At 49.8% G+C, this 108783-nt stretch overlaps 1 protein-coding gene and 2 long non-coding RNA genes across 3 annotated transcripts; 2 read left to right on the top strand and 1 right to left on the bottom strand.

The window, feature by feature from the left end:
* Positions 1-33363: 33363 nt before the first annotated feature.
* Positions 33364-36925, bottom strand: LOC122451246. Its single transcript, XR_006272348.1, has 3 exons — positions 36786-36925; positions 36139-36250; positions 33364-33781 (listed from the first exon to the last, which is right to left on the bottom strand). It is a non-coding gene; the product is annotated as an uncharacterized LOC122451246 (long non-coding RNA).
* Positions 36926-46669: 9744 nt separating this feature from the next.
* LOC122451220 lies at positions 46670-51453 on the top strand. The gene is made up of 3 exons (XR_006272341.1): positions 46670-46909; positions 47861-47969; positions 50685-51453. It is a non-coding gene; the product is annotated as an uncharacterized LOC122451220 (long non-coding RNA).
* A 1287-nt stretch (positions 51454-52740) lies between these two features.
* On the top strand, positions 52741-108411 carry NDRG1 (N-myc downstream regulated 1). The gene is made up of 16 exons (XM_043483222.1): positions 52741-52891; positions 65128-65208; positions 68931-68966; positions 82212-82317; positions 84250-84370; positions 88103-88165; positions 88912-88972; positions 90390-90476; positions 92698-92754; positions 95496-95599; positions 97333-97389; positions 98209-98260; positions 99578-99625; positions 100740-100775; positions 103522-103573; positions 106563-108411. The coding sequence occupies exons 2-16, from the start codon at positions 65146-65148 to the stop codon at positions 106772-106774; spliced, it is 1155 nt and encodes a 384-aa protein (XP_043339157.1). The 5' UTR covers positions 52741-52891; positions 65128-65145; the 3' UTR covers positions 106775-108411.
* The last annotated feature ends 372 nt before the right edge of the window (positions 108412-108783 follow it).

The raw sequence follows: 108783 nt of genomic DNA, 5'->3' as shown, positions 1-108783 counted from the left end.
GTAAACCTGAGCAAACATTTTATTGTAAGCAGGAGACCTATGGCCAGAGTAAGCAAGTCAGGAGCCTGGCAGTCCCAGGAGGAGGGAAAAGGTTCCTTCTGTTTTGTTTTGGGTGGGGTGGGGTAGGGAGGGAACCGTGTAGGGAGCGAGCCAAGGGCTGCTCTTTGCTCAGTGCCTGTACCATCAGGGCATGGGTAGAGGACTTGGGGCTGGGGATCGTTCAGAGATAGAGCACCCTGACTTTGCCTGGCACAGAGGCTTCTTGAAGCCCCCTACTCCCCTGCCGCCACTGCAGACAAGGACAAGGGTGAGTCGCTCAGTCATATCTGACTCTTTGCAACCCCGTGGACTGCAGCCCACCAGGCTCCTCTGTCCGTGGGTTTCCCCAGGCAAGAATACTGGAGTGGGTTGGCATGCCTTCCTCCAGGGGACCTTCCCGACCCAGGGATCGAACCCGGGCCTCCTACATTGCAGGCAGATTCTTTACTGACTGAGACACCAGGGAAGCCACTGCAGAGAGAACTCTCATTTCCACATCTCTCCTTCCTCACCCGCTGCCCCTCATTGTCCTCACTTTCCATTCTCTGGTAGAGCTTCCCACCACACATGGTGTTCCATGTTCTTCCCCCAGCCGTCCTGGCTGCCAAACACACACCCCTCCCCTCTGCCACCTCCTCCACGAAGGACTGAGGGCCTCCTCTGAGTCTCTGCTTTCTCCTTGTGCCATCTTTGACTGCAGTGGGTGTGTATGTGATGTCACCCTCCCTTGACGGTGCCCCTCTTCCAGGAGCTTGGGGCCTGGGCACCCCAGTCCCCTCTGAAATGTCCAGTCCCCTAGGCTGGCATTCAGGGAACCCCTGCCTCATGGAACCCTGGACACAAAGAGTAGGGAGGCTCCGGGACTCCCCAGGTGAGTCTTCACCATTTAACCTGTGCACCGAAACCCATCCCCCAAATCTGTACTGTATAGAATCTCCTTGCAGGCCTTGCCCGGGAAGAAAAGCAGCAGGGGGAAAACACCGCCCAGACTTAGAGAGACGTGTGCCGGTTCCATGGTGTTGCTCCATCGTTCTTTTAGGGCCTGAGTCTGCCCCACAGTTACAACACGGACTGTGACATTTCAGAAAGAACCGCTGCACAGAAAGCATTCTGTGGAAATGGGATGAATCCCCCCTCGACATCCATTGCAGCCGGGCGAGGCCACGTGACTCAGCTGTGGTGTGTGGTTTGTGAGCAAAAGTGAGACGTGTAGTTTCCAGGGTGAGTCTTGAAGGGACATTCCCCCTCTTGTTTCTGCTTTGCTTCCGTGGCAGTGGTGGTGCGCCGCAGGGCCCCATTGCACAACTCCCGGGAGCACCGTTCTTACCGCATCCCATCTGAGTGGCCCAGGAGTTGAGCAATCAGAAGGCGGATGGTAAATCATCCCAGCCCTGGGGACTGAAACACCACCAGGGGCATCACAGCAGCTAAGGGAAAGAGCTGAGTCCCCTCAGATCTCAACGTGGAGCAGACATTTCAGCCATGGGCCACCCAAGCCCGCACTTTTGCAAGAGACAAATTTCTTTCTTGTTCTGGTCATGATTAAGTCTGGTCTCCATTGGAGCAGCCAACCCTATAGTCCAACAGACAGACAACATAACTTTCCATGATCAAGAGTCATAGCAGAGCATCCGTCCCTCAGACACTGTGGGGTACTCTGGTCAAGACAAAGTCTTTCTTTAAACAGACATGATTTTGAAACAAATCTCACCTGTAGAGTACTGTGTACTGCACCCTGGTGTGCCAAGTGTGTATATGTGTGGGTGTGTGTGTCTGTGTGTCTGTATGTGTATACTCGGTCATGTCTGACTCTTGGGCCCGCCAGACTCCTCTGTCCATGGAATTTTCCAGGCAAGAATACTGCAGTGGCATTTCCTACTCCAGGAGATCTTCCCAGTGTCACTGACAATAAAATGTCGTGTGTGATAACATCCATGCGCCTCTGGACTGTAAGCCCCAGCAGGGCGAAGATGATGGCAAAAATCAGACTGTTTTCTCCACCTCTGTATCCCTGGAGTTCATTGCAGCCATAATACATGGTGGGCCCGGCAGATGCTGGTTCAGTGGAGGAATGAATGGACACATAGAGGACCACGGCCACGTGCTTGATGTGACGAGCACTGCCCGGCACACAGCCAGGCACTCAAGCTCCTTTGTGGTCTGGCTCCATCTAACTTCCCTACTTTCTTCCTCCACAACCTCTTCTTCTCCAGGAGGATCATCACCTGGGAACTTGGTAGAAATGCACCTTTGTGAGTTGCACTCCAGAGACTCTGGGGTGGACTGCAGTGATCTGTGTGTGTTTTAATAGACTTTACTGTTTACAGCAGTTTTAGGTTTACAGCAAAATCCAGTGGAAAATACAGCCATATCCCATATACTCCTCCTTCTATATATTCATAACCTCCCTCATTATCAGATCTCCCACCAGAGTGGTACATTTGTTACAACTGATGAACCTGCACTGACACATCAGACTCACCCAAAGCCCATAGTTTACATTAGGGTTCCCTCCTGGTACAAATGTATGTGATGTGTCTCCATCAATATAGTATCAGAGTAGCTTCCACTGCCCTGAATATCCTCTGTGCTCTATCTGTTCATCCCCCTTCCTCCCTAGCTCCTGGAAACCCCTGATCTTTTCACTGTTTCCATAGTTTTGCCTTTTCCAGAATGTGAGATAGTTGAAATAACACAGTTTGTAAACTTTTCAGTTTGACATTTTTCACTTGGTAACGCATAGTCATGACTGACTGTGTGGATCACAACAAACTGTGGGAAATTCTTAAAGAGATGGGAATGCCAGATCACTTTATCTGCCTCCTGAGAAATATGTACGCAGGTCAAGAAGCAATAGTTGGAACCGAACATGGAGCAATGCACTGGTTTCAAACTGGGAAAGGAGTACTTCAAGACTGTATATTGTCACCTTGCTTATTTAACTTATATGCAGAGTACATCATGCAAAGTGCCGGGCTGGATGAAGCACAAGCTGGAATCAAGATTGCCAGGAGAAATATCAATAACCTCAGATATGCAGATGACACCACCCTTATGGCAGAAAGTGAAGAAGAACTAAAGATCCTCTTGATGAAAGTGGAAGAGGAGAGTGAAAAAGTTGGCTTAAAACTCAACATTCAGAAAACTAAGATCATGGCATCTGGTCCCATCACTTCATGGCAAATAGATGGGGAAACAATAGAAACAGTGAGAGACTTTATTTTTGGGGGGCTCCAAAATCACTGCAGATGGTGACTGCAGCCATGAAATTAAAAGATGCTTGCTCCTTGGAAAAAAAGCTAGGACCAACCTAGACATCATATTAAAAAGCAGACACACACACACAAAAAGCAGACACATTACTTTGCTAACAAAGGTCCATCTAGTCAAAGCTGTGGTTTTTCCAGTAGTCATGTATGGATGTGAGAGTTGGACCATAAAGAAAGCTGAGCACTAAAGAATTGATGTTTTTGAACTGTGGTGTTGGAGAAGACTTTTGAGAGTCCCTTGGACTGCAAGGAGATCAGCCAGTCCATCCTAAAGGAAATCAGTCCTGAGTATTCATTGGAAGGACTGATGCTGAAACTGAAACTCCAATACTTTGGACATCAACTAACTCAATGGAAAAGGCCCTGATGCGGGGAAAGATTGAAGGAAGGAGTAGAAAGGGGCGTCACAGGATGAGATGGTTGGATGGTATCACCAAATCGATGGACATGAGTTTGAGCAAGCTCCAGGAGTTGGTGATGGACAAGGAAGCCTGGCATGCTGCAGTCCACGGGGTCACAAAGAGTCAGACACAACCGACCGACTGAACTGAACTGAGTGAATACACAATCAAGTTTCCTCCATGTCTTTTCACAACTTGATCACTTATTTATTCTTAGGACTGAATAGCATTCCACTGTTTGATTGGACCACAGTTTATCCACTCACCTACTGAAGGACATCTCAGTTGTGTGATATGTGTTTTAACACACTGTTCAGGTGATTCCCCAGTGGCTCAATGGTAAAGAATATGTCTGCCAATGCAGGAGACGTGGGTTCGATCGCTGGGTCAAGAAGATCCCCTGGAGGAGGAAATGGCAACCCACTCCAGTATTCTTGCCTGGAAAATCCCATGGACAGAAAAGCCTGGTGGGCTATAGCCCATAGGGTCAAAAAGGAATCAGATATGACTTAAGGACTAAATGACAGCCAGGTGATTCTGATGCCAACTGGTATTTGCAAAGCATTTATCTATGCCATAGTTTAACAAATTCGACTCCATAGTCACTCTGTGACATTTTTTTCCCCAGTTCTGCCTATAGCAGTCTCGCTCGTATTTGAAGTCACTGAAGATGCGTCCCCCAGAGTGCGTTACCAGTTCCCACAGTCTGAAGCAGTAGCCCGCTGGGGATTTCCACCGGGATGCTTGTCCATTCTGGCTGTAGCTACCCCTCTCTGGCTGGTCTGTGAGCTCCTGCAGACTGGACCAGGCTCTCTTTAACTCCCCAGCTCCTCGCTCCAGGCTGGGTTTACAGTATGCTGTAAAGAAGTGCTGTCAGCTTGAATAATGCAACAGGGCAGCCATCTAGTAACCTCCTAGATACAGACTCACAAAGCAGCAAGCATTGTGGGAGAGTGACTTTTATCACATCCCCAGGAGCGACATCTTACAAGCACATGTCTCTCCAGACCAAAACGCACTTCTGAAAAAAGCACCGATAAAATTATCTCTCTATAAGAGTGAAGCAAAGAAAAAAAAATTAACATAAGTCAAGCATCATCCATCTGCCAGTACTGTTTTTGCTTTTTCTGTCTTATTATTTCTCCCTGCCCAGGTGATGGATATTGTGGAATTCTGTGAGCTGAAGATAGGTAGCAATGCTCAGAGACATTTAGTAACTTGCTCTAAGGTCACACAGACAGTGCTTTAATATTGGTCTAGGGACCTGTGACTGGAATGCTCTTCCCTTACACCAATCCACTTAAAGGAAGGAGCCAGTGAAAGAAAGAAAGTGTCAGTCACTCAGTCGTGTCCGACTCTTGGACAACTTCGTGGACTGTAGCCCACCAGGCTCCTCCCTCCTTGGGATTCTCCAGGCAAGAATATTGGAGTGGGTTGCTATTTCCTCCTCCAGGGGATCTTCCTGACCCAGGGATCAAAACTGGGTCTCCTGCATTGCAGGAAGATTCTTTACCGTCTGAACTGGAATTTATTTCTTCCATCCATCTATGCACCATTTTCAAAAAAAGAAATGCCACCTCTTCAGGGGGTTCAGTTCAGTTCAGTTGCTCAGTTGTGTCCGACTCTTTGCAACCCCATGACTCACAGCATGCCAGGCCTCCCTGTCCATCACCAACTCGCAGAGTTTACCCAAACTCATGTCCATCAAGTCGGTGATGCCATCCAGCCATCGCATCCTCTGTCGTCCCCTTCTCCTCCTGCCCCCAATCCCTCCCAGCATCTGGGTCTTTTCCAATGAGTCAACTCTTCATATGAGGTGGCCAAAGTATTGGAGTTTCAGCTTCAGCATCAGTCCTTCCAATGAACACCCAGGACTGATCTCCTTCAGGATGGACTGGGTGGATCTCCTTGCAGTCCAAGGGACTCTCAAGAGTCTCCTCCAACACCACAAGTCAAAAGCATCAATTCTTTGGCGCTCAGCTTTCTTCACAGTTCAACTCTCACATCCATACATGACCACTGGAAAAACCATAGCCTTGACTAGACGGACCTTTGTTGGCAAAGTAATGTCTCTGCTTTTTAATATGCTATCTAGGTTGGTCATAACTTTCCTTCCAAGAAGTACGCGTCTTTTAGTTTCATGGCTGCAATCACCATCTGCAGTGATCTTGGAGCCCCCAAAAATAAAGTCTGACACTGTGTGCACTGTTTCCCCATCTATTTCCCATGAAGTGATGGGACCAGATGCCATGATCTTAGTTTTCTGAATGTTGAGCTTCAGGGGGGTGGGGGGCACCATATCTCTGCAGTTTCAGCCAGCAGGCCACTGCAGGAACTAGCTGAAAACGTTTGCCATTCCACAGGCTGTTTACTGGGTCAGGCCTTATCTGATTAGATTTCAACTCAGTTTATAAGTAGAAGTCATAAAACAAGCGAAGTGCAATGGGCAGGCTGCTACCTGCTTTGCAGAAATCAACTCCAGTAACGTTATGACCAGCTGAAGACAGGCAGCCTGGAGGACACATAGCCAGGTGATGCATGCTTCTTGTTCTGCTTTTTTTAAAAAAAATATTTATTTATTGGCTGTACTGGGTCTTCATTGCTGCACGCAAGCTTTCCGTAGTCGCAGTGATCCAGAGCTACTCTCTGGTTGCAAAGCACAGGCTCTAGGGTGCAGCCTCAGTAGTTGAGGTGCATGGGCTTAGTTGCCCTGCGGCATGCGGGATCTTCCTGGACTAGGGATCGAACCTGTGCCCCCTGCATTGTAAGCTGGATTCTTAACCACTGGACCACCAGGGAAGCCCTGGGTCTTCATTTCTCCCATAAACACCCCATGTGTGTGCATCGTGGAGAACAGATGTGTGATCTGCATTAGGGAAGATCACACACACTCCAGGTGATTCTGATGCCCGCCAGCATTCGCGAAGCATTTATCTACAGTAGAGTTTAACAGTTTTGAAACCATAGTCATTCTGTGACTGTTCCCTATGCCTGGATAACTTAGGCCAGATGAACCTCAGCCATCAAGTCCGGTGTTTAAAACCACTGCCAGCTCACCTGAGTTGGAATTCCAGGGGCCCTTTCACTTTTCTAAACTTCAGTTTCCTCATCTGTGATGACAGTTGCCATGGGGACAGGGCCTTCACTCCTGCTGCTTCCAGATTCTTGCAGCAAAACAGGTTCCCAAGGCTCAGGGGAGAAAGGTGGCCTGAGGGAGGAGCCAGGGGGTAGTTGCGCCCCTCCTGACTTGGAACAACCGCTCCTTCTCTTTCAGGGTGTCTCCCAGCTTGGCAAGGCATTGGTGGGGGCGCTTGGTGTCATTTGCTCCACCTAGACCCAAAAACTCAAATCATGATGACTCAAGGCAGTGAACCTCTGTGTGCTTCTGGCAGGTCAAATTCCTTATTGGAAATTCTTGTGCTGTGTTCTAGAGCAGTCGACCCAACATTTTTGGCACCAGGGCCTGGTCTGGTGGAAGACAATTTTACCACAGACCAGGGTCAGGGGAAGGGTGGTTTCAAGATGATTCAAGTGCACTGCATTTATTGTGTGCTTTATTATTATTATTACATCAGCTCCACCTCAGATCCTCAGGCATTAGAGCTCAGAGGTTGGGGACCCCTGTTTTATAGGATACGTAAGGGAAATCAACCCTGAATATTCATTGAAAGGACTGATGTTAAAGCTGAAGCTCCAATACTTTGGCCACCTGATGAGAACTGACTCATTGGAAAAGACCCTGATGCTGGGAAAGATTGAAGGCAGGAGGAGAAGGAGATGACAGAGGATGAGTTGGTTGGATGGCATTACTGACTCAATGGACATGAGTTTGAGTAGGCTCTGGGAGTTGGTGATGGACAAGGAAGCCTGGCGTGCTGCAGTCCATGGGATCGCAAAGAGTCAGGCACAACCAAGCAACTGAAATGACTGAACTAGCCCCCATCCAAAGCCTCTCCTAAGTCCCCCATCTCTGAAGCAGGTGACACCTGGGGGCATGTACTTACAAACTTGAGTTCAGATTCCAGCTCTGCCTCTTATGTCTGTGTGTCCTTGGATGAAGCTCTTGCTACCTCTAAGTCTCCACTCTTTCCTTCTCTACAAAAGCAGAAGAGGGAGAAGAACTCACCTGCTCCAAGAACCCACGGAATGCACATGGCCCACCAGCTACAGAGCAGGGTGGTGTGGTGCTCACCAAGTGTGGCCCCACTCATGCTAAGGCAGAGAGCCTAAGTGCTTTGTCCCCAGAATTGCCCGATAGTAAGTCATGATGCCAATGTCCCCATCCCCACCTGCCTTGCACTACACCAGCCCCTTCCTTCTGAAAACTTCCGTCTCCCAGGGAAAACAGCAGCTCCAGGTGGCTGAAATATGAGTGGAATGAATTCCCTGCAAAAAAGTACAAAAGAAGAGCCAGGGGAGATCCCAGGAGGTGTCAATCCCAGTTTGGAGAATGGTCCATGCTTCCAGGAGGAGGCAGCCCAAGGCTGGGTCTTGAAGGATGAGGAGGCTGGAAGAGAGGATGTGCTGTGCCCTGGTGTATTGAGCCTGCTAGTACTTTAGCATCTGGATGGCTCTGCGGTGGGTTTCAGGGATGCTGACAAGGCAGGACATGGCCACCATCGATGGCTTTGGAAAGGCTCCCTTGTGAGCCAAAAATACAAACTGCTTTCTGGATCTATCCACACATCCCTCCCACCTCCGAGTCCCGAATTCTCCACCTCCCACCCTCTACTGTCCTGGTTTCTTGAAGTGACAGAGCAAACAGCACTTGTGGGGCCCCTCTTGGCTAGGTGCGTGGATAGGTCTCAAGTATATATACACGAAACTCTGAGATGTGAAGATCAGACTAGAAAAGAAAGTCGGTTAAAGTCACATGGATTGGAGGGGAGAGTCAGATCCCAGCTCCTTTCTCTCTGGTCCCCAAATCTTGTATCTTTCCAATAAAACACGCAGCCTTGGAGGCGAAAAGAAGCCTTCATGCTGGAGGAAAACAAAGCCTCTGGAAGGGATGGCCAAACCCTAATAACTGCCCAGGGGGGTGGTTAACTGCCTAGTGGCAATCATCTATTGAATCTTTACTGTATATGTCTCTAAAGGCTTTAGATATTTCAGCTTACTTCTCACCGCTGCTGGCCAGGCAGGGAGGCAGTACTATTTTAACAGGCATCCATTTCACACCAGGAAATTGACACATAGAGTTAAGTGGCTTGTCCAAGAGCACATGACTCATAGGACTTAGAGGTGGGATTTGAATCCAGGCAGCCAGGATCCAGCTCACTGCCCTAACTAGAGTGACGTGTACCCTGTGCAGGGTTGGAAGTGGAGGCTGAAGTCCAGCTTGAATTCTGTTCTCTGGACTGTGCCTGCTGGCTGGTGGCTGCCAGGAGGAAGGGGGGCCTCCATGTAACTTATACCTGAGGACCTCCAAACCAACCTGTCCTCCTGGGAACTGTAGTGGCTGACCACATCACAGCCTTTGTTGGTTATTTATATGACCTTCTCAAGGCCATCCAAGAGCACAGATGAAAGCAGAAAGTGCGTGGAGTCCAGGAAAGGCATTTAAACACCACCCAGCTCAGACCTTCCTGCTCCAGCAGAGGGAAGTGAGCCCTCGAGCAGTTTTTCCTGGGCGGTTTGGCAGACCTCTCTGGGCTGCGTGTCCACACCATTGACCCCGAGGTCCTTCTTCCAGGAACCAGTCCAGTGGAAATGCTCATTGGCCTTGGCCAAGGTCTCTGTGGGAGCCTTGTGTTTAAGAAAGTTGGAAACTGCCCAAAAAAAACATAAAGAAGAGATGGGTCAGATCAATGGCAGTATGTTCGAATTTGGAGTGTCAAACAGATTTTGAACTGAAGAGCAGATTTGCTTATAGTGAAGAGTGAAAGTAGCACAAGATTGACCTGAAATGTGGGATATTTAGTACACCATGAGACCATTTGGGGAAATAATACTTCAGTGTAGGTGTATGTGCTTAATCATTATGTTGAAGGCAGCAGAGAGCGGGGGTTAAGTCCAAGAGTTCTAGAACAAGACTAGCTTATGAGTGTGGGTGAGGATGGGTGGCTTGACTTCCTATGTCTCAGGGTTAAGAGCCCAGACCTGGAGCCAGGGGTCCTGATCTTGCCACTTCCTTCCTGTGTAACCTGGACCGAGTGACTCACTCGCACTGTGCCTCAGTTTCCCCGTGTAGAAACGGGCGTGCAGGTAGCACCTTCCTCCTGGAGCTGTTGTGAGGATTAAGTGCAACCATGTGATGCTGTCAGGCCTGGAGCAAAGTGAGTCCCCAGGCGTCTTAAGCTGAAACCTAGAAGAAAATACTGGAGAAACGTATGCAGCCAACACTGGGCATTGGTTATCTCAGATGAACGCTTATGCTTGAACTCATGCATTTCATCACATTTAAATTTTTTTGGAAAAAAGAATGAATTATACTTGCAGTCAGGAGAAGAAATCATTGTGATTCCAAAAGAAGATACTTGCAAATAGCCCTCAAGGAGGAGAAAACTCATCCTTCTCCTGTCTTCTCTGGATTCACTGCCCCAGATTGCCAGTCTCCTTGCCCCCAGTCCCTCTAGTTCCCTGGGCTCCTCACTGCCACTGTCCTTAGCCCGCGGGGGTGGTCTCCTTACAGGGCAGGTCCCCCACATCCCTGGGAGCTCCCTCAGGACAGGCTGGCATCTAACTGCTGGCCCTGCTCTCCAGGTCTGGTCCAGGGCCCACGTGCGGTAGGTGCCTGCTGAGAATCTACTGAGTCCTGGATCTTGAAAGCTCTACCCAAGGGGCTTATTGGAGGAAGTGCCTTCTCCAGCCTCCAGTAAACATGCTCCCTTCTGACCCCATAGGAATGCTCTTGGCTCTCGTTCCCAAGTCAGGCCCTAAAAATGAACACTGTGTGTTAATTACACAACAAAACAGTGCATTCTGGACTCAGCCTCCTGGTGGCTGACCCTCTGGGCTGCCATGTGGTCAGCCAACTGCTGCAGAGCCTGTCCCCCGGGAAGGGACCTCCAGCCCTCCCAGCCCCGGGCAGCAGCATTCTCCGAGGCCTCGGGGGCAGATGCCAACCCTGGAAATGAAGGGCCACTTCGCACATTAAATAAGAGGAGCTGTCATTTCCATGCATGTGTGCATGTGTGCGTGAGTGAGTACATTTGCGTGCATGCACGTCCACACACCAGACCAAACCACACCAAACCAAAATATTGTAAAAGAAGGAGAGAAAGGGAACATTTCCCTTTCCTGGGTAAATTCTCTGTTCAGCTTTTTCCCTCATTCATCTTAGAGAGATACTGAAAATTTTTCCTCCTTTATAACAAATCATCAGAACAGCTGCTAAAGGCAGCTGACCCTTGACCTGGGGGGTACCCTAGCGGGTAGAGAGTGGAGGTCTGGAGACCCAGGTCCTGTCCCCTGGGACGGCCAGAACACTACTCCAGCCTCCTCTGTCCTGCAGGAAATGAGGTCAGTGGTGCCAATTTCTCTCTTTTCAAGGAAACATCTGGACAGTTGGATTTTTTATTTGAACCGTTTTGATTTTTTAAACTGCTCTGGGGGTGGGGCACAAAGCAAGAACGGAACAGAAGAGTGTTTGTGGGCCACATAAAAACCTTGAGATGGCGATTCCTGAAGCTCCTCCCCATTTTGCAGATGAACAAACCAAGGGACCACATCTTGCCCAAAGTCCCTAGGAGTGAGTGAGTGATCCAGGAATGAGGCTTCCAGTTTCTCAGCCCAGGCTCTTCCCTCTGTCCTGCTCTTGAGGCCAAGGGTGTGCATGCCCAGGAGCGGGGTCTCTCAGGAGAAGAACCAGATGGTCCTGCCTTCCCTCCAGCCCCCGGTCCTACCTCTTCAAAGGAGTCCATTGTGACCAATTGGTGGCCAATGCTTCCAGCAACAGGAGAGAGCCCAGAGATAAGGGGCACAGTCTGGTACAGAGACACCAGGGTCAAGGGAGATGGAGGCGCCTCTGGAATTATAGGGCAAGGGCGGGGGGACTGAGCTGGAAGGCCAGCTTCTCTGCTGGGTGAGTGTGTAAGTGACAACAGTTCTCAGGGTATCAGTGCACTCAGGTGGAAAACCAGGTAACACACACGGCTGGGTACAAAGTCAAGTTAATGCAAGTCAGTCCCCAAGGTCCGAGCAGGTGCTTCTTAGTGCGATAATTCTGGATGGCCAGACGTGACCTCTTGCAAGAGAAATTAGACAGAGTCCGGTGCAGTTTTAAAAAACAGGTCAGCACTTTGTGGAGGGTCAGCTCAATGAGGAATTCCATGTTTTACGTGGAGTCAGTGTAACCAGGACCAGAGTCCCTGCCAAGGACAGAGACATGCTCAGAAAAGACAGCTCAGAGCTTTTGAAGTCAGCTCCCCAATTGTGCAGAGGAGGGGAGAAGGGACCTTGAATAAGGAGGCTTCAGGCCGAAGTAGAAAGAGCACTTGACCCAGGGGACAAGTCCTCTGGTCCTGTCTCCACATCATTCAGCTGTGTGACTTTGGGAAAGTCATGTAACCTCTCTGGAACCCGGTTTTCACAACCACAACAAGGAAAATAACATCTTGCACGCTGGTGGCAAGAGTAACTGGGGCAAGTTGTTTTTGTTGTTTAGTTCCTACTTTATGTCTGGCTCTTTTGTGACCCCATGGACTGTAGCCCGCCAGGCTCCTCTGTCCATGGATTTCCCAGGCAAGAAGACTGGAATGGATTGACATTTCTTCCCTCAGGGGATCTTCCCAACCCAGGGATCAAATCCATGTCTCCTGCAATGGCAGACAGATTCTTTACCACTTAGCCACCAGGGAAACCCTACCTCAGGAAAGAAAGTGCATAATACATGTGACTCCCTGGGTGGTCCCAGCTCCTCCACATCCTGATTGCCTGGCGTCTCCTTCTGGGACCTCATTTTCCCTGCCTGGATTCATGCTTGTGTTTGAGTAATGTTTCCCAAACGGCAGTCTTTGGCATATTACATTTGTGATTTTTACCATCACCCAAGTACATTTGGTGAAATTTATTACTTCACATTAAAAAAATAAAAATTAATGGATCCCTTATATAAACTGAAACATAAAAATGTAAAGGAAAACATTGCATCAGTGTTCTAAGTGGAGAAGCTGTTTCACTGGTCGTAAATTGAAATCATTGGTAAAAATAAACACCATCAAAAGCAAACGAGGTATTAAATTCGAGCTAGACCCAGCTCCTGGGGAAGGTTCTGGGCACACTGCATTTCCCCTTGTTACAAGCAGAGAAGGGTGTTAGAGAAATGTCAGGGCCAGTGTGAATGGAACATTGCTTCCTGGTGTAACCAGGAGGGTTTAAGTAATTCACCTAGGAATCATTTTTGTGCTCTGTGGTTTGATTTATGCCTTGAAACTGTGCCTCAGAAAATGATGTTGGGGGAGCCTCCAGCCCCATCTCCGTGAACACAGGCTCGTAGGCTGAGCAGAGGCTGTTCCCGGGCAAGTCTGTCCTGGGGACAGACCTTGTCTGGAGGAAGCCATGCGGAGTGGCTGTGGGTGGGACCATAGAGTCCTCATAACTTGGAGAGGAGTCCTGAGAGGGAGCCTTTGATGACAGCTTATGGAATGATGCTCTGGGACCCTGGTCACGTGAAGAGTGTGTTCCTTGTATTCGGTGTAAGAGTGTATTCACTGGAAAAGAAACCAGTGACCTTAATAATGATAGAAACCACAGCCCATGAGACAGCCATCCAAGGCTTCCACTGGAGGTAAAGATGAAATAAAGCTGCAAGATACACTGAATCCAGTTTCCCCATCCTCAGACTCGTGAGAAGCCTCCCAGGTAAGAGTTTGAATAACTTTCATGTTTGCTCACCAATGGAATTGAGATCATAAAATCTTTAACCTTGATTAGGTTTTTACCACATACCAGGCACTGTGCTAACCGTCCAGTAGGTGTTATCTCATTTATCCTTCACAGCAGGTAATTATTGCTGTCATTATTTTATGTCTGAACAAAGCAAGATGCAGACACACAAGACTGATGTGGCAGCCAGGGTCACCATCTCTGGGAGGCGGGACTGGGTTCAGACTCCAACTCCACATTTTCCAGGGGGCAGCCCAGGGTTCAAAATCTAACAGAGCCTCTGGGGGTCAGAATGAACCCACTCTGTGAAGCACAGAGGCCGGCTGCCCACAGGGGCTGGACATGACCATAAGGGTTGCTGGGACGAACACTCAGCCTGGGGAGAGGGTACTGGTGACCCCACCTTTGAATGCATAGCCACAGGACACTCACCACACATCGTCTCCTGGGGTGCTGGCAAGGCAGTGAGCTGTCCTCCGGATCCTGATTTTACAGACTTTGCAACAGATCCCAAGAGACATGGAGTCACTGGCCAGAGTCACCCGGCCATTGAGAGGCTGAGCGAGAGTTGAATCCAAACTTCCCAGGGAATAGACCTTGATTCTACACATTTTGTGAACCTAGACTAGCCCTGGCACCCACCATCTACTTTCAACCCGTCTCCTCCAGTGGCCCCATCTTTGCTTCAACCTTTAACCCCCTAAACTCTAACCATCATGCAGCAGCCAAGGAATATTTTAAAAAAGTAAATCTACCACTTAATTTCCAATCCTCTGCTGGCCTTACATCAACTTAGAATAAAGTCCAAACTCCCTTTCCAGACCTACAAGTCCTTCCAAGGCCCTGCCTGTCATGAGCTAAATTGTGTCCCCTCCCCTCAAATCCATATATTGAAATTCTAACTCCCAGGATCTCAGAATGTGACTGTATTTGGAGACAGGGTCTTTAAAAAGGTGACCCCATGGACTATAACCCTCTAGGTTCCTCTGTCCGTGGGATTTCCCAGGCCAGAATACTAGAGTGGATTGCCATTTTTTTCTCCAGGGGATCTTCCCAAGCCAGAAATTGAACCTGCATCTTCTGCATTGGCAGGTGGATTCTTTACCACTGAGCCACCTGGGAAGCCCTTTAAAAAGGCAGTTAGAGTAAAAATCAGGTCACTGGGGGAGGCCCTAATCCAATATGGCCTATGTCCTTATAAGAATAGGAGATGAGGACACAAACATGTACACACGCACACAGAGGGAAGAGCCTGTGAAGACATAGGGAGGAGAAAAATGATCATCTACAAGCCCAGAAGAGAGGCCTCAGAAGGAATCAACCAGGTTTACACACTGCTCTCAGATTTTTAGCCTCCAAAGACAGGACATTTCTGTTGTTTAAGTCACCCAGTCTGGGGAATTTCATTATGATAGCCCCAGAAAACTAGCACACCTCCCTGTGACTCTCCCCTTTGCTCTCTGCATCCAACATTGGCCTCCAAATTCTTCCAAGTTTTTTGGTTGTGAACATTCATGCCTCAGGGCCTTTGCACATACTCAACCAGAAACAGAATATTTTAGATAATAAGAGTGGAGGGGTAGAGAATTTGCAGAAGAATGAAGAAGCAATGAGGCCTGAGGTATCCTCCTAATCTTCGGGAATGCTCTAGATTGAATATTTGTGTCCCCCCAAAATTCATGTGAACCGTGAACTTCCAGATGTTCAAGCTGATTTTAGAAAAGGCACAGGAACCAGAGATCAAATTGCCAACATCTGCTGGATCATCAAAAAAGCAAGAGTTTCAGAAAAACATCTATTTCTGCATTATTGACTATGCCAAAGCTTTTGACTGTGTGGATCACAATAAACTGTGGAAAATTCTGAAAGAGATGGGAATACCAGACCACCTGACTTGCCTCTTGAGAAATCTGTATGCAGGTCAGGAAGCAACAGTTAGAACTGGACATGGAATGACAGACTGGTTCCAAATAGGAAAAGGAGTACGTCAAGGCTGCATACTGTCACCGTGCTTATTTAACTTATATGCAGAGTACATCATGAGAAATGCTGGACTGGATGAAGCACAAGCTGGAATCAAGATTTCCAGGAGAAATACCAATAACCTCAGATATGCAGATGGCACTACACTTATGGCAGAGAGCAAAGAACTAAAGAGCCTCTTGATTAAAGTGAAAGGAGAGAGTGAAAAGTTGGCTTAAAGCTCAACATTCAGAAAACAAAGATCATGGCATCCGATCCCATCACTTCATGGCAAATAGATGGAAAAACAGTGGAAACAGTGGCAGACTTTGTTTTCTTGGGCACCAAAATCACTACAGATGGTGAATGAGGTCATGAAATTAAAACACGCTTGCTCCTTGGGAGAAAAGTTATGACCAACCTAGACAGCATATTAAAAAGCAGAGACATTACTTTGCCAACAAAGGTCCCTCAACTTAAGGCTATGGTTTTTCCAGTAGTCATGTATGGATGTGAGAGTTGGACTATAAAGAAAGTGGAGTGCTGAAGAATTGATGCTTTTGAACTGTGCTGTTGGAAAATACTCTAGAGAGTCCCTTGGACTACAAGGAGATCCAGCCAGTCCATCCTAAAGGAAATCAGTCCTGAATATTCATTGGAAGGACTGATGTTGAAGATGAAACTCCAATACCTTGGCCACCTAATGCGAAGAGCTGACTCATTTGAAAACACTCTGATGCTGGGAAAGATGGAAAGCAGGAGGAGAAGGGAAAGACAGAGGATGTGATGGTTGTATGGCATCAGTGACTCAATGGACATGAGTTTGAGCAAGTTCTGGGTGTTGGTGATGGATAGGGAGGCCTGGTATACTGCAGTCCATGGGGTCACAAAGAGTTGGACATGACTGAGTGACTGAACTGAACTGAGAATTCATGTGGAAGTTCTACTCCCAAAGTGGTGATGATTGAAAGTGGGCCTTTAGAAGTTGATCAAGATTAGTGAGGGCTTCCCTGGTAGCTCAGAGAGTAAAGAATCTGCTTGCAATGCAGGAGACCTGGGTTCAGTCTCTGGGTTGGAAAGATCCCCTGGAGAAGGGAATGGCTACTCACTCCAGTATTCTTGCCTGGAAAATCCCATGGACAGAGGAGTTTGATGGGCCATAATCCATGGGGTCACAAAGAGTCACAGGACTGAGCATACACATCCCACCCAGTTTCAGCTTCTTGTCTTAGCTGGTCCTCCAAGCTTTCCGGTTTCTTTGGAAACCCTCAGGTCCATTCACTGCCCCATCCTTTCTGTTGCCTGCACAGCTACTGACCTGTGGTCTGCCCCTTCACATGCATGGCTCCCGTGTTCATGGGGATTTCCCACTCCTCACTTGTGAGGCCTTGAGGATGGACTTCTTAGGATGGATTAACGCCTTTATGAAAAGTAGAAGAGAAAGGGCTCTCGCCACGTTGTGCAGACACAGCAGGAGAGTGGCCATCTGCACACCAGGAAGAGAGGTCTCAGCAGGAACAGCATCTGCCTTGACCTTGGACTTCCCAGCCTGCGGAAGTGTGAGAAACCAATTCTTCGTTGCTTAAGCCACCTGGTCTATGGTCTTTTGTTACAGCAGCTTGAGCACACGAAGACAGGAAGGATGAGGCCAAGACGGGGTGTCAGGAGACTGAGTTTTTCTCTCCTGCTAGTGTGACCCTAGGTAAGGGATTCCCTTCTGCGGGCCTCAGTTTCCCCATCTATAAAAGAGAAGTCCTAGTCCTGAAAACCTCTACAGTGGAGAGTTTCTGCCCTGATCAGAGGGAATATCTGCCCTTGAGCTGACCAGCACTGAGGGCCCAGAAAAGAATGGAGGCTACATATATGAGCTTGGAGCTGCCCAGAAGCAGGGAGGCGAGGAGGGGGAGGGGAAGGCATCCTCAGGCAGGGACCTCACTCAGCAGTTTTCAGGGGTGCCTGGGATCAGAGCTCAGGCTGGGTCCTGCAGGCTCTGGGAAACCCAGCTCATACCTTTCTCCTCCCTGGTTAAATATTTGCCGGCTTTAGCCTGATCTGAGAGGAGTTCAACCTGTCAGCCCAGCCAATGCATTTGTACGTGTCCTTGTGCACATGTGGGCTTAGCGCTGAGGCAGCACTTCTGCTATCCAGTTTTTTATTTAACTAGGAAAAAAAAAAAAAACCAGATACTTGCTCCCCACTCCCCACTCATACCTCCCACTCTGCTGCCCAGCTGACCTTGGCTCCACTCAAGACCAACCAGTACCTGACAAGCCACCCCAGTAGGGTTCAGAGCCATAGGTCTTCATGCTGAGAGTGTGGGCCTGAATTCTTGCTTTGCCACTGGGGCTGTGTGTCTTTGACAATTCCTTTAACATCGGGAATAGCCTCCACCCCTGCAAAATGAGCTCATAAAGCCCCCTTAGGCCTCAACCCTTGCCCTCACACCCTTTGTTTTGCTCTCCAAACTCAGTGCCCTTCTACTGGGCATCTCTCCTTATCTTGGCTCTTGTGTTTCTGCCTCCCCACCTCTCCCCTTCCTTGCAGAGGCAGCAGTATTTGATGGCAGCTGCCTAGCTCTTGAGTGGGCAGCCTTGAAGGCGGGTTCAGATCTCATCTGCATCTCTTGCCTTAAGGGAAAGTTACCTAACCTCTCTCAACCTTGATGTCCCCTCTGTGTGATGGGGTAAGAGAATCAGGTCTTCTTAGAGAATCAGGTCTTTAACCCTTGTTCCCTTGTTGAGAGGATTAAAGAAGATGATGCTGCCATATTGATGTTCAGTTCAGTTCAGTCGCTCAGTCTGTGTCTGACTCTTTGCGACCCCATGGACTTCAGCACGCCAGGCCTCCCTGTCCATCACCAACTCCCGGAGCCCACCCAAGCCCATGCCCATGGAGTCGGTGATGCCCTCCAACCATCTCATCCTCTGTCATCCCCTTCTCCTCCCATCTTCAATCCCTCCCAGGATCAGGGTCTTTTCCAATGAGTCAACTCTTCGCATGAGGTGGCCAAAGTATTGGAGTTTCAGCTTCAACATCAGTCCTTCCAATGAACACCCAGGACTGATCTCCTTTAGGATGGACTGGCTAGATCTCCTTGCAGTCCAGGGGATGCTCAAGAGTCTTCTCTAACACCACAGATGTAAGAACATCAATAAAGATCACTATGATTATTCAGGAGATCATCCCAAGCCTGTCTTCCCTGCTTATTAATTTCCCTGCCTTCACCCTTTCCATTCCCACACCCTGGTGGGGGGGGAGGGGTTGGGTAAGATGCCTCCTCTTTATTCTGTGCCGTGCTGACCTCTAAAGATATAGCCTGTAATGGACTTAATCACCATTTGTTTTTTTTGGTTTTTTTTTTTTTTATTCATGTAGCATTTTATTTTTTTTTATTTTGTATTTTTTTCATTTATTTTTATTAGTTGGAGGCTAATTACTTTACAATATTCTAGTGGTTTTTGCCATACATTGACATGAATCAGTCATGGATTTACATGTGTTCCCCATTTAATCACCATTTGTGCTTGTGATGATGGTGAGTACTTCCTGGGCAGTTATCTTCTAACCCTCAGGTCCACAGCACTTGAGCAGCCCCAGGTTCTTGAGTGAATGAATAAATGGGCGAATGAGTAAATGAACGGCCAATGACCTTTCCAGACCCATGGGAAAATGCTCTTGGTCTCCAGCAATCAATAGAGATCTGTGTCCCACTTTTTCAGTTATGCCCTAGAAAACGATCGCCAGGCTCAGAGGCATGACACAGTGATCGATGGACTGGACAGGGCAGAGGAGGGGGCAGAGAGGTCATGTGGAACAGCCCTTGCTCCCAGCAGGCCTCCTACGGTGGGCGAAGGACTAGCACATGAATCTATACCCTTTCATTCAACTCATTCCGCTGGAGGGCTTGCCGGGCTCCCAGCCCAGGCTGGTACAGTCCTCAGAGAGTTTCCTTAAATTTCATCTGAGGGCCACCCTGGATGAGTCAGTTCAGTTCAGTCGCTCAGTCGTGCCCGACTCTTTGAGACCCCATGGACTGCAGCACGCCCGGCTTCCCTGTCCATCGCCAACCCCCAGAGCTTATTCTAACTCATGTCCACTGAGTCGGTGATGCCATCCAACCATCTCATCCTCTGTCGTCCCCTTCTCCTTCTGCCTGCAATCTTTCCCAGCCTCAGGGTCTTTCCCAGTGAGTCTGTAGGATCCATGAGATCCGAAGTTCAGCTCCATGAGGGAGGAACCCCTCTGCCATCCTCGGACTCTGATGATGCTGCCACCGGTCCACGTGGAAACTCAGCCCCAGGAGGGGCCCACACCCTGGATTACCACTGAGACAGACCAGCATTTTCTTGAAAATCTTAATAAAAGACCAAGAGAGGACCCAAAGAGACTGTATCTCATTTCCCTTGGCTCCTTGCTTGCATTTCATTTTTTATTATTCTTGTAACTACTTCTGAAGACTCAATAGTGTTTGCATTTTACTTTTATTTTTGCTTTTTTATTTGCTGGGCCACTGGAAAGTAAGATGCAGATGTCATGATCACTTACTCCTGAATATTTCAACAAATATCTTCTAAAACGAAAGGCCTTTTCCTCACCTAACCACCCTCCAACACCTCACCTGAGATCATTGATGAGAAATTTCTAATGTCATCTAATACCCAACCCGTAGTTAAAAGTACAAAATTGTCTCCCAGATCACTTTTGCAATTTTTTTTTTTCCCAAATCAGAGTCCAATCAAGATCCACACAGTGCACTGTGTATGATGTATTTTAAGTCTCTTTTCACCTAGAGTTGTGCCTCCTGCTTATACCTTTTTTGTTCTTTATTTATTTCCTGACTTTGGCTGCTAGGCCAGAATTGGCCAGACATCATGAAAGATGCCCCACACCCTGGGGTTGTTCACTGTCCCCTTGTCCACCTATAGTTGGTTCCTGGCTGAGCCTAGACGTGGCTGTCTTCAGAACTGGTGGTGTTAGTAAAGGGACTCTTGGTGATCTCAGCAACAGAGAGGTGATACATGCAGTGGGGACGCAAGGGTGCCTGAGCAGAAGATGGACCCTGGGTATGAGAGGACTTTTTTCACATCAGAGGGAGCCCAGAGGACCTGGGCAGGTGAGGGCATTGGATTCTTCCTGACCCTCCCCCTCGATGTCACCTGCCCCCACCCCCCTTCAGCCTACTGTGCTGTTCCATCCTGCCCCACCCCTACTAGCGTCTTATCTTAGACCCAGGGAAAGCTCTGAGCACTGGCTCACTTTTCCTTTACCTCTGCCCTGGTTCAATTTAAATTCTAGATTGATGAAAATGTTCAAATTCACGTATAAAAGTAAAGAAATAAGACTAGCATAAATATCGGTAAGTATTATTGTACTTTACTGAGTTGAGCAGGAGCTTTAAGCATGACCTCAAAAAGCTGACCCGGTACAGAGAGAAAGGAATTGATTTGACCAAATCAATCAGCTGTAATAAAAAGGCCAAACAAATTCTGGAGAAAATAAGATGAACCATGGTAGTTGACTTCGGACACTTAATATCTTCCACATGCAAGCTGTAATCTATAGAGTTTGTGTAAATAGTAGGTTTTATGGTTTGCTATCAGGGTGTAACAAATTACTGCAAACTAGTGGCTTGAAATAATTGTTTGATTTGTCTGCTATTGATTCTTCAACGGGTTTGGCAGGGCTGACTGCTCTCCCCGCTGTGTGTCTGCTCACCACTGAGGAGTGGCTGGAGTGGGTTGAAGAACCCACTTCCAAGTGACCACTCACCTGGCTGGCTGTCAGAAGCCAAGCCAGAGTTATTGGCTGGAGCCTCGGTTTTCTTCCTCCGGGCTTGTCCATGTGGCTAGACTGGGCCTCTGACAAAATGGTGGTGTCAGAACTTATTGCCTGGCAGCTGACTTCAAAGAGAGCCAAAGCTGGGGAGCCTTGGGTCTCTGAAGGCTGAGCCCTGAAACAGTGTTACTTCTGCTACACGCTATCAGTTGAAGCAGGTCATCTGAGCACCCCAAGTCCAAGGGGGGAAGGGAGCAAAGAAACAAAGACCAGAAGACATGGTTCATTGGAAACACCAAAGTAACCTTCTGCCACAATGAGAAATTAAACAAAACCCCAACAGAAAAACAGACAATGAATGAGAACAAATAATTCATTTAAGAAGCACAGACTGGCAACAGATATATAAACATATATTCAACTCAGCATAATGGAAGAAATACACGTTTAAATTTCACCTAATTTTTCCTCACACAAGAATGGAAGAGCATATTGCCAAGACTCATAGACCATTGTTGGAGTAAAAATTTTCCGTGAATTTCCCAGAGGAGAATTTTGATAAGATGCAACCAAAATCTCCAAAAATAATGAATCTTTTGATTCAGCATTTCCACTTTAGGATTTTCCAGTACTTTTCGGTAAGGAAATACTCAGAAAAGCATACAGTGTTGTTTCCTTAGTAAGAGATTGAAAGTACATTGACTATTCTTTAATTGTGGACTAAAATTGTTGCATTGATTTGGTAGAACACAATGCAGTAAATATATTAATGAATCTGGTGGTTAGGCTGCTGACTTGGCATCAGAAAATATTTGCCAACCCTTCCTACCTCTGATCTGATATTTCAGGCATTCATCTACTCAATCATTCCACAAAAATATTAAATGAACATGGGGATCAGTGGCTATGCAAGATACAGTCCCTGCCCTAAAAGCATTTTCATGGTCTTTGGAGAAAATAGACATATTAACTGCTAAGTACTGGGTTGGCCAAAAAGTTAGTTTGGGTTTTTCCATCAGATGTTACGGAAAGAACCAAATGACCTTTTGGCCAACCAATATAACACAGTGCATATAGTATGACATATAGTCATGTCAAGGGCATGTTGTAGGGGTCACAGAGCAGGCAAGCACGGGGTGGAGGCTTTAAGGAGGAGGGGACATCTGAGTTGGGCTCTGAAGTGTGCATGCACTTGGGCCAGGTGAGGAAGTCTGGGCAGGAACCTTGGCATCTGACAGCACAGGCAATTAATGTTTTCAACTCAACTGACCTATTTAGCAGGAGTGAGAAATTCACAAGCCAATAGGAAGAGAGGAGAGAGGAGAGGCATCCAGACTGGAGCAAACATGAGGCATTTTATAGCTTATCACAGAAGGAACCACACCTCTCTCTCTTTTTTTTTTTTTTTAAACAGCAAGAATAAGAAGCTTCTCTCACCATCCCCAGTCACTATGGTAACCAAAGACCCTTCTGCTCAGAGTGATGGGCTCTGTGTCTTCTCTCCCAGGATAGCACGCGAGGCTCATGATGCTGTGACATCCAAGCAGGGCTCCGGTGAGGACAATCCACACCCTTCCTTAGACACTGAAATGCATTTCAGTGAACAGCACCAGGCAGCCAAGAGGTCTAGGATGGCTTCTCAAACTTCTGCCCATCAGGGTCGCCGTTAATAAACAGATGTAACCACAGTTTGGTTTCCAGAGGTGTGACCTTGAGCAAGCCACTTTCTCTCTCTGAAGAACAAATATTCTGGACCAACCAACTCTCAGGATTGGTCCAAAGATTCATGTGACACTGTCCCCCATCAAGTGCCACCCATATAAAACTCAACATCATTTTGTGTCTCAGAGCTTCAGCTTTATCAGCTACACCTCTGGGCGAATGTTCTCTGCTAGGGGATCAGCTGTCGAGAGCCATTTCAGGCTGCACTCCAATTATTCTGTCCTCTTTGGCATTTTTCTGCCTTGTCTCCTCTTAATGATCCCCACAGCCACAGTCTCAGTTCAGTTTCCATGGTCTCTTTCTTATAAAATGTCTCCCTGCTCTGCGCTTCCACAAGATATCAAACTCCTTTTTTAAGATTTTTCTTTTATATGGATCATTTTTAAGAAAGCCTTTATTGAATTTGTTACAATATTGCTTTTGTTTTGTTTTGGGGTTTTGGCCACAAGGTAGGTGGGATCTTAGCTTCCAAACCAGGGATCGAACCCATGCTCCCTGAACTGGAAGGCGAAGTGTTAACCTCTGGACCACCAGGGAAGTGCCACGCTCATTTCAAAGCACAAATCTATGTCTTCTCCTGCTTGCAGCTCCTCAGTGGTTCCCAACTGCCCAAAGGGCAACCAAAACTCCTTATGAGGGACTGCTCTGGCCCCCCTAGTTGCTAAGACTGTGCTCCCAATGCAGGGACACAGATTTGGTCCCTCCTTGGGAACTAAGATCTCGCATGCTGCACGGTGCAGCCAGGAAAAAAAAAAAAAAAAACCTTAAGAGAGTCTACAAGGCCCCTTCTAACCAGCCCCCATCTACCCAATCAAACTCAATTCTAGATTTTCCAACCCATATACTGTATGCCCAATAAATCTGTCACTAGTCAATCTTAAAGCACACTGTACTTTCTCATGCATCCACGCCTTTGTGGTTCCCGCTGTCTAGAACTACCATGTCTTCTAATCCTTCTCTTGGTCTAAAACTGTTCTCTCAAGTAACCCCCCCTAACAACTGCCTGCCCTGTGCTCTGGTAACTTTGGGGGCTATTTCAGTCATCCTCTGCTTGGTTTTCTCTGGGCCCACCCCCTCACTGACCTAGAGCAACCCGAGGGGCTTGGCTCAGGGGACGTGCTCAACCAGTGAGAGACGGATCATTCTGGGCTAAGCCTTTTGCTCACAGCTGAGACATGGGGACCCTGCCTGGGAGCTTCCAGCTCCTGGAAGTGGCTGCCATCACCTTCCTCCCTGGGAGTCATGTTTCCTCCCGAGGCTGTTTCTAGACATGTGGAATACTTGGGGTTTAGCTACTTTCGGTTATTTTTTCCGAATCAAAGAATTTCCCCCTTCCGTGAACAAGCTTACCCTTCAATTAATTTCATGGGACTTTTGTGGGCAAATGGGCCTTAGGACACATCTGGTGAGTGGAGTCCTGTGTTTGCTCTATGGATGAGGAAGCAGGTAAGAGGTGGACCACACAGCTGGTGGGGAGGCCTCCCCAGCACGCCTCGCTCTCCAGAGCGGCCTGACTCACTCCCCCCAGTACCTGGGACCCCAGACTCTGCGGAAAGCAGCCTTGTGTTCACAGGGTCCTTCCCAGATCCCCAAACGCTGCCCCCTCGGAGATCGAGCTGTTAATATAATTCTTGCTTTTACAGGTGGGGATCAGAAGCTCAGAGCAGGGCAAGCTCCCAAAGTGAGCCGCACAAGGAGACTCAAACTGAGCTCTTGTCTCTCTGCCGGGCCCCTTTCCCTTTAAAGGACAAATATGGGCAACCCATATCCTGAAATGCAAAAACCCTTAATTATTTCTGAAGCCTTTTAAGGGCAAAGATACATGGATATTGCTGGAATCTTAAAGGCCAGGAGAAAGTGCAGCGTGGAGGCCTGGGAGGAATTACTGGAGGAGCATCAAGTAACTTCCCTTGTAAGGCATGGAAGCGGTGTTTACATGCCTCAGATTCCACCATGACCTTCTGCCATGGCACTTCTTCCTCCTGATCTATTTATTTCTATCAAAAACTAACGACTCCATGGGCTTCCCTGGTGGCTCAGTGGTAAAGAATCCACCTGCCAATGCAGGAGACCTGGCTTCGATCCCTGTGTCAGGGAGATCACTTGGAGAAAGAAATGACAACCTTTTTTTCTCTAACCTGTCAGAGAAGACTGACAGGTTACAGTCCATGAAGTGCAAAAGAGCTGGACACTACTTAGTGACTAAATAACAACAATGGCTCCATGCCCCCCTTTAAATGTAAATATCCTGTCTACCTTGAAAGCAGAATCATAGCATAATCTCCTTGTATGTGTGATTTTTTTAGCTTTTCATTTTATATTGGAATAGAGTTGATTAATAATCTTGTGGTAGTCTCGGGTGTACTGTTTTTAGGAAAATCCACATGATGCTCTAACTTTAATACAGAGGAGGAATAAGAGGAAATGGTTTTGTGATATAGTGATATGCATTTTGGTATGTAAAGGCTCAGGCAAGACCGTACTGAAAAATATAATAAAGTAGTCAGCTCACCTGCATCTATACATAAGAAAATGGTTTCCCAGGTGGTGCTAGTGGTAAAGAAGTTGTCTGCCAATGCAGGAGACACAAGACACAGGTTCAGACTCTGGATTGGGAAGATTCCCTGGAAACAGGAAATGGCAATGCACTCTGGTATTCTTGCCTGGAGAACTACATGGACAGAGGAACCTGGCAGGCTACAATCGTTGGGATGGCAGATAGTCAGACACAACTGAGCAACTTCACACAATAGCACACAAATAAAAAAATCACCACGAATAATTACAGAGATCAACCTAGGTGTGTTCTGTAAGTGATGCGCAGCACTTATAGGAATTATGTGATTTTTTTAAAACAGAGAACAACTCTTGAAAAGATGCCAGAATCAACAAAGCACAAGTTTCCCTCAACTTACATGGTAGTTGCATTCCTGAAAATTCAGGGAATATTCAGTTCAGTTCAGTTCAGTTGCTCAGTCGTGTCTGACTCTTTGCGACCCCATGAATCGAAGCATGCCAGGCCTCCCTGTCCATCACCAACTCCCGGAGTTTACCCAAACTCATGTCCATTGAGTTGGTGATGCCATCCAGCCATCTCATCCTCTGTCATCCCCTTCTCCTCCTACCCCCAATCCCGCCCAGCACCAGGGTCTTTTCCAATGAGTCAACTCTTCGCATGAGGTGGCCAAAGTATTGGAGTTTCAGCTTCAGCATCAGTCCTTCCAATGAACGCCCAGGACTGATCTCCTTTAGGATGGACTGGTTGAATCTCCTTGCAGTCCAAGGGACTCTCAAGAGTCTTCTCCAACACCACTCCATGCAAAAACCCCTTCAAGTGTCTACGCAAAAGGGAAGTAGGTTCTGGATGTCCAAATAATACATTAACAAATAAAATCGAGCAGCACATTAAAAGAGTGATACACTGTGACTGGGTAAAATGTATCTAAATATTTTAGCATGTGTTGAATATTATAAAATATCTTAATATAATGTATTACATTAATTGATCTAGGAGAAAACATTATAAGATTATTTTTATGGAAACAGAAAATCCATTTGACAGATTCAATAATAATCCATTATTTTTAAAAAGTAATAGTATAATAATGGATGGATATTTCTTTAACATGGCACTATATGTCTCTCTACTCAAGAGGAAACACAGAATCAATCCTATTAAAGGCAAGAGCAACAAGGTCCTTCACGATCACTAGTTTTGTTTAATGTCTTCTTGGTTTTCCCAGTGATCACATACAGATGTGAGAGTTGGACCATAAAGAAAGCTGAATGCTGAAGAACTGATGCGTTTGAACTGTGGTGTTGGAGAAGACTCTTGAGAGTCCCTTGGACTACAAGGAGATCCAACCAGTCCATCCTAAAGGAAATCAGTCCTGAATATTCATTGGAAGGACTGATGCTGAAGCTGAAACTCCAATACTTTGGCCACATGATGTGACGAACTGATTCACTGGAAAAGACACTAATGCTGGGAAAGATTGAAGGCAGGAGGAAAAGGGGATGCCAGAGGATGAGATGGTTTGGATGGCATTACTGACTTGATGGACATGAGTTTGAGCAAGCTCCAGAAGTTGGTGATGGACAGGGAGGCCTGGCGTGCTGCAGTCCATGGGGTCACAGAGTCACACATGACTGAGTGAATGAACTGAGTAAAGCAGTCAGATAAAAAATAATATAAACATAAACAATTTTTGTACAGACCTATAAATAGTGAGTAGGTTTACTTTTTCAGTTCAGTTCAGTTCAGTTCAGTTGCTCAGTCGTGTCCGACTCTTTGCGACCCCATGAACCGCAGCACACAAGGCCTCCCTGTCCATCCCAGCTCCTGGAGTTTCCCCAGACTCATGTCCATTGAGTCAGTGATGCCAGCGAACCATCTCATCCTCTGTCGTCCCCTTCTCTTCCTGCCTTCAATCTTTCCCAACATCAGGGTCTTTTCAAATGAGTCAGCTCTTCGCATCAGGTGGCCAAAATATTGGAGTTTCAGCTTCAACATCAGTCCTTGCAATGAACACCCAGAACTGATTTCCTTTAGGATGGACATGTTGGATCTCCTTGTAGTCCAAGGGACTCTCAAGAGTCTCCTCCAACACCACACTTCAAAAGCATCAATTCTACATGACTACTGGAAAAACCATAGCCTTGACTAGATAGACCTTTGTTGACAAAGTAATGTCTCTGCTTTTCAATATGCTGTCTAGGTTGGTCATAACTTTCCTTCCAAGGAGTAAGCGTCTTTTAATTTCATGGCTGCAATCACCATCTGCAGTGATTTTGGAGCCCCCAGAAATAAAGTCTGACACTGTTTCCACTGTTTCCCCATCTTTTTAGAAAACCTTTATCTCTTAGCTCCAAACTCTCCTTCTCTACTCTGTTGTGAACTTTGGGGGCTAGAAGACATTTTCCAGCCTCCCTTAGCGGCCTCGTTCCTAACAGGTTCTGTCAGTGCGAGGCATTCACAGGAGGCTGGAGTTGCAGGGGGGTGGGAGAGACAGCTGAGAACCCCAGGGACCCCAGTGCGCGGCCCCTCACTGGGGGTCCAGCATGGGCAGTGGTAGGACCTCCAGTACAAAAGGCAGGGCAGGCTCTGAGCTCCAGGCTCCCCTGTTAGCAGCTTCCTGATCTCAAGGTAAAATCCCTTCTCTCCTGCTCCTCAACACTTCCAGTAAGTCTGCAACTAATTCCCATATGGTACCCTCTAGAACTAAAATACCTAACAGGATTTCTTGTTCCTGACTGACTAATCCTGACTCATAAAATAGATATAGTAGAGGGGAAAAAAAAAGCAAATGAGCAATCACAATAAAACAATAAAATGTCTAGTAATAAACGGGAAAAGAAATAAGCAAGACCTGTTAGGAAGAAAGTATAAAACTCTATGGAAAGACACAAAGGTAGGTGTGAAAAACAAAAAGGCATGTTATGTCTCTGGTCAGATATATTCCCTTTCATAAGGTGTGATTCTCTCTAGGCTGACTCCTAACATTAATGCAGTCTCAATAAGAATTCTGAATTTTTGTTTTAGTTTGAGAAGTAGACTAGATGATTCTAAAGTTGATATTGTAAACCAATAAGGAAAACTCATTAAAAAATAAGAGCAATAAGAGAGGTCTAATTTCATCAGATATTAAAATATGTTAGGAAGCTCAATAATCAATTAACTGTTGTTAATTAAATTAGTGCAGTGCTGATACGTAGTCAAATTGAACAGGAGAGAAAGTTGATAAATAAAACCAAATATGTTCCGTAACTTAGTATAAGATACAGTAAATATGGAGTCTTAAATCAGCAGAGAAAAATAGTGTAAAGGGTAGTGAGACAACTGGGCACCTTTTAAACACAGCTTACTTCATGTACTACCATAAATAAACTCAAAATGGATAAAATACTTACATGTAAAAATTTAAACCATAATAGTACCACAAGAAAATATGGAGTGAGCGGGCTTATTTAACTATGGTTCAAAATCCAATGTTCATAAAATACTTGATTGATAAATGCTACTATATAAAAGTTTTAAAAATTTCTACACAACAAAACAAAAACTCTTAGCAAAATCAAAAGACCAAAATAGAAAAAAACTTAAAAACCAAACTGGGCAAAATATTTGCAACTCATGTCATAGACTAAGCTTTTAATTTGTCAAAAAAGGAAAGAGCTCTCAGAAAGAAACAACAAAACATTAAAAAAAAAAAAAACCCAAATGGGCAAGGGACTTTTAAAAATATAAAAAAGATGTACAGCTTGACATAAAATAAGAGATAATTAGATTAAAATAATACTGAGACAACATTTTTCACCGATCAGATTTATTTAAAAATTTAAATATTAATAATACATTCTGTGGGTGAGATTGGGTGGCAACTGGTACTTTGCTGGTGTGTGTATAAATTGTCTCAAACTTTATGAAGGGAAATTTGACAATACTAGCAAAATTATAAAGTTTATACCCATTGGACCAGCAATTCCACTTCTGGGAATTCATCCAACTGGCAAACTTGCTCAATTTCTACGTGACATATATTACTACAGAATTACTTGTAGGAAAAAAAAGTTGGAAATGTACTTGATATCTATCAAGAGAAGACAAATAATCTAGTTATCTATTCAAAAAAATTTATGCAAGGTCATGTCAAAGCTATGGTTTTTCCATTAGTCATGTATGGATGTGAGTTGGACCATAAGGAACGCTGAAGAATTGATGCTTTTGGACTGTGGTGATGGAGAAGACTCTTGAGAGTCCCTTGGCCTGCAAGGAGAACCAACCAGTCCATCCTAAAGGAAATCAGTCCTGAATATTCATTGGAAGCAGTGATGCTGAAGCTCCAATACTTTGGCCACCTGATGTGAAGAGCCAGCTCGTTAGAAAAGACCTTGATGTTAGGAATCGGTGAAGGCAGGAGGAGAAGGGGATGACAGAGGACAAAATGGTTGAATGGCATCAGCGACTCAATTGACATGAGTTTAAGCAAGCTCTGGGATATGGTGAAGGACAGGGAATCCTGGTGTGCTGTAAAGAGCTGGACACGACTGAGCGACTGAACAGCAAATGCGTGTCAGAAAAAAAAGGAGGAAATTTTTTGTGTTTTATAAGGAAAGAGCTTCAGGATATATTGTTACCTGAAATAAAGTTTCCCAGGTAGAACTAGTGATAGTGGTAAAGAACTTGCCTGCCAATGCAGGTGACTCAAGAGACAAAGGTTTGATCCCTGGGTTGGGAAGATGCCTTGGAGTAGGAAATGACACCCCACTCCAGTATTCTTGCCTGGAAAATTCCATGGGCAGAGGAGTCCGGGGGGCTATAGTGCATGGGGGCCACAAAAAGTTAGACACAAGTGAGTGACTGAGCATATGCTTACACACTTTCTAGGATGATATACACAGTATGCTAACTTTTGTCTAGCAGAAGAGGGCTGATAAACATATATATTCAGACATGTGAGTGTTCTCTCTACAAAAGTAGGCAAGACATGCACCAATGTAACAAAAGTGCTTAGTATGGTGGAGGGGGGCGGGAAACGGTTTGGACAGGAGAAGGAATAAGAAATTTTCATTTGTACCTTTTGATGTCACTTATTTTGTTAAGCTATTAAAATGTATTCTCCATTCAAAGTTACTAAACATGAAAACATTTGCAAAATTAGCATAAAGGCAATAGAAAGAAGAAGGGGTGCAGGTGAGGGGGACCGGAGGCTCCCACCATGAGCCTGCTCGGGCCCCCCAGGCTCTTCGCCCACTGGTAAGGAACGGGTGGAGAGAACACAGGCTTTCACACTCCCAGTCCTGTTGAAATAAGCACCCCCTCATCCAGGCAGCCCTGAGTCAGCATCCGGCCCTGCCTCTGCATGCAGAGAAATGACTTTCTATAGGTGAGTCTGTGGAGAACGTGCGTCTGGCTGAGGCTGAGCTGTCTGGGACCAAACACGGGCATTTCCCAACCCCCGGAAGAACCACCCAGCTGTCTGGTGAAAGCCAACATTACCTGTCAGAGTCAAAGCCAAGCAGAGGCTGAGGGAGTTGCCTGGGGAACTCTGCAAGGCCCAAAGAAATGAGAGCTTCTGTAACGGTCTAGTTGTAGGGGCCACTCCTTTGGCCCATGGGAACACAGTATGGCTGAACAGAAGATTCCAGCTCTGCCACTTAATTCAGTACACTTCTGGCAAGTCACTGAAACTCTCAGAAGCTCAATTTCCTGATCTGTAAAATGGGTATACTCTTTCCTCACTGCAGAGCTGTTGGAGGGATCAGAAAACAATGTGTGCAATGTACTTGGCCTTCTGTGCTCAATTCTGGATAACTTAACACAGGATCCAAGTGTTAATGTGTCTTTCACTTCCAGTTCTACCTGGAAGGTCTCCTTCACCAAGGAAGGTCTCTGAACTCCTATTAGCTCCTGGCTTTTACCTACCTTCACAAGGTTTATCTAGATGATAGGAAGAGACTAACCCAGGGATAGCAAATACCTAGACCATGTGTACATGGTCACACTTCTGCCCTATGCCCACACAGACATCACTAGTTGATATGAAGGGCAGACATCACGAGTTGCTTTGACAAGGAGAATTCTCAATGCAGTGTGCTCCAGGCAGCCATTTCTCATCCACCACCATGCAGGAGAGATGAAATCCATTTATCCATTCTAAACAGGACTTCAAAGTCCTGTTACAATCTTGCTAGCTCTGACTTCCCAGATTCTATAAGAAATTAAAATATAAAATAATTTAAATATGAAATTAAAAAAATCAAAAGATATTGCCACTTCCAAAGTATTAATATTCAACATTTCAGTCAGTTCAGTTCAGTTCAGTTCAGTTGCTCAGTCGTGTCCGACTCTTTGTGGTCCCATGAATCACAGCACGCCAGGCCTCCCTGTCCATCACCAACTCCCAGAGTTTACCCAAACTCATGTCCATTGAGTCGGTGATGCCATCCAGCCATCGCATCCTCTGTCATCCCCTTCTCCTCCTGCCCCCAATCCCTCCCAGCATCAGGGTCTTTTCCAGTGAGTCACCTCTTTGCATCAGGTGGCCAAAGTATTGGAGTTTCAGCTTCAGCATCAGTCCTTCCAATGAACACCCAGGACTGATCTCCTTTAGGATGGACTGGTTGGATTTCCTTGCAGTCCAAGGGACTCCCAAGAGTCTTCTCTAACATGATAGTTCAAAAGCATCGATTCTTTGGTCCTCAGCATTCTTCACAGTTCAACTCTCATATCCATACCTGACCACTGGAGAAACCATAGCCTTGACTAGACAGACCTATGTTGGCAAAGTAATGTCTCTGGTTTTTAATATGCAATCTAGGTTGGTCGTAACTTTCCTTCCAAGGAGTAAGCGTCTTTTAATTTCATGGCTGCAATCACCATCTGCAGTGATTTTGGAGCCCCAAAAAATAAAGTCTGACACTGTTTCCACTGTCTCCCCATCTATTTGCCATGAAGTGATGGGACCAGATGCCATGATCTTAGTTTTCTGAATGTTGAGCTTTAAGCCAACTTTTTCACTCTCCTCTTTCACTTTCATCAACAGGCTTTTTAGTTCCTCTTCACTTTCTGCCATAAGGGTATTGTCATCTGCATATCTGAGGTTATTGATATTTCTCCCAGCAATCTTGATTCCAGCTTGTGCTTCTTCCAGCCCAGCGTTTCTCATGATGTACTCTGCATATAAGTTAAATAAGCAGGGTGACAGTATACAGCCTTGACGTGCTCCTTTTCCTATTTGGAACCAGTCTGTTATTCCATGCCCAGTTCTGACTGTTGCTTCCTGTTCACCGTAAAACCTTTCTCTGTGCTGTGACATGGACCAGGACAGGGAGCAGAGCTTTCCTACTAGGTGCTGCCGCACCTGGGGATGTTCATGTCACCTGGCATGAGCTCTGCCCTCATCTGGCTCACCTGTAGTCAGGAGATCACATAGGACAAATACACATCCTTCTCCATTTGTGCTCTTGAAATAAATTCTGTGTCCTCTTGGGCCCCACTGTTGTGGCTCTAGTGGGTAAGGGAATGAACAGAGAATATTTACTAAGTACATACTGCTTGCCAGAAAAATGTATTTCATATCTTAGCAAACTTTGAGGGTAGGTATTACTATCTCCATTGTAAAAGTGACAAAATTAAGGTTTCACAGGCTAAAATGTCTTCTTCCCCAAGTTTTCTGAGCAGGTAAATCAAAAGAATGAATTACCTGCCTGATTACAATCCCTGGTGGCTCAGACGGTAAAGAATCTGCCTGCGATGCAGGAGACCTGGGTTCAATCCTTGGATCGGGAAGATCCCCTGAAGAAGGGAATGACTACCCACTCCGGTATTTTTGCCTGGAGGATTCCATGGACAGAGGAGCTTGGTGGGCTACAGTCCGTGAGGTCACAAATAATCAGACACAACTGAGAGACTAACACTTTCACTTTCTTTAAGTAACAGACAAGAGACAGAACAAACCACTCCAAACTAAACCTGTCTGAGCCAGATTTCTCTTTGTCCCTGTAACTTAAAGTATTGGACAATTTGGGGGCACAGAGTGGTAAACATTTTTAATTTGGACGCACATAGTCTTGTGGTTAGTTCTTGTGTTGTTCTGATTGCTGCAGCATGGTTCTCCTTAGGCCCCCCCACCTTTCCAGAGAACTCTCTGAGCCGGCAAAGGTTGGAAAGTCAAGGGAGTTCCCAAGTATCTTCTCCTTCCTGGCAGCCCTCTGCCTGCTCTGATGAAGGCTCTGCCAGGAGTTCTGGGCTGTTCCGTTGTCAAGGCCAGGCTGACTCATGGTCACCTGTGACAGAAAGGAAAGCATCATCATTATAAACGTCATCATCATCTGACAAAAGCTGATCCTAGTCCCGTGTCCGTGCTGGGGCCTGGGAGCTCAGGGTGGGGTCTCTACTGGAGCACCCCACTGCGTGGGCTTCACAGTGAGCTGTGCCCTAAGTATTTGTATGATGCAGCTCACTTTAATCTGCCCACCAATATTATGCGGTAAAAGTAATTACTAACCCTGAACTGAAACTCTAGAAGGTAGAGTAACTTATACAAGGTGATTCTTTAGAAAGTACATCTAAATATATAGCCTGAGATTTTGACTAATTCTCTGTGTGGCTTCTCTGATAATAGATTTCTCCATTGAGATTTGAAATAGTTTTCTCCAATTCTGAGTAATAGAAAAAAGAAATCCAAATAACAGAAGTTTAAGCAATATAGAAACTTACTTCTCTCTCATGTCCAAGGTGTCCAGGGGAGTTGTTCAGGGATGGTATGGTGCCCCGTGTTATCAATAACCCAGGTTCCTTCTCTCTTATTTTTCTATGCTACATTTCATTCCTAAGGTCACTTCATGGTCCAGTATGGCTGCTGGAGCTCCAGCCATTGCATTTCATCCAGTTGGCACTAGTGGTAAAGAATCCACTAGTGGAGACATAAGAGATACAGTTTTGATCCCTGGGTTGGGCAGTTCCCCTGGAAGAGGAAATGGAAACCCACTCCAGTATTCTTGCCTGGGAAATCCCATGGATAGAGGAGCCTGGGAGGCTATAATCCATAGGGAAGCAAAGAGTCAGATACGACTGAGCTTGCACACACACACACACACACACACACACACACACATCATTAAGGAGGAAGAGAGTTAATTTGTGCATGCTTTCTTCCTTTAAGCATATTTCTTAGATTTCAACTACTTTTACTTAAAACTTAGTATTGCCCCAAACTTAGTCTATACATGGGAAACTGGGAGATATCAGACTTATTCTGGCTGGTTTTGTGTTAAAATCTGGTGTTCCATCAAGGAGGATGAGAAGTAGAATGGATAGGATTCATTCTTTCTGGAGTGATTTGGGGCTAAAACAAGCAAAACAAACTAGGGCTGGGAATTAATTTATTCACTGTTCATTTACTCACTCTTCAAATAAATGTGTACAAATATATACAGAAGGTTTACTTTCTGCTCATTTGGTTTTCCATCCAGGGAATTCAGGGTGACCGAGACAGACAGGGTCCCTGCATCTGTAGGGTCACAGTCCAGTCGGGCGTCCTAACTCTGACTTTTTATCAGGTTTTATGGCTTTACTAAACCACACCCTTTATCTGATCCTCACCCTATCCTCATTTATAGAATTCTTGAATCCAGCAGCTCATATTAATCTCCCAGTTAGACTATTCTCTGCTGAGATGTCGCTGAGATGTCTCTGAGGTGTGGGGGAAGGTAGGAGCACAGAGAACCTGTTTCCATTGTTTCCTCTCTGGGATAACAGTCACTCACTGCAGGGTTATTCTTTCAGTTGGATGGGTCCTCGGGGGAGCACCCAGCAGGGTCCTCGTGGGGCAGCGACTTTTCTTCTGTTTATACGTCTGTCTGTCACTCTGCTAAGGAAAAGAAGATGCCCTGGAAGGAGGTCCTTTTTGAGCTTGAGAATTCCCAGAGAATGTGGGGTACCAGGGTTTGGAGAGCTGCTGAGGGGGGCTTGGAGGACACCAACCGTCAGTCCCTCCTACCGCCTCCTGATGTTGCCTACTCTGGGCCTTCTCCAGTCACAGGTTAGGAGATCTCTGGGCTCCGGCATCCACTGTGGTAATTCTCTGTAGGCAGCAGTGCGTGGCCCAAGCACATGGATTCTGGAACTGCCCGCCTGGGTTCAAATCCCAGCCCTGCCACTGTGGCCCCCAGTGTATGCTGAAGTCCTAACTTCCAGGGCTTCAGCATGGGATGATATTTGAAGCCAGGGTCTTTAAAGAGGTTGTTGCTGTTTAGTCGCGAAGTCGCATCCAACTCTTTTGTGACCCCATGGACTGTAGCTCGCCAGGCTCCTCTGTCCATAGGATTTCCCAGGCAAGAATACTGGAGTGGTTTTCCACTTCCTTCTCCAGGGGATCTTCCTGGATCAAGGATGAAACCCGGGTCTCCTGCTAGGCAGGCAGATTCTTTACTGCTGAGCTACCGGGGAAGCCCCCTTTAAAGAGATAATTAAGTTAAAATGAAGTCATTACAATGGGTCCCATTTCAATACCACGGGTATTCCTATAAGAAGAGGAGATTAGAAGTGGGAGATACAGAGGGAAAACCACATGAAGAGACAGGAAGAAAACAGCAATCTATAAGCCAAGGAGAGAAGCGTTGAGAAATCAATCTTGCCACACCCTGATCTTGAACTTTCAACTTCCAAGACTACGAAAGTGCATTTCTTCTGTTGAGGCCACCCATTTTCTTCTGTTGAGGCCGCCCAGTCTGTGCTTCTCTGCCATGGCAGCCCTAGAAAATGAATACAAACCGTGGGATGCCTTTTCACATCCATTCTGTGCCCATTTTCCTCATTTATAAAACTGAGATTATAACAGGAGCTCCCTCATAAGAATGTTGTGAGGCTTCAACTAGCAACAGTTACTTAGAACGGGACCTGACACAGAATTATCTGTCTGTAAGTGAACCTATAATTATGATGACGATTTCTCTCCACCTGCCCCACCAGATTTCAAAGACAGAGTTTCCCTCTCCATTTCTCAATGGCTAGTGCTCAGTGGAAGATAAAATGCTCTGCTTAAAAGGGAATATTGCGGACAAATGGGTGAATGAGGAGGAGATGCTGTTTTAAATGCTTCTGGGAAGAAGTCAGAACTGAAGTTGTTGTCAAGGTACCCCTGTACTCTCTAGTATCTAGATGGAAGTGCTGAAAAATAAAGTGAGTGCCCAAGTGTGAAGATGAGGAATTTCTGGAAGGAAGAAGGGGTGGAGAGGCAGTGAGACTCACAGTCACTCCCGCTCAGCAGGTGACCTTTATCAGACATACCTGGATCTGGGCCAGAGGCTTAGCTGCCTCTGGTGAGGCTGACGCCGCCTGCGTGGGGAACGTGGCCTACGAGCAGGACAGGACTGAGCCTGCAAGCAGGGTTGGGTGTCAGAGAACCAGGAGAGACACCCTTCCAGTCGGGCTGCCTGTGAACACAGCGGCAGGCACCTGCCCGGGGGCAGACACGCGGGCTGCTCCGCCCCGAATGCCCCGCCCACATCCATCTTTCTCCTTCTCTTTTGCCTACCAAGTTTTGACTCATCCCACAGACCCTCCCCATTTCTGATCACTGATTTCTCTGCTCTCCTACCTGTAACTCCAAAGCCACTTCTTTCCCTCCTCCAGGGAATCTTCCCAACGCAGGGATCAAACCTAGGTCTCCCACATGGCAGGCAGATTCTTTACCAGCTGAGCCACAAGGGAAGCCCAAAAATACTGGAGTGGGTAGCCTATCCCTTCTCCAGCGGATCTTCCCAACCCAGGAATCGAACTGGGGTTTCCTGCATTGCAGGCGGATTCTTTACCAATGGGGCTATCAAGGAAGCTGAACCTAAGAAAGCAATGGGGAAACCTTGGACCCCTACAGAGAGCAATTCTGGCTCTTAAATACCTGATTCTGCCCAGAGCTGGAGGCTGTAGTTGGCAAAGATTTCCTGGAGATGATGAGGTTTAAATCTAGTTACATCACAGATCAAAGTCAGCCTGCCATCCAGCCGTGTTTGGATCCACCCTGTCAATGTTTATTAAATGTCCTCTGTGTGCCAGCCAGGCTCTGCATGTTGGGGAAACACAGGTGACCGAGAGGGTTTTCTCAAAGAACTAGCACCCCAAAAGAAGAAGACAGCCCTGCGAACGAAAAATAAGGCTTTGTTGTGATGTTACCAACCCAGAACACCCCTTCAGCGGCACCATGAGGGGACATGACAATGGACACCTCACCCTAGAGAGCATCCTGAAAGGTCTGAGAAAGGGGGACCCTTGGGTGTGTCTCAGAGAACAAAGTAACCACAAATACCTACGCAGGCCAGGTAGAGACCATCTGCATGAACAATTCCTCCTTGGAAATTTTCATTGTCCCCTCTGCTTTTTTCTAACTTCTTCCATGCTGGTGGTTGGAAATAATTAAAACTGTCCCTGAAAAGGACAGAGGACTTCACCTGTTTCTGGCAGAGGAGAGAAAGTGGCCTCTTAGGGAATCGTCCAGGTCAGCAGCTCCCAGGAGAACTTCCTGTTGTGATGGAAATACTTGCTGGCTGGGGCAGTAGCCACTGGTCACGTGGGGCTATTATAAGCCCTTGAAAACGTGGCTAATCTTTCATTTCCCTGGAATTAATTCTAAAATAGCCACATGTGGCCACCGGCTATTGCATTAGAAAGCGCAGGGCTGGGCATCAAGGAGGCTGCCTCGTCAGACCTGCGTCCCGCCTGTGGCCTCAGGCACACTCTCTCCAGGAGCACTTCGTCTCCTGCAGGGATGCAGGGCCCCATTGTGGGGGTGGTGTCCACATCCCTGGCCACACACTCGGATGCACAGGAAGCGTCCATTTTCCTTATTTCCTTGAAGTCAAATCAAACACGACTGGCAGCTCCCTTTTTGCCAGCCCTGGGGGACGTCCAGTCTCAGTGATAGTAGACACCCAGTATCTGCATGCCATCATCATGCCAAGGTTAAAGGGTTGGGCTACGGAGCAGATAGGCACTTGGGTAACAGAAGCTTCCTTCAGGGCCGGGCTGCTGCCTGGATACCTGGACCCTCTGGAGAGGGCATGTTGAGGATCTGCCACCCTCCCACCTCCTTAAGACACGGGGTCAAGGGTGTTGGCTACTAACAGAACCCTGGCCCCTGGCCCCACCCAGGCAAAGAGCTCTCCCCGCTCCGCCTTCTAGCTTCTCTACTTCCCTTCTGGTGTTCTTGGCACAGGATTTTACTTGCTTCAGGCTTTACCAAAAAAAAAGCCAGTAGGGGCTGTGTCTTGCTTTAAGCCCAGGAACCCTAATGCTGGGTTGAGAAGGCTCAACACAGTCAGTTTTTTCCCCTAGAAACTTACTGAAAAAATTAAAAAAGAATCCTGCTATTTAATATTGCAGTAAATTATGCACGCCGTGCTCAGTCGCCAAACTGTGTCTGATCCTTTGTGACCCCATGGACTGTAGCCCACCAGGCTCCTCTGCCCATGGGATTTTCCAGGCAAGCATACTGGAGTGGGTTGCCATTCCCTTCTCCAGGGGATCTTCCCCACCCAAGGGTTGAACCTGCATCTCCTGCATTGGCAGGCGAATTCTTTACCGCTGAGCCACCAGGGAAGTCCTGCGATAAATTATACTTCCTTATAAAACTGTAATGCCCCACGTGGAGAAAAAAAGTAAGAGGCCAGGAAAAGACATCCACAGCAAAGGGAACAGTGTGTGCAAGGGGCCAGAGGCCATTAAGCTCCATGGCAACCAGGTTCCAAGTTGGGCAGCCCTAGGTGGCAGTTCCATGAGTATCTGCTATGAGATTATTTCCACCACGTCTCATGACTTAGATGTTGTCATGCCCATTTCAAAGATGAGGACACTGAGGTTCCAAGGGGGTCAGATGATTTGGCCAAGTTATCCCAGGATTTAAACCCAGGTCTCCTGCAGCCAGCCTGGGAACAGATCATGTAAATGAGGAGCAAGGAGGAAGGTGAGACAGCAATTTGCCTTGGGAATGGGGTGTCTCAGAGGTGCGAGGGCCAGCCCTCAGCCAGGAGATGTGTCAGGGGAGACGGCCTAAAATCTGAATCATCCAGTTGACGCCAGAAACCGCTGGCCCAGCGGTGAGCCTGCCTACCTTCCCCAGCTTCTATTAATAATCAGCCAAAGGGAGCTGCCCACGGTTACTCACGTAAAGATTAAACACACCATCACTCCTTCTCAGAGTGCAGCCCCAGCGGGGCAGGCAGGCATGACATCACCAGCCATGCCCTCTCTGCCCTTGGGAAGTGGTGGCGTGGGCTGGGATTGTGGGAAGCCTGGATTCAAAGACGGGCTTCCCTGGTGGCTCAGCTGGTTAAGAATCTGCCTGCAGTGCAGGAGACCGGGGCACAATCCCTGGGGCAGAAGGCTCCTCTAGAGAAGGGAATGGTTATCCACTCCACTACTCTTGCCTGGAGAATTCCATGGACAGAGGAGCCTGGCGGGCACTAGTCTGGGACCCAGGACCGGATGCATTCTCTCTGTTTGTCAGATCCCCTAACTACTGAGAGAAAGTACCAAGCATCTCTCCCTGTCAACATTGTATTAACATAAAAGAGTGGTTATAGGGCCCCTAATGTTAGAAGGCACTTGATGGTTTGGGATAAAGACTGTGGGTTTGGGAGCCCTCCAGACATAGTGGTGAGGGACAAATTTGGGAGCCAGACCTCCTGGGTTTAAATTCTAACTCTATTATGTACTAGCTAGGCCATCCTGAGCAAATTACCTAATTTTTTTTTCTGTCTTAATATTTCCATTTATGAAGTAGACATGACAAAAATGGTACCCTGAGTCTTGGAGATGTGTTGAAGATTGTGATTACTCCATGCAAATGGTTTATCACAATCCCCGGTGCCTGTGTGCTGAATACATATTAGCTGTTATCATTAGCCAGGAATCCGTGGACCAGGATTTTATCTGAGCCTCAACTTCCCCATCTGCAAAATGGAGACATACCCCTTCTTTGAGGTTAGACTGCTAATTTTGTGTGATGATGTATGTGGGACTCTGGTGTAGAATTGACATTTAGTCACTGAAATCCTCTTTCCCTTCTAAGAGCCCTCAGGTTAGATAGTCCGAGTTTCCATTAGGTATGAAGCAGTCTCTCCATCAGCCTGGATGTAAGTGTGCAACAAACAGCAATGGTAACACCACGGAAGAAGGATGAGGTTCTCCAAGAAAATTCCCAGACAGAGGTATAGTATTTTCCAGGTGCTCTTTGGTCCTGGAGAAGCCCTTGAGAGTCCCTTGGATAGCAAGAAGATCAAGCCAATCAATCCTAAAGGAAATCAACTCTGAATATTCATTGGAAGGACTGATGCTAAAGCTCCAATACTTTGGCCACTTGATGCAAAGAGCCGACTCACTGAAAAAGACCCTGATTCTGGGAAAGGCCGAAGACCAAAGGAGAAGGGGATGGCAGAGGATAAGATGGTTCAGTAGCACCACTGACTCAGCGGACATAAATGTGAGTAAACTCTGGGAGATAGCAGAGAACAGAGGAGCCTGGCGTGCTGCAGTCCATGGGGTCGCAAAGTCAGACATGACTTAGCGACTGATCAACAAAGGCGCTGTTTAACAGTGGTGGTCATTTCACAGACTGAGCAGAGCTGATGACAGTGACAGGCCTCCCAGGGACACCAGGTTCTTGGGAATCAGCCGGACTGGTTAGTCTTCCTAGCTGTGGGTCCTTGGACAAGTTACCGTCCCTCTCTGAGCCTCAGTTTCCTTGAGTGTAAAATGGGGATTCTAATACTTGCTTTGCAGTTTGTTGTAAAAACCAGAAACAAAATAATTGGATTTTTCTGTAACATCTTACTGAAAAACCCAAATGAACTTTTTGGCCAGCCCAATTACTGCTACTGCTACTGCTAAGTCACTTCAGTCGTGTCTAACTCTGTGTGACCCCATAGACGGCAGCCCACCAGGCTCCCTCTTCCCTGGGATTCTCCAGGCAAGAACACTGGAGTGGGTTGCCATTTCCTTCTCCAATGCGTGAAAGTGAAAAGTGAAAGTGAAGACGCTCAGTCGTGTCCGACTCTTAGCGACCCCATGGACTGCAGCCCACCAGGCTCCTCCATCCATAGGATTTTCCAGGCAAGAGGACTGGAGTGGGGTGTCAGTACCTGGCATATAATAGGTGTTCAATAGGTAGTCTCTGAAAAAAACAAGTTCAAATTCTTTTCCACTTAGATTACTCTCTCATCTGCTAAGCGCTTGTCTGTCGAGGAGCATGAGGCTCAGAGATGGGGTACCAGTCTGGTTCCCACAGCTCCTCGTTAGCAGAGCCAAGGACCTTGCCTAAAGTCATCATATAGAGTTTGGCTTCAAGCTTGGGAGCTGAAAGAGGGCTCTGGACATGGGGTAAGAGAGGGGGGCGGTGAGATGGGATTTTTATTTCTTAAAGATGAACACAGAGGTGGGACAGACAAACTCTTGAGATGACATGTCTTAATAATAGGACCTCTCACTTCTAATCCTGGGAGGCCAAGTATAAACACATAAAATAAATGACATCATTCGGCCTCGTCAGCAAACAAAGACTGCAAATGCATTGAGAAAACAATGAGGTGCCAGTGTGCGCCTATCAGATGGGCAGACAGTCCCAGGGGCAAGGATGTGCCCACACACAACTGGTGGGACCCAACCCTCACACTGCCTGTTGGAAGGTGGCTTACAGCACTGAAAAAAGTGCTTTAAAAAAATTATATGTGTATATATGGCTTCCCAGGTGGTGCAGTAATAAAGAATTCACCTGACAATACAGGAGATGCAGGAGACATGAGTTTGGTCCCTGGGAAGATTCCCTGGAGTAGGAAATGGCAACCCACTCCAGTATTCTTGCCTAGAAAATTCCATGGACAGTGGAGCCTGATGGGCTACAGTCCATGGGGGTCACAAAGAGTTGGACACAACTGAGTGACTGAGCACACACATGTACGTATATATGTATATACCTGTTGGCCCAGAGGTTTTGCTCTGTAGCATTATACAAAGATGGGTTTGGGGAAACATATACAAGGATAGTCAACCCAGTAGAAAACTGGAAACACCCAGAATGTCCATGAATGTAGGACATGTTATATGAAGCATGGTCCCTTCATGTAATAGACAATATACTGTGTGTCACTATAAGGGCTCTCATAGCCTCGTGGATGGTGGTGGTTGGGTGGACTCTCCATGGTGTGGCTGCCATACTCTTGGGAGCTCATTTTATAATTATTCCAATATACTGTACACTTAGATTTGTTTGGGCCGCTCACCCGGCACTAATGGTAAAGAATCTGCCTGCTAATGCAGGAGATGCAAGAGATGTGGGTTTGATCCCTGGGTCAGAAAGATACCCTGGAGTAGGAAATAGCAACCCACTTCAGTATTCTTGCCTAGAAAATGCCATGGGCAGAGAAGCCTGGTGAGTCACAGTCCATGGGGACATAAAGAGTCGGACACGACTGAGCATGCACAGACTAGCACACACACACCCACATGTTTGATGCATTTTCTGATGTTATACTTTATAATAAGAAAATTTTTTAAATGTGTGGATAGATTTTTTTAAAATGCAGAGATGTTAATCATGTTTGGCTTTGTAGAAAAAAAAAGCAGGTTATAAATATATATATCAGTTCAGTTCAGTTGCTCAGTTGTGTCTGACTCTTTTTGACCCCATGGACTGCAGCACGCCAGGCTTCCCTATTTATCACCAGCTCCTGAAGCTTACTCAAACTCATGTCCATCGTGTCGGTGATGCCATCTAACCATCTCATCCTCTGTTGTCCCCTTCTCCCTATGATAGCATTTTAAAATGCTGTCATCAAAATATCTATTTGCAGTTAAATATTATCATACCAGGCTTTCCAGGTGGTGTTGGTAGTAAAGAACCTGCCTGCCAATGCAGGAGACACGAGGAGACGCGGGTCAATCCCTGGGTCGGGAAGATCCCCTGGAGGAGGGCATGGCAACCCACTCCAGTATTCCTGCCTGGAGAATCCCATGGACAGAGGAGCCTGGTGGGATACAATCCATAGGGTTGCAAAGAGTCAGACATGACTGAAGTGACTTAGCACACACATACGTTATCATACAATTGTAAATATATAGTTACCCACACATACTTATAGTAAAATGGAAGGACACCCACTAAAATATTAATAGGGGTTGTTTCTGCATGGTCGTTTGCTTTTTTTAATTTTCTAAACTTATTTTTTTTGGTTGCATGTATGTGTGTATGTATTTAGAGTTTCTTTGAATTTTCTAGTAGTTTTACATGGGCTATTTGTTTCTGAAACATCTTTTGTTTCTTACTATGGGAGCAACATCCATTCTATAGCATTCCCTGGCTCATAACAGGCTCAGAATTAAGCCACGGTCCACTGCCACTGGTGCTCACATGCCCAAGGCTGAGTCAGCATCTACCTGGACAAACATGCATTTGGACTTGATATAGACAAGGGCTTGTTTGTCTGCTGTGGGCAGACTGGGCAACTCGAGCTCCACCCCTGCTACCACCCCACACGGCTCTGGGGCTCTGTCCCTTGCTTCCCTGGAAGGCTGGAGGTACTTGGCAGCCACTTTTTCTCCTCTCAGGACACTTCCTGGCTGTCTTCCTCCTTGGAGACAATCTGTTCAGGTCGCCAGCTCCCTGACCAGCAATCAAGCAGCCTGCAGGTCAACAGGGCCACCTTCCCAGGCTGGGGTCAAGAGTTAGATGGCTTTGTGCTATCAGTCTGGAACTCAGCTTCCTCATCTGTGAAATGGGGCTAAAAGCACCCACACTCCCCACAGGACAGGCGCTCTTCCCTCTGATAAGCCTGTGCTCTGCATGTGTAGAAAGAATGTGTGTGCTAAGTCCCACGGTCGTGTCTGACTCTTTACGACCTTATGGAGGTCAGCCAGCCAGGCTCCACTGTCCATGGGATTCTCCAGGCAAGAATACTGGAGTGGGTTGCCAGGCCCTCCTCCAGGAGATCTTCCTGACTCAGTGATGGAACCCGTGTCTCTTACGTCTCCTGCATTGGCAGGCGGGTTATTTACCACTAGTGCTACCTGGGAAGCCCTGTAAAAAGAATACGAGATACAAACTTGTCCACCTGCTCAGGTGAGCCTGGTTGGGTTTTATTTAAATAAAGGCTTGTTGGTTTTCCCACTACATCCCTTTGCCTTTTGCTTAGGAACGGGGCAGCTATGCCTTGTCTGCCCTGTACCGTGAAAATAACCTGACTCAGACTATTCCAGCCCACTCTCCCTGGTACAAGCCTACATCTGTTGTCTGGTTCCTTGCAGCTCACAAGGGGAATACCTACACCGTGTTCCTCCAGGCCCACTGCAGAGCACCCTCCTCTTGCACATGATCCTGGTGGTGGTCAAAGGCACATGTTGTTTGAATGCTTTGGTGGGGGGGAAATTTCAGTCCCTGTCCAGAAAGAGCGAGGCACAATGCCTGCAGGATAAGGACTGTGCTGAGCTGTGCTTTGAGAGGCTCCCAGCAAAAGAGTGAATCTAACACTCCTTCAGGTTTTTCAGAAAGCATTGTGAGGGGTGAAAATAAAGCAGTAATTACTCCTTCCTAATTGCAATAACACTGGGCCAAACAGGATAATTTGCCAGTAGGTCCAGCAATGGTGGGGGGCTGGCTGAGATTTAATTTAACACAAGGAATGCAAAATCATGTGACACTGCTTCTCTAATCTGTCTGAGAAGTAAATTGCATGGTTGCCACCCAAAAAAATCCTTTTGCATTCACTGAACCTGGTCCCAGGTGGCGGTGGGTGGGGGGAGTGGTCAGCAAGGAGCCCCCAGAGGCTGCGGCCTCTGCTCTGACTTCTCCACCACCTAAGACAGTCCCAAGGATCACCCAGGATGCCAGCGGGCACCTGCAGAGATAAGTTGTTTGAAGCCTCAGAGGCAAGAAGAGCGGATTAAAGTTTAGGAAATGTCAAAGAACCATCCCATCTCCTAAACCTGGATGATGAATGGTCATGTTACTGAACTGAGGTTCAGCTGCTCCTGGCTTAAGAATCCAATACTGACAAATAAGTGTTGGGTAAAAAGACAAGATAGCTTGGCTGAGAAGCTGGCAATCCTGGGGAGAAGGTGTCTGTGTGTCCCTGCAAAATCAACTCCCCACTTTCCATGTTTTGCTCAGAGATTATACAGGGAGAAGAAGGAAAGGGTTACATGCCGAGGAGAGGGTTGTGGGGTGTGTGATTCGGCTTGTGGACATTCTTCTGACTGGTTGGCGGTGAGGTAACCGAGTCAACATCATCAGCCTCCCAGTTCTGACCTGTCCGGGGTCTACGTGCTTGTGGTCACTTAACGTGTGCTTAAGTCGCTCTTTGCAATCCCATGGGCTGTAGCCCTCCAGGCTCCTCTGTCCATGGGGATTCTCCAGGCAAGAATACTGGAGTGGGTTGCCAAGTCCTCCAGGGGATCTTCCTGACCCAGGAATTGACCCAGGGTCTCCTGCATTGCCCGTGGATTCTTTACCAGCTGAGCTACCACGGAAGCCTTAGTATAATTAACTTATTCCACCTCATGGGAGGTTTAGTATCTGTAAAACAGCTCAAAGAATATGGCTCAGAGTATTATCTATGACCCTTGAGGAGGAACTAAAGGTCCTTGACTTTGTTTAATGGGTACACTATTATTTGGTCTTGTTTGATCTCTTTTCTTTGCTTTTACGTTTTCTCACTTCTGTGATTAAATTTAGTCTTTGGCTAAAGTTTTTCTACAGTCAAGAGGCAGGTGAACGACATGGGTGGGGGTGGGTGGGTGTCTGTGCTGGGAAGGCCCATAGGGTCCAGCTCTGTTATAATAGTTTTAAGCCAACTGTCTGTACACAAATGCAAACCATCTTCCTTCTTTCCTTTCCTTCCTCTTTTCTTCCATTCAAATAGCAAATATTATTTAAGATTTTCCTGACCTGTGCAAGACAGGATAGTCCCAACTCAGAGCAGTTGCTGCCCCTTTTTGTAGGAAGCTCTGTCCTCAGAAGTACAAGCAAAACCCAGAGGATGAAGGAGCCAGAATGGGCAGGGCAGGCAGGCAGGTTAGGCTGGAAAGTGCAGCTGGAGGTGGTGGTGGAGACAGTCAAGCCAGGAACGTGGGTGGAGCATGAAGGGCCAGCGATTTCAGAATGAGCGATTGCCAAACATATATGCGGGCTCCTCAAAGCTCCCATGACCTCTCAGAGAAAATGCGGGAAGTTTCCCAGGGCTCTGTCCTCTTCAGACTTTAGGAGTTCTCTAAGTAAGTAACCTAAAATTAACTGACAGCCTTTGACTTAACATGGAAACAGCCCATCTGAGAACAAAGTCAACATGGAATAAACCTGATCTGGAAGATACTAAGAGCTGAAGAGGCAGAGATCTGATAACATCAGGCCCGGGATCCAGCCATACCTGAAGGTAACCCTCCTCTGGATATTACTGCTATGTGAGCCCATAAATATGCCCCACACCTTTATTTCTTAAGCCATCTGAAATTATGTTTATGCTACATATACACTAAAGATTTCTAATTAATAACAAGAAAGGGAAACACACAAAGCTCTGGGGGCAGGAGGTGGTGAGGGAATGCTTACCCATCCTTAGTCTAATGGCTGCCAGTTTCAAACATCCCTTTTTCAGGAGGGCTTTTCTAGAACCTCAAGAGTAGGTGAGATTTTGGGTCACATAGTCTTCTAAGACCCAGGGTCCTTAACAACACTTCTAACAACTCCAATTATATAGTCATGCCATTTTCATCCCTTTATTGCTAGCATCTCACATAGTGCCTGATGGATTTTAAATGCTCAATAACTATGTATTAGAGTCTTTAAAAAGATGAATCTGGTTGGAGAGGAGCATGAGAGGTTTACTGGAAGAGTTGACGTTTGCCATAGCCTTGCCGGAGGGTGAGCCGGTGGAGGGTGACCCGGTCAGGATGGACTGTGCTGGGCTGCCGTGACATCCCCCTTCTGGATCCTGCTAGCACGTGGCAACAAGGTCTATTTTTTCCCCTTGTCACATGTTGATTTTGGTCAGCTGGTTACTCCGCTCTGAGTTCCCTCCTTCCGGGTTCTGGGGGATGGACCCTCCACCATCTGGTGGCCAGAGTTGAGAGTGATGGGGATAGGAGATGAATCACAGGCTGGCTGTTAAAGTCCCCATCCAGAAGTGACACAAATCACTTCCCCTCCTGTTCACTGACAGAGCAAGTCACACCCACCTGCCTGACTGCAGGGGCAGGAAATGGAAGAGCTGACATGGGGGTGAACGACCTGGTGATATCTCAGTATCTCCCAGGGCTCAGTTCTGCTCCACGCTAGCTTTGTTCTTAGGCAGGTCCTTTTAAGATTAAATCTATGTTTTCCCCAGATGAGAGACAACTCCAGAGAAGGGAATGTGGGAGGACTTTCTAGAAGGAGAAGACAGCTTGGCCAAAGGTTCAGAGGTGCCGACGTGAGGGTCTGCTTGAGAAAAAGTGGTGAGTAACCCAGTGGTTGAAAGAGGGAGAAAAATGCCTGGACATGTTAGTGGACATCTCTGTTGCCACACTGGGGAGGGGTGGTGAACTTGGCAGGCAGCAAGAGCAATAAAAGGTTTAATTAGGCAGGACCTATGATTTAGGTTATTCAAGATGTCAGCCAAGCAAGGGCTGACGGAAGTGGGCTGGCTGGTGGAAAGCCTGGCGAGAACTACCGCAGGAGCATTGGAGAGCAGCTTCATCAGGGTGGCCCTGAGCAGGCCAGTAAGTAGGTCTCTCTGCAAATGCACAAAAAATATTTGGTAAACACATATTAACAAAATCCTGGGTTGAGTCTTGTTATCACTCCTTCTCCAAATTCATTTCTAGCCCAGAACCTCAGAATGTGATCTCATTTGGAAATACAGATGCAGATGATTACATTTGCAGATGCAATTAGTGAGGTTCAGATGAGGTCATACTGGAATAGGGTGGACCCTTCAGCCCATGTGACTGGTGTCCCCCTGAGGAAAGATACAGAGACAGAGAGAGACGCAAGGAAAGAAGGCCGTGTGCTGACAGAGGCAGAGATCAGAATGACGCAGCCACAGGCCCGGGAACACCAAGGCTTGCCTGCAAGCACCAGGAGCTGGGAGAGGAGGGGAAGGATTCCACCCTGGAGACTTCAGAGGGAGGATGACTCTGCTGACTTCCTGATGGCGGGCCTCCAGCCTCTGAAACTGAGATAAAATACATTTTTTCTATTATTTTAAGTCACTCTTTTGGTGGTAAGTTGTTACAGCACTCCTGACAAACTATTACAAATCAGGAGCAAAGAGAAACTGATTTTTATGGGCCAAAAGTTATATATACCTCTTCATTTCTATTAAAAATGGAAGATTTACTATGTACCGTGAACCAAAGGCTAACATCCAACCACCTGTGAAATTGTTTTCCTTTTGCAGATATTCCCCATTGCTCATAGCTGGACATTACATGTCAAGGATGCTCTCAGAGGACTGGGAACAGGTTCAGAGGTCCGCAGATATGATCCTTCTACTTTGGCTCCTAAAGGAAGCAGAAAGATCCCTTCCCCTCCCCATGAAGTCCAAGTAGGGCTGCAGAAAGAAGGGAGAGTTCAGGAAGAAGCACTAGCCTTTGCTCACTTATTCGACCACTATTTACTGGCTTTCTGTATGAATCCGGTACTTTGAAAGATGCCGGGAGAGATGGGATGAGATGATGATGGTGGTGATGATGATGACTAACATTCTATCAAGGACTTTGTACATGCCAGGCACTGTTCTAGGACATTTCACAGGTCCTTTACATGACTTCCCTGGTGGCTCAGACTGTAAAGCACCTGCCTACAATGCAGGAGACCTGGGTTCGATCCCTGGGTTGGGAAGATCCCCTGGAGAAGGAAATAACAACCCACCCCAGTACTGTTGCCTTGAAAATCCCATGGATGGAGGAACCTGGTAGGCTATAGCCCATGGGGTCACAAAGAGTTGGACACAACTGAGCGACTTCACTTTCTTTCTTTTCTTTACGTGTATTAACTGGTATTTCTTACAACAACCCTAGAAGGTAGCGCTCTTATTATGTACAACTTCCCGATGAGGAGGCTGAGGCAGCAAATTACAGAACATGCCCAGGGCCAGAAAAGCTGGTGAGAGCAGAGATGAGATACAAATGATCTACAGAGATGAAAGTCCTAGCTTCCTAGGAGGAGGGGCGGCGGGGGGGGGGGAAGGGAGGAGGAGGAAGGAATATGGGGGGATGGGGAGGTGGTATGTGGATACAGAGAAGGCTATTGTTTTCCTTAAAGAGCTTTGTAGATTTATTAAGCCAGGACTGACTCCTGAGGAACTTGATATATTAAACACTAAAAAGTTAAAGGAAGGGGAGATGAGGAAGTGGAGATGATGTAGATGGGCATCTATTTAGAGAAGTTTGGGGAGGAAGAGGCTACAGTCATTGGAGGGGAACTTGGGGTAAGAGACGATTATTAGGATGCGTCATTGATTGCTGTGAATGTGTACTTGTAGATCAGAATGATTCACAAGAGAGGGAGATATGGAGAAGAGCCCAATACGAGGATGAGGGGATGCTAACTTTTCATCTTTTTCAACTTTAAAAACATGGAACCACATCAGGGAGCTCATACACTGTGGCCAGAAGGTCCAGCGGCTCCTCTTACCCATCTTCTCCACATTCATGATGAATGTCAAGACAGGTGGGGTAACTGCCCAAGGGACCACAGCACCAAGGTGGAGAAATCAAGCATTCTTCCCATGAACTCTAGCTTTAGATCGCTCTCAGGCCCAAGCACCCATGAACTCCAAGAAAGAAGCTTGGGAATGGATGATGCCTCTGGTCCTTCTAGTGAGAACAGTCTATAAAAAAAAAAAAAAATTTCCATGCTGCTAACTAGAAATTTCCAGGGACGTTAGTCCAGAAAAATCCAATCTCACTTGGTGATGGATCTGTATCAGGTGTGCACTCACTAAGCAAATCTAATTCTGTTGCTGACCAGCGAGAAAGAGAAATAATTTAAACGGTTCAATACAATTGCACCCATATTTGGCTCCGAGAGCTCTGCTGTCTCAGCTGACCTGGGCTGGGGGACCAGTGGTGCAGGAAGCTCTCAGTGCTCTGGGGCCACTCCACAGGGGGAGCACCTTCTACCTGGGTGACCATCCAGGGCTGCCCCTGAGTCCTTCCTTCCCACAGGTGGATGCAGGAAAACGGCTTCATCTGGGCACTCAGCGCATTGCAGAAACAGCAAAGTATTGCAGCATTGAAGGAAAAACTGGCTGTGTTGGACCCATGAGATGGAGTCTGTGATCCCTCAGAACTTTTCCGAGCTGCTTTGGACTCTGCAATGATTTCCTTTCACCCTGGTTGGAGAATGCCGCCGGTCTCAGAAAATGCTACCCACCCCCCGCCCCACCCCCCACTCCGGCAAAATTCTTTTCTCCTCTCTTTGTCTCTGGTATCTTGTCTCCTTCATCCGCCCACCTGCTCTCTTTCATTGTCTTCCGGAAGGCTTGGGCTCCTAAGCTCAAGCGGGCAGAACCCGCTGCAGGTCTGGACTGCTCTGGGTGCTCCATCCCCCAAGTCTTCCTCAAAGGGGTGGAAGTGGCTTCTCCTGGCAAAGTGCCCTTCTCCAGTCCACACGCCAGGGCTCCCATTTGTTATTGAGGAAGTAGTGGCCTACTCCACTTTTGAACTTGAGCCTCTATATCTTTTGCCAGGTAATAAACACAGTGGCTCAATAAATGCTGAGAGTCGAAACAGGGGAGAAAAGGGGAAATGGATGTGTGTGAGTGGAGTAAAAGAAAGCAGGCCTAATTTTGTTCATTGCCATCTCCCCAGTGTATACAAGAGGCTGAGTAGGTGCTCAATCCAGTTACCCAAGAAAAGAGCCCAGATTAACCTTCTCTTTGGGTGAATGGGGAAACTGAATCTTGGGGCTCCTTGGCTTTTCAGTCCTTTTTCCCAGCGGCTGAGCACAGGACTTGGCTCAAAGCAGTGGCTCAATAAATATTTGTGTAATGACAGAATAGGTAAATACCAGGGCCCCTGGAGGCCAATGGGATGCACAAAGGAGAACCAGGGCCCTGTCCTGAGCAAAGCCTGGGCTGGTGGAGGAAAGAGGTTTACCACCATCAGGCAGAGGGCTGGAGGAAGAGTGCAGATGCAAGCCAATACAAGTCTGGGCAAGGGGTCTGGAGACAATGGTAGGGTCTTCATTCATCCATAAAATGATATTCTCCCAGGGCAATGAGTCTCACCCGGGTTGCACATTAGAACCATCTGGGAAGCTCTTAAAATATTCTTGGGCTGCACTCCCTGAGATTCTGATCAAACCATCTTGGGATGGAGCCCTGGCCAGTACCTTCTAAAAAAAAAAAGTTCCACGGGGGATATTGATAAGCACAGCGGGTTGGGAACACGGAGTCACAAACCAGACAGTAGACAAGGCGGCTAAGCGCGCAAAGGGTGCTCAGTACAAGTTCTGGGAACCAGGGGAGGAAGGAGCGAGAACCTTCCTTTTCTGCCAGGGTTCTGGGGGCGGGGAGAGGGACGCAGGGCGGGAAAGGGCAGGTGGGCTTAGAACTAGGTAACTGGGGTTGGGTGAGGGGGCCCAAGCATTAGGAAGGGCTGAGCAAGATGGACGTGATTAAGCGGGAGTCTGGGTTTCAACAGAAAGCCTATGCAACAAGGAGGGGTCATGGGGTGCGAATCGCAGGGAGCGGGTCTCCAGGAAGCAAAGGAGGCAGCACATGGGACGTGGGATCTAAGACCCGGAGGAAGTGGGGGAGTCGCTCCTAAGGGATGTCCAGGAGTGGCGCAAGGGGACTCGGAAGAAGAAACTCTAAGATGGAGAGGGGGGCCACTCGGTCACACAGAGACACACGGAAGTCCACACGCACACGCGCGAGCGCGAACAAGCACACGCACCCACGCCCAAATGGATCCGCGGTGCACACACGCCCGCTGCACACGCCCAGGCCCCGGCCTTCCGGACGAGGAAAGGAACAGCGCTGCGGAACGGCCGCCGGGACCGCGAGAGCCGCTCCCCGCCTCGCCTCCACGCGGGCTTGCGCAACAGGCGGCGGCTCGGGCTGGCGCCCCCAGCGCGCTGCCCCAGCACGGCCAGGCGCGCCCAAGGGAGCGGGAGGAGCGCCGGGGAGGAGGGAGCCGCGAGGGGTGTGTCCCCGCGGCTAGTGGGCCCCGGGGGCGGGGGCGGGGCGAGGCGCGGGGGGCGGGGCCGCGGCGCCTATAAAATCGCCCTCCTCCCGGGCATAAACAAACCTCGTCTGGCTCCCAGCTCCGGCTCGGGAGCGCACGCCTCTGTTCGCCGCTCTCTTCGCTCCCTCTGGGCACAGCCAGCCTAGCTCCGGGTCCTTTTCGCTTTTCTCCCTCTGCCTCAGGTAAGCCCGACGCCCTCTTCCCGCCAGGAGGGGAGGGATCGATCGCCCGTGGGTGCTCCTGCCTCTTGCTGGACCACCTTTTGTGGCCAGCACCCGCCTCCTCCCCCACTCCCGGAGCTGCAAGTGCTCGGTTTCCCGGTGGCGCGAGGGCGAGCTCCAGGAGGGGTTTTGGGGGCGCGAGCACTGCTGGTGTGGGGGTGTTTGATTGGGCAGCAAGAGGGAAAAAAGGTCCGGGTTCACCTTTGCCCTAGCTGAGGAAGTGGGATCCTGAGGGTCGGGGTGGGGAGTGGAGAGCCCCAACACCTTGATCCCTGCTTCCCAAGGCCCTCCCGGCTCATGGGCGCCTCGGGGCTGAGGGCGCGCTGGACCTGGAAGGAGGCGAGACAGGAGTGTGTGTGATTGAGGGTAGAGGTGGGGTGTGTTCCTGGAGTGGGGTGTCTGGGGAAGGAAAGATTGAGCGCGCCAGTAGAAAGGAGATACCTAGGGGTGAGCGGCGCTAGGGACGAGGCTCGAGAAGGGGACGTGGGTGTGTCTGCTTCCCAGACTCTGCCCCCAACCAGTGTGTGTCTGAGGGGCGGGGGCCCATTCAGCCTGGAAGTCGGGGTGGAGCACGCTTCTGTGTGCGCGCGCGAGCGCGCGCGGGCGTGTGTGTTGAGGAAGGGTCCTAGTGTCCCAGCGCGAGCGACACGCGCGGGAGCGAGGGTTGGCGAGCGTCGCTGGGCAGGGTGCGGCCCCCGAGGTGGCCCGGGGTGGGCGCTGTGGCGGCGCGCAAGAGGTGGCCTGGACCAGCGGGGTCTTGTGGCATCTGGCCGCCCTGCGCTGGCTGGGGCTTCGAGTGGCGTCATTTTCGCCTCCGCCCACTCTCCGCAGCTTTCCTTCTCTCCCCTGCCTCCCGGCCCCGCCTCTCCTGCCCTCCCAGGAGAGGAGAACAGCTGGATTTGCTCGGCGCTTCCTGGGAGATCCGCCGCGGTCTCGGATTCAGCGTGGGCAGGGCGTGTGCACAGTGGTGGGCTCCGGGGGAAACGCGCTGTCACCGCTTGGGTCACATTAGTGGCTGAAGCTGGGATTTAGTGGCTATTTGCCTTACTCCGCTCCACCTCCCCCACTCGCCCGTCTGTCGCGTCTGCTGTCAGACATCTCTCTAGGTCTGGGGCAGCACCAACTTGTGGCTTGGACGGGGAGTTGGGGGGGAGGTGCCCGGCAGCTGGTGGGGGAGGCAAAGCTCGTGGGGGAGGGCGCGATTGTCTTGTGCCCAGACCACGCTCTTCTTCCCCAGATGTCCTGGGCACTTGAGTTTGTTGGGTTCCTTTGAGTTACTGGGAAAGATGAAAGATTCGGAAAAGAGTGCAGCCAGTGGCCAGTCAGGAGGGCTTTAGCCATCAGCCATACTTCACCTCCTAAAGAACAGAATATCTGTACACAGAGTGTGTTCTTGCCATAACAAATGCAGTCCCCAGGCAGACCTTCCAGCCCAGCTTCCTCCTGGATAGAAATGCCGGAATCTTGACTGAGTTTCACAAAGGTGAACTGAAATAAGCAGGGTACAGAGAATGCAACCCCCAGCACCTGGCTTCAGGGGGTCCCCAGCCAGGGCAGAAATGCAGACAAGGGTGCAGACCCCAGCCCTCTGTGGTGGTAACTGTTGGGGTGGCCCAGGGTGGGGGTCAGGGGAGGAGGGGACACAGGGGTAGTCAGGAAGTGATAGGATACCTTTAAAGGGACAGTGCTCTGGGGTAAGGAGCGAAGCCGGATGTCCCCAGATCTGGGACTTCATAGCTTTGTGGCACCTTAGAGTGAGAAGGAAAGTGTCGCCTGCCTCGCTTTGGCACCTGGCACCTGGCCCAGGGCCAGGCCCTTGGGAGGAGATCAGATAGACACTGAATCAATTGAACGGCCCCATTCCCCTGTGATCCCACAGGCAGTTGAATTTTTGGTGATAGCATGTGACTGCGCTTTCCAAGGAGACCTTGGAGGATCTTTTCGGGTCTCTTTTCCTGAGAAGCAAATCCAGGCTTGCTATCCGTTGGTTTAATAATTTGGAGGAATTAAAAATTCACACAAGTTCCTGGTCCAACTTCTGCCCGCTTGACAGATGGACACTGAGACCCAAAGGCGGGGAATGACTTGCCGAGGAGGGGCCAAACCTGGAGTCGGTCTGAGTCTCCTGGCTGTGATGGGAGGTGGTGAGCGGGGGCCCAGTCTTGAGAGATGGACTTTCTGCTGTCAGAAAATGAGTTGGATCCTCACTGCGTTTCTGGCGGGGAAACTTCCCAGACAGAATGTGGGTGATTGATGGGTCAGTTGATTTTCAGTCTGAATCACGAGTTCTTGAGACAGGAGCAGAATCAGCGTAGTGAGAAAGGGCTGCAGCCCTGCTGAGTGGTGGTGGCCCAGATTTGGGCTGCCCAGGCTGGACCCCAGATGTGAACAAAACCCCGCCCGCCCTCAGTGCGCTGAAATCTCCTGGCCTGAGCTGCCTCAGCATGGATGGGGAAGAAAGATCTCATTGTGTTTTTCTGATGGCCTGAAACTGCAGTTCTTCCTTGGGATCCAGAGAATCCCATCCAAAGCGTGACTCAGAAGGCCCTGTGCTTCAGAAGGGAAGCCAGGATGATGACTCAGCATCTAAGATTCTAGCAGGGAGGGGCCCTGACTCAGGCAGAGGGGGCCGGGAAGGAACAGGACCTTTCTCTCTCTCCGAATCAGCAGCTATATCCCACAGCCCCTCTCATCCTCGCAATAACTCTGCCTGCACTGTCTTGGCGCCGTTGAATGGATGGGGAAACCAAGGCCAGGAATGTTTAAGGGACTTGCTTGTGGGCTATGTGACTGGAAGTGGGAGGGGCAAGCTGAGAACCCAGAGCGTCAGACCTGAAAGCCTTTGTTCTTTTTTCATGATGGCACGTTGGGGTGACTGCAAAAAGGCTTGAGTGAAAAGCGCAGAGAGGCCAGCCAGAGCTCTGGCCTCAGTTACTGCCCCGCGCCCCGCCCCCCCCTTAAAATTGAGAGTAACAGATACTGTCTCATCAGGACATGTAAATATTAATTGAGTTAATCTACGGCAAGAGTTGAGAACAGTACTTGCCTGTGAGGCCACCATGAGGAAACTTACGGTCAACCATTTCCACAAATGACATTCTCAAGGCATTGTCTGGGGAGGGCCTGCAAAGGCTGGATTCATGTTTTGCTTCTTGAAGTTTTTACAGAAAGCTAGGCTTATGCAGATTGGATAAAAATATAATGGAACTTTGTCTGAAATGCAGATTTCCAGGACTGGTAGGTCTGGGATGAGCAAGGGATCTGCATTGTTTCAAAGCTTCCTGGGCCGGATTGGGCTAGAATGTACTGCCAGAGAGGAGGATATTTGCTCCAGAATGATGACTGCGGGAGAGCAAAAGAAAGACGGGGGCCACATTTCTCATATCTCCAGAATCTGGAATAAGTAGCTTTAATTTGGCTCAAGTACCTTGTGATTTCAAGGCATCTCCTTGTTCCTTTGAGATAGGAGACATCCTTGCTATTTCTCAGATCAGAAGACTGAGGCTTGAGCAGGTCCCTTGCTTGTCCAGGATCAGGTGATGGGGCTCTGTTCCCCATGAGCCACCATGGACCATTCCCTGCAGCGTTCTCCTTTGAGGCTGCCCAGGCCCTCCTTGATCCGTCTTTGGAATCTGGACTTGGTTTCTTGGCTTCATTTCAGGCAGCCCTTCCTGACTCCCTGATCTCAGTCTGGGCGCAGCCCTGCCCTTTCTTTCTCTTTGAGTTTGGAGACAGACACAGGCAGGTTGGCCGTCTCTGCTGCGGAGCCAGCGGAGGTCAGCTCCCTGGACACTCGCTTGGCCCTTGCTGCGCCAGTCCAGGCTTGTTGGAGCAGGCTGTGCTAGAGGAGTGGGGGGCTCTGACCATGAGTGTGTGGACCCCAGTGCTCCGGGGCAGATGCCTTGTGAGAAGAAACCTGGCAAGCCTGGCAACCTGACTTGGCGCTGCCGAATAGACCTGATTACAGAGTGGATCCACACACAGATCTCTCTTCCACCCAGTCCTGATCTTCATACCGTGTATTTACTGAAGATCTGCCAACCCCTGCCCACCCGGGCTCCGTCTCCAGGCATTTCCATTCCCGAGGAGGCATTCCTCCAACTGAGGTGGTAGGAAGTGGGGACTCCTTAGCAATCTGGGGGCTTCATCTTTTGTTTTATAGATTTTTTTTCCCCTTAAACCTGTGGAAAGCTCTGTATATATAAGCGTTCTGCCCGTGTGCTGATCTGCTTAGAGAGGTGGATGGGGACCGCTTTTAAGGAAGAACAGGGCTCCATCTGTTCCCCCATCTTTACCCCCACCTCCACCCATTGGCTTTAAGAAGGTTCTGGGCAGCCCTCTCTGAATGTGAGTGTGGGAATCATTCTAAAGAGGTAGGTAATTCTGAGGACTCTCTTAGCTGGGAACCCTCCCCTTCCTCCCCTTTTATTAATCATTGAACTTGCCTGCTTTCTCCAGAAAGCCTCCCTGACTTTCCCCTCCAGGCAGGCTGATTGGCTTGGGTGCCCTTCTTGGATCATTCTGGGTTGTGTCTGCTTACTTATCCTTTTCCCGCAGACCAGAGAGCCTGCACTTAGGAGGCAATCCGTTAATATTGGTTCAAGTAGTAGTAGTATAGCTGCTCAGTCATGTCCAGCTCTTTGTGACCCCATGGACTGAAACCCACCAAGCTCCTCTGTAGGGATTCTCCAGGCAAGAATACTGGAATGGGTGGCCATTCACTTCTCCGGGGAATCTTGCCGACCCAGAGAGCGAACTCAGGTCTCCTGCATTGCAGGCAGTTTCTCTACTGTCTGAGCCACCAGCGAAGCAATGTTGGTCCAAAGGATACCTCCATTTACTAAGGGAATAACCGTGGGCCCTCTTGTGTAGGAAAGATTGGAAGGTCATCCAGAGGGTAAGAGCAGCAAGACCAACTGGGGGAAGGATTCTGTCAGCGTGGCAATCGTCCCGTCTCAGGGACAAAGGGTTGTGTAGGCGGAATCTGCATCCACGTCCCATGCTAACCCCGGCTCCGTCTCTGTGCTTTCCACACATTATCTCACAGACTATCCAGTGCTGCTCGTGTCTGTCTTGCAGATTCACGGAAAAAGCCTCTCACCCACCCAGCATCCTCCTTTAGACTTTCGTTATCTTGCGCGTCCCCGCAGACTGTCTGGTCTTCTCTCTGCCAGACAAGTGGCTGGGCTGCCAGACCTCCACGGAGAACAGACAGGAAGGTCCTGGGTTGCGCTGCGGAGAAGGGGGTGGGGCGAGGACCACGTGCGGGCCCTCCCTCTTCCTGCTATTGTGTCCCAGATACACGACGGACCTTCTTGCTAGTTCTGTGCTCTGGCCCAAGACAGAGAAGTTGCCTTTGGTCTCTAGCCTGGTACCCAGGGAATGGATGCAGCTGGGGGGGGTGGGGTGCCTTCTCTTTAGTGATTTCTCTTCTATTCTTTCAATATCAGACAGTCTGTTGGATGCTGCTGAGGTTCAGCCTCCAAGCAAAAGCACCCGGGGCTTCCTTAAGGAATTCTGATTGTCTTTTTTCATTTTATTGACTTTTGAAAGCCCTGTTTTCTACCTCCCTTCCCCTCAACTGGGGAACTTTCTGGAAGGTCCAGTGAGTCCTGCCATATTGTTTACTAGGTTGATTACATAAGGAAAACATTGAGAGTTAAGGCCACCGACTTCTTCACCCTCCTTGGAGGCTTGGGTTTCAGAAGGTCCAGAAAACATCACGAGAACCCATGGACTGCCTGGTAGCTTGATTTCAGCATCTCTTTGGCAAAGAAAGGACCAAAGGGCATGTCCATAGCATGGTGGGGGAGGCAAGGTGTACCCCAAGGCTACCTTCCTGGAGGTTAAGGCAGATGAGGCACTGTTCTCTCAAACCTTCTGGAGCTGACTGTACTCGGAGGGGATGTTATGGTGAACATCAGCAGCATCCATTGATCCCCTGCCCGCCTTTTAAATTCTGTTCTATAAAGAGCCCAGTGTGTTGGAAAAAAACACTGCTTTCATGTGGCTTGGAAACTAGGCGTGTTCTGGAGGGGACAAAATCTGGGCCAGTGGCTGACAGTCACAATCGATGCAAGCTTATCAACAGTTGTTCCTGGTTCCCTTCTCTCTCTGCTTCACTGGAGGACCCCGGAGGCTGTGGTCTGCCCGCCCCCGCCCCGCACACCTGCACCCACTCCATAGGATGGAGGCTAGGCCTTTAGGAAGTCACACGGGCCTTGGCGTTTGAGCCTCAGATTACCCACTGGTAAGCTGGGGTGACCCAGTCCACATTTTCCCAGGGACCTCCTTGAGGAACAAATAGTATAATGCAATGAACCTTTTTTTCAAAGTATTGAATATGGTGGATCCCTTCTGCATGTTGTGAGGGGAGAATGTCTACAATGTGGGCTTTGCCCACAGCCTGGGCCTCTGGTGGGCTGGGCCTCAAGGGGGCTGTGCATGGTGGCGTGAGAAGCACGTGACTCTGCCAGCTGATCCACATGGGAGAAGTCTCCCAGGAACATGGGGCCCATCCTTAGTACTTCCTGCCTGGGGCTGGGCACTCGGTACGTGTGTCTGTTTAGAGCAAGCTGGGTTCATGGTCAACTGTCCCCTTTAACATTGCTTTTTTAAAACTGTGCCATCTTGATGCTTGGTGACTTGAGGTCCATTTCTTAATCTCTCTGTGCCTCCATTTCCCCGTCGAATGGTGACGTGATGGGGTCCACCTCCTAGGGCTACTGGAAAGCTCAAAGTGGGGATGGGGTTTGGAGCCTAGGAGGCACCATGAAATTCTTGTTGCTGTCACAGTCTGTGGAGGGTGGGTGCGGCCGGGGGGCTCCCAGAGCACATCCGGGATGTTTCTGTGCTAGACGCCCCCCACCCCTGCCTTGGAGGGGCTTCAGGGGCCCAGCAGAATTTGCCAAAGAGGAAGGGCCTGTGCCCCCTCCAGGTGGCTTGTTGGAGGAATGCCAGAGCTGGTGGAGGACTCCAGTCTTAGGGACGAGGAGGCCGGGAGAAGAGGGCCCTCCAGGTTCCCAGGGCAGGTGACCTGAGCAGAGCCACGCTGCAAGAGACCCTCATAGCATCCTAGGGTGCACCTCCCTCTTGTCTGCACGCAGCACCCTCCTGCCTGGGCTCCCATCCGTCCTGAGTTTTGGGGACCATGTGATGTCCATAGAGGGCTTCTCAGGTGGCTGAGCAGTAAAAAAATCCACCTGCCAATGCAGGAGACACAGGTTCGATCCCGGGTCGGGAAGATACTCTGGGGAAGGAAATGGCACCCTGCTCCGGTATTCTTGCTTGGAGAATTCCATGGACAGAGGAGCCTGGCAGGTCACAAAGAGCTGGACACAACTTAGCGACTAAACGAGAACAACAGTGTCCATAGAACACACGCCACGTATTTTGTAGATGGGAAGCCGAGGCCCAGGGAGGGGGTGAATGACTTGGGAAGAGTGTGGCTGGAGAGGGGCAGAGTTCCCACGCCCTGGCCCCTAATCAGGGTTCCTGCTGCTGCATCAGGGCTTTTGAGAATCCCAGGCTCCGTGTGTCCCCTCGCTCTCGCGGTGACCGGTTAACATCTCTCACGTGGCCTCATGGCCTGAGATGCCTCCGCCTGCTGCCTTCCCAGCCCCTGAGGTCACCTTCTTCGCTCCTCTGAGCAAACCTCAGTCTTGGCTTTGCTGGAACCCATGGAGTCCAGCTCGTTGCTGACTGGCTCCTGGGTCCGTTGAACTGGAAAGGTATTTGCCTGCCCGCCTCCCCGCCCCGGCCCCTTGGGCCTTTGTTACTCATTGACCCCAGTGGTGGCGCATTGGGTCTGATTGCTGGAAACCCATGTGACACCTGCTGAACCTTTTTTCTGTGTCCCCTCCTTGCTGGGCCACTCAGGGACTAAGAATGTTTAAAATACAGACCATGTCCCCACAAATGGCCCTGGGTCTCTGAGGCAACCAGGGAAGTGCACTGACTAATGAAGCAGCTGTTTGCCCGATTCTGTGTGCCGTGGTTGCATTGACGGCCCCCCACTACTCGCCGGGAGCAGGAGTTGTTATGCCCATTTTACAGATGAGCAAACTGAGGCTCGGAGGTTAGATCACAGAGCCAATCAATGGTGATGTTCAGATATGACCCTCAGATTTTCCCCCTGCCCCCACCCCCCACCCCACTAACTCCTGGCTACCTTTCACTTCTGCAATATTGATTTTCTCAGAATTCCTTCTGGGCAGGCAGGTGGGAAAGGAAGAAGTGGTATAAACCAGTCTGGCAGCTGGCGTTGTGACCTGGAACCCTGTTGTGTGCCCTGAGTGGGGTTTTGGCAGAAGGAGGCCTGGCCCGACCTCATTTCCTGTGTGGAGTGGCTTCCCTCTGTGCTGAGACAGAGTCCACCCTAGAGGATGGCGCGGGGGGCTGGGAGTCAGACACCCGAGCTCCCACCACCATGCCCCGTGCGGCCGGGCCCCCTGCAGGACTGCCGCCTGCAGCCCTCTGCCCCCTGCAGCACTGCCTGGGTCCTCTGCGCTAGGATTTTGCAGGAGGTGGTGGAGAAGGGCAGACTTGGCATCCAGTGCTTGGCCTCAAACCCAGGGAGACAGCTTGTTGAGCCCAGTGGGGCTGCAGGCTGGCTGTGGGGGGTGACCCCAGGTGTGAGCACCCTCTGAGTGGAGCCTGAAGGGGACAGGGCCGGAGGCACCAGCCTTGGCACCCAAACCAGGTCAACCTCCCGTCTACGCCTGACTTGTCACATAGTCAGGTCTCATCACGGAGCTGTGATAGGTCCTTTCTCGACTCACTCTGTGTCTGGCACATGACAACGGCTGTGCGGGAAAACTACCTCCGAGTAAACCTTCCTACAGCATGTGCTTCCTGGAGCTCAGATGGGCTCTGAGGGCTGGTCTTGCCTCGTGGGGGGCAGACGATAAGGAGGGGGAACACGAGGGGCTGCTGGGAGGTGTCTCTGGCTTCATCTAAAACATGTCAGCTTTCTTCTTAAAAACAGTTTTATATATTGAACTTCCTTATAAGGTTTCCTCTAGACCCCCAGCTTCTGAAACAAAAGTTTGCAAAGTTTATTGATGGGTGCAACAGAGACGGGGTTAAGGGCTGGCCTCAAGGGGCCTAAGTCTACAGATAGCACCCTAGCTCAGAGAGCGGGGTGCGGGGCCTGGGGGGCCCGGGGCTCAAGGTGCACCTTCTACAGCCCGTTTGGGCGGTCTTGGGAATCGCAGGCAGTGACCTGGCTGGAGGTCCTGGCTGAGCTCCCCTGTTGGGACATGTCCAGTTACAGTTAGCAGCTACAGGCTGCCCCGGGCCTGCGGGAACCGTGCCTCCTTCCCACCCCCATCCCCCAGGGCACAGGAGAACCTGGAGTGTCCTCTGCTTTATCTGGTCTCCCTGCAGACCTCAGAGCCCTGGGATTCTCACTGGCTGCTTCTTGGTCTGGGCCCAGGGCGTTTCAGCCCCTTCACTCCTGGGGCCAGATAATTCTGCTGTGGGGCTGCCCTGTGCCCCCGTGGGGTGGTCAGCAGCCGCCCTGGCCTACATCCGCTGGATGCTAGTAGCATCTCCCAGTCGTGCCGATCAAGAATGTCTCCGGACATCGCCAGATGGGGGGACAGAATCACCCTCGTCTGGACAAAAAACTGGGATGCCCTCTCTGAGCCTCCCCAGGGCCCCAAGCACACGAGCTTCCGAAAAGGAGCAGTTCTCAAATACTGATGTTTAAGGGGGATTTACCAGTTTTCAAGCCGCTGTCTCCTGGGGTCTGGGAAGCTGAGTTGTAGGAGGAAGAGAAGGTGTGGGGTAAAGGGATGTCTCCGGGAGCATATTTGGGAAGCCAGGAAAGCTGGACCTGAACTCTTCCTGGTTCTGAGGGAAGGTGAGGGGGTGGTTGAAGGCTGATCCTCCAGTGGAATCACAGTAGAGTCATGACAGCCAAGGAGACTTGACCACGCTGGGCTGAGCTGCAGCCTGAAAGCTTGAGCCCTTATACATGTAGACCTGTTTTCAAGGCATATCACTCCTGTGGTTTACTAAACCACATAAGAGTGAATGTAAACACAAACATGGGCCTCGTCTGGACAAACACTGTGGTGCAGTGGGAAAGAATCTGCCTGCCAACACGGGAGGCACACGAGATGTAGGTTCGATCCCTCGGTTGGGAAGATCCCCCCGGAGGAGTAAGGGGCAACCTACTCCTGTATTCTTGTCTGGAAAATTCCATGGTCAGGGGAACCTGGCAGGTGACAGTCCATGGGATTGCAGAGTCAGACGCATCTGAGTGATCAGTTGCTGTGAGGCTGCATAAAAGCCGTGCATCTGTCTGTTCATTCTGTCTGTTGTGATGCTCAGGGCTACAGGGAGGGAAGGGAATGAGCCGGGTAGGCTGCCTACCTGTCCTGGGGAGCTGGCAGGTGGGGGTGGAGGCCCAGGGGTAGCCGGAGACCCTGACTTCACCCCTGGGTTCTGAAGGGGCCCCTGTGACATGTGAAGTCCTTTTCCTCTTAGCGTTGCCAGAGCCGTGAGCTTCTGGAAGGCTCCCTGGCCTGTGTAGGCGAGGTGTCCCATGGCCAGGGTCTCGGGACCATGAACACGCTGAGCTAGCAAGGCCGGCAGACCTTGGCTTTTCATGCCGCCTGCCTCCGAGCTGGCAGCCGCCCAGGAATGCTCACAAATATAAAACCGACTTTGTTTTCAGAATGTTCTGGAGCCTAGACTCCAGAGGCTGCATAAAGGCATTCTTGTGGGGCTGGTTATCTACTGGGGCCTCAGACCAGAGCGTCCCAGGGAATCTGCCCACAGAGCACCACGTGCTGGCATTGGGGGGCGGGTGGGTGCAGGGCGGCCCCGCTCTGTCACCCGCTGACCCCTGAGAGGTGTTTTGCAAAGAGGGTTCCTCTGGGTGCAGGGAGCTGGGTTCTCAGAGGAGCTGAAATTTGGAAGTTCAGACACTTGTGCTCTCTGTCTGGCTGTTACATCTGTGGAGCCATGGAGAGTTTGGGGTGAGGTCCCCACTCCGGAAAGTAGCAGGTTTTCACCCAGTTCCCGACACAGAAGGTCTGGGTCTGTGACCTGGTGGGGGTCCCTGGTCTCCCGTCACTTACTCCTTCACTCTGTCTTCAGCTCTGCCCGCAGCCACCTACCCTTCCTTCTGGGTTCATTGCACCTCACCCCAATACTGGGGGGCGCTTCAGTCTCTCAGCTTGACTCTTCACCCCTAAGAAGAAATGTTGATGCCTCCAGGTCCCTGATTGAGCTCCCCAGGAGGGAGTGTGCTCAGGACCTATCACCCCCAAGCCTCGGTGCCCAGGGAGGCCAGTTACGGTGGCATTTCCACTGCTGGAACTCCTGGCGTCAGAGCCTGGAGGCCCCTTCTGGCCCAGCCCGATCTCTGCCCCCACCCCTGCTTTCCTGCCCCGCTCTGGCTCAAGAAGTACTTTGTGCCTTGAAGATCCTTTTTCTTTCAAACTCTTCCCAAGTGCTCGGTCCTGTCATCTTGGCTTGAGATAGTCCCTTCTCCTCTCCACCCCCAGCAGGGAGCAGAGTACCCTGCCCAGAGATGAGCATGGGCTGTCTCTGTGGCCATCCCTCTGTTGGAGACATCCTTCTGTTGGGGATGAAGGAGAGAGCTAGTGCCATGCCTCCGCGTGGCCGGCCTCCGGCACCTTCTGTCCCCTTTTGCTTGTCAATCTGGGGCTGTCTGACTTTGGGATGTGGCAGCAACGTGGGTCTCCTTCTAAAGTCCAGAGCGAAACATCCATCCTTGGTACGGTGAGTAGGTCTGGCCTGGGTGTCAGGGCCTGGTTTTGAGTGTCATGGTGGTTTAGTGGCTAAGTTGTATCCACTTCTTGTGATCCCATGGACCTTTAGCCTTGTCAGGCTCCTCTGTCCGTGGGATTCTCCAGGCAAGAGTACTGGAGTGGGTTGCCATTTCCTTCTCCAGGTGATCTTCCTGACCCAGGGATTGAGCTTGAGTCTCCCGCATTGCAGGCGGAGTCTTTACCGACTGAGTTGTTCAAAAGCCTGTTTCCTGTACCAGGAAATAGACTTCCCTCCATCCCCAGGGACAAGACTGGGGCCGGGGTAGTGGGCGGGAGGCAGAAACTGCTGGTCTGGGGAGTGAAGGCTCCCTCCCTGGTCTCAGGTTTGCGTCTGTCTGGAAACACCTCTCAGCCGGAATTGCTGACCCCCTGGCCTCTGTCTCTGTGCAGGCGGGTGACAGCAAGGACATGTCTCGGGAGCTGCAGGACGTGGACCTCGCCGAGGTGAAGCCTTTGGTGGAGAAAGGGGAGGTGAGTGGAGAAGCCCTGGATACGCCCCCTCCCATCCCCACTCGTACATGGACATATGTGTGTGCACAGTAGGAACACACATCCATGTACACACACGTGTGCGCACCCACGCACACACACGCACATGTCCACTGCTTCCTGGTTTCCACAGGTCACCTTATCCAGTTGCAAAAGGCCAGGAGGTTCTAGTTCAGGTCCCAGCTTGGCTCGCAAGGGCTAAGGCCCCTCGCCCACCTCTGGCCTTTCTGCATCACTGATCTTTGTAAAGACAAGGGCATTGAATGAGAGTTCCTCTAAGCACCTCCACCTCTGACATCCCGTGGTTCTAAGCCTGCCACCTGAAGCCTGTCGCCCATCGGCTCTGCCTGCCCCATAGCTGAGTGGTTAAGGGACCAGACTGCCTGGGTCCAGGTCCTGCCTGTGACACTGCTGCTCCGTGACCACTGGCGAATCCTTCAACCTCTTCATGCTCCAGGTCCCCGACTTTAAAAACCAGTGACGCTGGGACTAGCGTCATGGGGCCAGGGTGAGGATGGAGTGGGTTACCTCAGGTGGAGCCGTTAGACCCTTGTCCACCCGGAAGGGGACCAGCTATGCTCCTGTTCTCTTGTTGCTACAATTATCACCCTCTTTTTTTGGCCAAATCTCTCAAGTGAACAAGACCTTCTTGTTGGAAACAGACTCCCCTGCCATATAGCCTAGCCTGGCATGATCCGTCCTGGACTGGTTGGGGATGGATGTGAAAAGCCTTTTCATTTGCACAGTTGACACTGTATTTTTAAACTACGTTCACATCCCAGTTCTCACTGAGTTTTGTAACTGCCTGTGATGAGACACCTTTTGTAAAATGTAAAGCTTGGGTTCAAAAGTGGGGTTACCTTGAGGTGAACTAAATGCTTTCGAAAGCAATAATTAACATACACGAACCACGCCCTGCATGCCGGTTTCTGGACTAACCATACTTCATAGGTTATTTCCTGCTAAATTAAAGGATAAGGCTGTGGCTGATTAGAGACTAGGTTCTGTGATTGTTCCCATTTTACAGAAGAGGAAGCTGAGTTTCCGGTAGGTTCATTTGTCCTTCTCTGTCGGTCACATGGTTACAAAGTGCGGGGCGTGGAGCCAAACTCAGGCCAGCTGCCATTGGTAAATGGATTCACTTAATTCCTTTATGGCTCTACACGTGGCTGTTCTGTCTTAGGTCCAGTATTTCATGGACTTTTCTTTTTTTAACTTTTTATTTTGTATTAGGGTATAGCTGATTAACAATGTTGTGATAGTTTCAAGTGAACAGTGAAGGGACTGAGTCACACACACACATGTATCCATTCTCCCCCAAAGCCCCCTCCAATCCAGGCTGCCACATAACATTGAGCAGAGTTCCATGTATTACACAGGCCTTGTTGGTTATCCATTTTAAATATAGCAGTGTGTGCATGTCATGGACTTTTCTTTATGAAGGTGAGACGTATCTTTCTATTTTCCATTATATAGATAATGGAAACTCACCTTGATGGGAGGAGACTTTCCCAAGGTCATTTGGGTAGGATGAGAAGCCAGACCAGGGGAAGCTGCAGAATCCCCGATATCATTCCCATGCGAGGGGTCTGCAGACATCTTCTGTAAAGGACAAGTTGGATGGTGTCTTAGGCTTTGAGGACCCATGGTCTCTGTTGTAACTACTCAGTTTTACCGTTACAGCCTGGAAGCCGCCCTAGGCAGTATGGAAGCCAATGGGCTTACTGTGTTTTAATACAGTTTTATTTAGAAAAAGAAGGTGGAGGAAGGTAGAGGCCCACAGTTTGCCAACTCGAATCCTGTTCACTATGTATGCTTCAAATCCATTTCCTCTTCTGTCTGCATCTTTGACACAGTCTTGAAAAAAAAAAAGCAAAAAACAAAGCAACAGAAAAACTCCCAGGTGATGCAAATACGTATCAGGATCTTTTATAAATAATTTTGTTTATTTATTTGATTTACTTTTGGCTGTGCTGTTCGTTGTTGCTGCCCGGGCTTTTCTCTAGTTGTGGTGCTGGCTTCTCTTTGCAGTGGCTTCTCTCGTTGCGGAGCAGGGGCTCTCGGGCACACGGTTTCAGTAGCTGTGGCTCCCAGGCTCTAGAGCTGGGGGGCGTGTGGGGCCCTCCCGGACCAGGGATCTAACCTGTATCACCTGCACGGGCAGGTGGGTTCTTTACCACTGAGCCAGCAGGGAAGCCCCACATTAACATATTCTTATCCCTCCCCTTTTGAAAAACCACATGAAATGGTATACCACGTTTGCTTTGTTTATTTAATCACCCGTGTTGGAGACCTTTCCAACATCAGTCCACAGGGCACTTGCTTCTGTCTTTCCAGCTCACAGTCTTCCTCACGTTTATTTGACTAGGGCCCTGTATGTGGACACCTGGGGCCACGTCACTGTTTCCAACAGAGCTGCAGGTGTTCACAGCCTCTTTGGATCCTGCATGTTCGTCATTTCATGCACGTGCAGGTCTTAGATAAATTCCCCAAGTGGCATCGCTGAGTCCAAGGGTAGATGCATGTTTACACACAGCATGTATACATTTTTGAGGCAGCCTAGTGCTGCCCTTGGAAATTTTTATTTCTGAAATAAACATCTAGGAGGTTATCAACTCCTAGTTACATGTCAGTCTGTCTCTCAGTAGATCCTGGCCTTTTCTCTCCAGGTTTAAATGGAAGTAAGCCCTGCATTTCCTTAGACTGACTCAGCAAAGTGTTTTTAATTAGGTTTGCTGTTGGGAAGTTCTTCCTGATGTCCATCCTCCATCGGGATGACCTCTGCACTCTTGTTAACATTGTGAAGATTAGGGTTGTATGAAGCAGCTTTTCTGCTCCCTCCCGTCAATACACACACACACAAGTGTGTTGGCCACCATTTGCTTCCACTTGAATTTATCAAACTCCCTTCTGTTCTTAACCCCAGCCCCAGTAGGTTTGAAGCTATTGAGATATATGTGTGCACACACACACACACACACACACACACATATATATATTAATTGGAGGAAAATTGCTTTACAATGTTGTGTTGGCTTCTGCCATACAACAATGCAAATCAGCCATAATCATACATACATCACCTCCCTCTTGAGCCTCATGCCCACCCCCCATCCCACCCCTCACTTTAATCTCCTTCAGCAGTTGGGTGTACAGTTTTAACTCCCAGCCCCTGGCTGTTCCAAGGGGTCCCTGTCCCCTTTCCATCACCTCTTTTTCCTTTGCTCTGCTGACCTGTCTTCTTTCCTGGTGGTTGGTGGTGGATCCAGCTGGGCTCAGCTTTCACGGGGTGTTTGAACTCCATCCTGAGCTGGGAGGAAAGGGTGCCATTGTTGGCCAATTTTAATCTAGATGGTGGGCTACCATGGAAGAAATGTAAAGACAGTGGCATGATCAAGTTTGAGCTTTAAAAGTGTAGCACATGGGTGGAGACAGAGACCAGTTTATAGAGTGTTGTGGTTAGCTTAGACCTTCAGATCTTTTTCACCAAGGCTCTAGTCAAAGAAGAATCCATCTACTGTGTCTATTTTTCAGTTGGACTGCTATTCTTTGAGATAGAAAGTCTCTTTGGAAAGAAATAGGCTCCACAGAGGACATAAGGTCTATATGATAGACTCAGGGCATGGGGAGGTCTGTGTGTTCGGACATTGCTTCTCTGCCCTGGGAAAGTGATGAAACTGACCATCTCTCTTGTCTCTCCACAGACCATCACCGGCCTCCTGCAGGAGTTTGATGTTCAGGCAAGTAGAAGATGTGGCTTCCCTTTCCCCTCGCCTCTTCTGTCTTCTCCTTTCCGCTTTCTTCCATGGGTTAGATCCGTGTTCAGACGTTAGGGCTAAGGGGAGAGATGGAAGTGGCCTCAGCCGGTTTCCTGCACTCAGCTCCTTCTCCCCAGAGAGAAGTGGGTTTGAGTTCTGACCAAGAAAGCAGGAGCCAGTTAACCTCTGTGAAGGCTGGACAGAGATCCAACAGCCCCTTTGACCCTGCAGAGCTGGGCAGAGCTGGAAGGCATGTGCAGAGGAAATGGCAAGACATTGGGTGGGCTTGGGACCCTGTGATGCGAAGGGATGGGGGAAGCAAAGGTTTGATGTTCTTGGCTCCACCTGGGAAAGTGAAGCCAGCTTCTCTGTGGTCTTCCGGCTCCCTGTCTGCTCCAGGTTGGCATGGGAGCAAGAGGGGGATGGCCTCTGGAGGTTTGTCCAGGAACAAGCTTTCAGGAGAGGGGGTTGACCTCTCTTAGCCGAGGGGTGGGTGAGAACCTCAGGGACTGTAAGTCTTGGACTCCTTATTCCAAAGCTACGTGGGCCCCTGCACTGCGCTGGGCCCTGGGAGCAGAGCTGGAAGCCTGAGCACATCCAGGTCACGTGGGCTTCCTGGAGAAGACAGGGCCTCGTACAGGCCGTGTGCAGGCTGGCATGCTCACCTGGCACTCTGCTTGCCCATCACACGGGTACCCCAGCTTCCAGCCCATCCTGAGTCCTGCGACTCCATCATACCATTCACCTCCTTCCTCCCCCCAAAGAGCTCCCTGGTCCTCCTGAATCTCGTATTTCAATGATTGGCCCGCCATCCATCAGAGGCTGTGAATCTTGGCATTGTCTTTGGAAGGAAGGGGAAAGAGGGAGTGGGGTTGGAAACACTGGCTGGTGTGAAGTCAGGGAGGTGAGTGAAAAGAGCACAGGTGAGGTGCGTGGGCCTCAGTGTTTTACGGGTCCTCCTGGCTGTTCCTGCAGCCCACCCTGACCCCGGGCCCCGGGAACCCCTGGGGTATCCGAGGTGTTGGTTTCTGTTCAGCCATTTGTCCTCTGAGGCTAACACATCCCACTGTGTTATATTGCCTAGTTCAGAACACACTGATTGCACCATCATTGTGCGCCAGGCCCTGGACACTGAGGCAGACGTGGCCCCTGAACTCCGCAGGCACACCCCATTGAGCCCCAAGAGCATTGAACAGCCAGGTCACTGTCTTCATTCTTAGAGTTTAGGAAGCTGTGGCTCAGAGGTTAGGTGTGCCTGGTCTGTGGTTGCGCGGCTAGCACCGTGCTCTTTGCAGTTTGACCGTGAAACCTGCTTTCACAGCCTCCTGGTCGTGTCTGTGTCAGGGCCGTGAGCAGGAGGCCTGAGCAACAGTCAGCAGCCACCATGTGCCATTTGCTTCAGAAGGGGCACCGGCTTGGCTTGAAGGTGACTCCGTGAGCTAGCAGGGAAGCTCCCTGCCCGAGGGAGGGCCTTCCAGCCTGGGGCCCTCGAGCCTCCCTTGCTGTCAGCGGGTGTCCGGGGCCGGCCACAGGGACAGCTTGGGCCGGGACAGGTCGTTCCCACACTAGGTGTTTGTGGTTAAAAGCAGCTGAGTCGAGAGATACCCTCTCATCCTTCAGGAGCGTCTCTCTGACTCATCAGCCTGGGTTTACAGCATCGCTGCTGTCCCAGCCTCTCGGTACCTCCACAGCGGATGCACCCAGACCAGGGCTGACATCTCCCCATTTTATGAATGAAGGAACTGAGCCACCCAGACAGTGAGAACTGCCACGGTCAGGCTGCAGCTGAGACATCGTGGCATCCTGAACAAAAGCATCTTTCCCCCCACCCTTTTTGAGTCAGGTCAATCGGATTTAATTCTAGCTGACCTTTTTAAGGTGTGTGCCCTTGAGCAAGTTACTCAGAACTTCTGAACCAGTTACCTGCCCTCTGTAACGCAACAGTAAGAACGGATGCTTTTGAGTCCTAACTGTGTGCCAGGTACTGTTCTAAGCACCCTGCCCTTATTTAATCAAGTATGTTCATTCACTCTTCATAAGAGCCCTGGTTGCGGCGGGGGGGTGGGGGCAGTTCTGCTATCGTCTTGTTACAGATGAGCAGTGCCTCCAAGTCACGCAGCCAGGGAGGCCCCCGGATTTCATGTTCCCCTCTCTCCTGGGCGTAACTCAGACTCCAGTGATGTTCATGGCTATGTTTACTGCTCAGGAGGCAAAAGCCACGCTCTCTGCAAGAACACAGGTTACAGGCACGGATGGATGTATGGACGTGACGGTTAGACTCTGGGGTCTGGAGACCTCCTGAGCCACCAGCTCCCTCCAGCACAGGTCCCTGGGGAGTGGGAAGAAACATGATCAGATCGCCAGGCACACTTTCTCCTCTGGGGTCCCTGCAGGTGGGAACATCAGTGGGGTGGTCTTGGCTGAATCTACAGCCCCTCTAGAGCTGGAAGCCGGGCCACCTGGTGGGCTCAGCCCACCTTTTGTGCAGAGGAACAGAGAGAGGGCCCTGGGATGGGTGGGGCTGCTCCCCAGGGTCTGAGACTTGAGCCAGGAGTGGAGGCTGTGAGTAACTCAGGCCCTGGGACAAAGGCTAGTCTTCCACCCCCACCATCACCCGCTGTGTCTTGTTCTTTCGTCCCACTGTGGCTCAGACTATCAGCTCCCTCCGCTTCTAGGCCATCAGAGGGTGGGGTTGCCTGAACCCATCACTTCACTGGCTGCTTCAGCACCCAGTACACAGACCTTGGTCCTCAGGGAGCACACGGTCTCATGGGACATGCTGGTCATGCTCTTTACAGCACTGGTTTAAGAAGAGAATCAGGGCTGGGAAGTCACTTGCCTGAGGTCCCCCTGCAGTGAAAGGAAGGTGGCAGCAGACCCCGGGCCTTCTCTCTCCCGGCCTTGAGAGCCTCCTGTTCTGCATCACCTGATGAGGCTGCTTTAGTGATGCTTCCTGTGAGCCAGGCCCTGTGCTAAGGGCTTCCCAGCCAGTATCTCACTTAATGCCTCAACAATAGCATAAGCAGAAGTGCCATTATCCCCATCACTCAGATGGGGAAACTGAGGCTGGAGGGTGGGGCCGGGTATCACTCCCAAATCTGTCTCAGCAGAAAGGGAGCTTGTTCTCTCACTGTATGGTTCATAGGCCGAGGTCTCTGTCTGCCCCATCCCTGGGCCAGAGCTCCGTCCACTGGTCTCTGTCTCAGGACTCTGGGCATGTGGGTGTGCTGGGGACAGTGGGAGGTAAATAGACTGTCTCCAGGCTTCCCAGGTCTAGATCATGCAGACCCTCCTTCTACAGTGGGAGAAGCTGAAGGACAGAGAGAGGGGGATCGCTTGTGCAGTGGTGTGCGGTGGGGGAGCTAACGGGGTGACATTGGATCCTCGTCTGGCCATTTCCCACCATCAGGAAAATAGGGTTGCGGGGCGGAAGGGCTGAAAAGATGCAACAGCTATGCCAGCCTTGGCCCTGGCTGTCTGGTGGACTCCGAGGGCAGTTGGGCTGGAGCGACAGTCCCAGGGGCCGGCTGATCATTCGGGGTTGGGCTGGGCGGGGCCCGGGGCAGGGAGGCGAACCTACTTTCTCTGTCACTGAAATGTCAGCTCTTGTCCCCGGCCCTGCCTTCCACAGGAAGCGGCTCTCAGGTCTGTGGTTTTGTCTTCCTGCAGCAGCCTTGTGATGTCTGTCTCCCCCAGGGTCAAGGCCACAGAGTCACCCAGACTCTGCGTATTCGAGAGCCAGGTTTGCCCTTTCCTGGCTGCCTGGCCCAGAGCAAGATGCTTCACCTCCCTCAGGCCTCAGTTTCCCCATCTGGCACATGGGGACCAAGACTCCAGCTAGTGTAGAGGGAACCTGGTGTGATGTTTCCCAGTCAGTGTTGGCCCAATAACACACCCGGTTTTTCCAATTGTTTTTTTTGTGTGTTGAAATACATATACAACCTAGGGTTTCTCCGATGGCTTAGCTGCAAAGACTCCTCCTATAATACAGGAGATGCAGGAGATGCGGGTTTGGGATGATCCCCTGCAGGAGGAAATGGTAACCCACTCCAGTATTCTTGGGTTTCCCTGGTGGCTTAGCTGGTAAAGAATCTGCCTGCAATGCAGGAGACCTGGGTTTGATCCCTGGATCGGGAAGATCTCCTGGAGAAGGGAAAGGCTACCCACTCCAGTATCCTGGCCTGGAGAATTTCATGGACTGTATAGTCCTTGGGGTCTCAAAAAGCCGGACATGACTGAGCGACTTTCACTTTCTCTCCCTTTCCATTACGGTTTAGCTCAGGATATTGAATATAGTTCGCTGTGCTCTATGGTAGGACCTTGTTGTGTATCCGTTATACATGCAGCCGTATGCATCTACCAACCCCAAACTCCCAATCCATCGCGCTCCCCACCTCCTTCCCCTTGGCAACCTTCAGAGCTCTTCCCATCTTTTTTTCTTAAGTATTTATTGTTTAAGACGCAGCAGATGTCGGTTCAATCCCTGGGTCGGGAAGATCCCCCAGAGGAGGAAATGGCAGCCCACCCAGTACTCTTGCCCAGAAAATCCCATGGACTGGCTGTGCTGGGTCTTAGTTGCAGCATACAAATTCCTAGTTGTGACATGGGGTCTTGTTCCCTGATCAGGTATCAAACCCAGGCCCCCTGTATTGGGAGTGTGGAGCGTGGAGGCTTAGCCCCTGAACCACCAGGAAAGCCCCCAGAACTCTTTCCATCTTGCAAAACTGTAACTCTGTCCCCATGAAATACTAATTCCCCATTCCCCTCCCTGCATCCCCTGACAGCCACCATTCTGCTTCCTGTTTCTAGGAGTTTAACTACTCTCAGTACCTCATGTAAGTGGCATCATGCAGTATTTGTCCTTTGTGATTAGCTTGCTTCACTTAATGTAACGTCCTCACGTTTCGTCCACGCTGTAGCCAGTGTCAGCACACCATCCCCTTTTAAGCTTGAGTACTGCTGCTCTGTTATACGTCTAGGCTGCATTTTGCTTATCCTTTTATCCACCAGTGGACGTTTGGGTTGCTTCCAGCCTTTGGGTGTCGTGATTAGTGCCGCTGTGAACACGGCTGTCCAGCGTCTGTTCGTGACTCTTTCGGTCTTTTTGGGCACGTACACAAAAGTGAAATTGTTGGATCCTCTGGTTATTGTTTTTGTTGTTCAGTTGCTAAGTTGTGTCCAGCTCGTTGCGACCCCATGTATGGCAGCACACCAGGCTTCCCTGTCCTTCACTATCTCCTGGATTTTGCTCAAACTCAGATCCATTGAGTCAGTGATGCCATCCAATCATCTCATCCTCTGTCGACCCCTTTCCCTCCTTCCCTCAGTCTTTTTCCAGCATCAGGGTCTTTTACAATGAGTCGGCTCTTTGCATCAAATGGTCAAAATATTGGAGCTTCAGCTTCAGCGTCAGTCTTTCCAATGAATATTTAGGGTTGATTTCCTTTAGGATGGACTGGTTTGATCTCTTTGCGGGCCATAGGTTTCTAAAATTTTGGTCATTGGAGGAACCTCGAAGACGTAGTTTTTCTGTTCCCTGTGAAGATAATTCATCACTTTTGTGTCACTTGTGACCGTTCGCAGAGCTCTGTCATATGCTCCCGTCCCTGGCACAGGGGGGAGGTAGAGCGGAGAACAAGGGTGGGGGCCCCACCCGTCTGCACCCGTGGACCTGAGGGTAGCTAGGGCAGGGGTGGTGGGTGTTCTGCATCCTCTGGACATCAGCAGAGTGAGGACCTGAAGACCACAGAGGATGAAAGCCTGGGCAAGGAGCCGGGGAGGCTTCGTCAGCCTGGGCCGAGCCCTCCCACTGGATCCCAGAGCTCTCCTGGGAGCTGGAGGCATTTTTCCGACTGTGCTTGCCTTTGTCCCTTTCACAAACGCCTGCTTTGTGCCTGGCATCGTCTTTGGCGCTGGGGATACAGGGGCGAGTGTGACAGGCAGTGACCCTATTTCCAGGGAAGTCAGTTCTAAAGGAGTGTATTGCTCAGCACCGTTCTGAGTGAGCTGCCCGTTTGGTGTTCCTACTGCTCACAAGGAGCCCTGTCTGCCTCTGACAGATGGACAGCCTGAGCGCACCGAGGTTCAGTCACTTGTCTGAGGTCACGGGGTGCAGGCAGGATAAGGCTGGGATTGCAGCCACTCCTTCTGAGTCCTTGGAAGCCGAGGTGGGTGGAGTGGGGCACCCGTGATCCATTGACCATGATGACAAATTGAACTACCGTCGGGGCTTGGAGGATGATGGCACAGGCTGCCGTGATGGGGTGAGGACTTCGGCTGAGGCGTCGGGAAAGGCTTTTGGAGCAGGTGACACTGGACTGAGACCTGAGGGAAACGTGGACTCCTGTGACAGAAGAGCAGGGACCGATCATCCGTGCAGAGGCGGCAGCACACGCAGAGGGCCCCCTGGCTCGGATTCTGAGTCTTCTTCCTCTAAGCTGCTGATAGACTCCACCTTACCAATTTGTTGTTTAGTTGCTCAGTCGTGTCTGACTCTCTGCGACCCCACAGACTGAAGCCCACCAAGCCCCTCCGTCCATGGGATTCTCCAGGCAAAACTGCTGGAGTGAGTTGCCATTTCCTTCTCCAGGGGATCTTCCCGACCCAGGGATTGAACCCGCGTCTCCTGCATTGGCAGGCAGATTCTTTACCACTGGGCCACCAATGAAGCCCCCCTTACCAATGAACCGCGATATTTGAGCTAACCAAGTACCAAGTGATGTTTTGTCAAGGTTGCTTCTGAAAAGATCTTTGGATAAAACTATATTCATTTGGATTTGGCTCCTGGATCCTGTTGACTCACAATGTTTATGAAGGTTTCCCGCAGATTTCCAGCAGTCTCTGAAACCGTGGGTGTGAGTCACTTCTGAAGGGCGTCCTTCAGAAGGCACATTGCACTGTAAAGGCTGATGTTCTCTGGGTCCTGGTGGCTTACTGCTCACAGTGCCAGGAGCAGAGACTGACAGCCTTGCTAAGGGCAGCTGATGGGCGTCCCAGCCCAGGCACTCGCCTGCACACCCTGACCTCAGATTCACACGGGGGCTCATGCCTGCGCTGGGCTTCAGCTTCTCTGATGAGCCAGGCCTCCCCAGGCTCTTTCATCGAATCTTTTGGGACTTGCACCCTCATGCCTGCCTGACAGATGAGGAAACTGAGGCATTCCCATGGCCAGGAGCTTTGAAGGGGCCACATTGAACCCAACTCTGCCCCAGATCGACTCTGTCAACCAGGACACATACTGCAGGACTAACCCCCAGAATGGCCAACCTACGTTTTATGGACTAGGTTCCAGTTCACCTTTGCAATTTTTTATCAGAAAAGATCTGGCCAGGTAGCTAATCCAAACAGTGCTCCTGTGGGTTTATGTTTAAACCCTGGACGGGGACCTGATGTAAGGACTGGAGCATCGATGTGCCTTAACGGCAGTCCACTTTTATATGTTCATTTTGTTGGTCCTTAGGGCTCATGGAATGGGGTCCCTTCTGGGCAGTTCTTGGGGGTTGAGTTGAAGGAAGCTGATCTTCTTCACTGTGAGTGTCCCAAAGTAGCCAGTGTTATTTTTCAAGGAATATTTGGTGCTTCAGCATTTTAGCTAAATGGGGGCAGACTCGTTTCCTTTCCCAAGTGGTCAAGAACTTTGTGCGTGTGTGTGCATGAATCAAAATACACACAGTTAGCCCAGAGGTCCTCAGTGAGAAATAGCCTCACGGCTGCTGTCTCAGGAGACGGCTTAGCCTCCAGCGCAGATGGCATCTGAGCCTTATCTCATCCTGGCTGATGTCACCTTAAATGGGCAGTTTGTTCTGGCCTGGGTGCTGTTTTAGGGCAGGTCGATGGGTGCCCAGCCAGACATGTGATGTTCTGCCAGCAGTTTTTGAGACCCTGCTCTGTCCTCACTTGGAGGGGCTTTGGAGCCCTCAGAGCGTGGAGCTGGGTGGGCTGCTGGCCTGGGGTGCTGGGGCTGCAGGAAGGAAGTGGTTTGATCTGGCGCTGCAGAGAAGGTTCTGGCATCAGCCTAGGCAGTAGTGTTTGCAAATTTGATGAGTGGGGAAAGTGGAAGTATTTTGAGTTCTGGTTTATTTTCTTTGGCTAGAATTCTAGAATCCGGGACTATCAGAGCTGGCAGATGCTTAATGATCCAGCCCTACCCCTTCTGCTGAAGGTGGGGAGGCTTTGTGGAAAGCCCCTGAGGGGGTTACTGGTGTGTCTGCCCATTGTCTCAGGGCTTTCTTGCTAAGGTGGGAAGTGACCCTTCCTTTGCAGGTAAGAGACCAGTTCGGAGATGTTAAGAAACTGGTCGGAGGGTACTACTGAGATAGTCCTAAAGGTGGTCCATCTGTCTATTTGGGCGCTGTAAGAGCTGATGTCTCGAGCACTAGCTGTATGTCACACACTGTGCCGACCTCTTTTCCTGCATCATCTCACTTAACCCTCAAAACAAATTGTTGGCATCCTTGAAGGGACAAGGTCAGAGAGGGTGTAAGGGATTTGCCCAGGGCCACACAATGATGAGCTAGACGGCAAAGCTTGACTGAGTCCCTGGAGCTGGTGGGGGTGGGAGATCTCAGCTCACTGCTGGCGGCTCCCCCTGCCCCGGGGCTGGGTCACTTCCTTTGGCCCCTCTTGGTGGATTTGCTCTTTGTAATTCCTTCCACCTGGATCTTTAGTTATTTGGATGGTTTGATTTGATGTGGTTTCCATGGGAATCTGTGTTTGTGTGCTCACCAGGGATCTCCGGGCAATGAGCTGATGTTACCCACAGAGCCTGTGGGTGGAGGGGATGGAAGGAGCTGGGCAGGAGGGGTGGTGGGCTGGAGGGTCTCCTGGGGCTCCCAGTCTGGTGGAGCTGGGCCTGCAGAGGGGGGAATGTCTGATTCCTGCCTGTAGGGGAGTTGATTTCCACCCCCCCACCCCAACTTTTGGATGCAGATCAACTCACAGGGAAAATGGAAACGGTGACCTTTTACCAATGTCTTTCTTTGCACACAATTGCTTCTTGTTTTCCTGCCCCCTGACTGAAGGTGGGCAGAACTCAGAGGCTTGGAAATCCTCAACCCACCGTTTCCCATCCCTGCCCGCCCCCAGCCTCACTTCCGAGGAAGCCGCTGAGACTGAACGTGACAGATGGCAGTGGCACGCATCTGGGTCAGCGCCAAGTGAGGATTAACCTCTCTGCCCTCCTCCCGGGTTTGCTGGGAACGCTGTCCTGGTGGAGGGGTCGGGAGCGCCTTGCCCTCCAGCAGTCCCGTAGTGGGGCTCTGATCAGCTCGCCAGGTCTGTCCAGCCCAGGCCATCAGACTGACCTTGTGTATACACCTATCTCCTGGTCCTGAGAAATAGATAGGTGTCCTGGACAGAGCGGGTGCGGGTCAGCTCTGCCTCTGCTAGCTTATCGCCTGACCTCCTAGGAGCTCAGTCTTCTAATCTGTAACAACGGGGGCAGAAAGAGGTGTTATGACGGTCACACTCTGTCACTGCTTCAGACTCAGCATGCACGCCTCCTTTCTTTTTTTAAAAAAAGGTATTAGAGTCTTTTTTTTTTTAGTGACTACATAAGCTATTTTTTTTTTTCTTTATGTTTCTAACTTCTGCATATTGGGGAGAGTAGGAGAGCAACAGGAAATCACTTTTTAAAAATCTGCTGTGATACTGTTACTGAACACAGGTTCAGTACCCTGTGTTCGGCTGCTTGCCATTCAAAAGCCAATCCTTGAGAGACAAGGGGTGGTTAGAAAGAAAAAGTTTGCTTTATTCAGGAGACCAGCAATCTGGAGAGAAGGCAGACTCATGTCCAAGACCCACCTCCAAGGATTCTGTTTAATTATAAAAGTTTTTGAAAGGAGGTGTATTAGAATCTTTTTTTTGTTTTATGTATGATTTGGTTGGCTGGCATCACCGACTGCATGGACATGAGTCTGAGTAAGCTCCAGGAGTTGGTGATGGACAGGGAAGCCTGGCATGCTGCAGTCCATGGGATGTTGCAAAGAGTCGGACACAACTGAGCAACTGAACTAAACTGATCATTTGTTTTTGGTTGCACTAGGTCTTCATTGCTACATGCAGGCTTTCTCTAATTGAGGCAAGCAGGGGCTACTCTTCCTTGTAGGCATCTGTAGTTTTGGCCTATGGGCTTCTCTGCCCCGTAGCATGTAGGATCCTCCAGGACTAGGTCAAACGCTCGTCCCATGCTTTGGCAGGCAGATTCTTATCCACTGGACTATCAGGGAAGTCCCTCGGGCCTCCTTGCCTCCCTCTGCTCCATGGATGGCCCTCCTTCCCCTCTTCCTCTTTCTGTAATCCAAGAGAGGCTGTCCTCCTTGGAGGCTCCCACTGAATTCCCAGGCTGTCACCCTTTCATCCACTGCAGATCATTTCCTGATGTAACTTCTTGACTGTTTCTCGATGTGATGACAACACTGAAGAAAGTTGAGAAATGGAGGGAGCCTGACCTCTGTGAGATCTCCTTCTCTTTTAGATGTCCCAGTGGGCCAGAGATCAGGACTTAGAGGCCCAAGGGTCTGTTAGGAATCTTCAGTCAGTGACTGGCACCTTTGGGTGCTAGGCTTCAGCCGCTGGGACTGGCTTTGTCCTCTGTGAAACAGCTGTCCTTGGAGCACAGGGTTCAGACCTGGCTTTTTAGAACTTTCCCAGGAGCGGATGGTGTCCTTCTGTGCAAATACGATTGTGTTCCTTCCACAACGCACCCCTTCCCGTCAGTCTTCATAACTCACGTGCTCCTTTCCCAGTGGGCAGGGCGAGATCAGTGGCTCAGCCAGGCCCACCCTTCCCCACTGTGCGCCCAGGCAGGGGACCGGGAAGATGGGGGGAGGGTACCTTATTTCACAGAAAGATGATGGTGGGGCCAGCCCTTGGCATTTTATCCTGAGCCTCTGTTCTCATGGTCCGGCTTGCTTGCCTCAACAAGCCCTGACTTAATGCTGCATCTTATGAGCTCCCAACCAGCTTTCTTTGCCTGTTGTCCCAAGGGTGCCCTCCATCCGCAGGCCATGCCTTGACCGAGGCTTGCTAGGCTGAGGGGAGGGGCAGCTGACTTAGAGCCTGGGTAAGTATGTCATCCTCTTAGAGTCCAGAGCGCTCAGCGTCTCCCCAGGGCCTGCTGAGCAGGCGGATTATGGAGGGAGGTGGTGGCAGCACATCTCAGAGCTCTCCTAGATCATCCAGCCAGTTGATTTAAACCCTGGGAGCTGGTCTTTGTAGCTCGACAGTAATTGTCTCTGGGGAGGCAACTGGAACAGCCGGCCTGCAGGGAGACATTGCAATTTCCAGTCCCTACCACGGTTTTAGTCTTAGGAGCATCTCCATAAGCAGATGGATTTGTTATTGACTTTAGTTTACGGCTGAGGGAAGGAATTCTCAGAGAAGTCTGGTAACTTGGCCAGGGTCACAGGGTGAGTGTAGCATTGGAATTAATATCATCCAACACAGTGCCCTAAAGAGGGTAATGTTTGATATTTTTGCTGACCCAGAAGGACTAGTACTGCAGACTATAAATGTCACCCAGTCTAAGACTTCTTCCAGCTTCCTGCTCTGTCATCCTGAGCATGGAGCTTTTGTGCGCATGCTCATAAGATGGCTGCTGAATCCCCAAGCATCACATCTGTATTCCAAGTTGTAAGCAGGTAGGTGGGTGAAGGGAAAAACTCTAAAGGCCAAGTCTGATTCTTTAAAAAAATTTCTCCTCAAAGCTCCAGAAACTTCTGCTGACATCTCGTTAGCCAGAACTGAATCTTCTGACCACCCTTGGCTAGAGTTCAGTTCAGTCGCTCAGTCATGCCTGACTCTTTGGGACCTCATGGACTGCAGCACGTCAGGCTTCCCTGTCCTGTCCTGCACTATCTCCTGGAGCTTGCTCAGACTCATGTCCATTGAATCAGTGATGCCATCCAACCATCTCATCCTCTGTCGCCCTCTTCTCCTCCTGCCTTCGCCAGCCTCACTCTTTCCCAGCATCAGGGTCTTTTCCAATGTGTCAGGTGGTCAAAGTATTGGAGCTTCAGATTCAGCATCAGTCCTTCCAATGAATACTCAGGGTTGATTTCCTTTAGAATTGACTGGTTTGACCTCTTTTGCATAAATCTCTAAGTGCCTCCTCCAGGCCAGACCCTGTCCAGGACAGAGTCACCCTTTCTCCCCGGAAATCCACAGTCTGTTTGGGGAGGTGGCTAAGAAGCAGGTGTGTGCCCCTGGAGAAGATTCGACAAGAGGACATTAACTCCTCTGCCCTGTGTCCGGGACAGCCCCCTCCCACCTGGCTCTGTTTCCCTGTCCAAGGTTATCTCCTCTGCTGAGGAACCCAGGGTGGTCGGCTCCCTCCCGTCTTACTGATGGATCTACGGGGTTTCAGAGGGCTTGGGAAAAGGCCGAGCTTGGGTTTGAACCCTGATGCCCCAAGCCAGTGGGGACACTGCCCAGCCTGGCCTATTTTTAGAGGGCGCCGTGTGGGTCAGCTGAAGAGACAATGGAGAATGCGGCCCCCACAATGAACCATTGTTCCCACGGTGGCTTTAGAGCCAGGGCTGGGCCTGGCAGATGACCTGTGGCCCCCACTGGGGGCTGGACATACTGCATCCTCTGTGGATTTTTCCAGCGCTTCTAGTGCAGGCACTTAGAGGAAGAGAGGGCTGGGGAAATGGGGGACTCATTTTGGGGGAGCATAAAGCTGGGACCCCTGTGCTGAGGGCGGGCCTGGGCACTAGGAGGGAGCCTGATACGCTGAGTGCCATCCCCTGTGAAGCACTCACTCCTCCCCAGGAGGCTCTGTTATTCCTCCCGTTTCACAGAAGCAGGGTACAGCCTGGAGATGCTTCAGGCGTCTTCAAAGCGGAAGCCTGTGAGTCCTTGCATCACTCAGCCAGGGATGGAGAAGGGAGAGGGTTTTTGTTAAAAGCACAGATAATGAGCTTTTCCACTCTCGAGATGGAACCTGAGAATTGGGGTGTATTTCTTTATTTTTGCATCAAGGTCTTCAGATTGGCAACCACTGACCGCAAGGGATGGGAGGGGTGGGTTTCCATGGTTCCCCCGGTCCATCTATGCTTCTACGAGTGACTTCTCTGACCAGAGGTACCTGCCACTCAAAGCCCAGGACCAAATGAGAAGCTTCTGCAAACCACAGGGGCACGCGCTGGGTGTCTGCAGGCAGTAGTTCCAGCCACGCGGTGGCTTTGGCTCCCACGTGACAGGCCCGTCTGTCTGCTCTCTCCCCAGGAGCAAGACATCGAGACTCTGCATGGCTCCATGCATGTCACGCTGTGTGGGACCCCCAAGGGGAACCGGCCCGTCATCCTTACCTACCACGACATTGGGATGAACCGTAAGTCCCGAGCAGTTCTGGGTGAGCCAGTTCCCATCAGGGCTGGGGGACACAGTCAGCTAGGAAGGGCGGGTGGGGGGGCTCCGGCTCTTTCTCTTTTGCTGGGACTTCCTGGAGCTGTTCTGGGAAGAACTCTTGCTATGGGTGGTGCTAGTGACAAAGAACCCACCTGCCAAGGCAGGAGACCTATTGAGATGCAGGTTCCTTCCATGGGTTGGGAAGATTCCCTGGAGCAGGAAATAGCAACCCACTCCGGTATTCTTGCCTGGAGAATCTCATGAACAGAGGAGCCTGATGGACTATATATAGTCCTTGGGGTCACAAAGAGTTGGACATGACTGAAGCAACTTAGCATGCAGGGGACTTCCTGGAGATGTTCTGGGAGGAACTCTTGCTACAGACTGGACAGGCCTGGAGTGCACTGCCTGAGGGGCATGGAGAGGCTGGGGACTCAGGAGCCCTCCGCCATCAGTCCGTGTGACTGCTTTTAATGAAAGCATGCAGTGGATTTTAATATTTTCACAGCATTGTGCAACTACCAACACAATCCGTTTCAGAGCATTTTTGAAAAGTGAAGTGAAAGTGTTAGTTGTTCAGTCATGTCCGACTCTTTGCAACCTCATGGACTGTAGCCTCTGTCCATGGAATTCTCCAGGCAAAAATACTGGAGTGGGTAGCCATTCTCTCCTCCAGGGGATCGTCCTGACTCAGGGATTGAACCCAGGTCTCCGGCATTGCAAGCAAGTTTTTTACTGTCTGAGCCCCCAGGGAAGCCTGTCCTTTTATCTATCACCCTGGTGGCTCAGAGGGTAAAGCGTCTGCCAACAATACGGAAGACCCGGGTTCAATCCCTGGGTCAGAAAGATCCCCTGGAGCAGGAAATGGCAACCTACTCCAGTATTCTTGCCTGGAAAATCCCATGGACTGAGGAGCCTGGTAGGCTACAGTCCGTGGGGTTGCAGAGTCGGATACGACTGAGCGACTTCACTCTCACTGACTCTCCCAATCTCTCATACCCTCCAGCCCCTGGCCACCACTAGTCTACCTTCTGTCTCTAAGATCTGCCTATTTTGGACATTTTTTTATCAGTGGAATCACACAAAATGTGGTCTTCCTGACTGGCTTTTTTTGTAATTTGTCCACATTGTACCATGTATTAGTACTCTGTTCTCTGAATGGGACCCCAAGGTTTAGACCCATCACAGATTACTTATCTATTCCAGCTGTTGGGCATTTGCCCTGCTCCCACCTTTTGACTATTCTGCATGCTGCTGCTGTGAATGTTTAGACTGAATTCTTAGGATTACCAGGAAGTGTCACCAAAGTTGGGCTTTTTACTGATGGAGGGGGCCCAGAATAAGATTAACTTAATATTACAGTTACAGAAAGCAGAAATGGTACTGTGACGGTTAGGAAGGAACTTATAGGCCTTCCTAGTCTAGTGTGTATTGCAAGCTGGGTGTTTGCTCAATTCTTGATCAGCAGACTGCCCGAGTGACATTTTTTCCCCTATAGCTTCTTAATACCTTGAGGCTAGGAATGATGTCAGTCACTGAAAACTGTTTTTCTCCTTCACTCTCATTCCTCTTTTATCAATCTCTTCTTTTCCGACATGTAATAACCATATTCCCCATAACCATAACCATCTGTACCAGATCCCATACTAGGTCCTTTTTTTAAAATTTTATTTCTTGGCTGGGCTGGGTCTTCATTGCTCTGTGCAGGCTTTCTCTAGTTGCAGAGAGCAGGGCTACTCTTCACCGTGGTGCGTGGGCTTCTTGCCTTTTATCAGCAGAGGACAGTGGGAAAGAAAAGGTGACCATTCTTGAAAGTTCCTTTCGACTGCCGTGTAGCCGTGAAACAGACAGAATGGACGCAGACTTCGTTCTCTCCTGACTTCTTCCTCTGCCCTCTCACCTGCCTCTTCTCCAGACAAAACCTGCTACAACCCTCTCTTCAACTCCGAGGACATGCAGGAGATCACCCAGCACTTTGCTGTCTGCCACGTGGACGCCCCCGGCCAGCAGGACGGCGCTGCATCCTTCCCCACGGGGTAAGACCAGGGAGCCTTGGGCAGGAAAGCCGTGCAGAGTGGAAACAGGCGGTGGGGGGAGGCCTTAGGTTGGTTTTTAACTTTTTTCTTTTTTATTATGATAAAATGTATATAACTTACATTTTACCGTGTTTAACCATTTTCCAGTGTATTGACATTAAGAACATTCACATTGTGGTACAGCCATCACCACCATCATCTCCAGGACTCTTGTGAGCCTAAACTGAAGCCCCACAAGCATCATGCACTAACTCCCCATCCCCCGCCCCTCTGGACATCCTGTCCCCCGGTCTCACAGCAGCCCATTTAGGCTGACTTGTTAATAGGTGTTTGTGGCCTAGACAGGACTGAAGTGAGAGAGGTTCTTGACAAGATGAAATGGTTAGGAGAACGATCTAGAAAGTTGGGCAGAAAAAGAGAGATCGTCGTTGGAAGTAATATTGATGAAGTACGTCCTGTGACCAGGCTTAATCATCTTTATTTGCAAATGTTATTTGCGTTTAATCCTTATATAACTGGTGCTGGCAGCTCCATTCTCTAGATGGAGAAACTGAGGCATGAAGAGGTTGACTGCCTTGCTCAAGGCTGTGCGGCTAGTTTAACCGGAGGAGGCGGGTGACTGGGTTTGCGCCCAGTCTGCTGAATCTAAGGCTCATCCCCTCTTTGGAACATCAGGCTACCTTGTTCCCGGGTGTGAACTTCCTGCTCCTCTGTGGTGTGTGGTTGGTGTGGCCTCTCAGTTCTGGCTGTGAGACGGAGGCCAGGCTTAGTGAATGCACTGGACAGCCAGGGTCACACAGGTTTAAAGTCTCCCAGAAGAGGCCTTCTTGGTCTCCACAAAGAGCTCTCCTTTTTTGGTTAGTATTCTGAATTATCCTTTTCTTCCTTTTTTTTTTAACTGAAAAAAAATTTGTTGGCATATAGTTGATTTGCAGGGCTTCTCAGGTGGCACAGTGTTAATGAATCCGCCTGCCAATGCAAGAGATGCTAAAGACGCCAGTTTGATCCCTGGTTCAATGAGATCCCCGGAGAAGGAAGTGGCAACCCTCTCTGGTATTCTTGCCTGGGAAATCCCATGGATATAGGAGCCTGGCGGGCTACAGTCCATGGGGTCTCAAAGAGTTGGAAACGATTGAGCAACTAAGCATAGTTGATTTACAGTATTGTGTTGGGGCTTCCCTGGTGGCTTAGATGGTAAAGATTCTGCCTATATTGCAGGAGACCCGGGTTTGATTCTTGGGTTGGAAGGAGCCCCTGGGGAAGGAAATGGCTACCCACTCTAGTATTCTTGCCTGGAGAATCCCATGGCCAGAGGAACCTGGTGGGCTACAGTCCATGCAGCCCCAGAGAGTCAGACACAACTGAGCGACTTAGTTTCAGGTGTACAACACAGTGATTCAGTTATACATTTACGTATATTCATCATATTTCAAATTATTCTATTTTATTTTAAACTATGTATTTTTTTCTGGGGTATAGCAGATTATAGGGCTTCCCTGGTGGCTCAGTTGGTAAAGAATCTGCCTGTGATGTGGGAGACCTGTGTTCGATCCCTGGGTTGGGAAGATCCCCTGGAGGAGGGCATGGCAACCCACTTCAGTATCCTTGCCTGGAGAATCCCCATGGACAGAGCAGCCTGGTGGGCTACAGTCCATTGGGTCATCAAGAGTTGGACACGACCGAGCGACTAAGCACAGCACATAGCTGATTAACAGTGTCATGGTAGATTCAGGTGGACGGTGAAGAGACTTAGCCATACATATACATGTATCCACCGACTTATCCTAATTATTAGTCTTTCTCAGAGAGGAAGGGAAGGGACACCCGGAGGTATAACATACACGTTACAGACTTCTTAATACAGCAGCAGATGAAGACAAAGGTCTGTCAGCATATCCATCTTTGCTTGGCCAAATTGTTTGAAAGACAGTGGCTCTTAGCTCCCAATGGAGAGATTTTAAAAATATTCTGAAACCTAGACTCCACTCCCAGGAATTTTTATTCAGTTGACCTAGAGGTTAAGGTGCCGAGTCTTTGTTCCCCAAAGTTACCATGCGATTCCAGCCTTTGGCTTGGTGGTAGGCGGGGTGGGTCTGACTCCTTTCTGCCTCCTGTGTTGGGGGTCTCCTCGGCCCTCCAGTGGACATGCCCTTCGTCCCGAGGCTGAGCTGGCAAAGCAGCGATGGGGGCCCCTGGCCGGCCCTCCTGCCTCTAGAGTCAGCTTCCTACACGTGGGGGCCTCATGATAAGTGTGGGCACAGCACTCTGGGGAGGCAGAGCCAGCCTAGAAATGAGAGATAATCGGAAGGAGAACCTGGGTTCAAGGTAACGTGGTGGGCAGGGTTGCTGCTGGTTGAGAGGAAGGAGCCAGGCCAGGAATTGGCTCCGTGTGGGACCAGGGGTTGGACCACTCATGTCCCCGTTGGAAAGGCGAGTGTGGTGGGAACAAGAGACCCCTTCCGGGCCCTGCTAAGCAGCTGGTGATGGGAGCCTCTGTTGTTTCCTGCATCTGGCAAAGGGGACGCCCTTGCCCTAAAGTCAGACCCAGGCTCTCCTGTCCTCTACTGTCTCCCGGAGTTTGCTCAAACTCATGTCCATCGAGTTGGTGATGCCATCCAACCATCTCATCCTCTGTCGCCCCCTTCTCCTCCTGCCCTCAATTTTTCCCATCATAAGGGTCTTTTCCAATGAGTCGGCTCTTTGCATCAGGTGGCCAAAGTATTGGAGCAGGCTCTCTAACCACCCCAGTGTGAGCCCTCACACTGTTACCCTCCACCGTACCTGCTGTCGTGGGCCAGTTTTGAACAGAGGGGAGCTCCTGCAGCCCTCTGTTAACAAAATTTGCAGTCCCAGAGGACATGTGAATCGAGGCGTCTCTGTGCCTTAAACTCCCCCAGGTCTCCTTTCTTGAAACTGAATTAGCCCACTGTGTCCACTCCATCAGGGTCGTTTGCGTTCTCCACCTTGTGTCCCAGGCATCTCTTGGGGAGAGGAGATAGGAGAGAGGTTTCCCTAAGATCAGGAACACTTCCTGGCAGGGCTGCCAGGGGACCTCCTTTGAAATCCTAAGAGATCCAAGTCCCCGTTCATCTATGAAACCACGTCACTTTTCTCTTAGCTTCAGTGATATTTATAATCTTCATATGAGGGAAATCATAGCAACCTTAGAGGTTTATTGTGAAGATTAAATGAGCCTGTGTGCTGTGCTCAGTCATTCAGTTGTGTCTGACTCTTTGCCACCCCATAGACTGTAGCCCACCAGGCTCCTCTGCTCATGGAATTTTCCAGGCAAGAATACTGGAGCGGGTTGCCTTTTTCCTACTCCAGGGGGTCTTCCTGACTCAGGAATCAAACCTGCATCTCTTACGTCTCCTGCATTGGCAGGCGGAATTCTTTAGCACCGTGCCACCTGGGAAGCCCAGATGAGTTTATAATGCTCATCTAATGTTCGGTGTGGGTCCTGGGACATAGGAAGCAGTTTTTAAAGGGCCACTTTACAAAGTAGAGGGTTTGGGGGGATTAGGATGGAGAGCATCCTTGCTCAGAGGAACAGGCTGTGTACACTGCGGGGGTGCCTGGAATAGGGGCCACGGAGGGACTAGGCTGAGGAGTCTGGGTGCATGAGGCAGGTTGTCACACCATCCCTGCCCTTCAAGCATGTTCCAGTTTGCACTGTTTATTTCTGCCGGGGTCCGTGCTCTCGCTAACTGCCTCTGTGTGCCTTCTCCCAAGGTACATGTATCCCTCCATGGACCAGTTGGCTGAAATGCTCCCTGGAGTCCTGCAGCAGTTTGGGTAAGAGCTTGCAGAGAAAGATCACTTCTAGCTTCTGTCTCTCCTGGGGCCTTGATCTGGCCCCACCACTGAAATCTAGGTGAATGTTTAAAGATAGGGAAGAAACCAGCTTGTCACACTCTGCAGACACTATCTTTCTCACAGTCTTTTTACTCCGATGTGCTTCTTGCAAGTCGGGCTCTTCCCCCTGAGTGAATCTACCCCATGATGGCAGCCACTTGACTCACCCTTTCCTCACCTCTCTTCCCTTATTGCTTTTTCTTTCCCTTGGAATGTTCTGGAACGGGTTGCCTGAGCCCCCCACGTCTCCCTCCAGGCCCTTATTTCTTCAGTGCTCATTTCCTTCTTCCTTGAGCCTTTCATGTGATGGTAACGCCTCAGAGTTCTTGCCCAGTTCACTTGCCTTCCAAATTTTAGAATCCAAAATACAGCTGAAGGGCGGGAAGAGGCAGTCCAGGGACTGGGCCTTCCCGTAAATGACCATCGGGCTGTCCGAGCCTGGCTGTGGTCAGGAGCAGAGTGAGGGGAAAGGAGGAGTCTCCCCAAGGTCGTGGTCTTCTGTAAGGCCACAGAGCACGTGGCATCGCAGGTCCTCCAGGGCACGTAAGGCAGCGTGGTGCCAGCCACCCTCAGGGATGCCCAGGACAGACGCTGGGGGGGACAGGGCTCCTCAGGGCAGGGGGCGAGGGTTGCATGGCCTCCCATCGCTCCCCCATCTGGATGTGAATTTTTATTTCTGCTTCTAGGCTGAAGAGCATCATTGGAATGGGAACTGGAGCAGGTGCCTACATCCTCACTCGATTTGCTGTGAGTTTTTTTGTTTTAGCTTTCTGTTTTGTATTGGAGTATAGTGTGTTAGTTGCTCAGTCGTGCCCTACTCTTTGCAATATCATGGACTATAGCCACCCCTCCCCCAGAGCTCCTCTGTCCAGGGATTTTCCAGGCAAGAATATTGGAGTGGGTAGCCATTCCCTTCTCCAGGGGATCTTCCCACATTGCAGGCAGATTCTTTACCATCTGAGCCACTTGGGAAGCCCCTATTGGCGTATAGCCGATTAACAATGTTGTGATAGTTTCAGGTGAAGAGTGAGGGACTCAGCCATACATACACATGTATCCATTCTCCCCCAAACTCCCCTCCCATCCAGGCTGCCGTATAGTGTTGAGCAGAGTTCCATGTGCTGTACAGTAGGTCCTTGTTGGTTAAAAAGAACTTTTTTAAAAAATATGTCTTAAATAAAATTAATTCAAGATTAAGGCAGAAACTTGGAAAAACAGCAAATAAAAAAATCACAAAAGGGAAAAAGAAATGAACCGTAATTCCATTTCCCAAGGGAGAACCACAGTTCACATGGTGGGGGGTGTGGTCCAGAGTTATGTATGCCCGTGGCACGTGAGGGCCGTGCCCCTAGGACGTAGCCGTGGCTCTTTCCCCTTCACTGAAATGCCGCACGATGATTCTTTTATCATCGTCCTGACTGTGGCCAGGTCCTCGCATCACCGAGTGTTCTCTTATGGCGCTTCTTTGTGACAGCTGCACATGTTTTGTAGTCAGGAAAGTCTTGGACCCTGACTGATGCTTAACTAATCAGAGATGCATGTGTTAGCATGATGGATGTCACTGACATTACTAGGGGTCCGCATCAGGCGCTATCAGGTCCTCTGTATCCTCACCAGACAGTTGTTTCAAAATGCAGTGATGCTCATTTTATTCAGCCATATGTAATCTGACGGCCTATTATTTGCTGGACTTTGTAGAGGTTAGGAATGCTAGCGTGAATACAAAATGGTCTGGCTATCTAGACTCTGAGTCCATAAAATACAGTCCTAACTGTATCTTAGATTTCTATCTCCATATCTCTGAGAAGTAAGAGGATTCTTACTGATTACTGAAGAGCCGATTACCTTGCCTGATTTATGAAGTCCATGGTATGATGTACCCATTTCACAGCTGGGGAAGCTGAGGGGCAGCAGAGTGAAGTGACTTGTCCCAGGCAGGTCTGCCAAGCACATGTGCTTCTGCTCCTCTTATGGTTTCCTCTTTCCACTCTTTTAGAAGTCCCATGTAGTGTCTACTAGGCTGGAACCTCAGTTTTGGAAGTGGAGGAGGGGCACATCCAGAGCATCAGTCCTCTTGACTTTTCTCTGTCTTTAGTTTGACTTTAAAGTTCACAGTCTCTCCCCTGGCTGGGTTGTCTCTCTCACTTCGTGCCTTGAATTGCAGCTCAACAACCCTGAGATGGTGGAGGGCCTTGTGCTCATCAACGTGAACCCGTGTGCAGAAGGCTGGATGGACTGGGCGGCTTCCAAGGTGAGCCTGGGGGCCTGGGTCAGCCTGGGGTATCCCACCCTGCAGAGGGACAGGTGTGCCCGACTCTGCCTGGAGGATAGACTGCAAGGGATCTCTCTGCGCCCCACCCCTCCACCACCCCCAGCAAAGGAGGCAGCTTTCCTCTGCTGGGCTTTGAATAGTGAACATGATTCAGCCATGCGTCATTCGGATTTCAATAAGACACTGCTGTCCAAGTCAGTGATACCAGTGGGATGTGGGTCTCTAGCCAGCTTTGATAAGGAGAAGCCTGGGTTAAGATGTATCTACTGGGGATGTAGCATATGTTGGGTTTATATTGAGATGCTGAGACTAAAAAGGCAAACAAGACAAATGTCTGTCATCCCAGTCACCCACATATGATTAATTAAAAAAAAATATGTATTTGGTGCTAATTTTATGCCACTTAGTTTTATGCCAATAATAATTAGCTAACATGTGTTGAGTATTTATCAGGTTATCTTTCTACGCTCCGTGGCATGACCTCATTCAATCCTCAGTCACCCCAGGAGTAGGGATTGTTATGACCATTTTATGGAGGAAGAAACTGAGGTTTGCAGGGTTAAGATATTGTCCAGGGTTGCACAGAGCCGGGCAGTGAGAGAACCGGAGCCGGGCAGGACCCCTTCTACTCTGGGATCCTCGGATCACCTCTGAGCTGGGCTCACTGCGGGCCCCGCCTCCATCAGCAGGTGTCAGGTGCCCGCCGGGAGCCAAGCTCCACAGGGCAGGAAACGCAAAGAGAACAGGGCACATCCCTGCCCGGGCAAGGGCCCTCGCTGTCTCGGGAAGCTCGGCTCTGGCTGGGTTCCTTGTTTATCTTTTAAAAATGATTATTGTTTTTTTCATAAAGGCCCCAGTATTTGCCAAGGAGAAGGGGAAACTGTTCCAATGGAAACAGGACAAAGACTTTCAAGCCGGGGTTATCCTGGCTTCTCATTTGGAAAGTGTGTTTTTGCCAAGGTTGGGGTGGCCTGTCAGGGACAGGGAATGTGAAGGGGTCGTGCCCCTCCGCACACCTCCCACCCCACCCTGGCCACTCTGATATTTTATTTCTTCCTGGAACATTCTGCCAGGACACGGGAGCCCTTTCCTCCCGCCGGCATGATATTCAGGAGCGGAACACACTCCCTGTTTTTTATTTTGTTTTCCAACAAGGGAGTGACACTCAGTGGGCCGGTTTGGCTTCTTGGTAGCTGTCCTGTGCCAGACGTGGGGCTGGGCCATTGACCGTTGGCTGATGTGGGCCGGAGCGCTGTTTGTGGGTTTTACTGTTTGCACTGATCTTTCCTTCTCGGCTGCAGCTTGGGGGTCTAGTGTGTGTCAGACACTGGGGTCAGATCCTGGGACATGTGTAGCTGTCTCATGTAACCCTGGCCTTGGCCTCGTGACTCTGAGCTTCCCGGCACCCTGGTGATGATGAGAGGTCTGAGGCCCAGCGGCTCTGTGACATGCCCCCCAAACCCAGGGTCACGCAGCTAGGAGAACACCCAGGTCTAGAGCTTCTCTCCCCTACAGGTCCCTGCCTGACACTGAAGTTGGTCAACACACATTTATGGAGCTCCTACTGTATACTTAGCATTTATACCTAGCTGTATGCCCAGCATTTATGGAGTGCCTACTGTATACCTAGCATTTATGAAGCTCTTGCTGTATGCCTAGCATTTATGGAACTCCTACTGTATACCTAGCTTTGTCAGTGGGAGCAGGTAGAGAAGAGAAGGTCAGAATATTCAGAGAGAGGAAACTAGCCTGAGAGGGGAAGATCTGGAGGATGACACTGAAAGGATAGTTGGGCATAAACAGATCCTGGTGTATAGACTAGCAACTCAGTGTGTGTTTGGAAGCAACAGACAACACCCTACCCCACACACCCCGCCACCCCTTGCTGAGGACTTGGTGAGCTGTGGCCTGGTGAAAGCTGGGAACATGTGAGCTCTTCGTTCAGACACGTTTTCCCCACATCTCCTGTGCCCTGGGTTCTGAGAGTAAGGAGCCGATGGAGGGTCAGGCCGCTCCTTCCAGGGCTCCAGGCCCTGTAGGTAACTGGAGACAGGTGACCACCTTCCATCATGGGTGTGACCCCTGACTTGGATGCGGGGGAGCCCATGCCGCTGCTCCGCCCCAGGGCAGTGGGGTTTGCTGACCCTGTCTGGCTGCTGTGAACACCTGCGATCTAATCCCGCCTGCTTCGTCCTCCCAGATCTCCGGATGGACCCAAGCCCTTCCAGACATGGTGGTGTCGCACCTCTTCGGGAAGGTGAGTGTGTGACCTGGCGTTCTGTTGTTCAGTCACGTGCTGCCCCGCACAGAGGGCGCGGAGCAGGGGCGATCCCACCCGGCCCTCCCCAAATAGCGAGTTGTGACTCATTCACGATCGTCACGTCATTCCTTCTCTCTCGCTGTCCCTTTAACAGAAGTCTTTTTAAACAGCTTTATTGAGGTACAGCACATATTGAAAGTATAAAATGTGACAGGTTTTGACATTCGTATATACCGGTAAAAACCATCACCGAAGCCCAGGTGACTGACAACACACCTTCCCCCAGAACCTCCCCAGGGTCGCCTGGTCTTTCTTCCCTCTGTCCTCCTCTGATCCCCTCTGGGTCACTGCAGATTCGCCGGCATTCCCTAGAATTCTGTGTAAACAGCATCACGCAGTATGGGCTCCTTAATTTTTCAGTCTAGCTCCTTTCAGTCCACATAATTATTTTGCAATCCATCTGTGTTGATGGGCATATTGAGAGTTCATCCCTTTGTCATGCTGAGTGGTGTTCCGTGGTGTGGATGGACCAGAGGTTGCTTCTCCATTCACCTATTGATGGACGTTGGGTTCTTTTCAGCTCTGGGCTATGACAAAGCCAACAGCAAGCACATCTATGGAGTGTGTCAGCCTCAGTCCTAAGGGACTATTCCACGCACCCCCCGCCCCCCCACCGCCCCTGGTGGTGGATGAGGAACCTGAGGCCAGACAGGTTGAGTGACCTGTGTGAGGTCGCACAGCCAGCGAGAGGGGCTGAGGTTGGAGCCTATGAGTCTGGCTTCAGCGTGGGTTCCCGTACCCAAGGCAGGATGCTGGCCGCCTGGGCCTCTGCTGGTACCTCGCTCTCAGATGGGCTGTGCGGGTGTCCCCACTGCAGCTGGTCTGAGCCAAGCCCCTAGTGACACGGGAGTGGTGCGTGGTTCTACCCTGTCCCCTGGCCAGCGTGGCCCCTGACTCTGGCTTTGTACCTCCTGCTGAGCTGGAGGATGTGAGAGAGGGCCCTGATGTGGGTCTGAACTGCCCCTCGTTGCCCGTCCAGCTTGGGGCGATGTGTTCTGTTCCCTGTGTGTGGCTTACACATCACTGCTTGCTCCGCGGCTGGAGAGTGTGACCCTGTGACACCCAGGGAGGCAGGTGTGTGCTGGGTCGCTGTAGCGTGCACTGTCCTCATGTTCATTTTCTGTGGCTGCTCTAACAAAGTTCCACAAGCTGGGTATCTTAAAGCAACAGGCATATATTCTCTCTCACTTCTGGAGGCCAGGAGTCTGAAATCAAGTGTCGGCCGGGCCGCAGTCCTCCAATGGGACTAGTGGAAGGTCCTTCCTTGCTTCTTCTGGCTTTCGGTAGCCTCAGCATCCCTCGGCGGGTGGTTCCTCACTCCAAGCTCTGCCTCCATCTTTGCACGCCTTTCTCTGTATCTGTTTCAAATCTCCCTCTGCTTTTCTCTTACAAGGACCCTGGTTCTAAGTCTCTGGATTTAGAACGTACCAGGATAATGCAAGATGACCTCATCTCTGGATCCTTAACTTAATTACATTTGCAAAGACCTTTATTTCCAAATAAGTTAACTTCACAAGGTCCAGGAATGTGATGTGAACATATCATTGGGACAACCTTTCAGCCCGCCAGAGTCCTCTTTTTTTATGTTTCAGTTTCCATTACATTTTCTCCACCCTGAGTGTATAATGTGAACCTCGTAGGAATATAGGAAAAATCAGAGCCAATGTCTGTATTTTCTTGGAAGGCGGGGGTGTCAAGTATAGAGTGAGAACTTTGCCTGACTGTACCTGAAATTACTTGGGGTGTCTCTTGGTGCCCCCAACTCACTGCAGTTGTTTTTATCTGTAACCCCAGCACAATTCCTCAGAGCGTGACTTTCCTGATTTTTTCTGGGAGAACAGCTAGTTGGTCCCTGTTGCTTTAGTACTCGTGGACTGTCTTGACACAGCTCTCGGCCGACACTGGCCCCTCTTTGCTCCCTCCCACTCTTGATCTGGTTGTCGTCAATTAGATCAGGCCCTTTCATGAAATTGCAGCATCCTCTGTTGTACATATGAGAAACAGAACAAGCTCATAACTTGTTTGTTTCAAATCACATTCAGAAAGAAACCAGGGAGAGAGAAGGCTGAGGTCGGCCTTCTGCAAAGATCTGGTTGGCCCTCCTGGGAATCAGGATTGAGCTTCTTTCCAGCAACTTCCCACTGCATGGGTTGGTTTTGTTTTGCAAACATGAAAAACTTCTTTTCATCTATTTCCATTAAAAAGAAATTAATAGTAATTGCTAAAGTCGCATCAGTGTTTACAGTGGGCTTCCTAGACAGCCCAACCTTTATTAAATCCTACAATTTTATGAAGTAGGTGATGTCACTCCCACTGTCTTTTTTTAAAGGAAACTGAGGCTCAGAGAGGTAAAACACTTGTACAATAAAAGGACAGTGATGGAGCCAAGTTCAGATCCAGGAGGACTGAGTTCAGATCAGAACTTCCGAAGTCTGAGCCCAGAAAGGCATACTTGCCCCTCCAGCTTTGCGATCACTCTCCTCGCAGCTGACACTCAGACATCAGTCTGCTTCTGGGTACAGCTTCTGCTTTCCCAAAGGTTCCCTCGGGCCTATAGCAGGCCTGTGGATTAGGCATTAGTGTTTTCACTTTGTACCCGAATAAGCCGAAGAGTAGAGAGGGTAGTGACCAGCCAGCGCCATAGTTCCCACAAACGACATTCTCCTCTCTCTCTGCAGGAGGAAATGCAGAATAACGTGGAGGTGGTCCACACCTACCGCCACCACATCATGAACGACATGAACCCTGGCAACCTGCACCTGTTCATCAACGCCTACAACAGGTACCCAGCGCTGCTCGGTCACACGATGGCTGCTTTTGTGGGTCTGGAACTAAGATGGGGCAAGGGAGGGGAGAGCATAAAGTTAATATAAGATGCAACCCCGGAGCAAATAGATGAGCAGAACAAGGGTGCCCAGGTAGGGCCCTGGGAAGTTAGGTGCCTCCCGGAGTTTTGAGTATTGAGCCTTTGCAAGAGGGCTTCCCAGATGGTACAGTGGTATAGAATCCACCTTGCCAGTGCAGGAGACACAGTAGATATGGGTTCGATCCCTGGGTTGGGACAATCCCCTGGAGTAGGAAATGGCAACCCACTGCAGTATTCTTGCCTGGAGAATCCCATGGACAGAGGAGCCTGGTGGGCTACAGTCCATGGGGTCGCAAAGAGTCAGACTTGACTGAGTGAGCACACGTGTACTCTGCAAGGAGCTTAACTCCACTCCAGATCACCAGGGGTGCAAGTATGAGTGAGAACAGTCCCATGGCAAACAGCTTGCCCATGGATTTACATGTGTGCCTGTGCTGAGGCTGACCCTAAGAAGGACCACAGGTGGGGAGAGCCGAGAGGGACGTGGAGAGGAGTCCAGAAAGGCTACTGGGAGGTGAGAGACTCATTCCCAGGGCAAGGAGCAACTGAGCCTGGCTTTTGGCCAGGGTGCAGCCCTCTCAAGCATACCTGGGTGACAGTCTGGGGCTCAGCTCGGGAAGGGGACAGCTCGGGGCCGCTGCTGTCAGCCAGGGGTTCTAGAATCCTGGGGAACTCAGCCTGCCGCTCCACGGAGGGGTCAGGCCTGAGCCTGCTGGGCTGTGTATCTCCTCACATGTTAGCAACTCAACCGCATGGAGGGCATTCGTGTCCCTCCCCACCCACCTTCCTCCCAGCCTCTCGGTGATGGAGGGACAGGCAATACTCGCAGCGAGTAGCTGCAGACACGGAGGCTGAGCACCCATTCATTCAGCAAACACTGGTGAGGACTGGAGTGGGCAGGCTTTTGGCTGGGCGAGGGGCACAGAGGAGACCAGCAGCAGCCCCCCCTGCAGCCCCACAGGCTGCAGGAAAGAGCTGATGCCTCCTGAAACTCCATGATGAGGGAGCTCTCACCAGCATTTCCTGCTGAGGAAGCGAAGGCCCAGAGAGGTTCAGCACCCTGCCCGAGGTCACACAGCTAGCGAGCAGAGGAGCCTGATTTGAATCCAGCCAGACTGGCTCCGGGCTGTGGGCTGGGAAAGGGTGTCTCATGCTGGGAGGTGCCAGGCAGGGAGAGGCTGGTGGCCATCCATACAGTGAGGGTTTAAAAGGAGGGAGTGAAAGGATCAGGTCTGAGTTCTAAAGAGATGGTTTGGTTACTATGTAGAGGACTCCGAGTTAGGCGCGAGAGTAAGACTCAGATTAAGAGAAGAGGCTGGACAGCATTTGGGAGGTGAAGGCTGTGGCTTGGGGGACAGGTGGGAAAAAGGAAGCCTCCACAGAAGGATGTGATTTGTGCATAAAAGGAAAAAGAAAAACCAGAGGACAATAAGGTAGAGTCTACAGGAAATGTTTGAGTCCTGCTGTCCCTGAAGCCACCTCTATGGACCCAGAGAGGCTGGGGTGGGACCCCACATAGCTTGGGATGTGGGTGGCTGTTTGCCAGAGTGGCCACTGCAGGACTCCTGGGGTTGACTGGGTGGAAGGGGGCTTCCTCCAGCGGAGGGTGAGCTGTTATAATGGCGCATCTGTTTATTGTTTGTCTGCAGCCGGCGGGACCTAGAGATCGAGCGGCCAATGCCTGGAGCCCACACGGTCACCCTGCAGTGAGTTGCCCTTCCCCCTGACACTGTCTCTTCAGCTCTGCTGGCCAGTGCCGGCAGCATCTTAGTCCTGAGCTTGGCAGGGCTGCCTGCCTGGTGCTAGACAGCTCAGTGGCCAAGACCTGGGTGGACTCTCCCCAAGGATTGGGCATGACCTAGCCTCACTCATCTTCTCCTTGTGCAGGAGTTTGGTTTGTAGGGCGTCCCCGAGACCTAGGGTTGGGGGGACCTCAGATCTCAAACAAGGCATGCTAATAACCATACCTGACAGAATTTATGAAACACCTACTCTATGCCCAATTGTTTGAGGCTCTGCTTCACAGAGTCTGGAGACAAATAAGGCACAGGACCCACCTTGAAGTGCTTTATAAAACTAGAAGGAAAAGACAGTCGTGGGTATGACCAACTGGATTCCACCAGTAACGACTATGTCTTATTATAGTTCCTTACATGAACCATATTATTTGACACCTGAATTTGGCACAGGCAATTTCCTTAATTAGGTGTGTCCTTTTTGTCTCTGTTTTTGATGACTGGCAAAGTCCTACTCATCCTTCCTTGAGGAGTACTTGAAAATAAAATATCAGGGCATAGAAATTCTCTGGCTGAAATTCATACTAGGGTGTAAATGACTACTTACCCATTTTATCCCAAAGTAGAGGGTGGAGAAAAAGGCAGTAAAAGAGCGAAGAGTACGGGGGAAAACAAAATAATTTCTTTCCTTTTTTTTTTAAAGAATTCTGGTCCCAGCCTGGCAGGGCTAGGAGCATGAGAATCTTTAAATGAACCTTGTGTTAACTCCCCATCTCTCCCTGCCCCCAGGTGCCCTGCTTTGTTGGTGGTTGGGGACAGTTCTCCTGCTGTGGACGCTGTGGTATGTAAAAATCCCCACTAGCTTCTGTGCTTAAATCGATGGTCCAGATCTGATTGACTTTGTATGAAGTCTCCCAGCCCACCCTCTTCCCCTCCTCTGCTCCCATCAGGGCAAGTGACATCTTCTAGATGCTGTATTGGACTTTGGGCAGAGGGCTCAGCCACCAGCATCCTTCCCTGGTGACTGCCAGCTGTAGTCACTTGGCAGTGGGCCTTCTAACTCTAACCCTCACCTGCAGAGCTGCCTCTCACTGGCTTGTTTATACGGGCATGTTGCCACTCGAATTCCTGGCCAGGAGACTCTGCCCATTTGGGAGTCAGGTGGCACTTTCAGACCTGGTTGGAGCCTTATCATCTGGCAGGGCAGAGAGAGAGCTTAGGAAAGGCTTTCTAGCTCATTTCACCCCTTAATTCCCACCTGCGATGTTGTGAAGGTAAAACAAGGACTCTGTCTTCCCAACATCACTATAGCTGGGGACATGGGAGACTTAGGGGCTCTTGGGAAGAGTATAGAGTGATGATGTTCTTTGTGAGGTGAGCTAACGCAGGGTCTGCAAATGTTCATTTAGTAAAGACCTGGGGTATCCAAATGAACCATGAATTTATTTCAGTCTAGTCCACTGGAAATGGCAACCCACTCCAGTATTCTTGCCTGTAGAATTCCATGGACAGAGGAGCCTGGAGGGCTATAGTCCATGGGGTCGCAAAGAGTCAGACACAACGAGCAGCTAACACTTAACCTTAAGTCCACTGGACATAACTGTAGGATGTATCAATAAAGATACATTGCTTACATTAAGAGAGGTGATAATTCTACTTTAGGCACTCTGGATATCACAAGTGAGGATTTTGCCCACTCTGGATGCACTTTTAAGAGGGTCACTGAGAAATTGAAGAAAGAAACCGGTTTGGTGAATGTGGTTTCATGTGAAGAATAGTTGTTAGGACTGGGGATGTTGAATCTGAAGAATCACTGGCAGCAGCTGGTTTAAGAAGACTTCATTTAGCGACTGTTTCTGTAGCACCTTCTACATGTTATCTAATCTTCATCACAACCCTTTGAAAAAGATACTATCTTTATTTTATTGATGAGGCTCAGAGAAGTTAAGTAACTTGTCCAAGATCACACAGCTCATGACAGCAGGGCTAGAATTTAAAGCCATCTATTTAATGTTCTTTCTTCCTGTGTTCTTTCTTCCATGCCAGTAGGAATATTGGAATTTCTGATGATGGTAGCAAAGTGGCAGGGAGGGGGGAAAGTTTATGACTTTGGTGCCAGGTAGAAAATTAGAAATTTCTTCTCCCTCTCCCCATCCAGGTGGAGTGCAACTCAAAACTGGACCCAACGAAGACCACTCTCCTCAAGGTACAGGGAAATCGATGGGGGGTTGCATTTATTCTTTCTTAGAAACCCCTAAATTTTCTGCAGAATTGAGTTGTGCCTGATTACAGTATAACTGGTGGTTAGAAACCACAGAAATGATGACTGTCTGTTCACAAACGTCTACTGAGTGCTGGCTGGTAACCCAAGACTGCACAGATAAAGGGATCTATGTATGGGACTCCAGGAGCTTATGGGCTGCTGGCCATGGTGCTCTGGAGAGGGATGGACAGGAATCATGTGGGTGGGGCCTGATTCTAGACAGACTCTGCCCACTACAGAAGCCCACTGCCCTGCTTCATGGGCCCCTGGAGCTCAGTTCCCTTGTCTTGTCACTACATCCTCATTAGGCTGAGGGCCTCCCCGGGTTAGCTGACCTTGACCTTGAACCTGGACCGTAGGCTGGCCACAGCTTCACTCACTCTCACCGAGACCTTCCAGCTCTGTTTCCCCATCCTCACCCCATCCTCATTTCCCTGCCCAAGTGCTCCAGAGCCCTAGGCTTTGGAAAATCTTCACACGTGCCTGAAATGACTTTAAGCAGTGATGGCTTTGGATTTGGTGATTTGATAGGACCTTCAGAAGTGACAACATTTACTGAGGTTGGCCAACCAGGAGCCTCATCAGACCTGAAGGCTTGAATGTTGCATTTTCCTTCCAAAGGGTTTTAAAAGAGATCATGTGTATGGGGCCTCATGCAGTGAACGTTTTCTGGTCAGACAGACCCCGGTTGGACCTTTGCAAGTTCCTCCAATTCTCTCTGGCTCAGTTTCTGCATCTAAAGTGGGACAACTATCCCTTCCAGGGTTCTTGAGGGGCAGAGCAAAACCACCTACAGGGCCTGGCACAGCGCCTGGCCTGTCATAAGCTGCAAGTAATGGTTCCCAAGAAGGCAGAGTTCATTGCCAACATGGATAGTAATCAAAGCAGCCTAGCTGAGTGAGGTGGGGGTTTCCCCACCCGTAATGCACCCAGGCCCCCTCACAGGGCAGGACCCGGGTTAGGGCAGTGGGCAGAGTGGGTGCCCACTTGCAGCCAGTCCAGAGTCAGCCTGCCCTCTGCGGAGGCCTTGCACTAACTGTCTTCCCTCTCTCCCTAGATGGCAGACTGTGGTGGCCTCCCGCAGATCTCTCAGGTGAGTCACGCCTATCTCCACTCCCCAGATGGAAGGCGTGGGCCTCTGGGACCTGTTACCCCCTTTTCCCTCACTACCTGCTCCCCACCCCCCACACTGGGACATCTGATGACACGCTGTGGACCTGTTACCGTTTGTAAAAGTGCTTGCACGTCAGGACATATCAGATCCTCCTGCAGGAGCCCCTGTGGAGCAGATGACACTGGGTTCAAGGCAGGAAGGGATTTGCTGAACGGACACAGCTTGGCAGTCATGGACCAGAATCTAGGTGTGCCTGACCCCAAAGACCAAAGGCTGCAGCCATGGGCTCCTGGAGCCGAAGGCCAGAGCAAGGAGCAGAGAGAGGAGATGGGCCAAAGTGTGTGTGTGTGTGTGCACATGTGTGTGTGTGTGTGTGTGTTCATCCACATGTGTATATGTATGTGTGTGTGTGCACATGTATATATGTATGTGTGTGCATGCACATGTGCATATGTGTGTGTGTGCACAAGTGTCTGTACATGCACATGTGTGTGCATGCACATGCATATATGTATGTGTCTGGGTGCATGCATGTGTGTATATGTACGAACGTCTATGTGTACATGCACACGTGTATATGTACATGTGTGTATGTATGTGCATGTCTCTGTGCATGCACTTGTGTATATGTGTGTGTGTGCACACACATGTGTCTATGTATGTGTGTCTGTGTGTGCATGTATATATGTATGTGTGTGTCTGTGTGCGCACGCAGCAGTAATCAGGCACAAGTGGCCTTGGGTGGCTCTCTTAGTCTTCCTTTCCTGTGTCCCTCTCTGTTTCTACTGGCAAAGAACAAAGTATTTTCAAGTTCATATCTGCTGTTGGGTTTTGCCTGTTTAATAGCTGGGAGTAGCCAGAGAAGGATGGGATGGTTCAGTTTCAGAGGGAACAGATGGGTTCCCAGTCGAGCCTGCTTAGATGTAAATATGATTTAATAGTTGCACACTAGTGATGGGCTGTTTATCCACACAGCCTGCTAGACACCCTGCTGAGACAGTGCAACTTAAACTGGCTGGAGAGAGGAGGCACCGTTATTCTTTCCTCTCTCCTTCCTTTATTCCTTTCTCTATTTGAAATGAGAAGACTCTAACCCTAGCCGTAATTAAAGCACTCTTTATTTTGTTTTGGTGTGAGATCTTAGTTCCCCAACCAGGGATCAACCTGTGGCTCCTGTTATGGAAGCGCAGAGTTCTAACCACTGGACCACCAGGGAAGTCCCAAAACACATTTTAAATGTCATGGCAGGAGCTGAACTAGCCCAGCCCCTCAGGAGAGCAGCCCAACGAGAACCCGTGGCTCTGTAACCCTGCCTTCTCCTGCCCTTGCAAGTTGAATGTGTTTACAAAGGGCATTCCCATCCTTCATTCCATTCAATCCCTGCAATAAGCTTTAGAGGGAGGAAGAACGTGCCTTCTACCGCAGCCACAGAAGGGGAATTGAGGCTATCAGACGGCAGAGATTGCCTGTGGGCACACAGGGGAGCTGAGTTTGGGCCGAGGTCTCACTTCCAAGGCCATCCTCTTGTTTCTGTCCACCATGTTGAACACAGATGCCCTTGGCTTTCTGCAGCTCCAACTTGCAACTCTTGTTCTTATCTTATCGTCCCGTGACTCCTAGAGGGCACTTTCAGCACAGACTCTTCTTTGAGTGTCACCTGGCTCTTTGAGAACAGCAGCAGGTATTCATGGAGGTGGGCAAGGCCACTCTGATGATAGCTCACCAGTGAAGTGAAAGGGTGTGAGAATAGACCCAGGACATTATATTTGAGAGTTAGAATTAATTAGCCTTCAAATATGACCTTTACCCAAACATTCACCTCCTGGTTTAGGTTAAATTTTGAGAGTAACTGGTCAAACTGAGTATGTTTGCAGCACTCCCAACTCATTTAAAGTAGCCCAATTGATTAGGAGATTTGTCTGTTCATCCATCCATCTATCCATCCATCCATCCTCTCATCCTGTCCTCTTTTTCCATTTTTCATTTCCTTTCATCCTTGCATCCTTCCTTTTTTAAGACCATCCATCCTTCTTTTATTCATCTATCCATCTTCCTTCCTTCTTTCCATCCACCTTTTTTCATTTTCATCTATCCAGTTATCCACCATCCTTTCATCCAGTCAGCTACCAGCCTGCCTCCTACTGGGGTGAGAGTAAGCTGCTATGGGATTTGGAAAACCCTGGGTTAATGCGCAGGCCCACTAATTAACCAGAAGACTTTGGATAGATTGTTTATCTCTCCAAATCTGTTCAGCTATGAAATGTATATGAAGACGATGCTAACCTCATAAAGTCATTGTTGGGAGAAGATGAGAGAGTGCTGCAAAGCCCTTAGCACAGTGAGTGGCCGTTACATTCTAGACGCTGAGCTGGACACATCAGTTTATCCAATGATGTATTCTTCCCAGAAATCCTCAGTTGCAGGTGTAGCACTCTGCCCATATTATATAGGTGAGAAAGCTGGCTCAGACTGGTCATGTAACTTGACTAAGCTCCCCCAGCTATGTAGTGAATTTGAACTTTTTCTTCCTGACCAAAGCTAAGTTCGTTCTCCATAATCATCCCATTCTTTCCTTTCCTTTTGTATTTTTGTCCTGTCAACACGTGGTGGCCTTCCATCTTTTGCCAAGCTCTTTAATGAAGGCGACCACAGGCCTGGCTCCCAGTGGCCATGAATGATCCGGACCTCCGGTGACTGACTGCACTTCCGCTCTTTTCTCTTGCAGCCGGCCAAGCTGGCCGAGGCCTTCAAGTACTTCGTGCAGGGCATGGGATACAGTGAGTATGGGCTTTCCCAGCAGGGGGTGGGCCGAGGGGCAGCGGTGGGCACTGGAAACGGATTGGGCCAAGGATTCTGTGTCACTGTGGGCAGCTTTAGTGTTTTGCACGCCGGGCACGTCGGGGAAGAAATATTTAGGTGCGTGGAGGGTGGGCCGAAGTGCAGAGCTTCCAGTGTCTCCTCATACCCTAGTGGCTCATTCTTCCTCCGTTGTTGAACAGAAGCTGTTTCACACCAGGGAATGTTTTAAAGCGTGGGTGAGGACTAGCCCTCTGAGAACCAAGAAGACAATAACCCATGAAACCATGAAAATCTTTTTTAATTTTGATTACATGCTTCCCTAAGAGACTTGTAGCGAGGATGGTAATGGTGGTCGTGTTGATGGTGGTGCTGGTGACGTGAGGATGGCTGGTGGTGGTGATGGTAATGGTGCTGGTGACGTGAGGATGGATGGTGGTGGTGTTGGGAGTGATGGTGGTGATGGTAATGGTGCTGGAAGTGATGCTGATGGTGGTGGGGTGAGGATGGTGCTGGGTGTGATAGGGGTGGTGGGGTGAGGATGTTGCTGGTGGTGATGAAAAATCATTAAGTCCTTTTTTTTTCTCATTTAATGATCACAGTAATCCTAGGAGATACTCTTGTCCTCATTTTACAAATGATGAAACTGAGGCCTTGAGAAATTAAGCAAGAAGCAGCGTAGGGATCTGTGAAAGTTCTTCGAAAACTGCAAAGCTCCGAGCAAATGGGTGATCAAGGCACTTACATTCAAGGCAGAGCATGACTGCTAAATCATTAGATTTGAGAATTGAAGGATAAATAGCAGCACAACTAAAGAACCTGCAGCTTCTTGCATTATGGTTCCAGTTCATTCACAGACACACACAGCCCCTTTTCAGCAGTGCAGTCCCATGACCGGGACAGGCAACTCCAAGTTCAAGCTCACTCCCGGGCCGCATCCACTGTTGTATACGTTGGTGTGTCAGCCACGGTTTCAGCCCCGATGTGGTTGGTTTTGCTCTCTCTCTCTGCTGCCTGGATTTCTAATTCGAGTGCCCATCTTAATTAAGAAGTCTGAATGTCTAGTCACTTCCTTTTTTTTTTTTTCTTTATTTTTCTGAGGCTTAAACTGTTTGCTCATTTAAAATAGTAATGTTGTGTTTGGTCTACTGACCGCAGTCTTCAGATTGGCCTCAGCCACATTTAGTTTCTAGCACAGCTGAGAGCAGGCGAGCCTGATTTTCATGCTCCGGGCAGGATTCATGTCCCAAAGTGCCCTCTTCGAACAGAAAACATTTGCCTGGGGGTCTTTGCCCCTCTGGGAAAGTGCACAGCAAAGGCAGTAACTCGAGAAGGGCTTTGTTTATCTTGCAGGCATGAATTGGAACTCATTTGTCTTGAACCTGCCGTGGGTTTGGATTTCTGCTTTGAAAGTGCATTCTGGGGAGAAAGGAAGTGGGAGGCCGGCCTTGTTTCCCCCCACCCGCTACGTCGGCTTCTATTTCCAGAAAGCAGCCTGCAGATCATAGGGAAAGATGACAGAAAGAGCTAGAGGCATCCACCAAAGACGAGGAAAGGAATCGCTTATTTCCCGAGTGTCTGCTCACAGCCGTGGGCCAGTGTAATGGGCCCTTAGCATCCATGACTCCGTGCTAGGGTCACCAGAGCCCTGCAGCGTCAGTAAGACCCCAGGTGTGGAATCAAGGAACAGAGGGCTCAGAAAATATGTGAGCAACAGATGTGGGATCGATCCCGGTTTTTTCCTGGATTCAGCAGCTAGCTCTTTAAGAGGATTCAGTATGCAAGGATGAATTCTGTTTGTTGGTGTCTATGGCGGAAAGCCAACACATATGCCTACTGAACCAATAACATAACCCCTCCTTACGTGTGTACCTATCACTGCCTCGGTGTGTGGCGTCTATTATTCAATGTGATCTTGACAAAGAGGCTTCAATCGGCTGATGGAGTAGTTTCCTAGGGTGGCCGTAACAAATCACACACTGCATGACTTAAAACGACAGAAACTTATTCTCTCACAGTACTACAGTTTTAGAGGCCAGAAGTCAGAAACCGAGATGTAGGCAGGGTCATGCTCCCTGTAAGGATTCTAAGAAGAATCCTTCTTTCCCTCATTCCAGCTTCTGGTGGTTGACAGCAGCCCTTGGCTTGTGGCCGCATCACTCTGACCTCTGCCCTGTCTTCACACGGCTGCTCCCTGGGAGTGTGGTCAGGAGGAAACCAGCCATTGCATTAGCGCTCACCCTAACCGAGAATGAACTCCTCTTGTCTAAATAGATCTGCAAAGGCCCTATTTCCAAATAAGGTTATAGTCAGAGATTCTGGTGCTCGTGAACTTGGGAGGGTGCTCTTTAACCAGTACAAGTGGGGTTCTTCATTCCACCTTCTCAGCCACCTGCCGTGTTTGAGGGCATTTTAAGTCCTTCGGAATGGACGGTGATGTTAACAGTTTCCGGGCGCTCACAGGTTGCCCGCGGGAAGTGGTGACCGCTGACTGCTCTGTGTGGCCTCGGTTTCCAGCCTGTGGCATGCAGGGATTAGCCAGGCCAACTCTGAACATCCTCCTGACTCTAGAGACTGTTGACGTTACAGGGTGGTGGGCACACACTCGGGCACTGATACCCAGGGGTCCATGGTAGGAGTCTTATTTTACACGTGGGGACGGGGTCTCAGAGAAGAACGCTCCTAGAGTCCCACAGCTGGTAAGCGAGTAGCAGACAGCTGCGATCGAGACCCCGCTGGTGGGTTCATGCCAGGGTGGGACCTGTCAGTCCTCACCCAGCCTGAGCCTGGCTCTTCACCTCTGCGAGTGGGTACGGGAATGACGGGGGGCCCAGCGGCTGGATGGCCTTGAGGACGGACAGGAGCAAAGGTTCCCCGGGCAGGCGGGGCACACGGCAGGCTGTGTTGCCGGGGTGCGAGCGCCTCCAGCCTTCGCCCACCCCCTCACCGGGCTCTCTCCTCTCTCCCCAGTGCCCTCTGCCAGCATGACCCGCTTGATGAGGTCTCGCACAGCCTCAGGCTCCAGCGTCACGTCCCTGGAGGGCGCCCGAAGCCGCTCGCACACCAGTGAGGGCGCCCGCAGCCGCTCGCACACCAGCGAGGGCACACGGCTGGACATCATCCCCAACTCCGGCGGCCCCGGGAGCAGCGCCGGGCCCAACTCCACGGAGGTGTCCTGCTAGGCGGCCTCGGGGCCGGCCGGCAGCCCCTGGACTCTGGGACCGATTGCTGTAGCTGCCCCTCCTCCGGCCCCCCTCCCCACCCCTGCCTGCCAACCGCACGTTAACTCGTAACTCGGTATTAATCCAAAGCTTATTTTGTACAAGTGAGCTCTGGTGATGACACAGTGAGATTGGGTGTTTGTGGGGTCGCCCTTTCCCAGGAGGGCAGGGCGGGGTGGACCAAAGGGAAAGATGCACCTCAGTGTCCCCCCCGAACGAGGGGCTGAGAGGCCACCCTCCTACCCTCCTTTGGAGACGCCAAACTGCCAGAAACCAGCGCAGAGTAAACACTCGATCCATCCAAGGCTCGCCTGGCCGGAGCATCCTGGCGCAAAGGGACACCTTGTTGGAAGCCCAGCCTGCCTACTTCCTGTTTCCTCTCCAACTAAAGAAAAAACAGACCCAGATTCTGGAAACCAAGCCCTTTCTGAATGGGGAGGGGGAGAGTAGGGAGTGGTGGGGAGCTCTTTTTAAAAAAAAAGCCAAACAGGAAGCAGGGAGAGAGGTGGAATTGACGCAGAGGCTCCGAAGTATTTGGAAAAAGCAAATCTCCATAGTTAACTTGAAGAAATAGATTTTTTTTTAATGTTTGTGCATATATACACTTTTTATGGTTGATGCCTACAAGCCTGTTTTCCTGGCATTTTTTAACGGACAACAGAAGTAGGTGACAACATCTTCCAGTTTTTCAAAGAAACGGTCTTGGCAGGAGTTTGGTATGTGTGTTTAAGGCTTTGAATCAGCTGCCTGCCTCCCCCGCCATCGCCCCTACTTCCCACCCCTAATACGTGAACCAGTGGTGATTTCATTCATGGGGAAGAGTGCGTAGATTTGTAGTCGTTTACTCTGAAATGGAAAGATTGCAAACAGCTGGGCCTGGCTGTGATGTGTCTCCAGGCAGCACTGGGGCGCGGGCGTTGGGGTGGGGTGGTATTTTTGGTGATTAGATATAAGGAATTCCTTGTGGTTGTGATGGAATCCAGTGCAGTTGTGATTTCAGTCGATCCCGTCTGGTTCCCAGGAATTGTGTGTGATTAAGTTAAATCCTGCTTCTAGTCTTTGACAACGGGGCAGGTGAATCTGAACTTGACTGCCAAAGGTTTCTGACCTGGTGACCTTCCAGGATCTTCAGCTAGGGGGTGGGATTTACGTGGGGAGTGGTGGCCCAGAAGATGTACGGAGTCTGAAATGTGTATTCCATGGGACTCCCTTCTCTCTCCCGGCCCCTCTAACTTCTCCCTGAACGGGGTGGCACCACTGACATTTCTGGGCAACGTCAACATAGCTGTCAAGTTCCTATACTACTTACTGCCTTTCGATCTCATTTTGGCTAACCGTGGATCTTTGTATAGGAAGTTTTGATCAGAATGAATGGAGCAGTGTGCATTAGCCGCTGGGGCCTAGTGGTTACTGGGAGGAAGTAGTCAAGCCTTCTAGGTAGCTTGGGGGGTTATGACTCAGTTTACCTGTCACCTACCACCTGGGAGGCAGAAATGGCTGAATCAGAACAAGAAGCTGTTATGTACAAGTCTTTCCAGAAGAGTTTCTTAATGAGATATTTGTATTTATTTCCAGATCAATAAATTTGTAACTTTGCAGTGGCTTGTGTCTTTTTCCCCTACCTGAGAGATCATCCACTGAGATGGGTCTTTCCTTACCGGGGGCTTCCTGCCCACATGCTCCTCACCTTTGGAATTCTTTAGAGCATCACTGTCCAATAAAAATACAATGGGAACCACCGATGTAACTTCACATCTTCAAGTAGTCACATTAAAAAAGGTAGAAAGAGACAAGTGAAATGGATTTTAATAATGCATGTAACTCAGCATATCCAAAATATTAACATTTTAACATAGAATCAATATGACAATTACTGAGGTGCCTTGCATTCTTCTCTTCCTACTGAGAAGTCCAGGGTGTATTTGCATCACATTCATTCATGTCGGTACTCAAATGTGTTCGACTCTCCG

Source organism: Cervus canadensis, chromosome 12 (genome assembly GCF_019320065.1).
Source record: "Cervus canadensis isolate Bull #8, Minnesota chromosome 12, ASM1932006v1, whole genome shotgun sequence".
NCBI lineage: Eukaryota > Metazoa > Chordata > Mammalia > Artiodactyla > Cervidae > Cervus > Cervus canadensis.
The sequence above is the reverse complement of the archived record's forward strand: the minus strand, read 5'-3'. Positions and strand labels throughout refer to the sequence as shown.

What these genes read in the sequence shown, in the direction of transcription:
- NDRG1 (XM_043483222.1), top strand. Translation starts at nt 65,146, where the DNA reads ATGTCTCGGGAGCTGCAGGACGTGGACCTCGCCGAGGTGAAGCCTTTG. An exon ending in CGAAGACCACTCTCCTCAAG is followed by an intron (nt 99,626 to 100,739) that starts GTACAGGGAAAT and finishes CTCTCTCCCTAG; the next exon opens with ATGGCAGACTGTGGTGGCCT. An exon ending in CGTGCAGGGCATGGGATACA is followed by an intron (nt 103,574 to 106,562) that starts GTGAGTATGGGC and finishes CTCTCTCCCCAG; the next exon opens with TGCCCTCTGCCAGCATGACC.